The sequence below is a fragment of the Chiloscyllium plagiosum genome, unplaced genomic scaffold (genome assembly GCF_037043375.1).
Source record: "Chiloscyllium plagiosum isolate Xiang-an unplaced genomic scaffold, Cpla_swu_hap1 HiC_scaffold_2, whole genome shotgun sequence".
In the NCBI taxonomy this organism is placed as follows: Eukaryota; Metazoa; Chordata; class Chondrichthyes; order Orectolobiformes; family Hemiscylliidae; genus Chiloscyllium; species Chiloscyllium plagiosum.
Window position 1 is genome coordinate 66,864,723 of NW_028270140.1, and position 144,179 is coordinate 67,008,901.

Below are 144,179 nucleotides of genomic sequence, written 5' to 3' on the forward strand. Positions count from 1 at the left end.
AACATTTTCTAATTTGTTTTTCTTTATGTTGTTGGCGTCCTGGGATATCCCATAATATGCCAGTCAATTAACAAACACAAGGAAGCCATATTTTATACATTTATTTTCATAGCAACCATAGTAGAAGCTGTATGTATAGCATCATTCCCACAAGGATGTTCTTCAAGAATTATATTCATTACCCAACATCTGTGTATGATATCTCTGAACATTGAGAGGTTTTGGCTGTCGGATGAAATGACTGAAAGGATTTATATAGAGACCGAAATAAAGGGAATAACCATTTGATAGAGATTTAATGTTTGGTTTCATACAGCCTTCGAAACAGATTTTTCCATTGTTGAGTCGTGTAAAAATTATCCTCAAGTTTGTTATTTTTAATCATGTTAAATAATGCAGCATAAAGTGATTAAAAACACAGCCCAAATGTCCATGTGTACAAATTTTTGAACTTTAATTTATATTTTGTTAAAAATATTAAACAATCCCTTTTAAGTCTGTTTTTACTGGTTGTTAGCCAGTCCAAATGGTTATGCTATCATAACAAATGCATTTCCTGTATTTGAGATTCTGGTGTACATAAACCTACTTCTGCCACTGATTCAGTGCAAACGCTGCCTTCTGTCAGACCATCAACCCTATTTGAAAGCTAACTAACCAGATGTCAACTCCTTGAACAAATTATTGGTTCCTTCTACAGATGTAGTTCTTGCAGTTAAGTGCTTCCAGCTTCCCAGGATTCCACAGGAATAACATCACATTTTTTCTAAACCATTAGTTATCACAATTTTTTCTTTAATTGCTGCTCTAGCAATAATCATCATCATGGAGACAAAGTCAAATAACCCTAAAAAGCCAACAGGAAACAAATATTTAAAGTTTCATAACCCTTAAAGATTTTCAGTGACATTATTATAATCCAGAAAATGACAATAATTGATTCACTTCTATATAAGAGAATTCAGACAGACTAGATCCAGATTTGATCTCTGATCTGTGCAGAGTTATTTAAACACAGCCAGGGCTCTCAAAGGGATTTCATAAGTGACTCCAACTTCCCTAAGCTAAATAGGAGGAAAAGTCAGCAAGTCTTGAGCCTAATCACTACCAAATGAGTCCTGTTGGACATTGATTGAAGACAAGATTAAGATGGGGTACATTGTCCAACTTGGCAATGGTAATCATCCAGGTAGACAGCTGATTGAACTACCAAAGGATTGTTTGCATCTGCATTGAATATCACATCTTGACTACTGGTCTCAGGAGGTAAAAGGAAGAATTCTTAAAATAATAGTTTTGGATATTTTTGAAGAAAAAAGACGCATCTTGTTGAACTTTTTTTGTCTTGTGCGCATCAGGTCAATTCACAAGAAATACCAAATTAAAGGGAAAACAATATTTATACCATATGAGATTTGAGAATGAGAGGCAATCGCATTGAAACTTAAGGTAAGATGTTTTCCCTGGTTCATAATGGATGGGGAGCCTAGACCAGGGCGCACAATTTAAAATTAAGGGGGATGCCACCTAAGTCTGAAAAGAGGATAAATATTTTTACTTAAAGGGTTGTAAACCTTTGGAATTCTCTATCACAGAGGTCTACGTATGTCTAAGCTAGAGATTGATAGATTTTTGATTGCCAGTGGTGTACAGGTTTATGAGGATGGAGTGGGTAAAGGCATTGGATTATTCAATCAGCTGTGATTAAATTAATGACAGCATAAGTTTGATGGACTGTATAGTATACTCCTGTTTTTATGAGAGGAGAGTGTTGATTGATTGGAAAGTGAACTGATTGGTAGAGGCATTGCTATAGAGAAATACGAGCTAATGATGACTGATAGTTAACTGCTTTTCATTCATCATTAACTGATACATTTTCCATAGCAACATCTCTATCAGTCAGAGAGCACTTGAATTGAATTGAATTTATTATCATGTGCACCGAGACACAGTGAAAAGCTTTGTCAACCTTGTCAACCAATCAGTGCTTTCCTGTCCAGCAGCATAAATGTTTTCCCTTTACTTTAGTGTTTCCTGTGTATTGTCCTGATGAGTGCAAGATGAAAAGCCTCAACCAAGTATATCCCTTTTAAAGCAATTCTCAGGGTCTGTACTACCTGATGACTGTTTGAAATTTTTTTCTCTTGCTATTCTGATGACTGTGGCTGAACTTTTAACATTTGATCATTGCTTGTTGTCCTTTTTTGGACATATGTTACTAAAACATTTGTTGGAAAGTTTTTGAATTCTCTTAAGGTCACTCTTGATTAATCTTTTGAAGATCTGTAAAATTATGTTTTCCAACATTTTCATATACAATGTTTGTTTCACTGAAATTTTCGTGCAGTTCACAAAATAATGATACACTGATTATATGCTTAATATTGGATTGTAGCCATTCAGAACAAAGCACATATTTTCAGCATTTGCTGAATAATGGCATTAATTATTCAAATAGGGTCTGGGCCATTCAAGACTCAAGTGAATTTGCCAGGAGAAATGAGCTCAATATAAAGAGATCACTTTTCCATGAGATGAATATGGTCTGGGCTCCATCATTACTAGAAATTACCCTATCTTTCACTTTATCCTTCTTTTGATAAGACTGACAGCCTTTGTTTCTGGCACGGTATATCACCTTTTATGTTAAATCCATCTTTGATAGAAGTTTGTATTTCCTTTTGGTTAAACCTACTGCTAAATATCATCCCAATTGCCAGAAACACAATTAAAAATGGCTGACATGAGAACCACTCTATTTCCTGATTGGCTTATGTTTATTGTTCACCTTCTGCAATTAATTTAGAGCTTATGGAATGCTGCAGTTATCCTGAGCTGATTTTATTTGTCCAAATTTTTCATGAGGACCTTCAGATATATTTCTACTGGTGCCTGCCTGAATCTGATCCTTTGACAAATTGTTTGATTTATTATTTCAGAAATCACACAACACCAGATTATAGTCCAACAATTATTTGAAATTACAAGCTTTCAGAGTGTAGCCCCTTTGACAGGTGAAGTGAGAGGGAAGCACACACAACACAGAATTTATGGGCAGTTAGATCAAGGGCAGAGAGATCAAAAGATCATATAAATAGTGTGAGTGGAGTGTTGAATAATAAGTCTCTGCAGGTGACCAAGAGTGTTAGATGGTGTGAGTAAAATGTCAATAGCTGAATAACAACCTGTCCCTGGTGCCTGTACCTGATGCACTCGAATAATGCTGTTTGAATTTGTACTCTGCTAGATAACCCTAGGTTTTAGGTCAAGTTCCAATGCATTGGGAGAGATGCCAGGATAGCAACAATGGCTGTCTGAAAGTGAGGAACCAGTGTCTTTGGTGGAAGGGTGTGTGCAGCTAAACCGAATTGATTATACCCAACTCTGCAGTTTGGCGAAGAGCAAAATGGAGTTTGTTTAGTGGAAGCAATGAGCTGAACTCGCCAAACACCCATTCTGGTTTTCATGTTGGGTAATCCTGATGGCTAGTTTTTTGGCAGGTTGAGCAGTCAATAAGGACCTTAAAAATTGTTAATTACTATCAATTGGAATCTTGCCACTGACTGGTGAGAATTATGTCAGGCCATTCATGAAAAGTATACAACTTGGATTGAGATAATCTCGACATCAAGATCATGCATCTCACGAATGCCCACACTGCTGAGACTCTGCCTCTGTTTTATCTTAGCTAATTGGAGACAGTTTTAAAAGCATAACTGCTTCAGGAGGGACCACATTTTCAAACAGTATGCCAGATTTCTTTTAGTTTGGAGGGAATTTTAGAAAAGTTGAATTTTCTCTGAACCTCTGGTCTATGCAAGTGCACTTCTCATCACAGTTCATTGGATTGTGGCCAAAAACTCTGATCAATTTCCTATTCCTGGTCAGGAGTTACTAAGTCCAGTTACTTGAAGTTATGTCTGTAACAGCATTTATGCAATTATTGACTTGCGTGCACACAAATTCAGAGCCCAGAGAATCCTACTGTGTACGTATGACTAAATTAGTATTAGTCAAATATTTTTCATGCTATTTCAGATCTATCTCAAGAGAATACTGCTGATATATAACTCATCAATATGTTAGCATTTAGAAACAATTAATAGAACATGATTTATTAAAGTTCCATTATGATCTTTTGATTAATAATGGCATTTTATTTAATAAAAATAAAAGTTTAGTCAGAACACCAACTAAGTGCCAAACATATAATGAATGACTTGCATTACAATCCACCCAGTCTTTATACAGCGAGTATTCTGTTGCATTTCGAGTAGCCTCCTGGAAAACATGAACCCAAGCATAAGTTCAAAATAACATTGATTTAAAATCCTCTTAATTTCTGAGAAAAGTCAGGCAGCATTGCACAGATTCCACTGCAAGTTACAGTCAAAAACATTCTTGAAAGATTGCAGATCAATCTAAATTTATATTTTTAAAGGTGTACTTTCTTCTGTACAGTTCAACATATGCATAAATATTAGCTGTGTAAATCTTTTCTCCCTTTATTCCCCAAGAACAGTTTCAACAGGATCAAAAAAGTGAGAATAAAGGGCAGTCATCTAAAAAATGAGCCCATCTTCCTGTTTTCTCTGTTCACTTGGGAGGATATTGGCCTGAAATGTTAATATTGATTCTCTTTCTACAGCTACTTCCTGATCTGCTGAGTATCTCTAGTACCTTTGTTTTTCATATTGAATATAGGTTTGTTTATGAAACTGGCTTCTGTGAATTTAATCTTTCTTATAAAATTACTAAATAAAAGAACAGTTTTGAAAATGAAACAAAATTATCTGTGCAGTGGTTGAATTCCAGTATCAAAAATAGAGATGGAATAAGTTGATACAGCAACTTTGTAAAGAATTTCAATGGTGCTTCACCTGTTTCTCACGCTTAAAATGGGTGTCAGTGCACCCATGTGATGGATGAGTGCTACATGTCATAGTGGAAGTTTACTGCCTGTAATGATTTGGATATTGAAAGAAGTGTCAGGGACCATTGGCTGAAACATGCACTTGACTCAGTTTGTTTTGGGATTGCTTAGTTCTGTCTATAGTATGTTGTTTCTGCTTTCTAAAAAGCACTTTGTCTTGCATTTTATCTTCACAAGGTTGGTGATATATTTTCAGGTGTGCATGATGCTGCTCCTGGCACACTGTTCTGCAATCCTTATTGAAACTAATTTAATTATCTGCCTTCAAGATGATGGGGGAGTGAAGGGTATGCCACACCATGAACTTACAGATTGTAATGGAATGCAACTCTGCTGCTTCTGATGATGTAAAGTATTTTGTGAATGCTTAGATTTTAGTTGCTAGCTCTGTTGTTAATTGGCAAGTATCCCATTTAGCATGGCAATAATGTATGATACAATAAAAGGTCTAGACAATGTAAAGATGAGACTTCATCGCCACAAAGATTGTACATTGGTTACTCCAAAATTGCCACCTTGAACACCTTGCATTTGTGATGAGAGTATTGGTGAGGAGACGAGGAGATTATTCTCTAGTGTTGGCTCTTTCAACACCTACCACAAGCCTAATGTGACAGATATATCTTTTAAGATTTGATCAATTAGTGATGGTGCTACTGGGTGATTTTTGGTGATGAACATTGAAGTCCTCTATTCTATGCCTTTGTTGCCTGCTTTGTTCAACTCATGGGGGAGGGGCAGAACTTAGGGAGGATGGCAGACTGTAACCAGGTGGATGTTTCCTCATATTTTTGATTTGATGCTTTGAGGCTTCGTGGGATACAACTTTAACATTGAAGATTCTCAGATGCAATTTCACAGGACCATATATTACTGTGTCCAGTGATAGTGAAAATTATGATTTTCAGATGTGCATGATGCTGCTCCTGGTGTGTTGTTCTTCAATCCCCATTGAAACCAGTTTAATTATCTGGCTTCAAGATGATGGGGGAGTGAAGGGATGCTACACTATGAATTGACAGATTGTAATGGAATGCAACTGTGCTGGTTCTGATGATGTAAAGTACTTCATGATTGTTTGGATTTTAAACAAATGTGTATGTTTGTGTGAGCTGTTGTTCATCTCATCTCAACTTTGCCATCATATGCTAAATGTTATTGAGAATGACTCTCACTGAACTGCATAACTCACAGCTTGGTTAAAGCCAAGAATTCCATCCTGTTTTATTCTTTTTACAGCTTTTCATAGCTGTTTAATCAATTGAGTAGCTTGTGTGTCCTTTTCAGAGGATATTTGAGAGTCAACCACATTGACGCAAATTGAAGTCATAAATATAGACCCACACCAGGTGAAGAGGACAGGTTTCCATCAATAAAGTACATTAATAAGCGAGCTGGATTTTTACAGCAAAGCTGTCAATTTCCTGGTTACTTCAATAGATGTATCCATTGAAACTTCCAACTGGAAACAGGAATGTGCTTCTCCAAATATTTATAGATATATAAGAGGTGCAAATTAAAATGAGAGCTGTTTCAATTGGAATTGACCATTCCTTTAGAAAGTAAACACATTTTCTCAAGTTTCAAACTGAATTGTTTTTAACTTTTATATTGCCAAAGTTGCTCCCTCTATCATTACCAAATGGAGAGATAACTTCACAGTGGCCATCCAGTTGGGGTAGGATCCTTCCTTCAATAATGGTTTATTCATCATGGTGGGGGCAACTGGGAACAACAGCCAAACCCATGCTTCTGATACCACCAGTGGAAAGTTCAGCTATTGCTTTGCCATAGAAATTCTCTCTCCTTCTACCTGCGACCACCATAGTCTGTGGTACTGGTGAAGCGTCGAGTCCTCTGGTTGGATCAGCAGTGCACAGAGGCAGGTCACTGATCCTAATGTCTCTTAATTGATCACCACTGGAAAAATGTCTTCCACAGTCATGCTGCTCACATGCATGGGCTTAACATCTACATTTGGTCCGAGGGGCGCAAACCGTGGTGTGCCATTACATTTTGGCCAATGATTCTAAACTGTTCTGATGAAAGGTCATAATCCTGAAACATTAACTCTGTTACCCTCTTCACAAAAGCTGTCTGACCTGCTGTAAATTTCCAGCATTGTTTTTGTTTCATATTTCCAACACTGCGTGACATCTTGTTTTAATTTTTACAGCATCTGCCTCATAATACCTCTTACTGTCATTGATATGGTAGTAATAATTATTTGAGGCAGATTTTGGGTGGAAAATGAGCATGTGGGATAGAATTAAGGGTTAATTACATCCCTTTGCTCCTGTTTCAATGTAGTGGATTAAGCTTTTGGTAGACTTGAAAGAGAACTAGTAGCTTCTTGGGATTGGAAGGTGTGCATAGTTTTAGTATTTTGTTGTGGATTTAGAAGACAACCTTGAGGAACACATTTTACACAGTTTCCTGTCCCAAAAAGTTGGTTGATTAGAGCCAGCATGGTGGCTCAGTGGTTAGCACTACTGCCTCACAGCGCCAGGGACCTGGGTTCGATTCCAGCCATGAGTTTCCTCCAGGTTCTCCAGTTTCCTCCTACAATCCAAAGATGTGCAGGTCCAGTGAATTGACCATGCTAAATTGCCCGTGGTATTAGGTGCATTAGTCAGGGGTACATATAGGGTAGGGGAATGGGTCTGAGTGGGTTACTCTTCAGAGGGTCGGTGTGGACTTGTTGGGCTGAAGGGCCTGTTTCCTTACTGTAGGGAATCTAATCTAAAGCTTGACACCATCCAGGACAAAGTAGCGTGCTAAATTAGCACGACATCAACAAATGTCCAGTCCCTCCACCACCAATATTCTGCCACAGCAGTGTGTACCATCGACAAGATGCACTGCAGAAAAACACCAAAGGTCCTTACACAGCAGCTTCCAAGCCAGCACCATTTCCCTTTTTAAAGCGAATCCCAAAGCATTTTGTTCTTATATAAGAAGCAAGCGGGTAACTAGAGAAAGGATTGGTCCACTAAAGGATAATGAAGGAAAGCTGTGTATCGAACCTGAGGGAATGGGTGAGATTCTGAATTATTACTTTGCATCAGTGTTCACTGAGGAGAGGAACATGATGAATCTTGAGATTAGAGATAGAAGTTTGATTAGTCTGGATCACGTTGACATAAGTAGGGAAGAGGTTATTAAGGTGGACAATTATCCAGGACCAGATGGGATCTATCCCAGGTTACTGAGGGAGGTGAGAGAGGAAATAGCTGGGGCCCTGACAGATATTTTCGTGGCATCCTTAAATACAGGTGAGGTGCTGGAGGACTGGAAGGTTGCTCATGTTGTTCCCCTGTACAAGGAGGGTAGTAGGGATATTCTGGCTAACTACAGACCAGTGAGCCTGACGTCGGTGATGGGAAAGTTGCTGGAGAGTGTACTGAGGAATAGGATCTATTTATATTTAGAAAAGAATGGGCTTATCAGTGATAGCCAACACAGTTTTGTGTGGGGGAGATTGTGCCTTATCAACTTAATAGGGTTCTTTGAGGAAGTGACCAAGTTGATAGATGAAGGAAGGATGGTTGATGTGATATATATGGACTTTAGTAAGGCATTTGAAAAGGTTCCCCATGGTAGACTAATGGAGAAAGTGAAGTCACAGGGTGTTCTAGCTAGGTGAATAAAGAACTGGTTGAGCAACAGGAGACAGAGTAGTGGTTGAAGGGAGTTTCTCGAAATGGAGAATGGTGACCAGTGGTGTTCCACAGGGGTCAGTGTTGAGGCCACTGTTGTTTGTGATATACATAAATGATCTGGAAGAGGAGTCTGTTAGTATGATCAGCATGTTTGCAAATGACACGAAGTTTGGTGGAGGACATAATGGAATGTCAAAGATTATAGGAGGATATAGATAGACTGGAGAATTGGCAGAAAAGTGCCGGATGGATTTCAATCCAGACAAATATGAGGTGATGCATTTAGGCAAGACTAATTCTACAGCAAATTATACAATAAACGGAAGAGTTTTGGGAAAAGTTGATGGGCAGAGAGATCTGGAAGCACAGGTCCGTTGTACTCTGAAGTTTGCTGCACAGGTGGATAGAGTGGTCAAGAAGGCATATGATATGCTTGCCTTCATTGGACAGGGTATTGAGTATAAGAGTTGGCAAGTCATGTTAAAAATTGTACAAGACATTGGTTCGGCTGCATTTAGAATACTATGTACAGTTCTGGTCACCACATTCCCAAAAGAATGTGGACACTTTGGAGAGGGTGCAGAGAAGGTTTACGAGGATGTTGCCTGGTATGGAAGGTGCTAACTCTGAAGAGAGGCTGAGTAGGTTAAGGTTTGTTTTCATTAGAAAAAAGGAGATTGAGGGGGGACCTAATTAAGGTTTACAAAATCATGAAGGTATAGACAGGGTGGATAGAGATAAGCTTTTTCCCAGGGTGAAGGATTCAATAATGAGAGGTCACACTTTCAAGGTGAGAGGTGGAACGTTTAAGGGGGATACATGCGGCAAATACTTCACACAGAGCTTGGTGGGTCTCTGAAGCACGTTGCCAGCAGAGGTGGTAGAGGCAGGCATAGTAGATTCATTTAAGATGTGTCTGGACAGATGCATGAGTAGGTGGGGAGCAGAGGGATACAGATGCTTAGGAATTGGGCAACAGGTTTAGACAGTAGGTTTGGATCAGCTCAGGCTTGGGGGGCTGAAGGGCCTGTTTCTGGGCTGTAAATTTTCTGTGTTCTTTGCTCTTGTATCCTGTATGATCATGCAGTTCTGCCACATTGACTTCCTCCAGCAAGATCTCTTGGAAGTGGAATGTGTCAGATAGCTAGCCTGTCATGCTATTGTTCAACTTCTTAAAATATATATTTGTTCAAGAGATACGTGTGTCGCTGGCTAGGCCTGTATTTATTGCCGATCCTTATTGCCTTAGAGAGTTGGTGGGGAGCTGTGTCACTGCTGTAATCCATTCAGCCTATGTACATCCAAGGTACTGTTCGTGAGTGAGTGTGACCTAACAATCGCAAAGGAATAGTGACATATTTCCAAGTCAGGATGGTGCATGGTTGGGAGAAGAATTTGCAAGTCGTGGTGTTCTCATGTATCTGCTGACCTCTTCTTCTCGATGGCAATTCCTGTGCTTTTGGAAGGTGAGGTCTAATTTTTCTCAAGGTCACACCTGGAATAATACAAATATGTACACACCAGAGTCCAATACATACCTCATTGATTAAATAGCTTATTGACTTTAATTGGGTAGATTCACAAATGAAGAATGGCCACTTGGATATACTGATGTATGATATCTTGACTACATTAGATTAAAATTCCAACAGAAGCCTCAACTCTGGGAAAGGAGGCAAAATAAAGAAGGTAAAATTGCTATAAGCGAATCCCACCTGCAAAATGATAAGAGACAGCTATATAAAAGAAACCTTAAATTTAAACAGTTCAATTTATTATTTCTCTTCCTGTGAGTAAGTGCCTGGCCTCCACTTGGCAACAGTCCACAGTGACATGACTGAAAGTGTGGAGAATGGCAAACACAGACTTGCATGCCATCACTCTCAGCCCCAGAGAATGGCATATGAGCATGGTTTCAATTGTAGCTCTCAGCAAAGCATCAGTAACACAGTTATAAATAACACATAGTTCATAATATCAGTGGAACAAAGACCTATTGTGCTCTTATATTGGTGTAAAAACAAAGTTTAGAATGTATTAATGTGATCTTCTTCCCTCCTCCCTCCCCCTCTGCATCTTGAGTACTGTGAGACTGTATAATAAAGCTGGACTGCTGCTGGTGTTTGCTTAGCAAGCTGAATAGGCCCCTTAAATGGCAACAGATTGGCTTCAGACTGAATACCCACCGACTGTTAGATGAAATTTTATGACCTGCTACCACAAGGGACAATCCTTAAATAAGCAAAATTTGCTAAATTGCTTGGGAGAAAGCCGGAACATTTATCAAATACAATGCAACTTTTCAAGATTCATTTATTCACAGGTCAAAATTAGACATCTACAGATGGCCAGATGCTGTTTTCTTAAATAGAGTAATTCTGCTGCATTTACTTTCTCCATAACTGTTAGTGTTTTATAAATGTAAAACAAACAAGTGTTAACCATGTGTATTGGATAGTCATTTAGATATGGGAGTAAATCCTTGAACAAATTAGCTCTGGAGAAATGTTTTTAAAAGGGTGCATAATAACAGGGTGTAATTATGAAAAGCTGAGTTATATAAATAGATGTCACAAATTTAATTCATTGTTTGACTCTAAATCAACCAAGCAGATCATTCTTTTAAAGAAATTTGAGTATTCTATTACTGTACATGCCTGGATTCCTTAGTATAATATGTTATGTCCAAAAAAATATATTTTGATTAGTGAGAAAAAGTAGTTTAACTTATGAATAAATCTTGGTGTTACCTTAAATGAATCTGACACATTATTTTGACCTAAATCAAGTCTAAGTATCAGCAGTGAATACGAGGTCCTAGATTTATACTCTCAAGTTGGGAAATTTCATGGATTGCCACAGCTGTCTCTGGGAAAAATGCCCTAAAGAGTGAGTTTTTCATTCTGATGTGGAGGACTGGGAGCCGGTATTGGACTGGAGTGGAAAAAGTTCAAAATCACACTACACCAGGTTAAAGTCCAACAGATTTATTTGGAAGCACTAGCTTTCAGAGTGCTGCTCCTTCATCACAACTGAAGGTAGTTCACAACTGTAAGGAGGCCTTCCTCCTTAAAATTCTCATATAACCCAACTCATTCCCCTTAGTTCATATTTGCCACTTTATGCTAACCTATTCACCCTCAGCTACCCTCACTGGCCCTTATTGCCCCAACAACAATCCATGTCCCTATCCAATCCCTTCACAGCCTCCATGGCATGTCATACTCCTTTCCCACCTGCAAGGATCCCTCATACACTCCGTGCTAACCCACACCTACACCTACCATCAATGATCCCTTTACAGCCCCTTTGTCAACTTAGTACCAACCCTTGGTGCTCCCCACTTATCATCCTTTGCATTTCCACATTCCATGCCATTATTTAGATTAGATTAGATTCCCTACAGTGTGGAAACAGGCCCTTCGGCCCAACAAGTCCACATCGACCCTTCGAAGAGCAACCCACCCAGACCCATTCCCCTACGCCTAACACTTTGGGCAATTTAGCATGGCCAGTTCACCTAACCTGCGCATCTTTGGACTGTGGGAGGAAGCAAGAGCACCCGGAGGAAACCCACGCAGACATGGGGAGAATGTGCAAACTCCACACAGGCAGTTTTCCGAGGCGGGAATTGAACCCAGGTCTCTGGTGCTGTGAGGCAGCAGTGCTAACCACTGAGCCACTGTGCCACCTGTTAGAACCCACTGTGAATAGACTACAGGATCCATGCAAAGATAGAATAAAATTCTACTTATCCAAAGGATCTTTGTTGCCATATTGGAGGCTGATGCATTTAGGCCTGATATACTTAGCTGCTATCAGGGGTAATTGCACCAGAGTTAAAGCTGGAGTACTCATGATACATGAGTACAAAATGACCCCAGATTTTCAGGCTCAATATTTTAACCAACTCTACCAACTAATCCTCTAATAAAAGGATATGAATATGCTAATTTCTAGATCATCCATTATTTGCATTTTTGAAGATTATTAGCAGTTTTGACTACTTTATTGGCAGCTGTGCATAGTAATTCCTGGGTTACTAAGTCCTGGCTGGCTCCCATTGTGTTTGAAATGCTTTTCTAAGAATAAAAATATTTTATATGGTAAGGTAGAGAGTGATTTAGAGTGCACAGCTGTAATATGGAAACAGAATTATCACCAATGTGATTATATGACTTTACAAACTGATTCCAAAAAGCAAAGAAAAACTTCAACTCTACTAGGGAAAGTGCTTCACACTTGTTTCACAGGCTTGAGAAATTGATTTCTAATATATTTAGGAGACTATTTGAACAGTGTAGATTGTGATTGTCTCCTTGATTTGAAGATTGAAAGATTTACCAATCATCTTTTCAGGATTCCTTCAAAGATTATTTAAGTTGATGCAGTGAGTAATGCATGCAGGTCCTGGGCCTCCTCCACTGCCACTCCCTCCCCACCTGACACCTGGAGGAACACTTCAACCCAAGGGCATCAATGTGGACTTCACCAGTTTCCTCATTTCCCCTTCCCCCACCTTACTCCAGTTCCAACCTGCCAGCTCAACACCATCCACATGACCTGTCCTACCTGCCAATCTTCCTTACCACCTATCCGCTTCACCCTCCTTTCCGACCTATCACCTTCATCCTCACCTCCATCTACCTATTATACTCTTAACTATCTTCTCGCCAGCCCCACCCACCTCCCATTTATCTCTCCACCCTAGAGGCTCCGAGCCTCATTCCTCATGAAGGGCTTTTGCCTGAAACATCGAGTCTCCTGCTCCTCGGATGCTGCCTGACCTACTGTGCTTCTCCAGAACCACTCTGATCTAGGCAATGAGTAATGGAGTCATACGGAACAGAAATGCTTGAGATTTGAACTGTTACTTCAGTTATCTGATTGGATACGTGGTGGGCAAGAGATGCCATAATGGACCTTGAAGTGCCAGGTTACGATGAAAAAAAGCCAGAGAAAAACACTATCTGCAGAAACCAACTTCATTTCCTTTGATCGTTAGGGCTTTATTTGTTGCTCTGACATTGAACCTTCGTGATCAGCTTCAACCACCCACTGTTTTAGTTCTTTTAAAAAATCTTCTATGCATAGGATGAAAGGTTGCTGGATGAAAGCCAGTGGCCATAGACACTGGGTGGCAATCCTATCTTGGCAGCCATAAAAGTAACAGCTGCCCTTAGTTTCTTTTTGGAATGGGTTGTTTCTGGGAGTGACTAGGCTCCTGTGTGATATGCCTCAGGTGTAATTTATAAGTGGATCTCGGAGCTCACTGATGCTCTCTTTGCAAGTAAACTCTTGACAGGTGAAAGTTGGGTAGTGAGGATTTTGAGATTCTGAGGTGCTGGTTTCTCGCAGGTTCAAGACGAAAAAGATTCCACTCCCTTAATTTACAAATCATTTGTGACCACAACAGCAGGATAATATGGGCCTATGTTAGATATTCAGTGACTCTTCCGTCCTGGACTGCTGTCCTGTGCCAGCTTTTTTCAAAGGTTCTTGGCCCATACAAGGATGGTAACTCGATGGCGAGGGATAATCCTTCCACATCTGGTAAGGGCACCTCTAAGACATTCTTAGACTGATGCTAAAGAGAAATACAATGCTACAGACACTTCCACCAGGATCACTGTACAAAAAAACCTACTCAAAATGATGCGCCAATGCCTGAACCAGGCCTGGTTAAGTTCTGTGCATTCAACTCCATAATGACAGTAACATGCAATATGCCCGCTTCTCAAACTTTAACTTTTCAGGGTGACTATGAGAACCATCTGTGAGTAGTGCAATATTGTGCATGGGATTCCTGACCTATGTCTCCCTGTTACCACAGGAAGGTTTTCCCTGGCCAGCTGCAATGCCCTTTCCTCAAATGTGCTGAGAATCTTAATGTTTGACACCACCCAACTCCCTTTACCTTCTCTGTGTGGTTTTGGCCTGTTTTTCCTGAAATGAGATAAGAATAAGGACTAAATGCAATGGCAATAGGTGCAAGAGTACTTTGTGAGCATGCGTAAGCATATAAAGAGGTGAGTTCTCCCCAGGGAACGCAATGGCCTGGGAGGTTACCAGTTTCAGAGTATGTGGTGGGTGGAAGGTTTTGAAGGTTGATTGTGTATATGATTCTGATGCTTGACAGCTATGAAGCTTTCAGAGATACCTGTGCAGTGGCAGAGTTAAGACTGTGAGTGTGAGCTCGCAAAGAGAGGATGGTGACATTAGGAAGCATCACTTCATTGTTAAGGTGACCAGCAGACTGAGTGGATGTTTTTGGCTTGCAGCAAGTCAAGTGGGGGTCCAGCTGACCTTTAGATATGGTGCTAGAACCTACAACAGTGGGAGGCCCTGTCAGGAGTTCAATTTGCTGCTCTCTTGTCACATGTGATTCACCGAGTCACTTGTACAACGTTTTTGTTTGCATAGACAATAAGGTGAGAAGTATGCAATCTTGTGAAATAACTTATCCTGGGCCATTACAGATGTAATCACATCTAAGGTACTCACTGCCATATTTTAACCCCAAAATGGAAAATCTCAGTCTATCTCTTTACTGTTGATGGAGCGTTGACTGATGCAATGGCAACTAATTGGATTAGATCTTTCTTTTCCTTATGTACATTGTGTGCAATTTTCCACATTGGTAGATGCTGGTGTTGTAGTTGTAATGGCAAAAGTTGCCGAGGGGCACAGTTGGTTGGGGAGCACAAGCCTTCACTATTACTGCCAGGATATCATTAAGACTTATAGCTGTTGTTTCCAGTGCCTCCTGCTATTTCTTGTTATCCTGAGAAGAGAATCAAATGAGCTGACAACTGGTATCTGTGATGCTATGGACCTGTGATGCTAAGGAGAAAGCTGAGATTGATCATCCACTTCGCAGTATTGGCTGAAGATCATTGCAGATGCTTCAATCTTTCCTTTGCACAGATCTGCTGAGCTCCCCCATGATTGAGGATGAGGATATTTGTGGAGCCTCCTCCTCCAGCTGGTTGTTTAATTATCCACCAACATTTAAGACTGGCCATGGAAGAACTGTAAAGCTTTGATTTGATCCATTACATGTGGAATCACTTACATCCATTATATGCAGCTTCCATGGTTTGGTGTGCCTTTAGTCTTGTTTTGTAGCTCCACGATGTTGGTATTTCAATTTTAGGTAGACCTGGTGCTGCTCCTGTCATGCACTACTCAAACTCTCACTGCACTGGGATTAATCTCCCAGCCTGAGGGATACTAACAGGACCTTGAGGCTACAGTTTGTGCTTGAACATAGTTGTGCTGCAAATAGCCCACAGTGTGGCATGGATGCCGTGCGGTATAGATAAGTTGAAAAGCAAAGGTCTTTTTCATAGGGCAGGGGAATTCAAAACAAAGGGGCATATTTTTAAGGTGAGAGGAGAAACATTTAGAAGGGACCTAAGGAACAACGTTTTCAAACAGAGGGTGGTTTGTATGTAGAATGAACTGCCAGAGAAAGTGGTACATGCAGATATGGTTACAAGATTCAAAAGATATTTGACAGGTACATGAATAGGAAAGGTTTAAGAGGGAAAAGGACTAAATGCAGGCAAGCGGGACTAATCTAGTTTGGAAAACTTGATTGGCATGGACTGAAGGGTTTTCTTCATGCTGTATGACTCTTATGACTCTATCCAATTCAGTACAGAGATAGTGCCAAACAACACAATGGAGGGTATCCTCAGTGTGAAGATGAATCTTTCTTTTCACAAGGACATTCCTACGTTTACTCTCATGGATGATTGCATCTGCAACTGCTGATTGGTAAGGCAAGAACAAGTTAGGTTTTCCCACTCTGGATCTCCTTGCCACATGTTGCAGGCCCAGACTTGAGAATATGTCCTTCAGAAACTGTCAGTTTTGTCATTAATGGTGTTATTGAGCCACTCTTGGTGATTGGTATCGAAGTGCCTGTCCGAAGTATCTTCTGTGTCTTTGCTATCTTCACTGTTTCTTTCATAGTGGTGTTCACCATGGTAAAGTACTGACTCATCAGAGGGGAGTAAGCAGTAAATAGTAATCAGTAAAATGCTTTCCTCTGCTTGTTTCACCTAATGCCCGAGGGTCCATGGAGCCCAGGGTAAACATTGAGAAATCCCTGAGGAACACTGTCCTGACTGGATACCAATGTGGAAGCTCTGACCTCCCAGTGGGACAGGACAAACTCTATGATGTTGATGGAGAATGGGATTGTGTCTATAAGGTCTGGCTATATCAGGCTATTGCTGGATTTGACTGTGAGGCCATTCTCCCAGATTTGGCTCCAGCTTCCTGCTATTTGTAAGGAGAACTGTGCAGGGTTGATTGAGTTGGGTGTGCCATAGTCCTTTCTGCTCCTTAAGTTGATCTGTATGGTCCATTCACTTTTATTCCTTTCTGACTCTTCTGCAACTGTTTGGTACAATAGAGTGGCTTGATAGGCTATTTGAAAGTCAACCACACATCTCTAAGTCTGGAGTCACATATCACAGGCCAGAGAAGGACACTTCCTAATGTCCTTTAGGGAAGGGCATGAATGAACAAAAGGGTTTTTAAACAACAATCCAATAGTTTAATGGTCATGAGATTTTTTTTAACTATTTGAATTTTTAAATTCCACCAGCTGCCATGGTGGGATTTGAACATTTGCCCCCACTGTACTAATCTACTCTTCTGGATTGGTTCAATAATATTCACACTAAACGTTTGATCCATGGAGTCATCATATCCCAATCATCACAGTACTCATACTAATTGTTAAATCTTCTGGAAAGAAGCACAGGAACAGATTAATTAAGGTAATTAACTATTAAAGGGAAAGCTCTGGAAAATTCATCCCAGGTATCTCAGTAGCAAATTCATAGACTTGCAAAAATATGTGATGTACCAGAAATGTAGATTGCAGAATTGTCTCCATGAATTTGAAGGCAGCAAATATATTCACTATTCAAGAAAAGAGAGAGAAAATCAGTGAACTATAGCTCAGCTAGCCTGGATTCAATTATACAAAAATACTAGAATCTATTATCAGTGACATGAAAATGAAGAACTTACATAATCATGATCATAATTATGCAGAGTCAACACAAATATAGGAAAGGGAAATATTGGCCTGGATTTTGTGATGATCAGATATATTGTGCAGTGCATTTAGGAGCTATGCTTGTGGAATCTCCTTTACAGCAGACTCTGAGGGAATTGCTGAAAAACTGAAGATTCCAATGACCAAGTCACCTAAATATATCCCTCTAAAAGTATCCATTTAAATGGGAGAATTTGAAGGGTTCCATTGCAGTTATGTAAGTCTTTACTTAAACGGTGAGACTATTAAATGTCTGGTCTATCTCTTGAGTAACTATTAAAATGACCCCCAAAACTTATAACATATATACTCTGCGAACTACTCATTCTACAAACCCCTTACACTCCCATAAACCCTAGCCTAATACTTCCTCTCTACTCCTGTAACCCAAAATCTTCTCCAACTGCTGAGCCCAACATGACACCATTTCTCCTCCCAGTGGATCTAACCACTGCCTGCCCTACCAAGATGCAACACCAACCCAATCATTCACACACCCTTCCCCCATGACCTGACACTCATCCACGATCCCCAGAATGTAACAACTCCTGACCTCTTTGCACCCTCACCCCTACCTACCTGGTACACTACTTATTTGGCACTGTTCTTACTTAGTACCCTATTCTCCTGGCTTTGGGCATGGGGATGCACGTGATGAAAGGTATGCAATATGAAATATAATGTTTGGTTAAAATAAGTAGATTTTTAAAAAATATTGAGACATTGGGAAATGTTAGTATCCATTGGGACCTAGATATTTTTAATTGTATCACAGAAGTTAATCACGTAGCAAGTTATTAAGAAAACAAATAGCATGTTGGACTTTGTTACAAAAAAACTCCTGAATACAAGAAATGGAGCAGGAGCAAACTATACTTCTAACTGAGCCTTCTTTGTCTTTCAGTACAATTGTAGCTGATCTTTGGCTTCAATTCCACTTTCCTGTCTGCACGCCATATTCTTTGATTCCCTGAGAAGCCAAAAATATGCCCATCTCAGCTTTAAATATATTCAACAAAAGTCCATCCAGAAATCCACAACTTTCGAGGATGGAGAATTTCAAAGATCCACAACATATGGAGCCAAAAATTTGAATGAAGAAATATCTCCTTTCCTCAGTTGTAAACAATCGTCTGCTTATCCTGAGACTGTGATAATTTACAGTTGGCAGAAATAAACTTACGTTTACGGGATCATGAGCCATCAGAATCTCCAATTTTTCAATTAAATCACCTCACATTTTTCTAAACTCTGTAGAACATAGGCCGAGTTTAGGAATCTCCTCAACATAAGACAAAACTCACATCCGAATAGCCAATCTAGTGAACCTTCACTGTATCACCACCAACTCAGATTTCTCCTTCCTTCAATGGGAGACCAAAATTGCACACAGTATTCCTGTATGTTAGCCAAAACACTGCACAATTGTCTCAAAACTTTTATTCCTTTATCAGGAATAAAGGAAAAGGTGTCATTTCCCTTTTTAACTGTCTATTCTGTGTGTATATTAACTCTGCGTTCTATGTACAGCAGGTCTCTGATCATCAATATTTTCAAAATTCACACGTTTTAAAGTGGGTTCTAATTTTCCATTCTTATGATCAAAGTGAAAACATTGCCATATTATATACCAGCTGCCTTTGTGTTTCCCCCACAACTAATGCCTCTGTATCTCTTTGCAGTTCTTTCTGTCTCATAGAGTCATAGGGTCATAGAGATGTACTGCATGGAAACAGACTCTTCGGTCCAACTTGTCCCTGCCAACCAGTTACCCTAACCTAATCTTGTCCTATTTGCCAGCACTTGGCCCATGTCCCTCTAAACACTTCGTATTCATATACCCATCCAGATGCCTTTTAAATGCTGTAATTGCACCAGCCTTCACCACTTCCTCTGGCAGCTCATTCCATACACGTACTACCCTCTGTGTGAAAAATTTGCACCTTAGGTTTCTTTTATATCTTTCTCCTTCCACCCTAAACCTATGCCCTCAAGTTCTGGACACCCCCACTCCAAGGATAAGGCTTTGTCTATTTATCTTACCCATGCCCCTCATGATTTTATGAACTTCTATATGGTCGACCCCTCAGCTTCTGATGCTCCAGGGAAAACAGCCCCAGCCTATTCATCCTTTCCCTGTAGCTCAAATCCTCCAACCCTGGCAACATCCTTGTAAATCTTTTTTGAACCCTTTCAAGTTTCACAACATCCTTCCTAAAGCAGGGAGATCAGAATTGAACACAGTATTCCAAAAGTCACCTAACCAATGTCCTGTACAGCTGCAATATGACCATTTAACTTCTATACTCAATGGACTGACCAATAAAGGAAAACATACCAAATACCTTCTTCACCATCCTGTCGACCTGCGACTCTGCTTTCAGAGAACTATGAACCTACACTCCAAAGTCTATTTGTTCAGCAACACGCCATAGGACCTTACCATTACGTAAGTGTCATCCTTACAGCTGAAATTCCCATGAGTTTGGTATCATCAGCAAAGTCATGATACATTACTCCTTGAATCTTCATCTAAATCATCAATATAGAATAATAACATGTGGCTTCAGCACTACGCTTTGCAGCACACAGCTGGTCATATTCGGTCAATTGTAAATGCCCACTTATCCTTACAGTTTGATCCTATTTGTTGATCAATCCTCAATCCATACTCAAATATTACCAAGATTCTCTGAGCCCTTATGATTATTATTGTTTTGCATGATAACTTATTGAATGATCTTTGGAAATTCAAGTATATTACATCTACTGATTCTCCTTTAACTATTTTACCAATTACAACACAGAAATATTAATAACTTTATCAAATTGACTTTGAGCATATTGTGGACTTTCTAAGAATGATTCTATTATTTTTTAATAATAGTTTCTTATTTCTTGACAACTGATAAGACCATAAGATGACACAATATAGGGACATACAATATAGGACCATATGATATAGGACCATATGATATACAACCATACGATATAAGACCATGCGATATAGGACCATATGATATTGGAGAAGTACAAAGTAATTTGGCCCATTGAGCCTGCACCAGTATCCAATCATGGCTCATATGTTTCTCAACCCCATTTTCCTGCTTTCTCCCCGTAACTCTTCACCTCCTTACCAATCAAGAACCTATCTATCTCTGTAATAAATATACTTAATGACTTGGCCATCACAGTCCTCAATGGCAATGGGTTCCATGGATTCATCACTCTTTGAGCGAAAAAACGTCCTGTCATCTCAGTCCTAAATGGTCATCTCTTCATGCTGAGTCTGTACCCTCAAGTGTTAGTCTCTCCTACTAGTGGAAACATCTTCATCATGCCCACTTTATCCAGGCCTCTCAGTATATTGTGAGCTTCAATCAGATCCACCGCCGTCCTTCTAAACTCCGTGGAGTATAGACCCAGAGTCTTCAACTGCTCCTCATACTACAAACTCTTCATGCCTGGGATCATTCTTGTAAAGCTCCTTTGGACCCCCTCCAAGACCAGCAGTTCCTTCCTTAGACACAGAGCCCTAAACTGCCAGCAATATTCTAAATGCGATCTGACAAGAGCCTTATACAGCCTCAACAACACGTAGAGTCAAAGAGTCATAAAGATATACAGCATGGAAACAGACCCTTCAGTCCAACTTGTTCATGCTGACCAGATATCCCAACTCTATCTAGTCCCACTTTTCAGCACCCAGCCCATATCCCTACAAACCCTTCCTATTTATATCCCCATCCAGATGCCTTTTAAATGTTGCAATTGTACCAGCCTCCACCACTTCCTCTGGCAGCTCATTCCACACGCGCAACACCCTCTGCGTGAAAACAGTGCACTTTAGATCTCTTTTATATCTTTCCCCTCTCACCCTAAACCTATGCCCTTTAGTTCTGGATTCCCCCTAGACCTTGTCTATTTATCCTATTCATGTCCCTCATGATTTTATAAACCTCTATAAGGTCACCCCTCAGCCTCCGATGCTCCAGGGAAAACAACCCTAGCCTATTCAACCTCCCTCTATAGCTCAAATCTTCCAACCCTGGCAACATCCTTGTAAATCTTTACTGAACCCTTTTGATTTTCACAACATCCTTTCAATAGAAAGGAGACCATAAATGCATGCAATATTCCAAAAGTGGCCGAACCAATGTCCTGAACAGTCACAACATGACATTCCATCTCCTGTACTCAATACTCTGACCAACAAACAAAAGCATACCAAACGCCTTCTTCACTATCCTATCCGCCTGTGACTCTACTTTCAAGGAACTATGAACCTGCACTCCAAGGTCTCTTTGTTTAGCAACACTCCATAAGACCTTACCATTGAGTATATAAGTCCTGCTAATATATGCTTTCCCAAAATGCAGCACCTCACATTTATCTAAATTAAACTCCATCTGTTACTCCTCAGCCCATTGGCTCATGTGATCAAGGTCCCATTGTAATCAGAGGTAACCTTCTTCGCTGTCCACTACACCTCCAATTTTGGTATCATCTGCAAACTTACTTACTATACTTCTTATGCTCACATCCAAATCATGTATATAAATGCCAAAAAGTAGTGGACCCAGCACCGATCTTTGTGGCACTCCACTGGTCACAGGCCTCCAGTCTGAAAAGCGACGCTCCACCTCCGCCTTCTGTCTTCTACCTTTGAGCCAGTTCTGTATCCAAATGGCGAGTTCTCCCTGTATTCCATGAGATCTAACTTTGCTAACAAGTTTCCCATGGAGAACCTTGTCGAACGTGTTAGCACAAGATAAAACTGGTCTCAAATTAATATTTACTTCATTTTTCATTTCTCGGCGGCAGTTGGAGTAGGGGGAGCAACAGTGAGGACCAGTGGCCCGACGAGAAGGTACCTTTTAAATATAAAAATTTATCTTGGGAGTTTCAGCTATATATTTTGGCAGCAGCTGAATCCTGAGACGTGTAGTGTCTCCCACCCACCTCCTTCTCTAACCAAAAAAAAGGACTCTCGTGTGTTGCTAAGGCTTTTCAATTGATATTTCTTGTGTATTGTGTGATTGATTAAAAGTTTACCATTAGTTGGTTAATTGAATAAGACGACAGAGAAGTACTAGAAATTATTTAACTTGTAAATTTGTATAAATTAATTAAATAAATAAAGATGGTTGCACAGGTGATGTGCTGTAGCTGTATGATGTGGGAGCTGGCTGATCCCATTGTGAATGACAGTGATCACTTCTGCAGCAAGTGTTAGTTGCTGGAAGAACTCCGGATCAGAATTGATGATCTGGAATCTGAGCTTTAAACACTGCGGTACATTCGGGAGGGGGAAGAGTTACTGGATGCTTTGTTTTAGGAGGCAGTCATACCCGGTAGATTAAGTCATTCAAATTCAATTAGTGATCAGGAATAACAGGGTGTGACTGTAAATGAGGCAGGCAGGTAGGGGGATTCTGAGTTCAGGAGTGGAGGAGTCTCATCCCTTGTCCTTGTCCAACAGATATGAGATTTTTGCTCCCTGTATGGATGAGGAAAAGGGCTGTGGACAGGATGAGCCAGCCATTCAAGAGGGGGAGCGAAAAGACAAGTTGTTGTTATAGGGGATTCTATAATTAGGGGGACAGATAGTATCCTTTGTGAACCTGATCAGGAGTCCTGCATGATGTGTTACCTGCCCAGTGCCAGGGTGCAGGACATTTCTGACTGGCTTGAAAGGATATTGGAGTGGAAGGGAGAGGGTCTAGTTGTTTTAGTCCACATTGGCACAAACAACGTAGGCAAGGCCAGGAAGGAGGACCTGATTGGGGAGTATTAAGCACTAGGAAGGAAATTGAAGAACAGATCCTTGAGGGTCATAATCTCTGGATTACTGCCCAAGCCACGTGCTAATGGGCATATGGATAAGAAAATTAGGGAAGCAAACATGTGGCTAAGAGATTGGTGTGGGAAAGAGGGATTCCATTTCATGGGACATTGGCATCAGTTTTGGAATCAGGGCAATCTGTACCGATGGGACAGTCTCCACCTGAACCGATCTGGAGCCAGTGTTCTGGTGGAAAGGATAAATAGGGTGGTCACTAGGACTTTAAACTTGTGAGTCAGGGGGAAGGGAAAGGGAAAGCAACAGGGAGTATGGAGTCAAGTAGAAAGATAAGCAGCAGGTTAGCATGTGTGCAGGGTTTAAGTTCAAGGCAGACTAGGAATGAAGCAAAAAGGAAGGATAACTTAGGACATAATTCTAGAGGTGATGGAAATCATGAGGATAAGAAAATTGGTATGAAGGTGCTTTACCTGAATGCTTGTAGTATTCGTAACAAAGTAGATGAATTAACAGCACAAATCGTAGGCATCACAGAGATGTGGTTGCAGGGGGTTCAGGACTAGCAGTTAAACATCCAAGGATTTACAACTTATTGAAAAGACAGGAAGGTGGGCAGAGGGGGTGGGGTTGCCTTGATGGTTAAGAATTAAATTAAATCTATGGCAGTGAATGACATAGGATCAGATGATGTGGAGTCTGTGTGGGTGGAGTTGAGGAACCACAAAGGCAAAAAAAAACGATAATGGGAGTTATGTACAGACCTCCCAGCAGTGGTCAGGACCAGGGGCGCAAGATATACCAGGAAATAGATAGGGTATGTCAGAAAGGCAAGGTCATGGTGATCATGGGGGACTTCAATATGAAAATGGACTGGGTGAATAATGTTGCCAGTGGATCCAAAGAAAGGGAGTTCATGGAATGCTTACAGGATGGCTTTTTGGAATAGCTTGTGATGAAGCCCACAAGGGAGCTGGCTATTTTAGACTTAGTGCTAGGTAATGAGCCAGACTTTTTCAAAGTTCTTAAAGTAAGGGAACACTTAGGAGGCAGCGATCATAAATATGGTAGAGTTCAGTCTGTAGTTTGAAAGAGAGAAGGCAAAATCAGATGTAATGATGTTACAGTTAAATATAGGTAATTACAGGGGCATGAGAGAGGAACTGACAAAAATCAACTGGAAGCAGAGCCTATTGGTGAAGACAGTAGAGCAATTATGGCAGGAGTTTCTGGGTGTAACTGAGGAGACAGTACAGAGGTTCTTCCCAAAGAGAAGAAAGATTATCCGGGGGGGGTTGGGAGTGGCGGAATTAGACAGCCATGGCTGACAAAGGAAGTCAGGAAATGTATCAAAGAAAAAGAGAGAGCCTATAAAGTGGCAAAGAGTACTGGGAAAGCAGAAGATTGGGAACACTACAAAGCAGAGGATAACAAAGAGAGAAATAAGGAAGGAGAAGATCAAATATGAAGGTAAGCTAGCCAGTAATATTAGAAATGATAGTAAAAGTTTATTTCAATACATAAGAAACAAATGAGAGATAGAAGTAGAAATTCGGCTGCTCCAAATTGATGCTGGAAGGCTAGTGCTGGGAGATAAAGAAATAGCTGAAGAACTTAATAAATACTTTGTGTCAGTCTTCACAGTGGAAGACATGAGTAATATCCCAACAATTAAAGAGAGTCAATGAGCAGAGTTGAGTATGAGAGCTATTATAAAAGAGAAAAGGTAAAAGGTCTAAAAATTGATAAATGTCCTGGCCTGGATGGGCTACATCCTCGAGTTCTGAGGGAGGTGGCTGAAGAAATAGCTGAGGCGTTGATTGTAATCTTTAAAAAATCACTGGAGTCAGGGAAAATCCCAGATGATTGGAAAATTGCTGTTGTAACCCCCTTGTTCAAGAAAGGATCAAGACAAAAGATGGAAAATTATAGGCCGTTTAGCCTAACCTCGGTTGTAAGTAAAATTCTAGAATCCTTCATTAAGGATGAAATTTCTAAATTCTTGGAAATGCAGGGTCGGCATGGATTTAATAAGGAACAAGTCAGCATGGATTTAATAAGGAGAGGTCGTGTCTGACAAACCTGTTAGAATTATTTGAAGAGGTAACAAGTCGGTTAGACCAGGGAAACCTTGTGGATGTTATCTACTTAGACTTCCAAAAGGCGTTTGATAAGGTGCCTCACGGGAGAATGCTGAGTAAGGTAAGGGGCCCATGGTGTTAAGGTGAGCTACTGGCATGGATTGAGGATTGGCTGTGTGACAGAAGGTAGAGAGTTGGGATAAAAAGGTTCTTTTTCGGAATGGCAGCTGGTGACAAGTGGTGTCCCGCAAGGTTCAGTGTTGGGGCCACAGCTGTTCACTTTATATATTAATGATCTGGATGAAGGGACTGGGGGCATTCTGTCGAAGTTCACCGATGATATGAAGTTAGGTGGACAGGCAGGTAGTTCTGAGGAGGTGGCGAGGCTGCAGAAAGATTTAGACGGTTTAGGACAGTGGTCCAAGAAAAGGCTGATGAAATTCAACGTGAGCAAATGCGAGGTCTTGCACTTTGGAAAAAAGAATACATGCATCGGCTATTTTCTAAACGGTGAGAAAATAAAGCCAAAGTACAAAGGGATCTGGGAGCACTAAAGGTTGACTTGCAGGTTGAGTCTGTGGCTAAGAAAGCAAATGCAATGTTGTCATTTATCTCAACAGGGTTGGAATATAAGAGCAGCAATGTGCTTCTGAGACTTTATAAAGCTCTGGTTAGGCCCCATTTAGAATACTGTGTCTAATTTTGGGCCCCTCACCCCAGGAAGGACATACTGGCACTGGAGCATGTCCAGCGGAAATTCATACAAATGATACCTGGAATGGTAGGCCTATCATACGCTGAATGCCTGAGGATCCTGGGATTGTATTCATTAGAGTTTAGAAGGTTGAGGGGAGATCTAATAGAAACTTACAAGATAATGCATGGCTTAGAAAGGATGGACATTGGGAACTTGTTTCCATCAGGCAGGGATACTAGGACCCGTGGGCACAGCCTTAGAATTAGAGGGGGGCAATTTAAAACAGAAATGAGGAGACGTTTCTTCAGCAAGAGAATGGTGGGCCTGTGGAATTCATTGCCATGGAGTGCAGTAATGGCCAGGACATTAAATGTCTTCAAGGCAGAGATTGATAAATTGTTAATCTTGCAAGGATTTAAGGGATATGGGGAGAATGCTGGCTTTGAAATGCCCATCAACCATGATTGAATGGCGGAGTGGACTCGATGGGTGGAATGGCCTTCCTTCCACTCCTATGTCTTATTCTTATTGTCTTACTTTTATCACTTCTCTTTCTTCCATCTTTCAAAACTACACCAGAAGTAATCAAAGAAATACTACATTTAGCTGTAAAATTAATTCCAAAGTCATGTTAACCAAATGATGCAATAAAGACTTTTCCCCCACCATCCCAACTTATATACCAAAACACAGGATTATTCCTGAGTGTACTTCTTTAAAAAATGTTTTGACTTTCCTGCTTCAGAACTAATCTCAGTTAATTAAGCTGATGGAGAGGAAAACAGGGGAATGTAACAAGAAAATTGGTGTAATTAACAATTACCTTCCAAATCATCCACTGTCTTCTCCAGTTTTGCTACAAACCTTTCAGCAGACTCAGTTCTAGTTTCTGCCTCTTTTAGCTTATCTTCTCTGCTCTTGTATTCCAATATCTTAATTTCAATAGATGTCAGGCTAACCAGCCTATTTTCTCCTGACTTCTGCCTCCTTCCCTTCTTAAACAGGGGTGCTACATTAATAATTTTCCAGTTCTCTGGGACCCTCCCTGACTTCAGTGATTTCTGAAAGTCCACCACCAATGCCTCTACAATCTCCTCAGGTATCGCCTATTGGCTAATTGGCCTGTCATTGCTTGTTATCTGTCTGTCTGTCTCTTTCTCTCTCTCTCTCCCTCCTTCCTTTCTTAAATAATGGTGATATATTTGTCAATCTCTACTATGCTTGGATCATTCAATAACTGAGGCAATTTTGGAAAATTAAGCCTGTACATCCACTGTAGATGCAGTCCAAAGATGAGCAGGTTAAATGGATTGGCCATGCTAAATTGCCCACAGTGTCCAGTGTTGTGCAGGTTGGGTGGATTAGCCATGGGAAATGCAGAGTTACAGGGATAGGGTAGGGGGTTGCATCTGGGTAGGATGCTCTTCTGAAGGTCGGAATGGATTCAATGGCCTGTTTCCACACTGTAGGGATTCCATGATTTTATGATTATTTGCAGTTATCCCTTTTAGAACTGTCAGATGGGGGATTTGGGGGTTTGGAAATATTCCAAAAGTTCAGAATAGAAGAATAAGGAAATCTTGCTGGAATCAATTAGTACCTTTGTGAGATTACAGTGTATCATTTTGACTTCATCTTGTAATAGGTGATATAATATTTCTTTTTCGGCAGCAGTTGCAGTGGAAGGAATGACAGCGGAGACCAGGGGCCTGATGGGAAGATAAATTTAAAGTATAAAAACTTACTTTGTCTAAAGGAGGAGTGCACGCTAGTAGGAGCAGACACGGGACTGCTGAGTAAGTGAGGTTATATATTTGAGTGGTTGCTTGGATCAGAAATTGGCTAACTGAAAGAAGACAGGGGGTGATGGTTGATGCAAAATGTCCATCCTGGAGTTCAGTTACTAGTGGTGTACCGCAAGGATCTGTTTTAGGTCCACTGCTGTTTGTCATTTTTATAAATGACCTGGATGAGGGTGTAGAAGGATGGGTTAGTAGATTTGCAGATGACATTGTCAGTAGACTAGTGGATAGTGGTGAAAGATGTTGTAGGTTGCAAAGGGACATAGATAAGCTGCAGAGCTGGGCTGAGAAGTGGCAAATGGAGTTTAATGCAGAAAAGTGTGAGGTGAATCACTTTAGAAGGAGTAACAGGAATCAGAGTACTGGGCTAATGGTAAGATTCTTGGTAGTGTAGATGAGCAGAGAGATCTCGGTGTCCATGTACATAGATCCCTGAAAGTTGCCACCCAGGTTGATAGGGCTGTTAAGAAGGAATACGGTGTGTTAACTTTTATTGGTAGAGGGTTTGAGTTTCGGAGCCATGAGGTCATGCTGCAGCTGTACAAAACTCTGGTGTGGCCTCTCTTGGAGTATTGCGTGCAGTTCTGGTCACCCCATTACAGGAAGGATGTGGAAGCTTTGGAAAGGGTTCAGAGGAGATTTACTAGGATGTTGCCTGGTATTGAGGGAAGGTCTTATGAGGAAAGACTGAAGGACTTGAGGTTGTTTTCGTTAGAGAGAAGAAGGTTGGGAGGTGACTTAATTGAGGCATATAAGACAATCAGGGGGTTAGACAGGGTGGACAGGGAGAGCCTTTTTCCTTAGATGATGATGGCTAGCATGATAGGACAAAGCTTTAAACTGAGAGGCGATAGATATAGGACAGATGTCAGTGATAGTTTCTTTGCTCAGAGAGTAGTAGGGGCATGGAATGCACTGCCTGGAACAGTAGTAGTCTCACCAATTTTAAGGGCATTTAAATGGTCATTGGGTAGACATATGGATGAAAAGGGAATAGTGTAGGTTAGATAGACTTCAGGTTGGTTTCACAGGTCGCCGCAACACCAAGGACTGAAGGGCTGTATTGCGCTGAAATGTTCTATGTTCTAAAAGCCTTGAAAGGAACACAATAAAGGTTCATCAGAATAATTCTTGAAATATGGACGTGAGGAAAGATTGCATATACAAGGCCTGTTTTCGATGCGGTTTAGAAGAATGGGGATGGATCACATTGAAATTTAACAAATCATAAACAGTTTAACATGTTAGATGCTGTTTTTCCCCCCTGAGCTGGTGGTCTAGATCTCAGACTCTTAGTGACAGAATTAGGGTGAGCTATTTCAGATCAAGATCTTAATTTTATCAAAGTTGGCAGGCCTTTTAAAAATCAATCTCAAATGCTATTAAATAACAATGCATTTGGAAAACATTTTGTTAGAATCCGGTAAATGCTATGAGAGGACTCCATGTGCACTTCTTATGCCAAGGCATACAAGGCTACGAGCCAAGTGTTGGAAAATGGGATTAGAATAGTGAGGTAGTTGGTTTTCACTAGTGTAGAAAAGATGGAGCAAAGAGCCCTTTTCTGTGCTGCAGACCTCAATGACTTCATGAAGGACACTATAGCTGTAGAATGAGTAATGTTTTAATTTTAATATCCTTACACAATGTCTGAGATTGAAGTGGAATGTTTAGCTGTGACCATCTGCATTTTTTTCTTCTGTGAATTACATTGTTAAGGATTTAACAGAAACATCTGTATATCTCATTCAATGGGATCTAGAATAATTATTTCCATGTCTATGTCAAAATCCTCATGCTGGGTTTTATGAAAAGTGAAACCAGACAGAATTTTAGAAAGGATATGGAACTGTTAAGCATCCCAGCTCTGACTATTTATTTTACTGCCCATTATTGTTGATGTGCACTCACAGAAACTTTCTAACATTGAAGAACATATCTGCACAATTAGAGCACTGGTATTGAAAGAGTTAAGGATAAGACTAAAGTGACTGCAAAAATGTTCTTCAGAGTTTATTGTGAAAAACATCTATCCTAAGTGAGCACAGTCATGTTTTAACCTCTCTCTTTAATGACACTTCCTGAGAAGGTCCAATGATGGGAAGGAGCACTGCTGCCTACAACTTAATTGCTTGATCATTAGTGTATAGCTAATAAATGGGACCCATGCTGTGGTGTGGTTTCTTCAAAAACTATCAAATTTACAGATTAAACTGTGTAAACATTTTCCTAACTCTGGGAACCTGAACCCTTTTCTTGAACTAACAGAAATCCTATAAAAATAATCCTTTTGTGTACATGACCAATGATAACAAGTCTTTTGACAGGAGTGCCCTCATGGTGAGCAAAATGCTTTTATGCCGTTCCTGCTATTGAGTAGTATCCACTGTAAAGTAAATGGTTCATTTGATAATGCCAGTACTGTATTCTCCTTAAGTGCTGGGGAAGGGTTGTTAACTGAAACACACAGTACTCAAACATATGTTAATTTCAGCTCCTTTTCCAAGTTTCTGTTAGCAACATGAATTTGCCCAGAAAAAAAACAAAGTATTTTCTGATTAAGTTCTGTTGTAAGTATCTATTTAGGCTTCTAAAGATTCCCAACCCTCCGAGAGAAGAAATTATTACTCACCTTCTTCTTAAATGAGAGATACCTTACTTTCAGATTATGCATCATAGTTCTATTATCCCCTGTAAGAGAAAACAGCCTCCCATACCAACTCTAGCAAGGTCGTTCAAAACCTTTGTGCTTTAATAAGATCACCTCTCATTCTTCTAGTGCAATGAGTATATGCCCTACATTCTCAATCTTTCCACATAACATAACATTTTCCTTCAAGAGACTTTACAACTTTCTCCAAACTACCTTGAATGAAAGTAACCCACTGCTAAAATAAAGAGACCAATATTGTATACAGTAATCAAAGTGCAATCTCATCAATGCCCTGTAAATTTATAGCAAGTCTTCCCTATTTTTATATTTGATCCACCAAGCAATTAAGGCTAACATTCCATTTATCTTCCTAATTACTTGCTGTATTGTTGCAAACTTTTTTGATTCATGTATAAGAATCCCCAGACCTCGTTGCACAGCATTTTTCAGTCTCTCTTAATTTAAATAATATTTTTCTTGTCATAGTGAATTGTATTTTCTGTTTCTTGCTCAATCGTCCATCTGCCTATTGTTTTTTCATTTACTTAAGTCATCTCCATCCCTTGGCCGCTTTTATATTCTCCTCACAACTTGTTTTCCTCGCTACGTTTGTGTTCTCAGCTAATCTGGTTACAATAGCCTTATCTCATTATCCAAATCAGTAATATAGTTTGTAGCTAGTTGAATTTCCAGCATTGAGCCTTCTGCCATCACACTAGTTATAGTTTGCCAAATCAGAAGTGATCCTTTTCTATTTCCTGCCAGTTAGTCAATTTTCTGTCAATGTATTAAATGGATTTTGCAAATCCAAATATATTACGTACAGTGACTCCCAGTTGGCTACTCTACTTTTTGTATCCTCAAAGAACATAAACAAATTTGTCAAAGGTCCTAATCTAGCTAATTAGCATCCTGACTTGGAAATATATCACCATTCCTTCACAGTCATTGGGTGAAAATCCTGGTATTCCCTCTCTTAGGGCATTGTTGGTCAATTTACAGCATGTAATCTGTAGCAGTTTGGAAATACTAGGGGTGGGTAACATAAGCTGGTCCAGCCAATGATGCTTATGTCTCACAAGTAAATTGAAAAAAAACATGATTTCACTTTTGTGAAAGTCTGTTTTGATTTTCTAAATGCCCAGCAACAATATGTTCAGGTCGTAGCCACGGTGATTTGAGAGATGGGAGCAGGATGAGAAGGCAAGGAATGAGATTGAGCAGGCCACCTGACATACCAATGGTCCTGTTCTGTTACTATTCCTCTAGTGGATTCCAGTGTTACATTTATGGCTTTTTAATCTAGCAGAGCTTTTCCATATTCTACTGAATCTTGGAAGATTACACAAACGTATTCACTTTTTTTTTAATAATTGCATGGCAATACAGAATTTAAAATTGCTAAAAGAAGCTGAAATTTTTCATTTTGCAATCTCCAGGACTATGAAGCAAGAAACAGGCTTGAAAAACAGGGGAACCAATTTATACAGCAGAAGAAAAGAGCCCTGACTGGCTGAGCCATCATTGACATGGAGATGCAGCAAGAACAGTTACCTCTCAATCTTCATTCTCAGATCAGATAGATAGATTCTGATTGGTCAGAGTGTTGCCATGGGAATGCAGTGGAGGTTGGAAGTCAACACAACAGCTTTCTTTTCATGAAAGAAGAGTCAACCATTTACAAATTCCTTTTGCCAACATAAAACGGGATCCTGTGTATTAATAAGTGTAGCTTTCAGCACACACAAATACATCACACTGCAAGTCTAGTTAAATATCTTAAATTTATTTCCAGTGTAACTCTTAGCACAGTCCAGATTATTTAACAAATGAGTTCCAAGAGCAGAATCATACTAAAGTCTGCCTACCAATCAGCACTTTCTTCTCATGCCGTAAAAAATGATGCCTCTTGTTCTCAAGTCTGATTCTTGCAACATAGTCCTGATGAGTGCAAGATGAAAAGACTCTAACTCCTGTCACCTTTAGTAACGTTTAAGTTTTTAAAATTGTTTTATGAGATGTGGGCATCATTGGCTAAGCTAGCATTTATTACTTATTCCTAATTGACCTGGAACCATGTGGCTTACTAGGCTATTTCAGAGAGCAGTTAAGAGTCAACAATATTACTGTGGACCTATAATCAGACCCAGTAAGGACTTATTTCCCTAAAGGGCATTAGTGAACCAGATGGATTTTTACAACAATTGGTGATAATTTCTTGGTCACCATTACAGAATAAAACTTTTCACTTCCAGTTTCCTCAAATCCAAATTACTTGTGAGCCTTCAGTCAGGTTAATGTTTCTAGCGCTGTACATTACTCAAATGATACTGATTATTTTAACTTCTTCCCTATAATCTGTCCCTTGATTTCCAAATGCTTTAATTTATTTTCTACCAGGAAAATAGTTATAGTACTTGTTCAAAGCCTTTGCTATTTCTAGTTCTCATTATTAATTTTCCTGGCCACTCTATGGGATCAATGCTTACTTTAGTTACTCTTGACCTTTTTTATGTACGTGTAGAAACTTTTTTTTGCTGGGTTCTAAGACTTTCCCAATCTTTTATCTTACCATTAACCTTTGCAGAGTTGTATGTTTTTTTTCTTTCAATTTGATATAATCTTTTAACTTGCTTTGTTAGCCACAAATAGTGCTTTCTTCGAAGAAACTCTATTATTCAATTGAAAATATTTTCTTTCAACTTTATGAATTATCTCCTTAAATGTCTCTCATTGCTTCACTAACATGCTAACTTTGATTCTATTTCCTTGGCTACTGTAGCTAACTTGGCCTTCACAACTTTGCATTTCCTTTATTCAAGTTTAAGACTCTATTTTCAGAAACAAGTTTCTCACCCTTCAACATCATATATAAATATAACTATGCTATGATCCTTATGCCTAAGCGATCTTTTACTATGAGATTACTAATTAAGCTTGACTCTTTTTAATACAAGTCTTGCTTATATTGCTGAAAAATTAGCCACTTTTCAGGATTATGGAAAATGTTTCTTGATGCTACATTTAGAGCATCTGTTGTCTATCTATGCATACATAACCCAACATGGCTTTAGGAAATTTATTCCTATTCTGAAAGTTTTTGCCCCAACTGTCTATTAAATAATACAAAATCATTTATGTCAAACTAATTTTGTGAAGACGTGGAGATGCCAGTGTTGGACTTGAGTGGACAAAGTTCAAAATCACATGATGCCAGGTTATAGTCCAACAGGTTTATTTGAAATTACAAGCTTTTGGAGTGCTGCTCCTTCGTATGATAGCTAGTGGGACAGGATACATAGGACACAGAAATTGAAAGTAAAAGATCAAAATGTTATATAACTGATGTGATGTATTAGACAAACCTAGATGGCTATAAAGTCTTTAATCACTTAGAATGGGAATATAGGTTTCAATTGTTTATTATGTAATTGTTTATTGTGGGCGGCACGGTGGCACAGTGGTTAGCACTGCTGCCTCACAGCGCCAGAGACCCGGGTTCAATTCCCGGCTCAGGCGACTGACTGTGTGAGTTTGCACGTTCTCCCCGTGTCTGCGTGGGTTTCCTCCGGGTGCTCCGGTTTCCTCCCACAGTCCAAAGATGTGCAGGTTAGGTGAATTGGCCATGCTAAATTGCCCTTAGTGTTAGGTAATAAGGGGTAAATGTAGGGGTATGGGTGGGTTGCGCTTCGGCGGGTCGGTGTGGACTTGTTGGGCCGAAGGGCCTGTTTCCACACTGTAAGTAATCTAATCTAATCTAAAAAAAATCCCAGAAGTTCTTTCAAGTCACTGCCCGAAAACTTAAGGTTTTATCAGTATATTAAAAAACGTTGACATCGCAGCTCAGACAATGCATTAATGATGCGAGGTTAAAGTCTCTCTGTGTCCCAACATGGAGTTAAACTGGTTTTATTTCCAAAGTAGGAATTTATAAAATGTCACATTGACTGCTTACAAAATATGTGCTTTTTGAACAAAGTAGGATATATCTGCAAATGCAAATTCACTCATAGACTTGTGTGTGTGTGTGTGTGTGTGTGGGGTGGGTGGGGGGGGGGTGGGGGTGTGGGGGGGTTGGGGGAGGGAGAGGGTAAGAGTGTGTGTGTGTCTGTGTGTGTGTGTGAGAGAGAGAGTGTGTGTGCACTTGCTTAAGAGAGTGTGTGAGTATATGCCTGTGATAGGGTGTACATGCGTGTCTGAGAGAGAGAGAGAGAGAGAGTGTGTGCTTGCTTAAGAGAGTGTGTGAGTATATGTTATAGGGTGTGCATGTGTGTATGTGCAAGTATATGTGTGTGTGTGCGTGTGTGCATGCATGTACAAGTGTACAGTGTGGTGGGGTCAACTGATATGTGATATGAACCCAAGATTGCGGTTGAGGCCATCTTCATGTGTACTGAACTTGGCTATCAGCTTCTGTTCAGCGATTTTGTGTTGTTGCCTATTCCTAAGTCTGCCTTGGAGAACGCTCACCCAAAGTCCTGAAGCTGAATTTCCTTGATCGCTGAAGTGTTCCCCGAATGGGAGGGAACATCCCTGTCTGGTGATTAATGCACAGTGTCCATTCATCTGTTGTCATAGTGTCTACATGGTCTCCCCAAATACCATGCCTCGGGGCATCCTTGGCTGCAGCATACGAGCGAGGCAACGCTGGCTGAGTCACAGGAGTACCTGCCATGCACGTGGTGGATGGTGTCCCCACGTGTAATGGTAGTATCCTTGTCGACGCTCTGAAATGTCTTACAGTGGTTGCTATGACAGGGTCGTATGGTGTTGTATTCGATGCTGTCCTGAAAGGTGGGCAGTTTGCTGCGAACAATGGTCTGTTTGAGGTTTGGTGCTTGTTTAAGTGCAAGAAGTGGAGGTGTAGTGAAGATCTTGGTGAGGTGTCCATCCTCATCGATAATGTTTTGCAGGCTGCGAAGAACATGGCATAGTTTCTCCGCCTCGGGAAGTACTGGACAATGAAGGGTACCCTATTGGTTGCATCCCATGTCTGTTTCCTGAGGAGGTCATTATGGTTTTTTGCTGTGGCATGTTGGAATTGGCAATCGATGGGTTGAGCATCGTACCCTGTTCTCATGAGGGTGGCCTTCAGCACTTTCAGGTTTCCATTGTGTTCCTCCACATCTGAACAGATCCTGTATGTGTGTGGAGTTTGTCCATAGGGGATGGCTTTTTTAATACGTTAAGCGTGGGAGCTCCAGAAATGCAGCATCGTGAGCTTATCTGTGGGGTTGCAGCAGAGTGAGGTACTGAGATGTCCATCCTTGATGATGATGATGTGTGTTTCTAAGAATGAGACGATTCTAAAGAGTAGTGCATGGTAAGTTTGATGGTGGGATGAAACTTGTTGATATCGCTATGGAGTTGTTTCAGTGACTCCTCGCCGTGGATCCAGAGGAAGAAAATGTCGTCAATGTATCTGATATTTAGTGGTAGTCAAAGATCCTATGCAGCAAAGAGATCTTGTTTTAATTTGTGCATGAAAATGTTGACACATTGAGGTACAAATCTGTTCCCCATGGTTGTTCCGTGTGTCTGGATGAAGATCTGGTTGTCAAAGGTGAAGATATTGTGGTCGAGGATGAAGCGGATGATTTGTAGGATGGTGCCTGGAGATGAGCAGTTTTGGTATTGAGTACTGAGGCTGTTGCAGGATGCCATCGTCATGAGGGATGTTGGTGTAGAGTGCTGAAATGTCCATTGTGACGAGGAGTGTTCCTGGGACTCACCGTATGACTCAGACAATGCTTTAATGATGCGAGGTTAAAGTCTCTCTGTGTCCCAACATGGAGTTGGACTGGTTTTATTTCCAAAGTAGGAATTAATAAAATGTCACATTGACTGCTTACAAAATATGTGCTGGATGCTGAGTTTCTGTAAGAAATCTGTAGTGTCACAACAGAAGCCGGTGTCCCCTGTACAATGGGTTTCAAGATGTCCTCGATAAAGCTAGAGAGGTCTCACACATGGTCCCATTGCCTGTTATGATGAGATGTACAAGTGTGTTGGCTTTGTGAAAGAAGTTATTGAAAAATTCTGAAATTTGTCCAGTTTTAAAAAAAATTATCCAGATGTAGGTCCTGCTAAAAAGGCTGATTTTTATTTTCCATGACTAATTGCCCAGTGAAGATTTTGATGGGCCTTCTCACAGAATAGTTATAAGAATTTGATGCAACCAGATGGATTGTTAGACCATTTCCAAAGGAAGTCAAAACTCAGTCATCCTAAGGTGAGAGTGGGTCACTTCGCAAGCAGATTTGGTAAGAAAGGCAGGTTTAATTTCATGAAGATATTAATGAGTATTTTGGGCATGATGTGACAGTTATGGTAATTAATTGTTCGTTTGTTCAGTTTTTGGTTGTTTCTTTGTGTTAACTGTTATGCCTGTTGTGCGTTATTAGTACAGCCTGGATGTGATTACAGAAAAATAGAAATTAAAACTAAACTGTAAATTTGTGACTTTCAAAGCATTTGTAAATAAAATTCCTGTTAAAACATTGTAACTGCTGTGATCCTTCTGCACATCTCTGAGACATAAAATACAATTGATAATGAAATGGAGAATAATTTAAATTTAGCTTATATTTTTTCCCTTCTACATTGAGAGTTCCTCCATACTGTGGTATGAAGGGACTTCAGAGTTCAAAGCCTATTTGTTTATTATAGAGATGAATGTTTTGTATGGCTCAGTGACCTGACTGAAGAAATGCTTGGAAATTATTTTTGACTAAAAGACAGAAGGCAGTGCACAGAATATAAATTTACACTTGATGCAACAGTAAATGCTCTCAAAAAATATTTCAGACCAAAGAAAACTGCGATAACAAATGATACCTATCCCACTACATATGCAAGAGACCATGGTCAGATGTTCTCAAAAATATCCTCAAATTGTGGGGCAGCTATTGCTGCAAGAAAATTCCCTGCATTAATGGAATAATGTGTTAACTCTAGTCAGTTTCACTTCCATCAGTCTCTGCACATGCATTGAATATATTGTCTTTAAATTGTGTAGGTCTTCTCATGATATGCATTTATATTCAGTATTCATCTGGTATCTGCTCATCCCTATTTATTCTCCGGGAGTATCATTCTTTATTCTGTGTCAGCAATAAGATCACACCTTCCTGATCAGCTGCCTGTAGTGAGGAAACATATTCTCTAGTTGTACATAGATTCCTGAAGTTGTACAAACCAACTGGTCATTCATGTTCATTCATATAACTGAGATGGGAACTATTATTGCCACTTGGATTGACTTTTGTTGAGAACGTTGAGCATTTTCACACTGACTTACTTTCGAATGCTCAGCTCTCGCAATGACTTTGCAGTTTCACCTGAATGAAAATTGACTGTCTATTGTTTTACCTTTATTTTGTTACTCGCGCCTGTCACGAGATCTGAGTAGTTTTTCACTGTTGGAAGAATAGTTAGACATGGTGTAATATTATTTTTTGAACCAGACCACTTTTCATGTCTTTACTTGCTTTATTTCTCCACTCAATGATTGCTTTGTTCAAGTCTGTGTCGAATTTATTTGATATTTTCACAATTCCTTCAGTGATTATAGAATCCCTACAGTGAGGAAACAGGCCCTTTGGCCCAACAAGTCCATACCGACTCTCTGAAGAGTAACCCACCCAGACCCATTCCCCTACCCTATAACTCTACATTTTACCCATATCTATCGCATCTAACTTATGCATCTCTGAACACTATGGGCAATTTAGCATGGCCAATTCACCTAAACTGCACATCTTTGGACTGTGGGAGGAAACTGGAGTACCCGGAGGAAACCTTTGCGGACACCGGGTGAATGTGCAAACTCCACACAGTCGCCAGAGGCTGGAATTGAATCCGAGTCCCTGGCGCTGTGAGGCAGCAGTGCTAAACACTGAGCCACTGTGCCACCTCAGTCTTCTTTTGTGACTGCGGTTAGTGTGGACATGGCATATGATATTGAATTTTCCAATCATATTTGAAGTAACTGAATTCCACACATGATTTGAGAGTCACTGTCACTTAACACAAAGTCCAGAATACTGTACTGACTGAAGTGTGCTTTTCATCTCACTAGTAGTCATTGATGTCAGTTGGCCTAACTCTCAGTGGTCATAATAAAACTGATGGTGAATGGATGGCACAAGAGCGAAGAGATCTACTCCAAGTTACACCTGTGGTCCGTCTGGGATATCTTGCGCCATTAGTGGCTCATTAGCTTGCTCCATTTGGTATTCACCACTAACATTGCATTGGCTGATGTGAACTTTATTTTCATTGCTTGTGTATTAAAGGAGATGAAAATGAGGGTCACAGCAGTTACTTCTGGTGCAGATGGGGAGGTGTCCTCAGTGAATGTGCAGGGTCGGGATAGAGGGAAGGTGGGATTAGTGCTGTCGTGAATTGAGGTGGGTGATGTCAAATAAAGGAAGGTAGTGCAAGTAATTGTGAGAGTGGTAGAGCATGAACCTTTGTGGGTATAGTAGCAGGACTGAGTGAATGTGATGTATCAGAGAGAAGATGGTGGCACATGCTGGGGGAGCATATATAGTCATTGGGAGAAAGTGGGGACTGCAGATGCTGGAGAAGAGTGTGGTCCTGGAAAAGCACAGCTGGTCAGGCAACATCCGAGGAGTAGGAGAGTCGATGTTTCGAGCATAAACTCTTCATCAGGAATGAGGCTTGTGGCCCAAGGGGGCTGAGAAATAAATGGGAGGGGGGTGGGGCTGGGGGGGGTGGGGAAAAGTAGCTGGGAATGTGATAGGTAGATGAAGTTGGAGGTGAATGTGATAGGTCAGAGAGGAGGGTGGAGCGGATAGGCAGGAAGATTGATGGACAGGTAGGATAGGTCAAGAGGGCACTGCCGAGTTGGAAGGTTGGATCTGGCATAAGGTAGGGGGAGGGGAAATGAGGAAACTGGTGAAATCCACATTGATCCCGTGTGGCTGGAGGGTCCCAAGGCAGAAGATGAGGCATTCTTCCTCCAGGCATTGGGTGGTAAGAGTTTGGTGGTGGAGGAGACCCAGGACTTGCATGTCCTTGGCGGAGTGGGAGGGGGAGTTAAAGTGTTTGGTCATGGGGCAGTGGAGTTGTTTGGTGCGTGTGCCCCAGAGATGTTCTCTGAAATGTTCTGCAAGTTGGTGTTCTGTCTCCCCAGTGTAGAGGAGACCACATCAGGAGTCATTTACTCACTTCAGAAGGTGTGAGAGTGCTTTAGCCAGGGTAGCTACCTCACACCAGGCTGGCAGCATCGGTTGTCATGGTCTCCACTGGTGATCTTGTGGAATGAGGAATTCCCACCACTGTGTCCCCTATCCAATAGGACCTCTAAGGTCCCTGCCTGCGCACCAGGTCATAGAGTCATAGAATCATGCACCATGGTCAGTGATTTTCTCCTGTTTCCCGTGCTCAGGACAATTGTCAGGAGCCATGCAGGGCAGTTCCTGATTCACAGTGCTTGTCTTGCTGCACAGTCACAGATTCAGAAATCTTAATCGTGTCAATAGCGACCTTCATATTCTCTAGACATTTTGTTCTTTGGGAAAATGGAGATGCTGAAATGACTATATGTATATATTATTTGTTTAGGATGGTTTAATTTAAAATGTTTTCATTTTACAAAGGGGAAATGATGTGGTAGTCCATTGCTTGGTATTTGATTCTGTACTTCTTTTAACTGCTTTAAGTGCTGTGTACCAATAATCAAATTTGCCTGCAGTTACAAAGAAAATTAAAAGCAAACAATAAGTTTATGGCTGCACAGATATTTGAAAAGTTTTCATAAATAAAGCTCCTGATCAGATCTAGAAAGAGTAATGTCATCTCTGCATATTTGCAAACACGTAACACAACAGTCCTACTGTAATAAAAATAGGAAGTGTTGAAGAAACTCTGCAGGCCTGGAAGCAACTGTGGAGAGAGAAACACAGAGTTACAAAGTCTGCTTCTTTGGAAATGAGTTTAGAATAATCCTATGGCCGCAAGGGCATTTTAACTGACACTAGTTTTTCTTTTTGTTTCCAGATATTTTCCAATTTGCTGTGATAGGAGTTAAACTCAGGTTTACTGGATGATGAGTCTCGTCTTCTGGATTTATGATCTTGTAATTTCACGACTGTACTGTTACTGAGGAAGGCTAGGAAATTGCCTGTATAATTCCTAAAAATTGTATCACTGACCTCCTGGCACCCCTAGTGTTTGCTATTTCAGAGTCAATCATTGCTCAGTGGTAGCATTCCCATTTCAGAGATCGAAGTTTATACACTCAAGTTACACTTCAGGATTTGAGAACCCCACAATCAATTTTGCCTCCAGCGCAATATTGAAGGACTATTGTGTTGTAAGAGGTGCCACCTTTTGGATGAAACTTCAAACTGAGGCCCTGTTTATCCTATCAGGTGGCATTAAAGGATCCCTGGCACTACTTTGACAACAAGCAGGTGCCCTGGTTGTATTTAACTCTCAATCAACATATCAAAAATAGCTTTATCTGTCATAATTATTGTCATAATTTATGAGCACTTACTGTGTGAATTGGCCGTCAGTTTCCTATGCTATAACAGTGACTACAATTCAAACGTACTTCATTGGCAGTTACGCAGTTTGGAATATCCTGAGATTGTGAATTATATAATTGCAAGTCTTTCCTTTTTTAAAAAATCGCAATTTCTACCACTGACTATTTTAGTCTTCAAAAGTCACAGTCAAGCCCCCTGTGGCAGTAATGAGCTATGCCTTGGAAGTTGCTAGACAAGGGAATTGTGCACAGCTTTAGGAGGTTTCACGCCTGGTGATTTATTGTGGTAAAGTATGCTGGAATTTACACAGCAGTTGAGGCATCTCTCAGGTTTTGCTGTCTTGGTGTCTCCTTCTCATATCATTCTTATCCCCCACTGCACTGATGATATTCAGCCAGCAAAGATACTGCTTTTTGAAATACTCAATCATTCCTTTTCCCTTAAGGTACATAGCTATATTTAAAAATACAGTTATTAACATTATTAATATTTTTGGGAACTGGTGGTCTATGTAATTTGACTATAGTGTTATCTACAATTAGGGATAATATTCAAAACTACCTAATGGGATGTGAGACATATTTTTGAACAGTCGAAGGTCATGAAGATGCAATATCAATACTGGTTATCTTTTCTTTTCCAATACTACACTATACCTCTAAACTGGTCAAAGTCGAAATGTGCGTGATTAAAATACTTAGGCTTAACTGGTTCTAGATTTAATTTCTTCTCAGTGCCTAATAAGTCAATCTCAACCAGAGCAATAGTTGGGTGTTGCAATTGGTCATGGCATCTCAGAGGATATGGAGGAATTAGCCATAGCTGTTGCTCGTGGTTAATAATAAACGACTCCCTGGTGCAGTGGAAAGGGGAAAGTTGGGCCAAATTATGACTCTGTCACTACTGTTGGTAGTTTCTTGGATTGATGGTTCCTCAATAAAGGCATTGCTTGCGGAGGGGGATTCCCAGTAGGATCCATTGTCTTCAAGAGTGGTGCAAAGAAGACAAAAAAAAAGACGTTTGTATCACTGTTGTTAACTTCTTGTGGTTGTTTGGAAGCTTTGTATTTTAACCATGAATGTGTTAAAAATCTATTTGACATGACATCAGCTTCCAAACTCTGTTTGCACCAGAAGGAGACTAAATAGCTCATCTGATAACATCGACCCATCAAGGAATACAGTATCTAAAAGGCAGAAAATGAAAAACATTCTGCGTTTGTTTTTATTTATTTTAGGAAGTTTGGCTCTGCCCGCAGCCTTGGTCACACCTGTAGCTGGAGGGGAAACTGGACTGATTTCACTGAAGAGTGGCTGAGATGGTTCCTCTTGCTGGCAGTTGACAAGCAGTGGACTGATAGCCTGATTGCTAAACGATTTTCAAAATAGCCTGTAGGAAATAGCAGTCTATCATACAGCCCTGACACACTGACTTCTACCAACAATTTTCATTCTGTCTGACTCACTTCCTATCCTAACCCCACAACACACTGCACCCCCATCCCCCACAACCTCCTCCAGACAGGTATTTCCTGAGGGAGGGACTTGATGGCAGTTAAAGGGGGGGATCAAGTTTCCTCAACTCTGCTTTCCCAATGTTGCTTTTCTGAGATCAATCCAACATAATGAAATAAATGGCTATATTCATTCTGCTTTTTGGCTGCCATGTCCTACAAAGTGAGGCTGTGGTTACACAATGAGAGGTTCCTGCAGGTTGCAGGCTGACTGCAGAGATTCCAACAATAAGAGGCAGTCTCTGAAGAATGCTGCATGCCTGCAATACGGGTTAACAGCTGCTGGTTGGATGATGTTACAGGTTTCTGAAGGTATTAAGAATGACAGCTGCTCGTCTCATTACCCTGCTTTCTTCGTATGGAAAGAAGTAAACAAATGAAAGTCAGAAAAAAAGATACTGCTGTTGCATTGTGAAGGGACATCAGTTTTACGGTAGATGAGTCTGATCGTTGAACTGATAAATAGTTTTCACTTTATGGTATCTGGATTAATTTAATATTGTAACAACTCATCGTTTTCACTCTTGCAACGAATAACTGAATAGGACATTGGTTATAGTGTTGCAGTCAAAGTTTGAACTTTGCACAAGAACATATTTGTTTTCTATTCTTTGTGAATACAATTAGTAGCAACGTCATCAAACCAATTGCATTCAGATTTCAGCCACAACATCAGGCGAAACGAAGAGTTGTCAAGTGATTCTGATGACTAAGTTCGTAAACAAAAGGTCCAGAGTGAAACGCAAATGCCAATTTGACTTGCTCTCTCTGTTGTTGATCCCAGGATGTAATTTGTGCTCCTAATTTAGGGTGGCACGGTGGCTCAGTGGTTAGCACTGCTACCTCACAGCGCCAGAGATCTGGGTTCAATTACTGCCTCGGGTAACTGACTGTGTGGAGTTTGCACATTCTCCCCATGTCTGCGTGGGTTTCCTCCGGGTGCTCTGGTTTTCTCCCACAGTCCAAAGATGTGCAGGTCAGGTGAACTGGCCATGCTAAATTGCCCATAGTGTTAGGTGCATTAGTCAGGGGGAAATACAGGGTAGGGGAATGGATGTGGGTGGATTACTCTTCAGAGGATCCGGTATGGACTTGTTGGGCCAAAGGAGAAAGTGAGGACTGCAGATGCTGGAGATCAGAGTTGAAAAATGTGTTGCTGGAAAAGCGCAGCAGGTCAGGCAGCATCCAAGGAGCAGGAGAATCGACGTTTCGGGCATAAGCCCTTCTTCTTGTTGGGCCAAAGGGCCTGTTTCCATACTGTAGGGTGTCTAATGTAATCTAACCTGATCTAATTTGATAGTGGGTGGTGGGGGAAGTGGTAGCTGTTTACCACTGTATCACAACAAGAGAGGAGAATCAGAGTGGTCTCCCCCCAAGTGCCCATGCCTGGATAAGTTGTAATAGTGTGTATAGCTGGATAGCCTACTTGCACTCACCTCTTGTGTACATGGAGAAACTTTGGTGAGATACTGGAGGTGGGGAGGGGGTTGACTGGTGGAACAGGATTGATAGAGAAGTGGCAAATAGCTTGATAAATGACTGATGTACAACTCCAAGGAGAGAGTGAGGACTGTAGGTGCTGGAGATCGAGTTGAGAGTGTGGTCCTAGAAATGCACAGCAGGTCAGACAGTATCTGAGGAGCAGGAGAGTCAATGTTTCGGGCATAAGCACTTCATCAGAAATGAAGCTTGTGGATCAGGCCTGAGAGATAAATGGGAGGGGGATGGGGTTGCGGGGAGCTGGGGGGTGGTGAGGGGATGTAGCTGCGAAAGCGATAGGTGGATGAAGATGAAGGAGAAGGTGGTAGGTCAGAGGGGGCAGTGATGGGTGGGTCAGGAGGTGGTGCCGAGTTGGAGGTTTGAACTGGGATAATGTGGGGGGAAGGGAAATGAGGAAGCTGTTGAAATCCACATTTATTCCGTGTGGTTGCAGGGTCCTAAGGCGGAAAATGAGGTGCTCCTCCACCAAGCGTTAGGTGGTAATGGTTTGGTGGTGGAGGAGGACCAGGACATGCATGTCCTTGATGGAATGTGAGGGGGAGTTGAAGTGTTCAGCCACGGGACGGTGGGGTTGGTGAGTGCGGGTGACCCAGAGATGTTCTCTAAAATGATCTGCAAGAAGGCATCCTGTCTCCCCAATATAGAGGAGACCACATTTGGTGCAACGTATGCAGTAGATGACATTGGTAGAGGTACAGGTGAATTTCTGACAGATGTGGAAGGATCCTTTGGGGCCTTGGCTGGAGGTCAAGGGAGTGGTGTGCACGCAGGTTTTGCACCTCCTGCAGTGGCAGGGAAAGGTGCCAGATGTGAGGTGTGGGCCTGATGAGGGAGTCACTGATGGAATGTCTTTTTAGAACACTGATAGGGGTGGGGAGGGAAATATATCTTTGGTGGTGTGGTCCATTTGGACGTGGCGGAAGTGGCGGAGGATGATGCATTGTATGTAGAGGTTGGTGCGGTGGAAGGTGAGGGCCGGGGGCTTCTGTCCTTGTTGCATTGGGAGGGGTGGGGTGGTCAAGGGCGGTGGTGTGTGAAGTGGAGGAGATGTGCTGGAGGGCATTGTCAACCATGTGGGAAGGGAAGTTGCGATCGTGGAAGAAGGAGGCTATCTGGGGCTTTCTGAGGTGGAATTGGTCATCCTGGGAACAGATGTGGCGGAGGTGAGGGAATTGGGAATAGGGGATGGAGTTTTTACAGGAGGTAGGGTGGGAGGAGGTGTAGTGTAGGTAGCTGTGGGAGTCAATGGGCTTGTAATATATGTCTGTGGTTAGTCGGTCACCAGAGATGGAGATGGCGAGGTGCAGGAAGGAGTGGGAGGTGTCTGAAATGGTCCAGGTGAATTTGAGGTTGGGGTGGAAGGTGTTAGTAAATTTGATGAACTGTTCAACCTCCTCGTGGGAGCATGAGGCGGGATCGATGCGGTCATCGATGTAACAGAGGAACAGGTGGGGGTGGTGCCAGTGTAACTGCGGAAAATGGACTTTCCACATCTCCGACAAACAGACATTTCTGGGTCCCATGTGCATGTCCATCGCTACCACTTTGTTTTGGAGGAAGTGGAAGGATTGGAAGGAGAAGTTGTTGAGGATGCAATCATTACCAATACTCTTGCTGCAAAGCATCGGTGCAAGGGGTCCCGAGGCTGTGCTCTCTGGTGTCATCATTCTTTTGAGTCAATGCTGCCATTATTTAAGATTGTACTATTTGAATTCAGGTACCTGAGAGCTTGAGGCTATATTTTGTTATATAATGTAGACCAGGTGGATTTAGGTGGGAAACAACAATCATTTTACACCCGGTCTTGTTGAAAAATCTTTCATTATCGTGGTATCTTGGTTGTTGCTACCTCCCTCCAACCCCACCTCCTTCCCATTTATCTCTCAGCCCTGACCCACAAGCCTCATTCCCGATGAAGGGCTTATGCCCGGAACATCGATTCTCCTGCTCCTCGGATGCTGCCTGATCTGCTGTGCTTTTCCAGCATCCACTCTCGACTCTGATCTCCAGCATCTGCAGTCCTCACTTTCTCCTAGATTGTTGCTTTTGCACTGGTTAGTATTTTAAAGCTGTGGGACTTCAAATTTTTTGAGAGGTTTCCAGATTAAAAAGAATTACGGTAATGTTTTCCACTGCTCTGTTAATCTTGGTGAAATTTGAGGGCATAAGTTTAAAATCATCATGAAGGAACAGGTAAAGGAGGAATTATTTCAAGCAACGGACTGTTTGGGCTTGCAATGCCTTCAGAAACAAAGGTGGAAGTAGAATTACAGTTAAATATTTTTATAAAGAATTGAAAGTAAAAAAGGAACACAAGTGTTAAGGGACTGAGTGACAGGATTTGCTGAATGGTTGCTTGCTGTGATGCAAAATTATATTATTCAGACCTATTAATTCTAAAATATTCCCAGGCTGAAGTCAATTGCAATAAAACCAATTGTGAATTAATTTTTAATTGTTAAACAGCACTATTACAAAATTTATTTTCTATTAATCAACCATATGGGTGTGATTGGGTCTTAAATGTGTTGGTTGTTTGGATTTCATAGATCTAGTCCTACCCACATAATTAAAAGATATTTCCAAAGCTGAATAAATCACAATATAGTCCCGCAAAAAGATAACTAGAATGTTATTTACATTGAGAAAATACTTTAACGTTGTTTTTTAGAGGTGTAGAACTGGAACGTCACAGTTAAACCCATGTTTAATATAATCTTCAAAATGTTGAACAAGTTTACAGCTCATTATCAGAGCTGAACACTTCAATGAGAACAATATTTTGAAATGGCAACTTTGGAGTTATTCAACATGATGGCACTGCAGAGTGAGTCTCTTCAGGTTAGGCACAAAATGTTCCAATGTGGCACACATTTTTATATTTTATAATTAAAATAACATGGCAAAACTACTTTTCAAACATATATTGATGAGTGACACAACACTGTCAAGTGCAACTGAATGGTGCTGTCATTTTGAAGGGGTATTGTTGACAGTAAAATGTTCAGCCAACTACATTTGTCTGAGTGAGGAACAACAAAAGTATGTGACATTGCGAGGAATTGATATGATTTGTCTGTCAACATGATTTATGTCATTGTATCTTGAATTTGTAATGAAATGAATAAAGCTATGTCAACTTGTCCTATGGAGAACTATCTCATTTTAGCTAGGGTTGAATTGGAGACACTACAATTGAACCCAGTGTCTCAGGGCTAGACAGGAAAAACAGCTGGGATCTCTCCTGCTGTTTGCTGTGCAATGATTCCCGTTGATATGTACATGTGGATATTGGTTGACAGCAGGGTCGAATTCCACTGTGATGGTTTCCACAGCTGAATAATCTGATAACAATCATTGCTTTAGTTCTTAAGAAAATACTCACTTAAATGTTTGCACCCTTGGAAGTTAAGCCAGAAGTGGAAACAAGTGGAAAAGTAAAGTAAAAGATCAAAGTAACAATATTTCCAAAGTTTCACAAAGAAATTTTTAATGTGTATTGTAACCCACTAATAGATTTTGAGAGTGAAGAATAAATTTTTAGAAACCATTAATTGAATTCACTGCTTGCCAACCTTTTTTGGTAAAGCAGAGTGGATTGTGTTTACAGCATGGAATTTCTGGACTGCAAGCCAGGAGTTATTGAATACACAAACCACTCCAAAGAGTTAGTCTTTCCTGGCTCCACTGAATGTATGCAAAATTTAATAAATATATCATGATATTTATAACTTACTAGGTTCTGTAAAAGATTTGTGGCTTTTTCAATAACAAAATGGAACATAGACCACAGAACAATACAGCACATGAAAGGACCCTTTGGCCAATGATGTTATGCTGAATATGACGCCAAATTTAACTAATCCCTATTGCCTGCCCTTTGTCCAAATCCCTCCATTCCTTGCATATTCATGTACTTACCTAAAAATCTTCCTCCACCACCACACCTGGCATTGCATTCCAGACTCCTACCACACTCTGTGTAAAAAACGTACCCCTCACATCTCCCTTGAACTTATCCCTCTCATCTTAAATGCTTGCTCCCTAATTTTAGACATTTCAACTCTGGGAAAAAGATTCTGACTGTCAACCCTATCTACGCATCTCATAATTTTATAGACTTCTATCAAGTCTCCCCCCAGACTCCACCACTCCAGGGAAAACAATCTGAGTTTTTTTAGCCTCTCCTTATAGCTCATACCATCTAATCCAGGCAGCATCCTGATAAACCTCTTATGCACCCTCTCCAAAGCCTTCACATCCTTCCTGTAATGTGACGACCAGAATTAAATGCAAAACTCTTAAGTGTGGCCTAACCAAAGTCTTATAAAGCTGCAACATGACATCCTGACTCTTATCCTCAATTCCCTGACCAATAAATGCACGCATGCCATACACCTTTTTTTTTAACCACCCTATCTATTTACATGGCCACTTTCATGGAGTTATGGACTTGAACCCCAAGATCCCTGTGTACACCAATACTGTTCAGAGTCCTGCCATTAACTGCATATCTTTCCTTAATATTTGATCTCCCAAAGTGCAACATCTCACACTTACCTAGATTAAACTTCAGTTGCCATTTCTCTGCTCATATCCACAACTGATCAATATCCCACTGTATCTTTTGACAACCTTCTACACTACTCACAGCTTCACCGATCTTTGTATCATCTTGAAAGCTTACTAATTCACCCATCTACATTTTCATCTAAGTCATTTATATACATTAGAAGTTTTTGTTGCAAACGTTTCGTCCCCTGGCTAGGTGACATCATCAGTGCTTGGGAGCCTCCTGCGAAGCGCTTCTTTGATGTTTCCTCCGGTGTTTATAGTGGTCTGTCCCTGCCGCTTTCGGTTGTCAGTTTCAGCTGTCCGCTGTAGTGGTTGGTATATTGGGTCCAGGTCGATGTGTTTGTTGATGGAGTTTGTGGATGAATGCCATGCTTCTAGGAATTCCCTGGCTGTTCTCTGTCTGGCTTGCCCTATGATAGTAGTGTTGTCCCAGTCGAATTCATGTTGCTTGTTGTCTGCGTGTGTGGCTACTAAGGATAGCTGGTCGTGTCGTTTCGTGGCTAGTTGATGTTCATGTATGCGGATTGTTAGCTGTCTTCCTGTTTGTCCTATATAGTGTTTAGTGCAGTCCTTGCATGGTATTTTGTACACTACATTCGTCTTGCTCATGTTGGGTATCGGGTCCTTCGTTCTGGTGAGTTGTTGTCTGAGCGTGGCTGTTGGTTTGTGTGCCGTTATGAGTCCTAGGGGTCTCAGTAGTCTGGCAGTCAGTTCCGAGATGCTCCTGATGTATGGTAGTGTGGCTAGTCCTTTTGGTTGTGGTATGTCCTCGTTCCGTGGTCTTTCTCTTAGGCATCTGCTGATGAAGTTGCGTGGGTATCCGTTTTTGGCGAATACGTTGTATAGGTGTTCCTCTTCTTCTTTTTGCAGTCCTGGTGTACTGCAGTGTGTTGTGGCCCTTTTGAATAGTGTCCTGATGCAGCTTCGTTTGTGTGTGTTGGGGTGGTTACTTTCATAGTTTAGGACTTGGTCTGTGTGTGTGGCTTTCCTGTATACTCTTGTAGTGAATTCTCCGTCTGGTGTTCTCTGTACCATCACGTCTAGGAATGGGAGTTGGCTATCCTTTTCTTCTTCTCTTGTGAATCGGATTCCTGTGAGTGTGGCGTTGATGATCCGGTGTGTTTTTTCTATTTCCGTGTTTCCGGAATGAGGACATACCACAACCAAAAGGACTAGCCACACTACCATTTTATTTGGAAACACTAGCTTTTGGAGCACTGCTCCTTCATCAGATGGTTGTGGTATCTCCAAGAAGATTGTACATTTTGACACAGACGTTAAATTTCGACATTTGCTATAAATTCTGTGCCTTACGATCTTCTACTCCACAACCATCTGATGAAGGAGCAGTGCTCTGAAAGCTAGTGCTTCTTAATAAACCTGTTGGACTATAACCTGATGTTGTGTGATTTTTTTAACTTTCCATTGTGAAGAACAGTCACTGGACCCAAAATGTTAACTCTGATTTCTCTCCAAATATGCTGCCAGAAATGTTGTTTTGGTTTTTTACTTAGCTTTTTTTAGTGTCTGTAGAGATTAGAATGATCTTATTACATGGCTGTAGTTTCTGGATGTTGTCTCACAGCCTTTAAAATTATGTATGTGGTAATATTATTTCACAAGGTGAGTTGTTCCACTATTAGGTCGCTTGATGTTCCACTGATTACATGAGTAAATTATAATCTCTGTTCAAACACTTGTGCACTTTTCTATTAATGAAGGGCACCTCTTTACTGACATCCAAATGAAACATCTCTATCATTTACCTGTCAGGAAACTAGCCCACACCCATTTGATTAAACATAGATACCTTAGATTTGACAACAGTACTAGATTCATTCAAAAATAGTAGAACCATTATTTCTCTATATTTAGCTCTTTCATCACATTGGCTAATTTTTGACCTTCCTAATGCATGTTAAAAATGTCAGATGAACAGCTCTATTGAGGATAGACAAAGAGAACCATACAACAGTGCTTTGTGTATTTATGATGCATCTTAAAGTCAGATAATACATGAAGTCTGGGAACATCACTCAATTCAGCAGAGAGCTGGAGAAGAATGGAGTCACTATATGTGCATATTGATATAAATCTGCTTTAATAGACTGTCTGCCTTTCCAACCTGATAGAAAAACAAGGTAAAAAAGGCTTTTGGTTCTGAAGTAGTTTAATAAAAAAAAAATCATGGAAAACTTTGCAAAGCTACAACACTTCAAGAATGGTAAAAAAAGGTTTAGAAAAAAGTTGGAATGTCCTTGCAGTTAATTTGTTTTTATTTTTTATACATTATTTAAACATCTGATGAAAATATTTTATTGATCTGATTTATGTCAGTTATAATTATGGCTAAATTCTGTTCATTTCAGTAAAATGCAGGTTAATTCATAATTGCATCATTGGTAGTGATAGAAGGACACACAATAAACCGATTTCAGTTTAGTATGAGTGTAAGGAACTAACTATGCATAAGCTGTATAGAATTGTAAATACAAATTTGCTAATGATACAGTAGTATGGCTGATCAGATCAGAAAGTCACAAATAAAACAGAGATGGATTGATTATGGCAAATCCTGATCAATGTGGCTGGTGTGAAAACAAACAATAATAAAACAAAACTCTGAATGCAGTAAATCTGAAACAAACTTTGCTTTGATATGGAAACTGTCTTAGCCGGAGGTATAGACGGTCAACAGGAAACTACATTTGCAGCCATGAACAAAATCAGCCAGGTTTTATCAAATGACACACAAGCTCAAGGGGCTGAATGGTTTATTATGTTTCTAATTCATACTCATATGTTCAAATGTTAGTGTGTTAGCTGATCCAGACTTTTCCACCTGAATGAATCTTCCAAATATCCTTCAGCCTAAGAAACTATTATCTCAACTTCTCCACCTTGAAGACCCTCAGATGATTGTCATTTCGCACAAACAATATTAGATATCTGTTAGTTCTAAATTGTTACAAACTGGTGTTAATCTTACTAGGATGGTTTGTCACTTACATTTCTCATCAGTCTTGGGTACAACTGTTTGCAGAATTGTTCACATATCCAAATGTAGATTTAGGAAGATGCATGACATAGCATGATTGTGGGAGCAGAACATTGTAAATATATTTTAACAAGTTGGAATTCCTTTAGTGCTGTTTCTGCTCCATTGGTATGAACACACTGGAAATGCAGAATGAGTGTATCACAGGAGCAGGAACAGCATGAAAGGAAACTTCTACCATAAAGGTCTGAAAGGATCTGGTGCCAAAAATTTGAAAAGCCTCAAGAAGTTTCGAAATACATTAGATGCCACTGCCGCAACTGAAGGTGAGAAAAATTTTAAAAGTGTTTGATAGAAATGATTAGAAAAGAGACTCCATGGATGGACCAAATCAGCGAGCAAGTGACTGAGTCCTTGTTGAATGGCAACCAAAGTGGAAATGTCAGGCATGTGTTGGTTGCAAAGAAGTTTGTTTTCCATGCCAGTCCATAAACCCACATGTAAAACAACATTACAATATGCTTGGAGAAAAGTGAGGAAAGCCTTTATTCACAAGTGACTGGTATTGTGACTTGCTGCACCACCCTGATACTGTCAGAACAAATTATGTTATTTACGTAAATAAATTAAACTATTGCACAAAGGTTACACGGACCTAATGTTACAAGGGTAGGAACTGTTGAAGAATAATTTCTGAATTTACTATGCAACATAGTGTGTGCAGCAAAGCATGTCATTACACAATCCATTACTGTGGTATTGGGAGGCATTTGAATTTGAATTTACCAGGTCCTAGCTTTGTACCCAACTTTCTGAAAAGGGAACATTCTCTAATGGCACAGTAAAGGAAGAATTAGTGCAGAAACTGCTTTGGATAAAATTAGGTAAAGAGGCAATTTTAAAAATATTCTCAATCTTCAAAGTAGAAAAGCCGTAAGTCTGCATATTCTTGATTTTAGGATGCTGAGTTATAGAGTTGTACAGGACAGAATCAGACCCTTCGGTCTAACTCGTTCACACTGACCAGAAATCCTAAATTAATCTAGTTCCATTTTCCAGCATTTGGTCTATGTCCCTCTAAGCCCTTCCTATTCATTTACCTATCCATATGTCTTTTAAATGCTATAATTGTACCCGCTTCCACCACATCCTCTGGCAGCTTATTCCATACATGCACCATCCTCTGTGTGAAAGAGTTGCCCCTTAGGTCAGTCTTACATCTTTCCCCTCTTACCTTAAAAAGTACACCTTCTAGGTTTGGACTCCCCTACCCTGGGGAAACGTTCTTGACCAATCACCCTGTCCATGCCTCTCATGATTTTATAAACCGCTATAAGGTCACTCCTCAGCCTCTGACGCTCCAGGGAAAATAGCCCCAGCCTTTTCAGCCTCTCCCTATCACTCCAACCCTGGCAACATCCTTGTACATCTTTTCTGCATATTTTGAAGTTTAACAAGATCTTTCCTATAGCAGGGAGAGCAGAATTGAATGGATATAAAGTTAGAATTTGAAATGGTTGTGGTCACAGTCTTCTAAACAATTTCTTGCAGTGAGTTATATTCCATCAAAAGGTGATGGAAGCAGATTCAACATTGACCTTCAAGAGAGAATTGGATGTACACCTTAAAGGAAAAAAGTGGATATGGCTATGGGGAAGAAAAGTAGCTGGTTGTAGGACTGAATGCATAGTTCTTCCAACAAGATATAATAGGGATTATAGGCCAAATCATTCCCTTATGTGTTGTATCATTCCATGATTCTCTAATGCTATAATACCTTGAGGGCAAAAGATAGCAAGGACTGAACAATGGGGCTCGTGATGAAGGCTCCACATTGGGCATTTCTGCATCATGGGTGACAGAGAGACCTTATCATTGATAGGTTCATGGCTAATCAGACCAACCATGTATCTTCAACTGTCAATGTACGTGGTGATCACCTAAATGTCCAGTTCAAACCTACACTGCAAAAAATATTTATCTTTTGCTTTAATTCAACTATCTTAAAAAGGAAGCAATGAGTACCACTAATAATCCACTTCTCGCTGGTGGTGAGCATGAGCAGCACTTCCACTCAAGCATGTTGGCTCTTGGTATCCAAATACAGAAGAACCTGGATTATCTGGTAATCGATAATCTGAATATCGGATTATCTGGCAAGATTGCAAGGTCCCGATGCTTGGCTAAACTATGTTATCTGGCATTCAATTATCCGGAATTCGATTAGCCAAATGAAATACTCCCCGCCTGTGTCTTTCGGATAATTGAGGTTCCTCTGTAGTCAATTGGTGATTCAGAACCCAAGCATTGCTGAAAGAAGACGCATATTGTCAAAGCTTCATGTTTTGCACTCATCATGACAATTCACAAGAATACCAGTACGAGGCAAAAACAAACATTTATACTGCATGAAATAACAGTGTGACTGGTTAGCAAGTGGACTATGATTGATAGAAGCATTGTCATGAAGAATGTACTCTTCAGTGCTGATTGAGAGTTAACTGCCAGGCTTTGCTTTTGTTGACTTTGATTGGTAGGGCATTGCCCTGAGAAATGAACAGTGACTAGCTGTGACCTATTGTATTGAGTTGAAGCATGCACAGAGTATGTACATGTTCTTCCTATCTGCAAAGAATAGGGCTCTGAGTATTAATATGCGTCACTTCCAGTATTTGTAAGTCGACCACATAGTGAGCCTGGCTGATAATCCTAGACTGGTTCTCAGCGTAATTCCTCATACACTCAGAATTATCCAGTAAATGTTGTCCAATTGTGGAATCACATCTAACGTTAGACACTGAACTGTGAGTTTTGCAAGCTTGGGCTGGTTGGGTATGGTCGGCACCTTGCTCATTGTGAACAACTGAACTGTCAAGCTATTTGATACAATCTGTCAGTCATTGGTAAGTATGGCCTACGTACCAATCATCACAACAGAACTGAAGTTCATATCCCACATCATTCATTCATCTTACTGGCAGAATATCTTTTTGGCTTGATAGCAGCATCTTCTCAGTGGGAACCACTACTCCTGCTGTTACTCTATAGTAGCAGTGTGAAAGAGCTACTTTCACCTATTGCTCAAACATTTGACATCCCTTACAATTCCAGAGTAATCTGAGGTGGACTGAGCATTTTTCACAATCAAGAATGACTGTCTTAAGACCATTAAAATGTGTGCATGATATATGGCGAGATATGATCTGATCACGATAGCCATTATCCCACAGAATGGCTTTGATGTGCTCTACTTCACCGTGCAATCTTGATGCTGAAACTGTCACTTTAATGCAAACACAAACCTGGAGAAATGTAAAATAAACTGTCAACAAGCCTTCATCTATTTTACACAATTGCAAAACTGAAAATCTATTTTGAGCGGATAAAGATAAACTGGACATTATGATGTTTCAAAAATGTAGCACACATTAATGCGTTGTGAATATTTAAGGTGCAACTTGAAAAATGTGGCCCTGACAGTAACAGCTGAAATTACTGGACGTGAACCCCATGATTCATTGCAGTTTCAGGATCCAATGAGCAGTAATGGAAAAAGATTGCAATAGATAGTCTCTATAAACAGACAGAAGACAGCTTGTTGATATAAAACAAATACCATTCACAGGCAGGAATATTTTTAAACTGTGCTCCATTTATGGCAAGTTGTTAAAATGTAAAAGCAAAACCTATAAACCTTGGATTGTATTTAGGAGCCTGATATGTTATTTATTAATCAGTCTTTTCATAATTAGTCTTGTTACTTAAGAAGTTGGGGTAATATGGACAGAGAATTGATTATAGTAGAAAACAGAGTATAAATAGGTCATTTTGAGGTTTGATGTCTGTTATTAAACTAGTGCAACAGGGATCAGTACTCGAGCTCAGCCTTTAAAAACCATATATGACCAAAATCACGTGCATGGAGGTGCATAATTTCCCTTGCTTTGATACTATAACATCTGTTAGCTCAAAAGACCTCCACTTAGAGATATTTAATTTGTTACCATATGCCATCAGTGCTCTTTCTTCATCGCTACTGCTCACCTATGCTTCCTGCTCAACTTTACTCTGGGTTCCTCCACCAGATGGAAAACAGAGATCTGATAGAATTAAGTACCAATCAGCTATTTGTCTTTCCTGCCACTGGGCTTTCTACTTCCTGCAATGTGACTATACACTCAGAAACCATAATGTGGAGTAACGGCTGATCAGACGCTGGCACGAGAAGGCTATCCTTGAGCCTTCCACACTAAACACGAGCAGGCCAGGATCTCGACTTGCTTATTCTCAACTAATTACATGACTCCCCTGGCTCCACACTTGCCCTCCAGTGAGGCATTAAATTATCCTAATGATATTATCCTGCAGCATTTGTATCTGTATATGTCTAGCCTGCTTCAAAAGCAGATGAAGGTTGTGTAGTGCTCTTCCAATAGTACACTGAAAATTACTGGGTTATCCTGGATGACTGAAGAGAGATGTTTGGAGAATGTGTTTGTACATTGTATAATTGTGCCTCACACTCCTTAAGCCCTTATCTTGGTAACAAGACTAATTGTGAAAAGACTGATTAATGAATAATGTATCGGCTTATGTGTCATATGACCTCTGCTGTAACTTGCTTACACATTAAAACACATTACATGAAACAGGAGAGGCTGAAAAGTTTTCCAGTAGATTTTCGTATAACCACAGGAATGATAGTTTGGCAGAGTGGATTGTCTACTCATTTCATTGAAATCATTGGAATAAAAGTTCACTCCACTATACTAGCTTTGAATGGTAAGATTTTGCTGTATCTGATACTTGTGTAGATACTTTTATCCATCTGAGTGTCATATTTTGACAATTACTATTGATAATGGAACATATCTTATAAGTCATAGAATATATTTTATAGTATACAGCAATAGCTCTTAAACATCTAAAATTCTGATGTCTGCGAAGTTCTCCCTGAGAATATTTTGATCATACTTTCCATGAATACTGAAGTTTTCCACATTGAATGGTTCAACAGCTATACCACGCTGTGCTTTCCAATTATGTGCCAATTTGGTTTATAAACATAAGAACATGATTTGGTATGTTTGCTATCATGAAAAGTATGACGTATTTTTTAAAAGTTCATTTTTTTACTGTTTGGGTAGAAATTGGATTTTCTTGTCATTGTGTCTGCATAAATAAGAACAATGAAAACCAATAAGGGACAATGTTCAATCAGGACAAGGGGTATCAGCACTCAAAAGGTAAATTTGCCATAGTCTTACCAGATCATAGGGCTATTTTGTCATTAGAGAGATGATCGCTGGCAATTTAACTTCTGGGTCACCAGTTCTTGGGGAAGGGAGTGGTTGAGAAGGAAAGACTTTCATGGTAACCTCAGCTGGTGCTGGAATTGAACCCACACTGTTGGCATCAACCTGTATCACAATTCAGCTGTCCAACCAACTGATATCACTGAGTCCTTGTCCCTGACTCCGATGGATTCTCCTTCTCAATCTTTCTCCTCGCCTGAGAACCTCAGATTAAACCATCACTATTCGGTCTCTCTCTCTCTCTCTCTCTCTCTCTCTCCTACTCCCTCTGATGAGAGAGCTGCTTTATGATACAGTAGAACTCTGGTAATTTTATGATCATTATCACATTGACACAGATGACTGACCAGGCACTTATGACATCTACCTGTAATTGAAGTCTGGAACTCTACATATGTAGATTGAGATCCTGTTCCTGTTTCAAACCTCCCAAACAAGATAGGAAAGCAAAGGCTGGAAGAGGACGTGGGATCTACTCCTCACAGGATTTATCAGTGTTGCTGTGGCCTAAGCAATAATTCCTGTCATAACATTCCTGGTTCTACAGACCTTCTCTAGCTGGCAACGATAATTCCCTCCTTCCACTGCTTCGTAAGACTTGTGTAGGTGCAAGGTATCTGAATTGTACCAAAACAAAATTGTCGGAAAAGCTCAGCAGATCTGGCAGCATCTGTGGAGAGAAATCAGAGTTGATGTTTTGGGTTGAGTGACCCTTCCTCAGAACCAGGTTACTCGACCTGAAATGTTAACTCTGATTTCTCTCCACAGGTACTGCCAAATCTGCTGAGCTTTTCCAACAATTTCTGTTTTGGTTTTGATTTACAGGATCCACAGTTCTTTTGTTTTTATTTTGTCTAATTTTTAATCTTGTGTATTGGGCAAATACCTCTGGAGTCACAACGGGTTCTTATTGAAATTATTGAAATAAAGGTTGAACCTAATTTTGGACTTGCAATCAACTAATTACAAAAACAAGGCACAACCAATTTACAAAATCTTTCCCATTGCATCTTTATGTTTGCAGAGCAGATTTGTATCCATCTGTAACAGCTGCTACTTTCCTTTATGTTCATTTGAATTATGTGTTGCATCTTTACAGCAATATTCATGCTTTGTGCTCTCTTTTAATCCCCCCAAAAATGTAAGATCCTCCAAATCAGTGAAATGAAAATGACTATAACGAAATTGTTAATTAGAATCACTACAACATGGAAACAGGCCATTCAGCCCTAATAAATCCACACCAACCCTCCAAAGAGCATCCCATTCAGACCTACCCTATACCCTGTATTTCCCATGGCTAACACATCACACCTACACATTCCCGAACACTGTGGGTAATTTAACATGGCCAATTCACCTAAACTGCACATCTTTGGACTGTGGGAGGAAACAGGAGCATCTGGCAGACCCACACAGACATGAGGAGAATGTGCAAACTCCACACAGAAGGTGGAATCAAACCCAAGTCCCTGGCACTGTGAGGTAGCGATGCTAACCATAGAGCCACTGTGCTGTCCCATGTTCTGTAGTTTCCATGTTTGGAAGTACATTCCCCTCCCCACCCAGGCATCTGTCTGTTCCAACCCTCATCCCAATCTATTAGAAGGGCTCCCGATGGTATGAAAACAGGGCTTTGCATCCAAATGATTGCACCAATCTTTATATCTGATGCACCTGGATTAACACATATTTTGACATTTATTTTGCTGGTTAAGTGGTTTGTTGGCTGCTTGAACAGGATGACATCAACATGATTTTCATTTCAAGTCTCACACACTTCGAAACCACACATTCCAATGATTTGATCACTGGGTCAAAACTATCATAAACCAAACCAAGCATCACGTCTCCAAGAAACAAGTACATTTGCCAACTCTTGCATATTGTCCTTTGGGAGTCAAATTATGTTTCTAGTGAGCTCATGTTCAAGGATATGTTGTATATACAGTTCATTAATTATAGAGTTGTAGATGAACATCAACCTATCTGACAATGTGTTTTAGCTGTGTAATATTGAAGTCAGGACAATGTTAAGAGTACATAGTCAGAGTGTCACACTTTTAATATCCTACTCATTCTTTGGTCCAATGTGTATAATTATACACTTCTCTGCATTGAACTTAATTTGCTACACGTCCACCAATTCCAGCCTAGGTCACCTGAACTCTGCCCTGTCCTCCTAATATTTTATAATCCTTACAAGTTTTGTATCATCTGTAAATTTTAAAATTATTTTCTACACATCCAAGTCAAACTCATTAATACAAGAAAAGGAACTCCTAGGACACAACACTATATAGTTTCCATAAACTGCAAAATAAATGTTCATCACGACTCTCTTTCCTGTTATTCAGCCAACATCGTATTCATGTTGACACACATAGAGTCATAGTGATGTACAGCATGGAAACAGACCCATGATTACTCATATACCCATCCAGATGCCTTTTAAATGTTGTAATTGTACTAGCCTCCACCACTCCTCTGGCAGCTCATTCTATACATGCACCACCCTCTGCGTGATCGAGTTGCCCCGTAGGTCCCTTTTAAAATTTTCCCCACTCACCATAAGCCTACGGCCTCTAGTTCTGGACTCCCCCATCCCAGGGAAAAGAACTTGTCTACTTATCCAATCCATGCCTCTCATGGTTTTATAAACCTCTATTAGGTCACTCCTCAGCCTCTGACACTCCCACCCTATCCAGCCTATCCCTGTAGCTCAAATCCTCCAACCCCGGTGACATCTTGTAAATCTTTTCTGAACCCTTTCAAATTTCACAACATCGTCTCAATGGGAAGGAGACCAGAATTGCACACAATATTCTAAAAGCGGCCTAATCAATGTCCTGTACAGCTGCAACATGACCTCCCAACTCCTATACTCAATACTCCGACCAATAAAGGAAAGCATACCTTCTTCACTATTCTATCTACCTGCAACTCTACTGCTCACATTCCTGTTATGTGACCCTTTATCAATTGATTTTTGGAAATCCATGATCCAACAAATGTAACCTTTTTAATCCTCTCTGATCCATCATCAAAAAATTCAATTGAGTTAGTTAAACACAGTTTACGTTTTAAAAAGATGTCTGCTGGCTTTCCTTAATTAATCTACATTTGTTGAATTGACAGTTAATTTTGTCTTGCATGAAATGTCTATGAGTTTTCATATGACTGAGTTTAAATTGCTTGGCCTGTAGTTGCTTGACTTAGCCTCATTTTGGAATGAGGGTGCAACATTTCCAATTTTCCAATCTCTGTTACAACCCGTTTTTCTAAGTAGGATCTTAGGGCCAGAATCTAAGTGATTTCTACCCTTACATTTCTGAGTTTCTTTGGATGCACCTGATCTAGTCATGGTGACTTATCGATTTTAAACACTTCCATTATTATCCACTTAAAGGTCAATCTGCATCCACCATCATAAAACATGGGCACTGGCAGTCAGGCAAGAGTGGAAAGGCTACTTTTTAACAACTTGTTTTGGAAAGGCTGGAAGGGAAGGGAACAGGTTGTTTGTTGGTGCCCCCTTTGCATTATGGAGAAGGGAGTACATATTCCTAGAACATTAATCCCCTTTGCTCCTTCCTGCGTGGTCTGCAAAATATGTGCCTCTATCCCTCATGCTATCCTCCATAGGATAATTTCTCCACCTCCTGATGCTGCTTGGCTTGCCATGTTCTTCCAGCCTCTTGCTTGTCTGTCTTGGATTCCAGAATCTGCAGGGTTTTTTTGTATCTGTGAAGGTTTGGCAATGTCTCGTCTCATCACTGAGGTCTAACACTGATTGGACTATTGAGCTGCGGAACAATCAGAATAGTTGGCAGCACTCGAGTGTAGGACATCTTGTCCATTAAGAGGTAGCATTCCAATCATCAGCTTCTTTAAGCTGCCACATTGTGTTATTGTTTGAGAGTAATCTCTTTAATGTTGGTTGGTGTCCAATCACCTTCTTTTCTGGAGAAGTGTACAGTATATTTCTCCCTGCCACAACCTGATCTCACGTAAAATCTAGATTTATCAGTCATGAACTCATGGAAAAGATATGGAATGCACCCATATCTGTATAGATCTACCTTTGCTTAGTCCAAACCAAATAAACTGTCTTGGAGGAAAGTTTTGTAGGAAAGCCTCCTTTTTAAACACTGTAAAATTCTCCTTAAACAATGTAGCTGCCTTCCTCTTTTCTTTCCTTCTCTAGCCATGTTGCATCCAGGAAAATCTAAAAGCCAGTTCAACTCTTTTTTGAGTCAAGTATCTTTTATCACCATATATTGTGTTTCGATATTGCTGGCATGGAGCTTAACAATCACAGTTATCACATTCCATAAATTCCATACACTATAAACTTATCTTCGACCCTATTCTATTACCTTTTAGCCAAACCTCACTTATGCCTGCTATTTCTTACTCTCGTGCTGTCAGTCTAACACAAACTTTGTGCACTTTGTTTTTCCCCTCTAATGTTATCTGGTTCCCAATCCCTATCCGACTAAATTGATCAAAGTAACGCTTCAAAAAACCTGACAAAGACATACCCTTTGTTTAGGTGAAACCTATCTGACATACATTGGGTCAATTTCCAGTAAAAATAGTCCTGAACCCAGAAATCCAAACCCCTCCCTCTAGTTGCTTCTGCTCAGCTATGCAGTTATCTGTTCTCTCCTCCTATCACTATACTGGTGTGTGGCACTGAGAATAATCTGGGGATCATTCTAACCTTTGAGAACCTGCACACCAGTTTCTTTTCTAGATTCCTAGACTCTGACTTCATTTATTTTTCAACTTCTGTTGCTGGTACTGATGTAGACCTCAGCCGTGTTTATTCATTCTCCCATCTATCCCTGCACCCCTCCTTCTAACACCTACCCCCACTCCCTCTCCAACCCTTAGAGTGCTCTGCAGTCGTTCAGCAACATAATTGACCCTGGCAATGGTAGGACAACATACCAACCTAGATTCACATTTGAGGTAATACAGATGTGTATCTGTTCTCTACTACAGAATCGCATCCCACTAATGCTCTCCAACCTTCCTCCAGTTCTCCTGTGCAGCTGCATCAACCATGACACTGTGGATTTGGTTCTGTCTATACACCCCAGAGTAACCACCACTCGTACCAGTATTCTGGTATTTCTGGTATTTAGACTTATCTCAGTGTCAGAAGAATCATTGCACAGGAATGTTGGGCGGCGAAAGGAGCAAATGAGGAGAATTCTCTCAATGCTGTCTCACAATAACAATATTGATTTCATGAGATTAGAAGCTGCCGTTTAGCACTTTGATGTTGGATATTGGTGTAAAGCAGTCCATATTGAATCTGCCCCTTGTCTTATACTTTTTCCAGCTGCCAATGAATTCTGACATAATTTTCATAATTCTTTCATATTTTATGTTTTTTTAGGTATTTAGATCCAAACTAAAGCCAATTGTGCCAGTTACACTGCTGTTTCTTACTACCTTGCTAATGGCAATGTGGGTTTCCTGGTAAGAGCTCCCCAAAATGTGAGCTTTCTGGACATAGCAGATGCAGGAATGCCAGTCAGATCAGGCTGCAGTGCAAGTATTCTGCGGTCACCCACCATCATACCAGTATCTATAAACAAGACTGTTTGTCCTCACTTTGGCAGAGGATCAGCAAACATAGACCTTGCTACTCTCAAAGGAAACAGAGACATTAGATCAAAAAGTACAAAAATATGTATGAAAGTCTGATGAACCATAATGCTGAAAGGTTCCTTGGAGATATCCCAATCACAGTACATCTTGCTTCAGAAAGGAATCAGATAAAATGCGGGTAAATTAGGATGGCCAACAGCCAGCGACACTTATTAGATCATACCTGACAGAAGCCAAATGTGTACATTTTGCTGCATTTACTTAACAATGACGAAGGAGAAAACTCTTTACATGGTTTGGGCCAACATAAAACAACATGAAAGTCCATGTTATATCCTGCTGGACACTGCAGCCAGTGTACTTCATTAAGTCAATTTCCATTCACTTCATGTTATCAAGGTGGTAATGGCCTCAAAGTGAGCTGATGGCCTTACAGTTGACAGTGATCATATAACTGGCTCTACTTTGAAAGGGCCCGAAGTGCTCACTATTTTTGGATGGTATGCCCCTTATTCAAAAAGAACAGGGCTGCTTTTTCCCTTCCTTGGCAGTGTTTTTCAAATGAGATTTATAGCACATGGTCTGCCATGGCCCACGGCAACATTTTCCACTCAATCTTCTGCTCTTCATCTCATTACTTATTTAACAAACCTCTTCAGTGCCCATCTTATGGAATCATGTCATAAAGTAGTTTAAATGCTCACTGCTAGCAAGACTTTGCAATGTCATTACACTAGTGTTAAATTTAAAGCTGACCACCACTTGAGACACCGCAAGCCAGGAACAACTCCTTTGTACTGTAGCCCTGCACCATTACCCAAAGGAAATAACCCAGAAAAGCAGACTAACCTCTCAGTATAGCAACAGGAACCCAGAGATGCTTGTGGGGTTTGGGGGGAGGGTGGGAAACAGAGGGTAGTACTTTATCCCACTGACCAGAAAATGCATTAAAAAGCCAATGCAAAATACAAGGGCTGACAACCTAAAATTAAGCACAGAGTGATGAAACACTAAGAAATGACTAAGAACTATAAGATGACTTCTGAGTAGAAGTATGACGTAGCTGCGTGTCCCTTTGTGCAAAGTGACCTGGCCAAAACAAAGAGTCATATGAGGCCCTGAGGGGCCAACGTGGTGTGTGAGTTGGTGTGAAAAGAAGCATGATGGTGTGGTGAGGTTGTTGTCTTCTTGTCACCAATTTGTTTGGATGGAGAATGAAGAATGCTCTCTCTAAAGCATGTTGATGTGTTCTGGTGTAATTAAAGTTGGATGAAGGCGCAGAGAAGCAAGAGATGAGCTGCTACTGTCAGGTAACTGCCCTGACTTTCTTGACTGGTTTCACAGAAAAGGAGAGGAGAATTTGAAGCTGCATAGAAATAAGATGAATTCAGCTAATAATGAAATTTAAACCCATGGTAATAAGGTAATTGCTGCCTGTTAGAATGATTCTAAACTCACAATTAAACCTGAAGGGTACGATTGGAATTTTCTTTCTTGATATTGCGATTCTGATTTTTCCATTTTTGTTCTATTTACCAAAACTTGTTGATATTATCCTTGCTGCTCAATGACAGTGGAACCTTCTCCCAGCTTTTCAGTGACATAACTGATCCTGACATGTCTAAGACAACATACTATCCTAGATCCACATCTGTGGCTGTAGTAATGTGTTCTCCTAATTATAGAATATCCTATCATTAATGGTCTCCAATCTACCCACCAAATCCCCTGTACAGTTGAACCAACTATGGCACTATTGACTTGTCACTGTTTGTACCCCCGCAGTGATACCATTACTCTCACCAGTATTAGTATCTCAGTCTTAGTTGCCTTTTTACATCAGATTAATTATTGGAGGATGCATAGAATAATAGAATTCTTTTGTAGATTTTCATCTGGAAATCAAATGAATTTTGGAAGAGTATGATCATTCCTGATGGCAGTATCATTCAAAATCATCTTGTAATGCTTGTCAACTTTGTTATTTTAAATATTTAAGGTTTTTTGATTGGAGGATATGAGTGTCAGCATAGGGATGTTGGAGCAGATGCAGTAGAATTAGTAATCAAAAGAAATTGCTTTTACTCTGACTTATTTCACAACTGTGTTGCCCTCTGAGTCAAAAAAAATGTGAATATCAGCAAGTGAAAATCACTGTCTGACCACAATACAGACCAAACCTGACTTCTCATCATGCTAACCACTTGAGCTGTGTAATATTTTAGCCACAATGATTTGCTGTTTTGTTGCTACAATAAGTCTGAAAAAATGTACATATCTTGTCTTAGAAATTAAGCAATTCTTTATTTCCCAAGTACAAAAACAACCCATAATATTTCTCAGCTTATCAGTGGCATTGGGCTTTATGATGATTTTGAAGTGTGTTGAGTGAGCTGCTGAAATTTGCTCAAGGATGTGGTCGCTTTTCCTTTCTCTCTCCTACACCATGCTAACTGAGTGGAAGTTTATTGCCAGTTGTTCATAATCCATTCTTATTTGCTGCTTCTGGATCTGCATTGGTCCAACAGACATGGACATGAATGTAATTTTCACAGTTGCCAGTGTTAGATAAACTTAAATTCAAAGTTTGGGTGAAGATTTGTAGCTCGGGTGCTCATTGTTGTGGTTCTGTTCGCTGAGCTGGAAATTTTTGTTGCAAACGTTTTGTCCCCTGTCTAGGTGACATCCTCAGTGCTTGGGAGCCTCCTGTGAAGTGCTTCTGTGGTGTTTCCTCCGGCATTTATAGTGGCCTGTCCCTGCCTCTTCCGGTTGTCAGTTTCAGCTGTCCGCTGTAGCGTACGAACAAATCAACGGAACACCCATGGGCTCACCGATCTCTGGACTCATAGCAGAAGCAGTAATGCAAAGGTTAGAACAAACAGTCTTACCACAAATTCAACCCAAACTCTGGGTCAGATATGTGGATGACACCTTTGTAATCATTAAAAACACAGAAATAGAGAAAACACACCGGATCATCAACACCATACTCACAGGAATCCGATTCACGAGAGAAGAAGAAAAGGATAACCAACTCCCATTCCTAGACGTGATGGTACAGAAAACACCGAACGGAGAATTCACCACAAAGGTATGCAGGAAAGCCACACACACAGACCAAGTCCTAAACTATGAAAGCAACCACCCCAAAACACACAAACGAAGTTGCATCAAGACATTATTCAAAAGGGCCACAACACACTGCAGCACACCAGAACTGCAAAAAGAGGAAGAGGAACACCTGTACAAGGTATTCGCCAAAAACGGATACCCCCGCAATTTCATCAACAGATGCCTAAGAGAAAGACAATGGAACGAGGACATGCCGCAACCCAAAGGACTAGCCACACAACCATACATCAGGAGCATTTCAGAACTGACAGCCAGACTACTGCGACCACTAGGACTTATAACAGCACACAAACCAACAGCCACCCTCAGACAACAACTCACCAGAACGAAGGACCCGATACCCAGCATGAGCAAAACTAATGTAGTGTACAAAATCAAATGCAAGGGCTGCACAAAACACTACATAGGACAAACAGGAAGACAGCTAACGATCCGCATACATGAACATCAACTAGCCACGAAACGCCACGACCAGCTAGCCTTAGTAGCCACACACACAGACGACAAGCAACATGAAATCAACTGGGACAACACTACCATTATAGGACAAGCCAAACAAAGCACAGCCAGGGAATTCCTAGAAGCATGGCACTCATCCACAAACTCCATCAACAAACACATCAACCTGGACCCAATATACCGGCCACTACAGCGGACAGCTGAAACTGACAACCGGAAGCGGCAGGGACAGGCCACTATAAATGCCGTAGGAAACACCACAGAAGCGCTTCACAGGAGGCTCCCAAGCACTGAGGATGTCACCTAGACAGGGGACGAAACGTTTGCAACAAAAATTTCCAGCTCGGCGAACAGAACCACAACAAACTTAAATTGAAAGTTTATATCTTCTATTGAGAGCCCTGCAGTAGTTGAAGTAACTGTTGGCTTTGGCATCTACTGGTACTTGTTGAAAACCTGATGTCCAAAATGCTTTCCGCCTGGCAATTTGCAGGATACCTGTAAAAAAAAGTCATTTTAATTTCAGGATCATCCTTGCCAAATGATGTTCTCCATCGTGTAATGTCTTTCAGCAGATATGCAGTGTACTTTAAGGGACATGCTCATAATGTTATCACTGAGAACCTAATGACATCAAGTTTGCAGTCTGAATCTTATAGAGCTTTGTTCTCTTGCAGCATGTTAAACTGAGGCTGGGAGAAGTACATCTGAATTGTTTAGTTTGAGTCCAGACATGCAAGTGTCTATGATTATAATGCACAAATTTAGATACCGCGTGTTTTAATAAAAAAATCATTCCATTCTTCAGTTCTATGTGAATCATTTGTCACCCATCTATTACAGGAACTAACACAAGTATCTATTGAGCCATCTCTCAGAAATGTTCCTCTCAACAGCTACACTCACAAGCACTGGATCATTATTGACCAAGAGAACTTGCTAACTAGCCACTGGGTTAACTACTGTGACACAATTTTAGACACAAACACTTATTTTTGTGGAAATATCTTCAAGCCACACACAACATGAGTTAATGTGCTCCACATGAGTATATTATTAACTTATGCTCCACTCAGTAATCAAGAAAAGACCAATATCACAGCTCTTACACTGTATTATGCACCTTTTAGTTTTACTCGCAACGTATTCAATTATAATGCATTTTATTTTAATTTGCTAATCAGAAATGCCACATTTAGATTCCCAATCAGTTTGACTAGTCAGTTATGTGCTGAACAAGTCTCTGTACAAATGCAGCAAGACATTCCTGTTCCTGAACTTGAATCCTCTCACCATGAAGACTGACATGCTGTTTGCCTTATGCACCACTTACTGAACCTGCATGCTTACTTTTAGCAACTGATGTACAAGGAAAGCCAGGTCTCACTGCACCTCTCCCTTCCCCTCTATTGTTATTTAGATAATAGTACACCTTTCCGTTTTCACTACCAAATTGGATAATATAACATTTATCCACATTATACTTCATCTGCCATGCATTTGCCTACTCAATCAACTAGTCCGAATTACACTGAAGCATCCCTGCATCTTTCTCATTGCAAACCCTCCCACTCACCTCTGAGCCACTGTGCTGCCGTAAGGCTATCAAGGAGAAATCCATGGAATCTGGGGGGAAAGCGGTCAACTCAAGTCTGGGGTTCATTTTACTGTGTCACTGAGAGAGTGGTGACAATTGTATCTAATAGGGTGGGCCCTGATAGTGAATAAGAGTGGGATGGAATCTCCAAAAGGGAGGAGAGGAGTTTATTCTGGATTGATCATGGGAGGGTGTAGGGTCAAAAAGGCATAGGAATTCCCAAAGTTGTGGGCCCTTAATGTAAAATGGAGACATTAATGGATATATAATGGGACCAAAAAGAAATCATCACAAATTATAAGGGTCACAAAAAAGAGTATGGAGGATGGGGAAATTCATGCGTCACAGGTAGAGCTTAAGTCACTGTTGCTAAAAATGAATTTGGACTTTCAGTCTGGCATGACAATTTTCCAATGTACAATGATTATACACAATGGCTGATACCATATGCAAAGTGGATTGAATGAGTTATTGTTTTCTTCTTCGGTTGCAGAGTAAAATTCTTGGAATTGGATGTCCTGCTAGGGGCAATTGATGTAATTATGATTGCAAAGATTCAGTAATGCCACTAATCTGGCTTCGATTTGTACTTTATTGATCATTCAAAGCATTATCATTAACAGTTATGGCCTCAAGAAATCTTGACCCTTAAATTCTGAGCACTAATTACTTCCTTGTCATGTTAGCTAAGCAACTGTAATGAGATCTAGACACTTAGAAGCAGACTCTGAAGTTTCCAATTTACAAACACATTCCATAACAAACACTGTAAGGCAGCTGCTAAGTTTGCACACAGAACTGTAAGTATGCAAGGACATGGTTGTGACATGGAAGGGAGTCTTTTATTTGAGTTGGGCTTATCATGATGGCTTGTTGGCAGAATTCTACTCCCAAAGTGGCATAACGTCTTTGGCTGGATAAAGTGACATATCTCAGAGCTCATCGTGGAGGTATGACATTGACCTTCTTTGGAAAAAAATACCACGGCTGTTGGAAATCTGGAACACAGATTCAAAACTTTGGAGAAAGTTTGACTGTTCAAAGAAATATAGAAAGGCAAGGCCTGCACTTGCAAGATTTAATGTGCCTACTTAGTGTTTCATGCTCCAAAGTTACCAAATTCCCACTTCAATGGAAGCAGTTAATGATTTAACTAGCCAATGGCCTCTATGAATCATACATGCACAACTCAGTGTATTGATTGTACTGGCCTGGTTACGTTCTTATCCATCTAATTGTGGTGAAACTGTAAACCAAGACAACATATTTACTAAATTAGCAGGAAAATGATATTTCAAAAATGAAGTTACATTTCACTATAAAATCACAGGTACTTGCATAATTCCCTGTTCGGCTATGTAACTGTACAGTTCCAGAGTATTCTTTATTCATAAGGGTAGGTCAAAAGTCTTATCCAACAAGGCCCTTCACTGCAAATACGATTATCAGCAGCAAGGCACAGTTCTACACATGAGTTGGGACAAGCTGAGCTGCTCTTGTAGAACACAGGCATAGACATGGTGGACTGAATGGTTTCCTTCCACGCTCTAAACATTTGATGATTTTATGACATCCAACCACATGAAAATGGGAAGTGGGGTGTTTGAGAGTGGGGCTTGTGATTTCCAGCCTCATCTCCCATTCTCATCATATTGAAAATCCTGCCCGACAGTCATCCCCATTATTTAAACATACAAAGCATTTGTTAGCACAAGCATTCACCATTTTAATCAGATTGAAAACATACAGAGAAAATAAATGGAAAAACAGGTTGGGAAAGCTGGTAGCTGGCTAGGAATCCTCATCGAGCTTTGGGTTTTCTTGTCCCAGTCAGCTGTATTGATTTTTAGCTGTAGTAGAGTCCAACCACACACAGACAAGTCAAATGAATGACAATAACCTTTGCTGTCCCCAACTTTAGATGTGGAGGAGTTGGTGTTGGATTGGGGTGGACAAAGTTAAAAATCACACAACACTAGGAAGCTAATGCTGCCAAGTAAACCTGTTGGACTATAACCTGATTTTTAACTTTGTCCAAATTTAGAGAGGTGAACCTCAGCTGCTAGTTCTGTTTAAACCCTGTGTCAGACAGTACAGCATTTCTACTTCACATATACGAGATGTAAAACAATATTCTACAAAAATTTTAAAAATCTACAGAAAAACACAATTGATGAGAGACAGTGTTTTGTAGATAAACATTTTTTGAGAACAATCTAATTTCAAGTAACTTCCTAATTAATAATAATATATATATATATATATCCTTAGGATATAAAGAAGTTATTGCAGAGATGCTGAATGCATTTGTTGTGGTCTTCCAAAATTCACTTTTATTCTGGAAAGGTTTCAACGGATTGGAAGACCAGTTTAAGTCAGTCATCAATTACGAGGAAATGCTAGGTTCCATTATAACAGAAGTGGTATCAAAATACTAAGAACATTGCAATGTGTCAACACGGGTTTATTTGAAAATGAAGCCATATTCAACATATTTATGGGATTTCTTGAGATGCAACTAAAATTAGAGAGAAAGTGGAACTATTTGGGTGTATTATATTTAGATTTTAAAGATTTTGATAATGTGACACTTAAGAGACACTTACAGAAGGTAAATGTCTATATAGTTAGGGTTAACATTTGCATTGATTGCACATTTGTTAAGGACAAAGAGCAGAGACCAGGAATAACTGGATCAATTTGACATTTGCAGTCTGTAACTAATGTAGTCACAGGAATTGGTGCTGGACGCAGCTATTTACAAATTATATCAGCAACAGACAAAGTAACTGAGGGTAATGCATCAAAGTTTGCTGGCAATGTAAAGTTAGTGAATGTATGTTAGGGATGAAGTGTGAAGCTTTTTTCTTCCATTGGAAGACGAGAAAAATAGAAATATTTGAAACAGTGAGAAAATATTAAATGTTGGAGTTCTTTGATAAAGTGACCAGGAAGGTTGATGAGGGTAGGGTGGTAGACATAGTCTATATGGATTTCAGTAAGGCCTTTGAGAAGGTTCCACATGGTAGGCTGATCTGGAAGGTTAGATTGCATGGAATCCAGAGAGAGCTAGCAAATTGGATACGCAATTGACTTGATGGTAGAAAGGAGAGGGTAATAGTGGAAGGATACTTGTCAGACTGGAGGTCTGTGACTAGTGTGTACCTCGGGGATCAGTGCTGGGCCCATTGCTACTTAATATCTATGGAGAAAGTGAGGACTGCAGATGCTGGAGATCAGAGCTGTAAAATGTGTTGCTGGAAAAGCGCAGCAGGTCAGCCAGCATCCAAGGATAGATTCCTGAAGAAGGGCTTATGCCCGAAATGTCGATTCTCCTGCTCCTTGGAACATATTTTTTCAGCTACTTATTATCTATATCAATGATTTGGATGAGAATGTACAAGGCATGATTAGTAAGTTTGCAGATGACACTAAAATAAGCAGTATCGTGGATAATGAGGAAGATTATCAGAAATTGCAGCAGGAGCTTGATCATGGTGACTGGTAGAGCCTTAAGGAGTGCAGTGGAACAGAGACACCATGGGTTCAGGTGCACGGTTCTCTGAGAGTGGAATCACAAGTAGACAGGGCAGTGAAGAAGGCTTTTGAATAGCCTTCATCAGTCTGGGCAGCGAGTATAGAAGTTTGGAAGTCATGTTGCAGTTGAACAGGACGTTGGTGAGGCCTGAACTTGGAGTATTGTGTTCAGTTTTGGTCACCTTGCTATAGGAAGGATGTTATTAAACTGGAAAGAGTGTAGAAGAAACTTACAAGGATGTGGCCAGGACTCAATGGTCTGAGTTATAGGGAGAGGTTGGACAAGCTAGAACCTTTTTCTTTAGAGCATAGGACACTAAGGGGAGCATCTTACAGGAGTGTATAAGATCATGAGAGACATGGATAGGGTGAATGCACTCAGTCTTTTTCCCAGGGTTGGGGAATCGAGGACTAGAGGGCATCAGTCTAAGGTAAGAGAGGAGAGAATAAATGGGAACCTGAGGGGCAACTATTTTGCACAGAGGATGGTACGCATATGGAATGGGCTGCAAGCAGAAGTGGTTGAGGCAGGTACATTAATAACATTTAAAAGACTTTGCGACTAAATATATGGATAGGAAAGGTTTAGAAGAATATAAGCCAAGTGCAGGGAAATGGAGTTTGCGTTGATGGACATTTTGATCAGCATGGACCATTTTGGGCCAAAGGGCCTATCTCTGTGATGTAGGACTCTATGACTCTGTCTCAATGTTGGCGTTCTTGGACACCAAAGGCAAAAAGTTAAGTTGTAGGTAGAGCAATTAAATAAGGCATAGAGTCAAAGAGACGTACAGCATGGAAACAGACCCTTCAGTCCAACTCGTCCATGCCGACCAGATATCCCAACCCAATCTAATCCTACCTGCCAGCACCTGGTCCAAATCCCTCCAAACCCTTCCTCTTCATATACCCATCCAAATGCCTTTTAAATGTTGCAATTGTACTGGCCTCCATACACATACCACCCCCTGCATGAAAAAGTTGATACATGAATTCAACAGCAAAGGCAGCAACTGCTAACTCTGTCAGTTAGCAATGCGGGTTTCTTTCTCTCTCTGTCTCCTACACTGACCTCACCATGTCCTTTCTTTGTCTGTTCTTCTCTTTTTTAAAAATGCTATTGTTTTGACTTTTTTTTCTCTCCAAATTTCCAAAACAATGCAACAGCATATAAAACAGAATTTGCTGCTTCTGGAATTCGAGGAAATCACCTCCAACACCAAAAAAACCTCAAAAAAGGAGCAGCTGTTACAACCAGAAATGTTTCCTGTCCTCCATCTTGGATTACCCAGAATCCTCTGTAAATATTTGTTGACCCTTATTATGGTAGGAGTTGGAGTAGATGTGAACAAGAGTAAAGAAGTCTTGCAGCAATTGTACAATGTTTTGGTAAGACTATGCATAGGGTATTCTGTGCAGTTTTGATCCCTGTGTCTAAGGAAGAACATACGTGCCTGAAAAATTGTATAATAAACATTCACTAGTTTGATGGTTGGGATTAGAAGGCTGTCTTTTGAAGAGAGATTGAATAGAATGAAATAAAGATACTCTTGCTAAAATGTATTTGACGTGTTACAAAAACAGACAGTGCTGGAGAAACACAACAGGTCTACAGCATCTGTAGACAGAAAAACAAGTTAATGTTTCAAGTGTAATGATGCTTTGTCAGAACTGAATATCTGGGAAACGGTCATATTTATACTGATGACAGAGAAGGCTGTAGTGTTAATGAATAAAATACTGTACACAGAATTGGAGCCCAGAGGGAGATAAAAAAGGCACAGACAAGCAAAGCAATAGCTGACGATAAGATGAGAAAGAGGTAAATGCTAGTTAGGGTGCTAACAAGATGAGTGAAAAATTGAAAACTCATTGGATGTGCAGAGTGAAACCCATACAATGCAGGATCTAGCGGTGGTAACCAACATGGAGGATGATGTTCATGTTCTGAAATCGTTAAACACAATATTGAGTCCTGAGGTATATAAGGTACCTAGGTGGACGATGAGGTATTGTTCTTTCAGCTTGCCTTAACCTTCACTGGAGCACTGCAGCAGGCCCAAGACAGAAATGTTGGCCAGGGACCATGATGGTGTATTAAAGTGGCAGGCAACTGGAAGCCCAGGGTCTTTTTTACAGAGTGTAGGTATTTTTGAAACAGTCACTCAGTCTGCATTTTATCTCCTCAGTGCATAGGAGACCACATAGTGAACAGTGAAGATTAGATTGAGTGAAGTGCCGGTAAATCTCTGCTTCAACCTGGAAGGTGTGTCTGGAGCTTTGGATAGTGAAGAAGCAGGAAGCAAACAGACAAGCGTTACACCTTCAGGAATTGCATGGTAAGGTTCCATGGGTTATGGGGTGTGTTGGAAGTGGAGAAAGAGCAGACCAAGGTATCTCAGATGGAATGATCCCTGCAAAAGGCTGACAAAGGAAGAAAGTGGCATCTTGCTGGAAGTGATGGAAATGGCAGCTAATGATCTTTTGGATGCGGAAGCTGAAATTGAATAGTGAGGACCGGGAGACCCTGTCTTTGTTGTGGAATGGGAGGGAGAGGTGAGGATATTAATGCAGCAAACAGTTTGAACATGGTGGGGAAAGAAAAGCTAAACATTTTTGGAAGGAGATAGAGAAGGGGAAACTGGAAGAATCTCTTCTTGTTGTTTGTTTGTATACAAAACATTGGGAGGTGGTAAAATTTGCTTGAAACATATGGATGTAATTTTTAAGTTAGAAAATTCTTGGTGATGGTCTGTGCTACATTTGTGTGTCACAATGAGGACTGTGTACTGTATTGATCTTCTTATTTAAGGAAGGATGTAAATTTGGAGAAGATTTGTTGCATTTATGCTTGGAGTAGGAGAATTGTCATGTGAAGAAAGGCTGGACATACTTGGCTTGCATTTGTTGGAGTTCAGAAAAGTGACAGGCAACAAGATGGAAACAAATAAAATTGTGAGGGATTTTGACAGAGTGAATGTGGAAAAGATGGTTCTTCTTATGGGAGAATTTTTAGAACTAGAAGTCACTGCTTAAAAATAAGGGGTTGCCCAATTAAGACAGAAATGGGATTTTTTTCTCAAAGAGGATTGTGGCCTTTTTAATTCCTTTCCTCAAAAAGTGGTGGAAGCAATATTCTTGGAATGTTTTAAAGCAGAGATATAGATAGATTTTTGATAAGGAAGGGGGCGAAAGGTTTTCGGGGTAGGTGGGAATGTGGAATAATCAGATCAGCTAACAACTTGTTAAATGACAGAGCAAACTCAAGGGGGTCAAGCAGTCCAGTCCTGTTCTTAAATCTCATGTTCACATGTCAGGTAAATCCTGGCTTGGTTCTCCAGAGTTTCACAGTTTGCCACCATTCATCATCAAAACATACATTCAAGAAATGAACACTTTGGCAAAGCTATGAAAATTGGATAGTAATCTATAAAGTGTGACATCAACATTAGGGGAAAAAGGAATTAAATAAAATAATCTTTCTATTAGTTTTATTTAAAAAGGTGAATTAAATGAGAAATTGCCTCTTTAATGTCATGAGTTCTGACTTGCTTTACCTGAACAGCAAAATAACATTTGAGCTTTTATCTTCAAGAATTTAATCTATTCTTTCTTAGATACAGAGTGCTCTTTATCTTAATCCGATCTCATAGAATTTAAAAATGTACGCTCTTGTTGCCAATAATCCTTTAGGTTGTTGGCATTTCTATTCAATGATTTTCAACCCATTTCCTTTTTATTGTACAGCTTATATACTCATCCATACATAAGAATTCAGCTTTTCCAAAGGAACAGCAGCAGAAAGGACAGATAAATTGAAATGGATCTGAATCACTCTGACTGAACAATATTTGAGAAGGAAATTCAATCCAGTAATGCTAGACTCCCCCTCCTACTCTATCGCAAAATTGAGTAGGGTGGGGGTGAAACATAAGTGAGATTGGTTTTTTTCTGATCACCTGCAGAGTTATCAAAATAACCATTAATTACAGCTTGTTTTTACCAATTAATAACCCTCAGGAAAGAGTTTTAAATGTCAATGTGAAAGAACATAGTAACAGATACAAAGAATGGCTGCTTCAAAAAAATCTTACTGCAAACCTCATTGTTGATTTAAATCATATCAATGTTACACTTTTTAATTTCATAAATTACACCTGATTCATACCTTGTTAGTCTGATTATCTGCCACATTTAGTTATCACTTAAGGGTACACTGTGAGTCATAAAGTCTACTGGATAAGGGGGCACAAAAGACACTAGGTGGCAACACACAGTTGGAGTGGGAATTATGCTCCCAGTCTGCTACTCAGGCATTAGGAACATCTTCTGAGTGGGTCCTGCATTCAGGTTCCCTAGCCCCCTTCCGTACTTTGAGTCCAGCAAAGTAGAATCCATGTTTTTAGAGATCAAAGTCACAAAACCATCTTACAAATATCTTTCCATAGTTGACAAATAGAACCCTTGAATGTTGCCAGAGGACATTTTGAAAATGAAAAATAACAAAAAAATGCCAACAAAGTTTTTTTTCTAAAATGCAAATTTCAAATGGCCACAATTTACACCACAAGAGAAAAGAGTGCTGTTTGGTTGGGTAAGTGAACTCTGATTGGCCAATGCATTGCCATTAAAAAAAGCAGCAGGGAACTGTTGGAAGGTCAAGCTCCCAGTTAATTTACAGTTGCCTGAAGCAGCTCACATTCATGCACAGGTCCCTATTCTCTGCAAACAAAATAATATATTTCCATATGTACATATTTTGAATTGTCCAAGTTGAAGAGTTTTTTTGTGTCTGTAGTATCAATCGTTGTGATGGTTTGAAATTGGGCATTTTTGCCTTTATGCTGATAAATGCAAGATGAAAAACTTCCACATCATGTCTCTCTTGTCTGCAATATTCAAGTTCTATATGACCAAATAGAATTCTGTCTGGGGTGTGCATACACTTGTTGCTCTAATGTCCAGTTTCGCATTCCATATATAAAAGGGGGAATCCTAGAACGCTGGAAAACTATTAAACTGATTTACTGACTTCAGTGTTTGCTAAGTTGATTCTTCAGACTTCAAAGCAGATATATTGAATTGAATTAGCTTTATACTCACATGAGTACGGTGAAAAGTTTCGAAGTTGCCACTTATGGCACCATCTTAGGTACTTTTTTGCATAGGTACAAATAATACACAGGTACAGATTCTTGAGTACAAATTCTTTGGAAAAAAAATAGAAAAATTGAATGTGTTTCAGTTAAAAGTGAATACAAAATAGTTTTTCTGCAGTCAAGAAAGAATGGAAGCTGTTATGACATTTTTATAAAAGTTTTCAGAAAGGGAAATGCACATGTTTTGCTTTCATTCACAATTTTTAGGTTTCCAACAGAGCACCACACATTGTTATTTCAGATACATTAGAAGAAATGGAAACACCTAAATGAAATGTGGATGGTAAATCTAATTGACCTTTCCTTTTCTTAAACAAAGGAAAAGTGAGGCATATTTTAATACCTTAATGGCTGAGATCAGCCTAGTTAGCACAAGCCAGATGCTGAACTTATCATATTTCTATTTGCATGACTCAGTTCCACATTAGAAAGTACATTTGCCAATAGGTTCCTGTTTGCTGGATTATCCGATAAACACTGTTAATGGAAATAACCAGTGTATGGAACAAGAATAACTGTGACTGGATGACTGGCCAAATATAGAATTTATCACTTCAAATACCGGCAGATAGAAACTTTTGTTTGAATTTCTCTTCAGTTACTGAATATACTCAGTTTTCAACTTCAATGAATTTATGTTTTCACATAAAAGTAAAAATGACAAATAATTGATAGAGTATTGTGAAAGGAACAGTTTTGTATAAACAACAGAAATGTTTTTCTCAGTCAATTAGTCAAGCAGTGTCAGTTATTGTAAGCGATTGTTCTTGTTAAACCTTTTCATACACATATTAGAAATAAAACCTTGCAGACCTTCAACAGGACCTTCAACAGCACATGGTAATGGTGAAACAGGTCACCAGGAAGTGAGCTTGAGAAGTTGAGTAAGCCCTCACTGAGGAAAAGAGTGCCTTTGACAGTGAGAGGCATGAAAGCAATAACCTACCATCAAGCAGCATAATACTTCAAACTCAAATTCCTTCCTACTGAGGCATGGCAGCAGAAGTGACACAAAGGAAGCAAATTCTGCACTGCCTCATGGGCCATTCTGCCCTGTGTGCAGGTCTACAGATTGAGAATCAGGATGGTAAATCACAAGAAGGCACAAAACCAGCAACTTGTGACCCTGACTAGATATCATCCTCAAATCAAGGGGCAGCCAATAAATTTTCACAATGACTTGGCAGAACGACTCAGTTCAAATGCAGAGACAGATGGACATGAAAATCTAGCCTGGCCACTGGACAAGAAAAGATTTTCTCAACTAGATATGAACTACAAATTTAATTCCATGTACGTACCGTTTTTCCTCATTTAGCCTTCATGACCATTCATATTTGTAAAGACCTTACACCATTGGAATAACAAATCTCTGCTTCATGACCAATAGTCCCTCAAAGCAACATGTCTGCCTGTGTGTGTAACCCTCCAAGGTTCTGTGCGCACCGATGAGCATCCGCTCGCCAGTTGTGGCATTGACGTCTGGCTCTGGAAAATACTGCTGCGCACTGGACTTGATGATCTGCAGCTGGAAGAAAATTAGAGGAAAATCAGTATGACCTTTGGGTCTTCTGTGTTTAAATCCCACAAGGCATCCTGACAACACTGTCAACATTTTTTCCTCAACCAATGACACCTCCCAAAAATGTAGCTAATTGATTATTTATCTTATTTTCTGTTATTGGGTCTGCAGGATATGGAAATTTGTTGCTGTGTTTCATGTCTTAACAACTCAAAGTACATTTCATAATGCAAAGTAAAGTGGGACACTCTACCTCTGTACTTGAGCCCATGGTTTGGAACACTGTAATATGAAAAGTCTCAACACTTTTCACATTTTGTCATTACTAACTTTTCTCTGGTGGGTTTGATCGTGAAATAGAGAAGACGCAAGAGGAAACAACATTACAAACTAAATGCACCGGATGTTCTGCCTAAACTGTACAGCTCCATGCATCTGGAAAAGATACAGAACAAAACCTCGTGGGAGTGACAAATATTGTAAATGTTCTGAGAATTATATAGAATAGCAAGTTTGCTCATTTTCAGACGCAAATCAGCACAGCAGATTTCAAAATGAACGAAAACAGAAGAAAACAGAACTGCACTCAAACAGTATTGTTCAGGCACACTTCATAAAGAGACATGACCCATATTAACAAGCATTGAAGCCTTTTCCATTTCAGATTTTTGTTGAATTCAGCTTTCACCACTCCTTATGATAGATTTGAAACCTTATACCAAGAATGTTAACCTGGGATTCTGGATTACTAGATCATTAACATTGCCAATACATCACTACCTTCCTGTAAATCAATAAAGTAATCAACTGATCAGCAACGTAAACTTTCAGGGCAGGTATTGGGACAGTGACATCTGGGATCAATGGAGCTGCCAATTCCTATCATAACAAAAAACATGGTGAAAGTAAGGTCTGCTGATGCTGGAGATCAGAGTCAAAAAGTGTGGTGCTGGAAACGCACAGCTGGTCAGACAGTATCTAAGGAACAGGAGAGTCAACGTTTCAAGCATAAGCATTTCATCAGGAAGATGAAACGCTTATGCTCAAAACATCGACTCTCCTGCTCCTTGCATGCTGCCAGCCCAGCTGTGCTTTTCTAGCACCATACATTTTGACACAGCAAAACATATGGTTGTCAAAGCCATTAAATCAAGGAGGAGGCATTTTGTCAGTCCACTGGTGACAGGAAAGCATCCTGCAATTAATAATTTACTCATGGCAAGATGATGGTTAGGCACAGACATGAGCCACTCAACATCAATCCCTAAGCCTAATGGAGTTTAGCAATGGCTGAAAGGTTAGCGCAGCTCAATAGCTATTTGAGTGGCACGATTCTCCTGTGCCATATGAAGGCCACCCAGGGACGCACTGCTGAAAGCAACACTTCCCCCCACCTTTCCCCCACCCCCCAACTCCTTTCCCTTTCCTGCAATCCCCACCAACCTGTTCACTCACTTGTATCCAGTCATGATCCCTGGTAAAGTCCCTGGAACATGACAAATTGCAGCCACCAGTGGCAATGGTTGGTTGACAGCTGTTGGAGTGGGCAAAATTTCAATCCTGGGGTTCTAAGTCTTGAGGCAGACCCAATTAAATACCTGGCATTTGGCGACTAAGATGCCAATCACACACATTAACTCTCAGACCTTGATAACCAAATAACAACTTTTGTGCTATTGGCTTTCTAATGTACAGAAGATGAGCTTGTCATCCAATTATGGATCGCTGGGGATGTTCTTGATGGTGAAGGACCACTTGGAAAGCCTCTAGTGATGACTCATCAGGATTCTATGGTGAGGTGGGAACTGTGGCTCATAGAGACAGAGAGCAATAGGGAGACGTTGTACCTCAAGCAGGAAGTGCCCTCTGAAAACTGGTAATAAAATTTAAATTAGAAAGAACAAAGACCAAAGCATATTACAGCGCAGGAACAGGGCCTTTGGCCGTCCAAGCCTGAGCTGATCCATATCCTCTATCTAAATCTGCCATCTATTTTCTAAGGATCTGTATCCCTCTGCTCCCTGCCCATTCATGTATCTGTCTAGATTCATCTTAAATGATGTTCCTGCCCCTACCACCTCTGCTGGCAATGCATTCCAGGCATCCATCACTCTGCGTAAAGAACTTTCCACGTATAACTCACCTAAACTTTTCCCCTCTCACTTGGAATTCATGACCCCTAGTATTTGAGTCTTCCACTCTGGGAAAAAGTTTTTTGCTATCCATCCTGTCTACACCTCTCATGATTTGTAGGCCTCAATCAGGTCCCCCCCCAAACCGCCTTCTTTCCAATGAAAATAATCCTAATCTACTCAACCTCTCCTCATAGCTAGCACCCTCCATACCAGGCAACATCTTGGTGAACCTCCTCTGCACCCTCTCCAAAGCATCCACATCCTTTTGTTAATGTGGCGACCAGAACTATACACAGTATTCCAAATGTGGCTGAACCAAAGTCTTATACAATTGTAACATGACCTGCCAACTCTTGTACTCCATAGCCTGTTCAATAAAGGAAAGCATGCTGAATGTACATCTCTATGACTCTATGACTCTATGAATGCCTTCTTGACCACTCTACTGACCTGCCGCCTTCAGGGAACAATGGACCTGAAAACTCAGATTTCTATGTACATCAATCTTCTCCAGGACTTTTCCATTTACTGTATAGTTCAGCCTGGAATTGCATCTTCCTAAATGCATCACCTCGCATTTGTCTGTATTGAACTCCATCTGCCATGTCTCTACCCAACTCTCCAATCTATCTATATTCTGCCGTATTCTCTGACAGTCCTTACTCCACCAATCTTAGGGTCATCTGCAAACTTGCTTATGAGGCAACCTACACCTTCCTCCAAATCATTTATGTGTATCACAAACAACACTGGTCTTAGCATGGATCCCTGTGGGACACCACTAGTCACAGGTGTCCATTTTGAAAAGCTCCCTTCCACTACTACTCTCTGTCTCCTGTTGCCCAACCAGTTCTCTAACCATCAATCTAGAACACCCTGGATCCATTCAACTTCACTTTCTTCATCAGCCTACCATGGGGAACCTTATCAAACACCTTACTAAAGTCCATGTATATGACATCTACATCCCTTCCCTCATCAATCAACTTTGTCACCTCTTCAAAGAATTCCATTAGGTTTGTAAGACTTGACCTTCCTTGCACAAAATCATGCCACCTATCACTGATAAGCCCATTTTCTTCCAAATGGGTATATATGCTATCCCTTATTATCTTCTCCAGTAGCCTCCCTACCACTGACGTCAGGCTCACAGGTCTGAAATTATCTGGATTATCCATGCTACCGTTCTTAAACAAGGGGACAATATTAGCAATTCTCCAGTCCTCTGGGACCAAAGAAAAACCACTGCTGCTCAGCCATGGTCATAAGATTTTAACTACATAACTGGATGGCCAGTGCTGCAGGTGTAGCCCAAATTGACAGCCATGGCAGGTGTGGCCCCAGTGGGGAGAAGCACAGCTAGCTCCTGTTGAGAATCTGCCTCATTTAACTGGTTGGACTTTGACTTTGCAGCATGGAGCCTGCCTAGCCACAGGAAAATTGCAGTTGGCCTTGGAGAGAAGCCGTAGGCCACTTAATTACCTCAATTGGCTACTCCTCTTCGCAAAAATGGCTCAGGGCGGATGCTGCCGCAAATCGTCATGAGGTCAATTAATTACATCTGAACCTGTTACATTCCAGGCCATTCTGAATTAGTTTCATATCAGGCACTCACCAAAACATCAAGAGGGAGAGTAGGCAAATTTTTTGATCATTTATCTTTAACTATGTTTTATTAGACTGCTAGCTAATGTAGAAAACTGCCTAATTGACACTGAAGACAGATTTAATCTTAATTAACTGGTATTAATTAACTTTGAGACATCAGTCCAAGTTTAAACTTGGTTTATTTATAATATAGAAAGGTAGCAATTAAATTTCTTGGTCAGCTTTATTCTCCTGAATGCAATTAAACAAGGCAAAGGTAGACTGTTAAAGTGTGGGGTTAAATCTACATGAACAAAATGCATTTCGCAAAGCCAATATCAGGTCCTCATGATTCTGCCAAACTGAGAGAGATCCAATCCAGTGCAGAAAGGAAGATACTGAACTTACAAGGCAGTTTTCTGAAGAAGCGCACACTCCGGTTTTCAGCCTGAGTATTCTTGGTGTACATTTCTAATAAGCAGAGTAGATTTCTGATTCCCAATGTGTAAAGGAAGTACGAAATTACATAAATTCTCACAGGAGAATCATGAGTCAGACAGTTTAAAGTTGCATTTCAGAGCAGGGTTCATGTTACAACAATTGCCAAGAGCATATTTGTTTAAAAAACTGGAACGTAAATTTGCCTTAGACAGGGAAAATCCAGATTATCTTGGCATTCAGAAAAGTGATTTTAACTCTTGGAACTGTTGTATTACATTTTAATTACATTTGCTAGAATTAAAAACAGTGGGAAATTACCTCTTCTCCAAAAATAAAGTTTAATTGCAGATAAGATCGCCAAAGGGAATAAAATTTTAACGTTCCTCAAAACCTTTGGCGTTGAAATGTTATCATAGGTACAAGCTACAGCCTTGCCAGCTGCAGGAAAAAGCAAGCCCAATTTGCTTTCATGTTACCTCTGCATGAACTGGGCTAAAATGGCTACTTTTTGTTTTTTGCCATGGAGTGTGATTTAAAATTACTTCCTGATGGATTACTTGCTGGTGACCTTCGGGCAAACTGCGATTAATTTTACCAAAGACATCTGGGGGCCCCGTCAGCGGCCGAAAATTATGACCTTGGCATTGTTGCCTGAAACCAGACACCGTGGAGCTAAGCTGCAAAATACCAGCATGGAAGCTTTTGTTTAGGATTCTAAGCAAGTTTTAAATTAGGCAAGACTGGAAAAAATGACTCATTTGAAGCTTTTTTTCCCCCTCCTTCTTCTTGAAAGATTAATCCAGCATGCGTTTAAGGAACAACATCTTGTCTTAATAACAACAGGGAAAAAAAAATCAATTAATTCAGTAATGAATTGCAAATGTGGTAGATGAGGTCTCGAATTTCATCTGAAATAAAATTTATTTTGTTGTGAAGGCAGTGTGATCCTGGAAATAATATTTTTAATTAGCTCCTACCTTACTGTGCTATACTGTAACACCACAATATTCTGTCAAAATCAAATTGTCTATCTTTCATCAGCAAACAACCAGGTTAAACCTACTAAACTCCTGCTGATACCACAGGTGTCAGTCTGTCCAGCCAGTCTGAAGCATTACATTTCGCTTCCAATCTGGATCACATCACACAACAAAATTTCAATCTAGAATAAAATATCTTATTCCTTCTTCTTTTGTCTGTCAGCAACCAGTGGCAAGAGTTGAATTTTAAAATTTGAATATGGACAACTCAAGCCAATTGGAATTATCCAGTTCTAATTTGGATATGCTGCTTCATTCTGCTTGTAAACTGGTTATTGTGTTTAGCACTCATTACCAGCAGCACATTACTCTCAGCTTTGCTTCATTTTCTTTTGGCATTGAAACTCGAGTCAGAATTCCAATGGTTTTATTACCAGAGCTCGTAATTCCATGCATGATCAGAAAAAAACCTGGCTCAGTCAAGGCTGGAGGACACAGACTTTCCTACAAGTCATTAGACTTGATTTCATATTACATGAGCCAGCACTTCGTTTTAAACCATATGGTTTGTTGATTCATATAAAATAATCGGTAGAAGTATTTTTGAATTCACAAAATGCTAATCACAATGAAATGCATAAATGAGTTTTGGGTACTTTCCTGTTGTATTAGTAGGACAGCCCGAGTGCACTGTGCTTTGTCAATCAATCAATAATCGTTCCTATTAAATTTGAACATCCACCTCTGTTGATTCTAACACTGAATACCACCATTTTACTTCTCAGTGGAACAGACCTAGAGATGCATATTTATAGCCAAGTACAAAGTTGGTAGTTTCATTCCTGGTAAAACAATTTTTCCAAAGCTGGATGATCCGACTAATATATTTCACAAAACAATAAACTGTTGCTATTTTACTTCCCTTTAAATAGTTACCTTCAGAGAGCACTAAGGAGCGTCTATTAAATGTTATAGATACTACATGGGTATTCCACAGTCAGAAAACCCAGCAGTGAAAGGGAGGTGGGAACCATTATAAAGTTAAGTGCCTTTTCCAGGAACTGGAATACTTTCCTGGGACCCTCAAGAAAACCTCAGCCTCCTCTAATGTGAATTGCAGTTTCTTCCTCACCAATCTCCCATTCCCTGTGAAACAGTGCCTTTTCCACACTATGGGACCAATAATGGCTGTTTCCATCCATCTTCTGAACAATTGTAGGGGATTCTCTGGCACTGACTTCCTGTCCCTGATTTTCCTACACAGCACCTTTGGCTGGCTGCCAGGTGAGAGATGGAAAAGATAAAATTTAATGATGTCTTGATGTTTTGTCATCAAATTCAAGTTTGGTGGACTGTTCCCTGCCTCCCCTTCCTCCCACGTTAGCCAGCTTGTTTTCTGTACAAGCTGTGAAATATTTTAAACTACACTTATCATGCCACAAAAATCTGTTGTTCAATCAACAGTAAGCAATATTTTCTTATTAATGTCTTTAGTGTAATTATTCATATAGAATTCCAGTAGCCTTCTTTGAAAATGACAGATAATTGAAATTGGCAAGCTACATGATTGAGACCAAAGTAAAGATGACAAAAAGACAAAATGCTACAGACGGAGAGACTTTTCTGTTTTATCTGAAGGTTATTTTGGGGAATTAGCATCACACTCAATTTCTGAAGTCAAACAGGAATCAAGCTGTCAAAACGTTGAGTGCAGAAATGCAGCATTTCAGCCATATTTTGCAAAGACTGCGCAGTTGCTGATAACAAATATGTACATGACAGTATGAGGAATGAATAATCTCTAGCCGAACAATACCATTGGACTATACAACAAAAATTTCCATTTATATTCCATTAATGTAGTAAAATGCTCCTCAGTGCTTAGGGGATGAAGAAAGGCTGCAAACATTCAAGTTTTTTTTGTAGCAAAGGCTGAGAGGGAACCTGATTAAGGTATATAAAATTATGAGAGACATGGATAGGACGGATAGGAGGTAGTTATTTCCCTCAGTTGAAGAGTCGGTAATGAAGGAGCATAATTTTAAGGTCAAGCGCAGGAGGTTTGGAAGGAATTTGAAAAAAAAACGTTTTCAACCAGAGAGTGGTGGGAATCTGGAATGCACGTCCTGGGAAGGCAGTAGACACGGGAAACCTTACAGCCTATAAAAGATATGCGGATGAGCACTTGAAGCGTCAAAACATCCAAGGTTGTGGGTCAAGTGCTAGAATGTGGGATTATTGCAGACAGGTCAATGTAGAATCAATGGGCCAAAAGGCCTCTTCCGAGCTGTATGACTCTATGAATCCCAATGCCTCAAAGGGTTGTAATCAGACAACAACTGCTATTAAGCCAAATAATGAGATATAACAATCAATAATTAAATGATTGGTCTAAGAGGTAGATTTTAATGAGTGTCTTAAAAGAGGATAGTTGGAGAAACTGAAAGGTTCAACCAGATAATTCCAGAGTCTAGCTTAGATATTCAAAAGCACAGACAGTGAAGATGGGGTGAAGGAAATGGGGATTTACACAAAGTGAAAGTTGGAAAATTAAAGAGTCCTTTCAGGGTTGTCTGCTTATTGGAGCTTTAGGGTAGGGACAAGTCCATGGGAAGATTTGAACACTAGAGTGGGCATTTTATAGTTTATACATTGATAAACTGGGAAACAATACCAGTTAGCACGCTGAGATTTTTGTCAATCGAACCTGTCATGGTTGAGGGCTTGGGCAGTCAAATTTCTGTGAGCTCAAGCTTGTCGAGGCTGGAATATCAAAGACTAGCCTGGAGATCATTGGAATGTTCTGATTATAAAATCAAATGGCTCAATGGTACCAGTTAAGGGCAGTCCTGCTAGATGTGTAACAGAAGAGAGACTTTAAAGAAAGCTAGTGTGGTCATTTGTGTCCAAGGTCAAGAAATGAGGAGTGGGAGATAGTCTATCACTGCTCCAGTTGCATAAAATTTCATTTGTTATTTTGAGAAGTGTTATTTCAGTGCTACAGCAGGGTGAAAAACTGAATTATGATGTTCAAACATAGAGTGATATTGACTGGACAGATGGTAGATTAGCAGAAATTGGGGTGGAGATATTACATTGGAAAGTGGAACCATCTCTATTGCGTATCAGTTACATTTTGTCACAGGCAGTTATCATTTTACTTCCAAGTGTATATTAATTGTGTGATAAGGATTTGTATGATGCATTCTCAGGACCAATATTTAAAAGATCAATTCAGTGATGGAATTTGGAAGAATTGGTTTTGGAACCAAGATAAGACAAAGCATGACAATGGATTCAAAGCTCTCAAAAGCTGTGCACTGTTTCAGTGATGCACCACTTGATGGGGAAGTGTAAAAAGCTGGAGGGAGATACTTGCTCACAGCAATGTGAAGAAGAAACCTGATAACATCATAAAGAAGATCTGACTGGAAGAGATCCAGATATCAACAGCTGAAGCATCCGCCATACTCCAAACTTCAGTGCAGGAAGCAGTTTAGTGACCAAACAAGGTCAAGAAGGAAAGTACTGTTGCATATTCACCTACATCCTGCTCAGTGTATTACCCTATCTCCTCACTCTACTTGCTAAGCCTAAACCATTGCATCACTTCTCACATCCATCCTTCTCTATGTATTTTTTCAAATCCCAAACTATCCATCCACAACTACCACTCACATTCACTCTTATGAATTTCATGCCTTTCCCTGATAGTCACCCTTACTAAATGTACTGCATTTGTAAGCTGAACGCATGTCATTACAATAACATAAATGTTTATTGTTTTCTTATTGCAGGAGAAAAGATACAGAGCTCTTAATATACAGAGACCCAATTTACTGATTGCCCCATATTAATAGGCAATTCAATCCTCCTAAAAGTTTTACATTTAGCCTGGTGTACTCAAGATTAATGTAGGTGCTGATGGCCAACTTCCTAGTGCACTTGCAGTACATACACTCAGACCAAAAACTCCTTTAGATTAAAGTTCCCTCTGAAATACACATAAAATGAGTGTCGATTTGAGAAGCAGCTCAACAAATTTCTTTCCAATCTGTAGCTGCAAATGTTCTATATAATTTGTGCATCTTTGCTGTTCTGAGGGATTGCATCATAATATTAGAATTTTTGAAACTTATCATTCAAAGTTACGTATCTAACGGTATCCAAGACAAATTATTTGTTATGGAGGAAAACATGCTTTCTCCTGGTTTTGGGTCAAAAAGAATGTCAGCCCTCAAAACAGCTTACCACTGGGGCCTGGCTTGAGGAAAAGTTTTTTTTTAAATTTCTACCAGCTGTGAACTTTTACAGTTAAACAGAATTTAGCCCTTTTGTTTTGGGCTTAAAACAATGGCTTAATAGGGAGGAAATAGTTTTTAAAATAAAAGACAACCAGATGAAATTGCTTCTTTTTAAAAACCATTTATTAATATCCATGGTGTAAGCTGAAGGTTTCAACCGTAATCAGTCTGGAGGAGTATAGGGGCAGTAGGAGTACACTGAAGAAGGAAATTAGGAGGGTAAAAAGGGGACATGAGACAGCTTTGGGAAATGAGGCTCAGAACAAACCAAAGTGATTCTACAAATACATTAAAACAAAAGAGTAACTAGGGAGAGAATAGGGACCCTAAAAGATCAAGAAGGCCATCTATGTGTAGAACCACAGGAAATGGGTGAGATACTAAATGAGTATTTCACATTAGTATTTATTGTGGTCAAGGACATGGTGGTTAGAGAACTAGAGGAATTAAATATTTTGAAAAGTGATATTTTGAAAAGTGCTCGCATTACAGCAGAGGAGGTGTCAGATGTCTTAAACTCAAAATGATAGATAAATTCCTGGGACATGATCAGTTGTATCCCAGAGCTTTGTGGCAAGCTAGGGAAGAGATTGTTGGGTCTCTAACAGAAATATTTGTATCATTGCTAGCCACAGGTGAGGTGCTAGAAGACTGGAGGTTGGCTAACGTGATGCCACGATTTAAGAAAGGTGGTAAGAAAAAGTCAGAGAACTATAGTATGATGAGCTTGACATCAGTGGTGGGTAAGTTGTTGGAGGGATTCTGAGGGACATGATTTACTTGCATTTGGAAAGGCAAGGACTAATTAGGAATAGTCAACATGGCTTTTGTATGGGATATCACGTCTCACTAACTTGATTGAGTTTTTTAAAGAAATGACAATGAAGATTGATGAAGGTGGAGAAGCCATGCAAGGTATTTGACAGTTTAGCAAGATTAGATTACATGGAATCCAGGGGGAGCTAGCCAACTGGATAAAAAATTGTCTTGAAGACAGATTAGATTACTTACAGTGTGGAAACAGGCCCTTCGGCCCAACAAGTCCACACTGACCCGCCGAAGCGCAACCCACCCATTCCCCTACATTTACCCCTTTTCCTATCACTACGGGCAATTTAACATGGCCAATTCACCTGGCCTGCACATCTTTGGACTGTGGGAGGAAACCGGAGCACCCAGAGGAAACTCATGCAGACATGGGGAGAATGTGCAAACTCCACACAGTCAGTCGCCTGAGTCAGGAATTGAACCCGGGTCTCTGGCACTGTGAGGCAGCAGTGCTAACCACTGTGCCGCCCACCACAGGAGACAGAGGTTGGTGTTGGGAAAGTTGTTTTTGGACTAGAGGCCTATGACCAGTGGTATGCCACAAGGATAGGTGCTGGGTCCACTGTTTTACATAATTTATATAAATAATTTGCGTGTGAATATAGGAGGTATGATTAGCAAGTTTGCAGATGACACCAAAATTGGTGATGGAATGGACAGTGAAGTAAGATATCTCAGAGTGCAATGGAACCTTGATCAGATGGGCCAATGGAGCGAAGAATGGCGAATTGGATTTAATTTAAATAAATGTGAGGCTTTGTATTTGGTAAGACAAAACAAGGTAGAACTTCAAAGCTAATGGTAGGGCAAAGAGACCTAGGGGTGTAGGAGCATAGTTCCTTGGAAGTGGAATCACAGGTAGACAGGGTGGTGAAGGAGGCATTAGGCATGCTTACCTTCATTTGTCACTGCATTCAGTATAAGAGTGGGATGTCACCTTGCTGCTGTACAGGATGTTGGTGATGTCACTTTGAGAATACGGACTCAGTTCTGGTCTCCCTGCGATAGAAAAGATGTTGTAAAACTTGAAAGGGTTCAGTAAAGATTTATAAGCATGTTGTTGGGATTGGAGGGTATGAGTTATAGGGAGAGGCTGAATTGGCTGGGGCTGATTTCCCTGGAGCATCGGAGACTGAGGAGTCACTTTATACAGATGACTAAAATCATGAGGGGCATGGATAGGGTGAATAGTCAAAGTCATATTTGCCAGGGTAGAGGAGTCCAAAACTAGAGGGCATAGGTTTAAAGTTAGAGGAGAAAGATTTAAAAGGGACTTGAGGGGCAAAGTTTTCACACAGACAGTGGAACATGCATGGAGTGAACTGTCAGAAGAAGTGGTGGAGGTGGGTATAATTATGACATTTAAAAGGCACCTTGATGGGTATATGAATAGAAAGGGTTTAGACGGATATGGGCCAAATGTTGTCAAATGGGACTAGCTCAGTTCAGGATATCTGTTTGGCATGGATGAGTTAGACCGAAGGGTCTGTTTCCATGCTATATAACTCTATGACTCTATGACTAGTTGCCTTGGACCCTGCCTACCTGCTGTAAATGAGCAGGCAGTCAGTTAAAATTTTTTGACCTACCCACTATTAGCAAAACTTACAGGGCCATCTTGAAAGGTACTGAATAGGCTCAGATACTGTTACTGACGTCCATCTGTTATTGTAATCAATAGCTTGAGAGTAATCATATTGCTTTCCTTTGAGGCAAAGTTAGTAGGCAGAAGAATTGAGACCAGAGACTTCAATTTGTTACTCTCCTTGGAAAATGTTCCAGCAGAGAAAAAAAGCCAGATGCGATTAGAAAAGTTTCAGCCTTCCTGTCCCAGGCTTCCACCCTCCCATCTTGTAAGAATTCCATTGTACACTTTCCCCAAGTGATGCAGACATTCATTCAGTCTTTGTTGGCTAATCACCCGTCTCTCAACACACGGCGCGCACATCCAGCCAATTGTTTCTTCCAACCAGTCTTCAGATAGACAGCTGCCAAAAGAAATTCAGATGAGGTTTATGATCTTAAATGCTAAGGTTCTGCCCCAAAATTAAATTGGAGTTAAGGTTTACAAAAACTAAGACAAGCACTGAATTGAAATGGACTAGCTATCAGTTATCTCCCACACTCTAATCCCTACAGCTACAGATGTTGAACAACTGGGCAGAAATTTTCTGCTGTAAAATGCAAAGGCCACAAAATTTCAAAGGATCTGATAACAAGCACAGAAATCACAAAATGGGATTCAGATGCACACTGCATACACACTTGATTCTGCCGGCTAATTTCATTGATTGTAGTGTGCAGCCAGTGATTAGCATAAAGTTGAGCATACGGGGGAATAAAGACACACATCTGGAAGCCATCCTTTCAGCGAAGACTTATAGGAAGATGTATAGAGGCATAGAGTCATTGAGATGTACAGCATGGAAACAGACCCTTTGGTCCAACTCGTCCATGCTGACCAGATATCCCAAACTAATCTAGTCTCATTTGCCAGCACTTGGCCCATATCCCTCTAAACCCTTCCTATTCATATACCCATCCAGATGCATTTGAAATGCTGTAATTGTACCAACCTTCACTACTTCCTCTGGTAGCTCATTCCATACACGCACTACCCTCGGTATGAAAAAGTTGCCCTTTAGGTCTTTTTTATATTTTTCCCCTCTCACCCTAAACCTATGCCCTCTAGTTCTGGACTCCCCCACCCCAAGGAAAAGACCTTATCTATTTATCCTATCCATGCCCTCATGATTTTGTAAACCTCTATAAGGTCACCCCTCAGCCTCAGACACTCCAAGGAAAACAGCCCAAGCCTGTTCAGCCTCTCCCTATAGGTCAAATCCTCCAACCCTGGAAACATCCTTGTAAATCTTTTCTGTATGCTTTCAAGTTTCACAATCTCCTTCCGATAGGTGGGAGACCAGCAATATTCCAAAAGTGGCCTAACCAATGTCCTGTACAGCCGCAACATGACCTCCCAACTCCTGCACTCAATACTCTGGCCGATAAAGTAAAGCATATCAAACCCCTTCTTCACTATCCTATCTACCTGTGACTCCACTTTCAAGGAGCTATGAACCTGCACTCCAAGGTCTCTTTGTTCAGCAACACTCCCTGGGACCTTACCATTAAGTGTATAAGTCCTGCTAAGATTTACTTTCCCAAAATGCAGCACGTCACATTTATCTAAATTAAACTCCATCTGCCATTCCTCAGCCCATTGGCCTATCCAATCAAGATCCAGTTGTAATCTGAGGTAACCCTCTTCGCTGTCCACTACACCTCCAATTTTGATGTTATCTACTAACTATACCTTCTATGTTCATATGCAAATCATTTATATAAATGATGGAAAGTAGTGAATCCAGCACCGAGCCTTGTGGCACTCAAATGGTCACAGGCCTTCTGTCTGAAAAACACCCCTCCACCACCACTCTTTGTCTTTTACCTTCGAAACAATTCTATATTAAAATGGTTAGTTCTCCCTGTATTCCATGAGATCTAACCTTGTTAACCAGCCTGCCATGGGGAACCTTGTCGAACGCCTTACAGAGGTCCGTATAGATCACGTCTGTCGCTCTGCCTCATCAATCTTCTTTGTTACTTATTAAAAAAATCAAGCAAGTTCGTGAGACATGATTTCCCACGCACAAAGCCATGTTGACTATCCCTAATCAGTCCTTGCCTTTTCAATACATGTATATCCTGTCCCTCAGGATTCTCTCCAACACCACCAACGTCAGGCTCACTGGTCTATAGTTCCTGGCATGTCGTTATCACCGTTCTTAAACAGTGGCATCACATTAGCCAACCTCCAGTCTCCTGGCACCTCACCTGTGACTATTGATGATACAAGTATCTCAGCAAGGGGCCCAGCAATCACTTCCCTAACTCGGCTATGCCTGTTCAGGACACCTGGGGATTTATTCACCTTTATGCGTTTCAAGACATGCAGCACTTCCTCCTCTGTAATATGGACATTTTTCGAGATGTCACCATCTATTTTCCCACATTCCATATCTTCCATGTCCTTCTCCAAAGTAAACACTGTTGCAAAATACTCGTTTAGTATCTCCCCCATCTCTTGCAGCTCCACATTATGGTTCAACACTGTGCAGCAACCCAAGAAGTTCCAGGAGAAGATTTGCCCTGACCTGCGAGACCCATCTTCATAGAAGAGAGCCAGCTTGATATTAAAGAGGAAGGAGATTCCAATGGCCCAGCCACATGGACCATTGTGGGTAATATCATTTTCCAGATGGATAGAGCTAAATAAAGAGCAAATGTTGTAGGAATTTTGGAAATATTTCATGGTATTTTTAGTAAGGAATATTTCATTCATAAAATTGAGTTAAACAGGAAACTGAGTTTTATGTCTCTTTATTTTGAAGTCGTTCATTTAAAGTCCACTACCCTGTGTATTTCATAATAGCACAGATCAGACAAAAGCAGATGAAAATGAACACCATGGGTTTACATGAGTTTGACTTTTGTATGCAATATGACATTATATACTTTATACTTTATAAATTTGGCTTGTAATGTGTATTGGTTTTGTTTTTAAATTTATGATCAATACAGTGCTAAAATAAACCTGACGAATGGGAATGTTGGAGTTTGGGAAATTGTGGTTGAGCTTTTGACATGAATTTGTTCTTAATGTACAGCTTGGGCAGAAAGGAATCCCTTTCTTTCCTGTTTTCTCCATCACCTTTTCCTCCTCCCCCTCACATACCTATCACATAGTTGGTAGGAAGGATTGGCCCCTTGTGATAGTGAAATTGTGTAATGCATAGCATAAATCTTGAGAATCAGTCCACCAGTAATGCAGTGTTCCTCCTCCAAAGCTCTGCTTCAGCAACTGAATTTATTCTGACGATATATTATTGCATTCATGCTGCACATGTATGTGGATTGCAAACTAAAGTCATGAGCCATGAAACCACCTTTTGATTTGTCATGGTGGTTTTGTGATCCTGCTGCTCAGCTTCTGATTTAATAAATATTGGTAGGGTATGTTCCCTCACAATAACCAAGAGCAAATGGGGACTGCAGATGCTGGTGATCAGAGTCGTAAGTGTGGTTAATGAAAAGCATAGCAAGTCAGGCAGCATCCGAGGAGCAGGAGAATTGACATTTCAGGCATAACTTTTCATCAAGAATGAGACTTGAGGGCTGGGGGGGGCTGAGAGAGAAATGGGAGGGGGTGGGGTTGGGGGAGAAAGTAGTTGAGAAAGCGATAGATGAAAGTGAGGGAGAAGGTGATAGGTCGGAGAGGAGGGTGGAGTGGATAGATGAGAAAGGTGATGGACAGGTCAGGAGGGCAGTACTGAGTTGGAGGCTTGGACTGGGTTAATGTGGGGGGAGGGGAACTGAGGAAACGGTTGAAATCCACATTGATCTCGTGTGGTTGAACGGAATATGAGGCACTCTTCCTCCGGGCGTTGGGTGGTAAGGGTTTGGCGATGGATGAGGCCCAAGACCTGCATGTCCTTAACGGAGTGGAGTGTAGTTGAAGTGTTCAGCTGAAGTGATCTCTACATCGGGGAGACAGGACAACTACTTGCAGATCGTTTCAGAGAACATCTCTGGACACCTGTACCAAACAACCCCACTGCCTCTTGGCTGAACACTTCAACTCCCCTTCCCACTCTGTCAAGGTCATGCAAGACATATATTCCCTTTAAATAGCATTGTTGGAGGTGTATTCTTCCTGCTGAATTGAAGTGCGGCTGGGTAAGGCTTATAGGTGCATAAGCTGGGGCACTGAGGTCAGCAATGGCAATGCAATTGGTATGACATGCTGACTGACCTCTGTATTGTGCTTACAAAAAATTGGAAATCAAAACTTGTCAAATCTGTATTGTGTCTAGCAGTTAAGCAATCATTAAATGCATGCAGTTTAAAATTGCTCCATATTTGTCAGAGGGCAGCTCACCTTTGTTACACATCCTATTCTACTTTGCTGAAATACTTTCATTGTCCAATTACTCAATTTGGTCCAGTTGATCACACATCTGAAATAATTTTCCACCATTATTGAATATGACAGTATTTTTTTCGGAGCAATAGGGCTGAACATGACATGTCACCACTGGGTATGTTTGTGAAAATGGGACATGCCTACCATTGTGTTGCCTACCCCCGACCTAGCCATCCCTGAACTTAACCTCTTATTATGAAGGTTGATGTCAACAATCAACTAAAGTATATTACTGCTGTAATATTGTTGGCATGGGCAGTCAGGCTACCGTGGGTAACCCATATTTTAAAGTTTATTAAATGACAACAAGGAAGAAACTAGACTTGCAAGGTGCTCTTTGCTTCTTGGAGGCAACCCCCATCATTAGATTATACCCACCTTTCTTCCTGTTCACACAGATTTTAAAAATTATTCCTCCACATCCCTTGCCAAGTCTTTCCCTCCCACAAGTGTGGCAAAGCTCTCCCTGAAGAAGGGCTTATGCCCGAACGTCGATTCTCCTGTTCCCTGGATGCTGCCTGACCTGCTGCGCTGTTCCAGCAACACATTTTCAGCTCTCCCTGCCCAATGCCTCAACTTACCTGGGTCCAATGTTCCATCTGTCTTACTTTATGGGCTTGCCTGCAGTCCTGTTAGCACCCATTACGGGTACTGGCACTGTCAGGACAGTTAAAACTCCCCAGGGTGAGATGTCCTCCCCAGTGAGGGTAGAATTCTGACACTGCACTCATTTAGACCCCCTGAGCATGCCACGGCTGTGGATTAGGCTTACTCTCTGCATCTGTTATCTCATGCCTGACTTCTCTTCTGAACCATCTTGTAAATTTCTGCCAGGATACCTTCTCCCAGAATGCCCTGCAACATCTTCCACTTCATTCAATGCAGCAACTGTATTGACATCTTAAATTAAGTTTCACAATTTAAAAAAAAATAAGATTGTGAAAACTAGAATTGTGAAAGCAGAGTACAATTTTCGCTTCTGTACCATTTGATATCTTACGCAAGATGTTATCCCTCATGAGTGATCAAGCAGCCCACTCACGGAAATGTTTTTTCCAATTACTGTCCTCCCCCATCCAGTATTCTGTACAATACTAAATTTTTTTCCCAATAGTGTTCTATATAACCCTTTCACCACCACTGCAATTTTATGAAAAGTGTGTGTATAGCAAATTCTAAATCAATGGAAGATTTGATCAATTTCAGCAGCATTTTCAGAATTTTCAGTCATTTTTACAATGACAGAAAATAAAACTGCTCTCATGTACACAAAACACAGGATATCTTAGCAGTCTGTTTCAAACCTTTTCTTGACAAACATACTGAAATAGCCTTATCATAGTTGCCTGACCTCTTTGGAACAATGTTACAAGTATAAATTACTGAAGAGGCATCTTGCTTAAGTCAGATAATCATGGACCAGAAGTGTGCAGCCAATAGTTCTTGATACATGAATGAATGAATGATTTTATTGCCACATATAACATGGAAGATAGCATGAAAAGTGTTTTGTCACTACAGTCTGCTGCCATTTTGTGTTGCAAAAGAATAAAAAGAAATTACTTAAATCAAGTTCATTTTCTGTTCAAATTGGGTCTCAAGCATAGTTCTAGAGCTTCTGCAAGGTCTCAGATGTGGCTGCCTGGAGAGAGTCTGGAATGTCACACCTGACAAGTTGTCAAAGAAGTTTCAAAGAGAGACACTGAACTTGAGAGTATCTTAGGCCAAGATGAACATGATGCTTAAAAGAAAGCAGCCTGGGTGAGAGACATATTTGCATTTTCTACCTTTTTCAAGAATGCACAGAGACAGAGGTTAAAATGAGCATGATTGGTGTATGTTAGTGGTCTGACAGCGGTGTAACATTCTGTGATGGTCACAAAATGTGTCAGTACCTGAAGTGTTGCAAATAGTGCTGAACATTATGCATACATCAGCCGGAATCTAACAGGGGTCTGATTAATGTAGGTTATGGTGAGACATGTGGCAGAATCAGGTAACATGTGCAGCAAGGCCCATCTTGACATCAAGATAAGTTCACTGCACCTTTTCTGCTTTTCTCAAGAGGCATGGTATGATTCCCACTAGGCAGTGACAAGATGTCAGCTGACATGTATCAACACTTGTTATAATGGAACAACTTGCCTCACTAACATTCAGGCTCCCAATTTATCAAATTCACAAATAAGATTAGCACCAGAAAAGCTTGATAAGGAAAATGAATGAGCACAAGTGGAGTTAATTCCCTGCTTGCCCGAAATGAACTCCAGGTTGGAAACTAGGCAATGACATCTCAGGGCACACTTTATGGGCAATGGCCACACCTCACATAAACAGGCAATGGCATCCAACATGTGTCAGCCTCTAAAAACCCTGATGGCACATCTCTGATCAATATAGAGACATTTCTGCACTTCAACACAGCACTGACAAATATTATTGTATTACTATAGCAAGGACACTGTGTGCTCAGTGGCAACATCCAGCCCATGGACTGATCTAGGCTGCATCTCTTGGCTCTTTACCAGCTGTCAAAGTACTCGCTCACTCTGAACCTATCTGGAATCTTATTGCATCCTTGCTTTAAATTGCTTTGCCTTTTTGTGCATTTCCCCCTCAGCCAGAGATATTACTGTTGTGCTGTTGTGCCATTTAGCACAGACAGAGCCAAGAAGTTTGTCAAAGTTGTCAACAGGTCTCAATCTGGTTAAGAGGGATTTTCATTTGCTCAGGGTTTCCCACCACAGTCAGTTAAGGGCAGCCTCTGATGCCAGTCCAGAACTAACTTGGGATATTCAGATTCAGAATCTTTTGCTCATATGGGGTGAGGAACTGAATGATAGGTAACACCCTACCCAAACTGAACCTTTCTGCCCTAATTTTGGGCTCTTTTCTTCCTGGAATGGGAGAGAGGCAGATATTACAGGAGATGAAAGTGAATGGTGTAGCTATTACTATTGGTCCAGGTGGGAAGGTGTCCTGAGCAATTGAGTAGATAGCACAGAGGACATGCAAGGTCAGTAGTGTCAGTGGCTGTGGTGGGTGACAGAGAGTGGGGGAAGATGTTGCAGGCAACAGTGAGGGTGGTAGAGTAAGGTGACAAGTCCAGTAGCAAAGGGGAGGCAATGGCCTAGTGGTATTATCAGTAGACTATTAATCCAGAAACTCAGAATAAAGAATCTGGAATTAAGGGTTTAATGATGACCATGAAGCCATTGTCAATTGTTGGAGAAAGGTATCTGGTTCACTAATGTATTTTAGGGAAGGAAATCTGTCATCCTGACCTGGTCTGGCCTCTATATGAGTGGTTGACTCTTTACTGACCTTTGGACGATTAGGGATGGGGAATAAGTGTAGGCTGAACCAGAGATATCCATGTCCCTTGAGTGAACAAAATGAAAGACAGAGGGTGTATGAGGTATCAGAGAAAAATGGTGTCACTACACTTTCAGAGTGGAGAAGGACATTGATCAGCCTCCTTCCAGTTGACTAAAATTGCTCTAATCTGAGGAATGAAGAAGGGCTTATGCCCGAAACGTCGATTCTCCTGCTCCTTGGATGCTGCCTGACCTGTTGCGCTTTTCCAGCAACACATTTTTGAGCTCTCATGTCATGACCCCTATCGCTGGTGGAAGAAGTCTCACCTGTGCACCACCTCATCCAGCAGGACCTCCAGGACTCTGCCTACAAGATGGGCACTGATTTCCCCTATTTGCCAAGTCCAGGGTAAACATCAGAGCTGAAAATGTGTTGCTGGAAAAGCGCAGCAGGTCAGGCAGCATCCAGGGAACAGGAGAATCGATGTTTCGGGCATAAGCCCTTCATCAGGAATTTTGCAGGGCAGCTCCAGGCTAACAGCGATTATCTATGTACACATAAGGTGCAGGTGCAAGGAGGGCCAGTGAGTTCTGGGATATCTGCTGAGTGGTGAGATGTTCCGCCATAGGCACCTAGGAAAGTGGGGCAGGAATTGGAGGTGGAACTGGGCAGATAATTAATGAGGCAAGTTTGGTCAGATATGGCAAGACAATTTGTGAGGCCTTGAGGCAACAAACCCTCCAAAAAACTTGGTGTAACTTGGACTTAGCCAAAAATAATGTCAGTTCCAAGAGAATAAGAATCATAGAATTCCTACAGTGCAGAAAGTGGACATTCGGCCCATCGTGTCTCCACTGACCTTCCAAAGAGCAATCCATCAAGACGCAGACCCGACTGTATTCCCATAACCCTGCATTTCCTATGGCTAATCCACCTAACCTGCACATCCCAGACACAAAAACAATTTCAGCATGGTTAATTCACCTAACCTGAATATCTTTGGACTGTAGGAGGAAACTGGAGTACCCTGCAGAAACCCACGCAGACATGGGAAGAACACGCAAACTCCACACTGACTGACACCCAAGGCTGGAATCAAACCCAAGCTCCTGGCGCTGTGAAGCCCATGAAGAAAAGTTGTAGAAAGCGCAAGCAAGTTAAAGTTACTTGCATTTTAATATTGCGCTGAAGATGTACTTAATCTATGTATCAGGTTATTCTTGACACAAAATTGCTTTCTTAATTCAAACTATTTAGTATAGGTTTCATTGCATCATTGTGAATAAGCTAATACTTTAACTTTCAAAATATCTGATTCAGGGTGAAAATTGAGATTGTGGATGTGCTGTAGTCTAAGGGTTACACCGAAGCAAGATTGGAATATATCTACATTCAAATATATGCTAGTTTTAGAAAATTTGCAGTTAAATCAAGTGAAAAAAAATAAATCAAAAGTGCTAATTAATTGCATAATTGGAAACTACCCAAAGTGAACAATACAATAGTCACTAAAATACCCATTTTGTATATATTTATTAATGTCTGTTCTTGTTTGTAAATACTTGTATGGAATTCATTTGCTGTCTCATTTTGCTTACTTTGTTGAATTGCTGTTGCACTCAGGAAATACAATAATCTTTTGGAATCTACATATTTCTTGTGGTCTAGACTGGTTGCATGTACAGTGCTTTTTATGGAGATTTGCAAAAACATATTAACCTAGGCTTAAGTTTTCTCTGATTCTGAGTTTTAAGTGCAAGTTAATACTCAGAACTTTCAGCTATAAGTTTTGAGAAGTGTTCATATGCATTTTAATTGAACCTTTAATGATTGTATTTGACACATCAGAGAACTAATATCTGACATTTTCCAGCAAATGAATTGAAAACTGTTTTGGAAAAATAATGTATTGTTATCAATGGATCATAAAGTTCTATCTGCTTCAGTCTTCTTAAAAAAAACTCTAAAACAGCTTTTTGTCTCAATATAAAGTTGGCCAAGTTACCTATAGATTGTCCAGATACAAAACAGCATTGCCTGTCAGACTCAAGTTAAAGATCAGGAATGCAAACAGATCTGCACATTCAGCTCATTCAAGAGGAAACTCCACTGAGACTTCACCGGAGCTTGTGCTGGAGACTGAGTTCAAAATGATACTGAGTTTGTAAAAGCTGACACTTCTGATATATTGAATCAGACGTTTTGCCCATTAGTAACCTGTCACAGCACTTAGCTACACAGAATGCATCCTTTATTTTTCTGAACATGTCCTATTAACAAAGTGCTTTTAGTATTTTCTTCTGAGAAATGCATGCTATCATCTGGATAGAATTTTGTGAAGTCAGGGCTACGCAGCACTATTTCCTCTGCATGTGCTGTGCTCAAGCTGTGGGAGGATATGTTCATTATTTTTCAGGAGTCAGGAATGAGATGCAATTATGGGGCCTAACTATTTGGCTGATAATATCTCCCTGCTGCAGCCAATATACTGGGCAGCTTATACTAACCAGCAGTTGCTGAGAGTGTACCCAAGTTTCTAGTGAGCTTCAAAAGCCCTTCTTTATTTTGTTTATTTGAAAAGAAACCATTGTTTTGTTGGGTGACTCAAATGTTTTCTTCTGGAGCCAAAGTTATTTAAATTGTGCTGAAATCGTTTATATTCATTCAAAACACCCTTATTGTGTTTGTGAACACAAGTATGTGTAAAACATCAAAGATCTGCCAAGGTTTTGTCTCCAATCTATTTTTACATCACTTTGCAATTTAAAACCACAAAATGTCTGAGAATTTTCTTTGCAGTAATTATTCTATATCTTTATAATGTAAACATTTTAGTCTAGTCTATCAATTAACTGTGTACTATATTAAATTTGGCAAAAGTCCAGTCAACAAAGACATCAATCTTACTATTCTAACTGTGGTCCCTAACAAAACATTATCATATTTTGTAACTGTGCTTTCCAAATGTTAAATATTTATTAGCAAGTTTTGAGAAGATCTGGAGCTCAGGTTGAGGTTCTAGATATAAGTTTGCTCGCTGAGCTGGAAAATTCATTTTAATGACATCACCATACTAGGTAACATGATCAGTGAGCCTCTGGTGAAGCTCTAGTGCTACGGTCCGCTTTTTATTTGTGTGTTTAGATTTCCTTGGGTTGGTGATGTCATTTCCAGAGGTAATGTTAATTCCAGTTATTTATCCAAGAGAGTGGTAAATGAAATCCAAGTCAATGTGTTTGTTGATAGAGTTCCAGTTGGAATGCCATGCTTCTAGGAATTCTCACACGTGTCTATGTTTGCCTTGTCCTGGAATGGATGTGTTGTCCCAGTCAAAGTGGTGTCCTTCCTCATCTGTATGTAAAGATACTAGTGAGAATGGGTATCAAAAGACACGACCCAAACATGCAAATAAAAAGCTGGCCATACCAGCAGTGCTTCACTGGATGCTCACTGATGACATTACCTAGTATGGTGATGTCATGAAAATAAACCTTCCAGCTCAGCGAGCAAGCTTACATCCAGTTAAATGCTTATATTGTGACAGTTGCTTGTGTTACACCTTCAGGTTTTCATATAAATAATTGTGGGGCCACAGTTCTGACCAGCAGGCAGCATGGACCCTGACTGTAGCATTTTGCCAAACCACTAGTATGGCTCTTTACATGGTACTTCAATAGGTGCTGGTCTTTGGGTAATTACAATCATGTTGGCTGCATTCATAGGAGCTGTGGTTCAGTAATAGGATTTCTTTTTACAAAGGATTAAACATAGAAATAAGATAAGCAGTGGGAATTGGGGCTCAAAATCTGAATCATGGAAATGGGGCCTTGCGCTCTGACAAAAATAGGAGTGTTTCTGAAACTTTATCAATATTCAGAGGGGAGGGGCAAAATAGTGACTACATCCAGCTGTAAGCCCTTGAGAACAAATTCATTTCTGATATTTTCAAAATGCAGTGATTTATCATACTTAAGTCTTGCAAAAGGTTTTACTTCCAGTTTTTGACTCTCCATCCATATACAAGAGAATGTGCAGTTCCATGTCAGGTTTAGTATATTTTTGAATCATTGATTCTAGTCTAGAATAATTCCTTTATGGAAATGGATGTCAATGCTGATTCATGTGTTATTGATACAGCTGATGTCATTCCTGATTTAAATTGTGATGGTTAATCTAAAATACAAATTGGATTTAGATGTTCTCTTCAAGATAATTCATTTGTTTCAAGTTTTGATTTCAGTGCACAAGAGCAGAGGTGAACCAAATATTACTGAAGTTGGAGGTTACAGAAATGGTTCCACCTCGGGATCTAACTCATCTTACCTGTCAGTACAATTAATTGAAACAGGAATTGCTGGAGAAACTCAGCAGCTCTGCGGCATCTATGGAGAGAAAGCTGAAATAACTCCACAGAGGCCGGTATCCCATCACCAAGTCACCCTTTATTTCCGAGTTTGCAGCTTTCAAATGGTCCACGTGCCTGTTCAGGACCGTTGCACCCACCCAAGTTTTACTCATCCCTGGACCAGGCCTCACATTGACTATACTTCTTACCTGGAGGAGAAAGTGAGGTCTGCAGATGCTGGAGATCAGAGCTGGAAATGTGTTGCTGGAAAAGCGCAGCAGGTCAGGCAGCATCCAGGGAACAGGAGAATCGACGTTTCGGGCATAAGCCCTTCTTCAGGAATTATAGGTATACTTCTTACCTATAATTGGCCATTCCTGTGGTTCCTAAACCACATTTCATCGCCTGAAGTAAACTGTCTGTCTTGCTTAGTAGACACTTGTGAGCAGCATTGGCATTTCAACCCCCTCCTCCCAACCCCACCAGGGTCCAGGAAGATGGATTTAACCTGATGTAGGGTCTTCTCCCCATTAGCAACTCTGCTGGAGCTATCACTGTAGTTGCATGAGGGATGGTCCTATAACCAAACAAACCAGGACAGTTTGGTATTTAGTGAAGTTGTGATTGTTTCTTTAAGCCTGCCTCCAAAGTTGGGGATGCTTTTTCTGCTATTGGATGATGGATGGTATGGAGCTGTCATTATATGTCAAATAACATGCGACTTTGGGAAATACTCAAACTCCCTGCTGATAAATGATGGCATGTTGTCTGCGACCAACACTTCCAGGAATCCGTGTACTGCAAAAGATGCACAGTCTTTCTATCATTGTCCCCATGCACTTAATGCTGTGTACGATTGTGTTGTTTGTGCTGTCCATGTAGCACCCTTGGTCCTGGAGGAACGCTGTCTCATTTTTACTGTATCAGTTGAATATGGTAGAAATGATAAATAAAAGCCCCTCTACTCTACTCTATGAACTCTCTGTACGTCCATCCACCCTGAGTGCCCCCCCCCCCCCCCAACACAGCTATGTGTGCATCTAATCCTGTCTAACAGACATAAGTTCTCACCAATATCTTCATTTTGGAAACCATGGATGACCCGGGTGGCATTCAGTCAGTATTTGGCTGCAACCATTCCTCAAGACAATCACTCTTGCTCCCTGTAATAAGATGCCATCCTCTACTGTGATCTAGTCTCTCCAGGTCCAGAAAGGTTTCAATTTTAATTGCGTTGGCCATTTGGTTTCCCCCATCACCACCAGATTTTTAAGTTTTGCCAGGACCAGATCCTTAATTGTCAGTTGTAACTGCAAGTATGTTTAAAAAATTTAAAACCATTACTGACTCTTACAGTGGCAGTGCCACTGGTGGTGTATCTGCCAGCAGAAGGTGGTTCAATACATCTATATTTGCTACTGGGCCTCCTGGACAGTGTTCCAACTTGTAGTTAGATATGCTTCATGTTAGACCCCCCGCTGAGTTCAGCCTGAAGCTATGGGTAGCACTGCCTGTCCTCTATATGTAGACCTAGTAGAGGTTTGTGGTCCATTATTATTACAAATTTATGACTGTACCAGTATTGGTGGAACTTTTTGATTCCAAATATGATCACCAAACCTTCTTCCTCTATCTGGGTGTATTTATGCTTTGCATTAGCCAAACTCCTGAATGTCTATACTATTAGGCATTCATCTCCATTGCACCATTTATAAGCTAATACTACACTGATGCTGTACAGGGAGGCATTGCATGTCAATACCAGATCTTGCTTGGGATCATAGTGTGTAAACACCTTAAAGGATGAGAGCTGTTTCTTGACTTCGCTAAAATCTATGGCTTGGTTACATGATCATTTCCAAGGCTGACTCTTTCTTAAAAATTGATGGAAAGATGGAGGCCAGGTTATGCATGAAATTTCTATCATAATTCATCAGCCCAAGGAAAGATCAAAGCTCCGGTACAGACGTGGTAATCGGGTCACCATTGATCGTCTTCACTTTATTTTCCAGCGAGTGTAATGGGGTCTTATCGACTCTGTAGCCCAAGTAGGCCATTTGGGGAGCCTGAAACCACAATTTTTTCCCTTCTAAGCTATACCCCGGCCTGGAAGAAATGTCTAAGTTCACTAAGTGCTCCTTATTGGTCTTCCCCGTTATTAGCAGATCATCCAGATAAATAATGACCTGGGGTCGACCTTGTAAAATGTTCTCCACCATCCACTGAAAACTTACACAGGCTGACCATACCCCAAGTTGCAGTCGTATGCTGATACAAACCCTTATGGATATTAATTGTCGCTTACTTCTGGGAATCCTCATTGAACCACAATTGCAAATACGTATGCTCATGCCCAGTTTCATGAAGGACATTCCCCCCACCCGCCCCCCCCCCCCCCCCCCCCCACCCCACCCCCGTACCCCCACCACCCAGCACCTGCCAGCTTTGCATATAAATCCTCTATGTGCTGGATTGGGTATTTATCTAGCCATGAGAAGTGGTTTACCGTTTACATAAGTTCTCCACAAAGGCTTACCAACCCATCGGGCTTCACAATCAGTGCAACTGGGGTTGCCCATTCTGCAAACTGTACTAGAGTCATAGAGTCATACAGATGTACAGCATGGAAACAGACCCTTCGGTCCAGCCCGTCCATGCCAACCAGATATCCCAACCCAATCTAGTCCCACCTGCCAGCATCCGGCCCATATCCCTCCAAACTCTTCCTATTCATATACCCATCCAAAAGCCTCTTAAATGTTGCAATTGTACCAGCATCCATCACTACCTTTGGCAGCTCATTCCATGCATGTACCACCCTCTGTGTGAAAAAGTTGCCCTGCAGGTCTCTTTTCTCTTTCCCCTCTCGCCCTAAACCTTTGCCCTCTAGTTCTGGACTCCCCGACCTCAGGGAAAAGACTTTGCCTATTTACCCTATCCATGCCCCTCATAATTTTGTAAACCTCTATAAGGTCACCCCTCAGCCTCCGACACTCCAGGGAAAATAGCCCCAGCTTTTCAGCCTCTCTACAGCTCAAATCCTCCAACCCTGGCAACATCCTTGTAAATCTTTTCTGAACTAGTTTGATGATTCCTTCACTTTTCAGCCTTCTAATTTCTTACCCTACTTTTACCTGTAAGGCAAATACCACTGGGCGGACTTTACAAAATCAGGGAATTGTTTCCTGGTCAACATGCAAGGTGGCTTTGGCTCCTTTGATATTCCCTAGACCTTCCTGAAAAACATCTGTGTATTTAATTAGGACTTCACTCAGGCAGCCATTTTCTAATTAAAAAATACTGAGCAAATATAGATAAGCCTTTCTCAACCAATTTTTACCCATCAAGCTTGAGCCTGAGCCATTTACTACAATCAGTGGTAACTGAAGGATCTGCTTCTCGTAAGAGACTAGAACTGAAGTTATGGCCTTAATCTGTAAAGCTTCCCCAGTATGGATTCTCAATCTAGCTGAGGTCTTGTGTAAACTTAAGGATTGGAGTCCAGTGTGAATTTTGTTAATGACTGGCTCTGCGTTAGTATCGACCTCCAGTAGAACAGAAGTTCATTTTGTATGATTTTGATTTGGACGTTGCTAAGTAATTCATCTGTTCCAAATCAGATGTGGATGGACTTTCCAGGATGTGCACCTTCCTGGAAACTGGCCTTTGAGTTCTCTTACTCACTACTCCAAGTGGGACTCTTATGCTGTGCCAAGTCTGCAAACCGGCATCTACTACAATGGCTTGCTGGCCTAGATTCTGAAGGAACTTTTAACCGTTTGGCCAAGGCTTGGCTTTGTTTTGGGGTTTTGCTGTGGGCTGACCGAGAATTCCTCTTTTTAGACCTTTTCATGTTGGAAGGTCACATTATGGTAGTTGTAATCTAATAAGGCTGCATCCAAGAAACTTCGAGGAGAAAGTGAGGGCTGCAGATGCTGGAGATCAGAGCTGAAAATGTGTTGCTGGAAAAGCGCAGCAAGTCAGGCAGCATCCAAGGAACAGGAGAATCGACGTTTCGGGCATAAGCCCTTCTTCAGGAATGAGGAAAGTGTGTCCAGCCGGCATTTCCAACGCCCCTCCCCCAAGTCTCTCCTCCCTACCTTTTATCTTAGCTGGCTGGACACACTTTCCTCATTCCTGAAGAAGGGCTTATGCCCGAAACGTCGATTCTCCTGTTCCTTGGATGCTGCCTGACCTGCTGTGCTTTTCCAGCAACACATTTTCAGCTCTGCATCCAAGAAACTTCAATTATATATTCTTCAAAATTCACATTATTTTGTAAAAATCGAATGACTATGTACTAACTTAAAAAAGGAAAAAGAATGTTAATTCTAAAGTTAACTGACCTTTTAATGACTTTGTTGTGACTGCTTTTTGCAGGAAAGCATTTGAATATTTCGTTGCAGCATGGGGGTCTGCAGTTTTAGCTGATCCTCCAGATGGGTATCCGTCATTTGTGACCTTAAGGGCGTCTTGATTTTGGTTAAGTAGGAGAATGTAGATTTGCAGCAATAAGTGGGGATTATTTTGTTGAATTTTCTTTTACTCTCTGGTATTTTAAACACATTCATTTTAAGATTAAAATAAAAATAATAAAGGACGAAAAAACATATTCATAAAAAATAAAAGATTTGTTCTGCAAAATTTGGATTCATTCAAAAGGCCATACACAATGACCTAGAAGGCCACAGGTTCCCCACCCCTGGTTTAGAATATATCCTGAGTGACACTGTGCAATTGCCTTCACTGAAGTGGTGTTCCCCAAGCTCAGTCAGCCTGGTGAGGTTGCCCACTTTCATCGGAATACCCTGGACTCACATGCTCCACCCACCGCATTTTCCAGTGATAAAGCCAGTTGTAGTATCTGTTTGAAGTCCAGTTGGGCTTCACTTAGTAAGCAGTTTTGCATGATTACATCATTAATCCCAAGTACCAAATGGTCTCTCAGCATCTCATTAAGGGTTAAACCAAAATCACATGCCTTTGCCAGTCATCTTAATCTAGTCAAAAATCATGATACAGATTCCCCTGGTTCTGGAATTGCTGAGTAAAACTGATAATGTCTCGGAATTAAAGGAAGCTTGGGATTGTAATATTCATTAACTAAATGCATCAACCTTTGAAAGTTTGACTATCTGGTGCTCAGGTAAAGTTAGGAACCAAGTAACTGAAAAAAACTGTGGGTCCATAAGCTGTCAGGAGAATTACTCATTTTTGTTCATCTATCCCAATGTCATTTGCTTGGACCCTGTCTTCAATGACAGAATGAAATGAGTCAAGCTTCCCAAATAATGGTACAACACCAGAAATGCGTACCCCAAATCAAAGGTGCCTGTTCCCAACAAATGTCTTCAGGAGTATGTTTTTCTCTCATTGCCACTGAAATAACTTCACAGGGGCCAGTATCACTTCACCAAATCAGCCTCTATTTCCATGTGGAGAGTCCTTGACACTGATCCAGTTTCCTCAGAGCAGATCTCAGAGTGAATAGGATATCTGATACTCCTGCTCTTATCTGTCAGCCTGGGGTCCCTGATAGGATCAGATTAACATCCCCGCTCAGAGAACGCTTATTCCATGAGGTCACCAGCTGACCTCATTGCAATCACTTAAAAGCAAAGTTAACATTTTGAGTCCATTGAATCTTCTTCAGACTTGATAGTAGCTAGGAAAAGGTAGTATGGATACTGAAGAAAGGGAGTTCGGGGAGGGGGACCTTGTAGGAGTGATTGGATAGGTACACATGAAGCTCAGAGAAAGAGAGAGAATGAACAAAAACCAAAAATAAAACTGCAGATGCCGTAAATCATAAACAAAAAAGATGCTGGAAAAGCTCCGCAGGTCTGGCAGCATCTGTGAAAAGAAATCAAAGTTAACGTGTCAGGTCCAGTTCTGAGGAAGGGTCACTGGATTTGATTTCTCTTCACAGATGCTGCCAGATATGCTGAAAGAACAAATAGTCAGGTAAACAGTAGGATGGATGACAATATGCCGAGGAGAACGAAACGCTGATAATGAGGACCATAAGTAGGTGAAAATGGGTTGGCTGTGCTGAAAGCGGCCCATGTCATTACAGGGCCTGGGGCGTGGGAGTGGGGTAAAGGACAGAGAAGAAAGATTTCAGGTTCTAAAATTATCGAACTTGACATTGAGGTTTGAGGCTGCAGGGTCCCCAATCAAAAATGAAGTTTTGTTCTTTGAGCTTGTGCTGAAGCACTGCAGCAATCCCAAGATAGAACCATAGGATCCCTACAGTGTGGAAGCAGACATTTGGCCCATCAAATCTACACTGACCCTATGAAGTGCATACCACCAAGACCCACCCTATCCTTGTAATCCTGCATTTCCCATGGCTAATCCTCCTAACCTAGACATCTCTGGACACTATGGGCAATTTAGCATGACCAATCCACCTAATGTGTACATCTTTGGACTGTGGGAGGAAACCTACGCAGACAAAGGGAAAATGTGCAAAGTCCACACAGACAGTTACCTGGGGCTGAAATCAAACCCAGGTCCCTGGCATTGTGAGACAGTAGTGTTAACCACTGAGTCACCATGTCACCCTGGAGACATTGGCCAGGGATCAAGGTGGTGTGTTGAACTGGTGGACAACTGGAATCCCAGGGTCATTTTTACAGACAAAACATAGATCTTCTGCAAAGCCACCACCTAGTCTGTGTTTCATCATCTCACTACATAGGAGACCACATTGTGAGCAGTGAATATGGTAGACTAGATTGAGTGATTTGCAGGTAAATCGTTACTTCACCCGGAAGGTATGTCTGGAGCCTTGGATAGTGAGGAGGGAGGAAGTAAACAGGCAGGTGTTGCACCTTCTGTGAATGCATGGGAAGGTACTGTAGGGATGTGTTAGGAGTAGAGGAGATGTGGACTACCAGCGCTGAAGGACCTGTTTCTGTGCTGTGTGACTATGACAAACACGGCCAGACAGGGAGAGGGGTGGTCGATAGGGAAGGCTTAGGCATTCTTTCCAGGAAGAAGTGAGACTTTCAAAGACAATCCTGATGGGGAATGGACATGCAAGGGGATTGCACATCAATAGGAGGTGCCTGGTATCTGTAAATTTGAAATTATGAAACTGATATAAAGCATCAGAAGAATTGTCGATGCAAGTGGAAATGGACTGGAGAAGGGGAGAAAAAAATTGAATCAAGGTGCAATTAACAATTTTGCTTGCTGTCAGTTTGCTTGTTTAACCATAATACAGAGTATGCAAAACGGAAGTCAGCAGAGAAATGGAAGTGAGAAGAAAATATAAAGATGGCCATTACTCATTTTCAGCAGAAAATAGCATGTGATGGGACCCTAATGCTCTCTCTCACATCTGTTTCAGTTCAAAGCCTCAAGTTTTCATGTAATTTCAGTTCTAATCAGATGCACATTTTTCAAAAGCTTCTGAAGTTTGTTCTCCAAAAGGATGATCATTTGATATGGGAAGTCTGAAGGTTCTATAGCCTGACATGTACATGAGCAGACATTTGACAGCAATAGCAAGATAGGTCATGTGAATTGTCACTGGGTGACAAGACAAATACATAGGTTAAAACCACACAACCTGAGTCCTAGGCCTCAGAGCATCCTAGGCTCTACAGATGGTAGCTGCAAACAGACCCACACAGTTATGTTTTTTTAATTAATGCATGTTGTGATACTGAGGATAAGAAAAGGGTACAAAGTGTTTGTACATTTTATTGCACAAGATAATGGTTCTGAAAGGGTTAACATTAGAAATGGAATTCAAACTCCACCTAATTTGAGGATTACATAAAGGCTTGGGAAGGAATCACAGAACAATTTAAGATATTGGAGGATGACGACTTATTTCCACAGATCTTCCAATAAACTGTCTTTGTAATGATGTTTAACTTAAGAATGAAACTTGTACCTAATAACTATTATATAATATAAATGTTGTTTAAAACCTCAGTAGTACTGAAACTATTGGAAGCAATTCAATGGGACAGAATTAATCGGCACTTGGAGATCAAAAAAGGACAGTCAGCATGGTTTTCTTAATGGGAGGTCATTTCTGATCAATTTGATTGAAATTTTTGAAGACCCCCTTGTTGAGATACTTGCATCATCAATAATCACAGGTGAGGTGCCAGAAGACTGGTGGTTGGCTAATTAGATTAGATTAGATTAGATTAGATTACATTACAGTGTGGAAACAGGCCCTTCGGCCCAACAAGTCCACACCGACCCGCCGAAGCGAAACCCACCCATACCCCTACATTTACCCCTTACCTAACACTACGGGCAATTTAGCATGGCCAATTCACCTGACCCTGCACATCTTTTGGACTGTGGGAGGAAACCGGAGCACCCGGAGGAAACCCACGCAGACATGGGGAGAACGTGCAAACTCCACACAGTCAGTCGCCTGAGGCGGGAATTGAACCCGCGTCTCAGGCGCTGTGAGGCAGCAGTGCTAACCACTGTGCCACCGTGCCACCCACAATGTGGTGCCACTGTTTAAAAAGGGTGGCAAGAAAAAGCCAGGGAACTATAGACTGGTGAGTTTGACATCAGTGGTGGGCAAGTTTTTAGAGGGAATCCTGAGGGACAGGATTTACACGTATTTGTAAAGGCAAGGACTGATTAGGGAGAGTCAACATGGCTTTGTGCATGGGAAATCATGTCTCACGACTTGATTGAGTTTTTTGAAGAAGTAATAAAGAGGCTTGATGAGGGCGGAGCAGTGGACATGGTCTATATGGACCTCAGTAAGGCATTTGACAAGGTTCCCCATGGGAGACTGATTAGCAAGGTTAGATCTCATGGAATACAGGGAGAACTAAACATTTATATACAGAACTGGATCAAAGGTAGAAGACAGAGGGTGGTGCTGGAGGGTTGTTTATCAGACTGGAGGCGTGTGACTAGTGGAGTGCCACAAGGATCGGTGCTGGGTCCACTACTTTTTGTCATTTATATAAATGATTTAGATGTGAACATAGGAGCTTATAGTTAGTAAGTATATAGATAACACCAACATTGGAGGTCTAGTGGACAGCTAAGAAGGTTACCTCAGATTACAATGGGATCTTGATCAGATGGGCCAATGGGCTGAGGTGTGGCAGATGGAGTTTAATTTGGAAAAATGGGAGGTGCTGCATTTTTGGAAAGCAAATCTGAACAGGAGCTTAACACTCAATGGTAAGGTCCTAGGGAGTGTTGCTGAAAAACAAGACCTTGGAGTGCAGGTTCATAACTTCTTGAAAGTGGAATCACAGGTAGATAAGGTAGTGAAGAAAGCATTTGGTATGCTTTCCTTTATTGGTCAGAATATTGAGTATAGAAGTTGGGAAGTCATGTTGTGGCTCTACAGGACATTGGTTTTGGAATATTGTATGCAATTCTGGTCTCTGTCCAATTGGAAGGATGTTGTGAACTTGAAATAGTTCAGAAAAGATTTACAAGCATGTTGCCAGGGTTGGAGGATTTGAACTATAGGAAGAGGCTGAATAGGCTGGGGCTGTTTTCTCTGCAGCGTCAGAGGTTGAGGGCTGAGGGGAACCTTATAAACTTCTGTAAGGTCTACAAAATCATGAAGGGCATAGATAGGGTAAATAGACAAGTTATTTTCCCTGGAGTAGTGGAGTCCAGAACTACAGTGCATAGATTTAGGGTGAGAGGGGAAAGATATAAAAGAGACTTAAAATGCAACTTTTTCTTGCAGAGTGCAGTGCGTGTATGGAATGAGCTACCAGATGAAGTGTTGGAGGCTGGTACAATTGCAACATTTAAAAGGCATCTGGATGGGTATATGAATAGGAAGGTTTGGAGGGATATGGGCTGGGTATTGGCAAGTGGAACTAGATTAGGTTGGGCAATCTGGTCGGCATGGACGAGTTGGAATGAAGGGTCTGTTTCTGTGCTGTACATCTCTATGACTCTATGACTCTAACTGACCAGGTACATAGATGAGGGTAATGCATTCGATGTAGTCTGCTTAGACTTCAGCAAGGCTTTTGATAAGGCCCTGCATGAGAGACTGATAATGAAAGTGAGAATCCAGTGGAAAGGTAGTGGAACAAGTGGATAAAATTGGGGGGTGAAAAGTGTTTAAGACCATGGAGGTTATTCTGGGAATGAGTAAACATTTGGTTAGGCCATGGCTAGAGTATTGTGTACAGTGCCACAATCCACACTATAGGAGGGATGTGATGGCACTGGAGAGGGTACAGAGAAGATTTACCAGAATATTGCATCGATGGAACAATTTTATTGGATAGATTGGTGCTATTTTCCTTAAAGCAGAGGAGACAGCGGGAGAAACATCGTTAAGATGCACAAACTAATGAGGGACATAGACAGGGTAGACAGGCAGAAATAAGAAGGAACATTTCCCCTTGACGGAGGGATTAATGACCGGAGCACATACTTAAGGCAAAGGGCAGGAGGTTTAAAGGGGATGTGAGGAATATGTTTTTCACTTAGGGGGTAGTGGGAATCTAGAACCCATTGACCGTAAGGGTGGTAGAAACAGAAACCGTCGCATAATTTAAAAAGTATTTACGATGCCAAAAGATTGACCAAGTGCCAGAAAATTGGATTTAAATAGTTAGGTAGCTGCTATTGACCAGTACAGACCCAACAGGCCGAAGGGCCTTTTTCTATGTGCAGACTTCTATGACCCTAAAACAAGAGCCTCTTCTCATTAAGATTCATTAATGATTTTCCTTTACCACTGCAAACCAGCAAGGTTCATAGAACCAATCAAGGAAATCAGATGAAAACAAACAAATGCTGGAGATCTTCATCAGAGCCATCTAGACACGAAATGTCAGCTTGCTCTCTCTCCATGGATGCTGCCTGACCTGCTGCAATCTCTAGTACTTTTCATTTTTTGTGCAGATTCCAGCATCTGCAGTAATGTGCTCCCACAGGAAATGGAATGATGGCCACAAAGTACCGCATCCACAAGTTGGTATTGAGTCAAAAGGTGTGGTGCCGGAAAAACACAGTAGATCAGACTGCATCCGAGGAGCAGCAGAGTCAAAGTTTTGGGCATAAGCCCTTCATCAGGAATGTGATGAGGGGCTGCCCAAGGGGGCTGAGAGATAAATGAGAGGGATGTGGGGCTGGGAGGAAGGTAGCTTGGAAGGGATAAGTAGATGAAGGTGAGAGGTGATGGTGATAGATCAGAGCGGTGGGTAGAGCAGATAAGTGGGAAAGAAGATGGACAGGAAGGACAGTTCAAGATGGCAGTGCCAAGTTGGAGGATTGGATCTGGGATAAGGTACACAAACACACGCACAACCCCACCGCCCTGTGGCTGACCACTTTCACACCCCTCCCACTCCACCGAGGACATGCAAGTTCTAGGCCTCCCCCATCGCCAAGTCCAAGCCACTTGACACCTGGAGGAGGAACGTCTCATCTTTGCCTTGGGACCCTCAAACTACGCGGCATCAAAGTTGCTTTCACCAGTTTCCTCATCCCTCAGTGCTGGTTCATAGTTTCTTAAAAGTAGAGTCGCAGGTAGATTGTGTTTGCTTTCCTTTATTGGACAGAGCATTGAGTATTGGAGTTGGGAGGTCATGTTGCGGCTGTATAGGACATTGGTTAGATCACTTTTGGAATATTGTGTGCAATTCTGGTCTCCGTCCTATCTGAAGGATGCTGTGAAACTTGAAAGGGTTCAGAAAAGATTTACAAGGATGTTGCCAGGGTTGGAGGATTTGAGCTACAGGGAGATGTTGAATAGGCTGGGGCTGTTTTCCCTGAAAGGTTAGAGGCTGAGGAGTGACCTTATAGAATTTTATAAAATCATGAGGGACATAGAAGGAGTAAATTGACAAGGCCTTTTCTCAATGGCAGGGGAGTCCAGAACTAGAGGCCATAAGTTTAAGGAGGGATGGGAAAAATTTAAAAGGGACCTAAGGGCAACTTTTTCACTCAGAGGCTGGCGCATGTGAGGAATGAGCTGCCAGAGGAAGTGGTGGGGGCTGGTACAATTAAAACTTTAAAAAGACATCTGGATGTGTATATGAATAGGAAGTGTTTAGAGAGATATGGGCCAAGTGCTGGCAAATGGCACTAGATTAAGTTAGGATATCTGGTCGGCTTGGACGAGTTGGACCGAAGAGTCTGTTTCAGTGCCGTACATCTCTATGACTCTAAGGTGAGGCCATTTTGCAATACATGTCAATTATGCACCCTCTTCATCCTCTCTTGCTTGTCAAGAAGTGCATTCTGCATCTCAGAAAATTGGATAGGTGGTGGCATGCCTATTACATCACTCTTACCTTCTGAACATAATCACCTCAGATAATGGTAACCCCATATCCAGAGGTGTGTAGGTATAGTACAGTAACATGATTAACCTGCTTTGTTTTACTATCCTTCAGTGGTGAAAACCATTCAGTCAGTGGAAACCATTTGATCTGGGCAATGTGATAGGACTTCACACAGTTCCCACCCCATTTGGCACACATACACCTGAAAGGTCTGTCAACTTTGGTCCATTGTCAGAAATTATTTCTCTATGTGGCCCAAATAGAATAAATACAGCACTCAATGTATTTGCCACAGATGTTCTTGAAGTGTTCTTCTCTTGTCTGACAATTGGAAATTTGAAGAAATAGTCCTTGATTAAAATTAAGTCATCAGTATTTACAGTAGGTAGATCAGTGAATTGAAGGACTAACACAACCTTCTGTGGGTATAAAGGTTCTTTATATTCCTGTGGCTCGCAGCTCTAGCATGCTGCATGCATCCTGACTAATTTTTAAATCTTACCATTAATCCTTGGCCAGTAGACCATATTGCATGATAATTGTCTCATCCTCTATATGTCCATACGTCATTTCTATAATTCACACAATATGTCCTGGTGGGGACAATACTTGCTTTCCTTTGAAGATGAAATCTGGAGATACAAATCTCAACTGTAAGGCTGAAACATCTGAGAGCTTTTGCTAGCCACTATCAATTCTTAAGAAGGATCACTGGACTCCAAATGTTAAACTGTGTTCCACAGATGCTGCCAGACCTGTTGAGTTTCCCAGCAAATTCCATTTTTGTCACATCTGAAAGTGTCTGGCACCTGGATTATTATTTCAGGTAATTCTTCAATGATAACTTTCTCCTGTGCCTTCAACTGTGGATCATTAGCCATTTCCACTTGAGGCTGGTTATAGTTATGGAGACTAAAATGCAACTGATTGAACGTCAGTATAGTTTACACTTCATTATCCATGCTGTAGACTTGTCAGTCCAATTGAGCATCTGCATCCTTGTTTGGGTTTGGCAATCTTCTCTGAGTTTCTGTGATGACCGTTTTGGTACCATGTTTGTAGCAGTTGTCAAAATCATGTTCCTGTACTTTTCCTGGAAGTTGAAAGTTAAGTGGAGTGGTTATCAGCGCTGGAGCAAATAATTCCTAGTGGCTTGTGAACAAAAAAACTCAAGAACTGCAGATGCTGGGGATGAGAAACACATTCCGTTTTGAAGAAGGGTCAGTGGACCCAAAATATTAACTCTGTTTTCTCTCCATAGATGCTGCTGGACCTGCTGAGTTTTCCCAGCAATTTCTGTTTCTATTTCCAAAGATTTCTGATTGGTTTTGACAGTGAATGGTAATTTTCCAGTGCTCCACACTCTATGTTGGAATAATTGGATTGCAATAGGCTTTCGGATTGAAATGCTATTGGTTGGCCATCTTGCAAGATGCAGACTCCTTGCACTTCCTGCAAGGCATTGACTTTCAGGATATCCTGCAGCTGAGATGACTGTCCTTGAACAACAGCAGTCACCTTCGATGTGCCAGGTATAGCTCCAATCAGCAGAGAGATTTCCTTCGATTCTTACTGACACTAGGTTTGTTCATATTTGGTGTCCGACTTGGAGAAGAATGTACCTTCTGTAATTTTGGAATTCAGTTCCTTTAGTGTATCATGAGTATGTTAGGGAGATATTTACATTTCTCAGATCTAAACATAACCTTACTTTGCCATCCTTCTATAGCTAATACATATTTGAATTATACCTATCTGTGTGATGATCCATATGGTGGATGATATCATTATCTTCGATGTCATCCAGTTCACAGTTAAGCTTTTCTTGTGTGTGAACACTGCATGTTCTAGGAGGGTCAATCCATGGAATTGCATCTCCTCTAAAGTACAATGCTACATCACATTTGAAATTTTCTAAGGCATTGAATTTGTCCAGGTGCAATTACACCCATGTCTCCCATTTAAGATATGTCGTTCTGCTGTAACGAGCATTATGTTAATGCGAATTCACTGTAATGCGATTGTTGAATTGGAGATACTGTTTCTAAAGCGTGAACTTTTAAAACATGTATTGGTTATAATGTGATGGCAGCCCTATTAGTTTAAATGGTGTTACTATTACGCAATTGCATGAGAACGAACTACAGTGTTATAGCAGAACAGACTGTAGTCAGCAAAACCTACCTCTTTGATTAGGTTTTTGATCTCCAGTCCTAATTAGTCTCTTCATATCACTCTATGCAAAATTTAATTTGGTAAGATCCCTTAGAAGTGCATAAAGAAGTTTTACTACATTAAAAATATTATATAATTGCAAGTTGTTGTTAATGTTCTGGTGTAACACTGGGATTCCCACTTTGCAGTCCTAATGGCAGTGGAACAGCTTTGAGGAATTTGGGCTATGTATACACTCAGGGAATTAAGGATGGGCTTCTGCAAAACTGACTGGACGTGGCCAAGTGGAGAGATAGTGTATTCTAATTTTATGTGCATATACTTTGTAATTTGTTTAGTAGTTTCTGAAATACAGTGACGGGATTGCGCACATATGCTGGTTGACCAGAAATACACAAGCTGATTCCACTACTCCATGCAGAGCCTTATTTGTATGTTGTATGAGTCCGTGAAGCCCTCTGTAATTATGTTATAACATCTGGTAATCCACTATCTAGAAAATAAACATTGTTGTTCCTACTGTACAATTCATGGGTAATTACTGGTAACACAGCATTTACAATTCAATAAATAAGCTATTTAAACATATTACCAATAGAAATGTCACTCAAAGCATTTTCTTCCCTTAGAGTTAGACCAGTTCAATATAGTCAACAAGAAAAATATATTTTGATAATATAATGAAGGCATTGTATCGAATAAAATAATGCTATCAATTAATCTTCTGGTAGAAAAATTAGCACAATTTTATAAAACATCCTCTATAATGTGAAGCTTTTACAATTGAACACTTTGCCTTTTTCAGAGGTTGATTTTTTTTTCTAACCTTGGTAGGCCTTGAGCATGTTTCTTGAAGTATTTATTGCTTTAAAAATATGCAAGTAGTTGTAGCAGCTCCAGTTGATATTTGAAAATAGCTTTAATTGTAATAGGTTAAATAAAGATTGGTCACCGTGTAGCCATGACAATTATTGTTACTGCTCTGAATTAAGGAAGGAAGGAGCAGCCAGCATTTCCATGCTGGTCACTCTGACATAAAAGTGAGGACATGGGTGGAATACCACATGCAATTCTGGTGTCCCTGATATAGAAAGGATGTAATGACATTTGAAAGGGTTCAGAAAACATTTACAAGGATATTGCCAGGCTTGGAGGGTTTGAGCTGTAAGGAGAGGCTAAATAGGCTGGGCTATTTTCCCTGGAGGATTGGAGGCTGAGGGGTGACCTTATAGAGGTTTATAAAATCATGAGGGGCATGGATAGGATAAATAGACAAGGTTTTTTCCCCAGTGTGGGTGAGTCCAAACTGAAAGCGCATAGGTTTAAAGTGAGAGGGGAAAGATTTAAAAGGGACCTCGGGACAATGTTTTTACGCAGTGGCAGTGCGTGTTTGGACGATGGGGATATGAATAAGAAGGGTTAAGAGGGATATGGGACTAGACTTATTTAGGGTATTTGGTCAGCATGAATGAATTGGACCAAAGGTTCTGTTTCCATGCTGTACATTTCTATGACTAGGTCAGCTATAGTGGTCCCTATGATCAATACTCACTGTCCGACTCTGGAGAACAGCGAGTACAATGGGGTACATTCAGTCTGTGCCACTGTATGCTGATCTCAAAGCAACTGTGGGGTGGGGGATTGAGACTGTTGCCCATCTCCTGCTGGGGGAATGTCCCTTTACAAAGGAATTCTGGAGAAAGATGCAGCAGTTTTTGTTGAGATTCATCCCAAGCAACCCCACAATGCAGGACTCTGTGCTCTACAGTTTATTCCCTGGGAAGCATGCTGAGACAATAATCAACTGCGCTTGGAGGACCATCAATTTGGTGAAAGACTCTCTTTAATCTGTCTGACACTTGTTGGTCTTCCAGAACAATGAGTTGACCCTGATGGAGTGTTGCAGACTGGCACATTCCACGGTCCAGGACTATGTGCTGAAGGACACATTAAAGCTTGGGGCAACTGTCACCAAGGTACAGTGGGGGAAAGATCACAGTTTGAGGTCTTCCTGCTGAATGTAAATAGGGGTCTGTTCAGTTTTTGGATGCTCCCAGTATCTCAAATATATGTAAATATTAGTATTGTATGTACAAGAGATACCTTTGGTTTTTTGGATAGAGTAAAAGTCCAATGTTTTGTTTGTTTACTTGCATGCAACTATACAGAACTGAACTGCATTTGTGACAATGTATATATACAAAGAGATTTTTTATGAATAATGTATTTTTTTGAAATTAAAAAAAGGCGTTCATACAGTTGTCGAACCCTTCCAGTGCCTCAAATACATATAAATAGTATCTTGCAGAAGAAGAATTGCCTGAACAGGATCAAACTGCTTTAGTGACTACATACATAAAGATTTTTTACGAATAAAGTATAGTTTTGGAATTAAAAGTCCACGCTAATGTACAGCAATGCTTGCCTGAGACTGATTAACGTGTAGTCACTGGTGATAAAAAGTGAGCATCTGGCCATCTTTCAGCAGCTCCCACTGCTGCTGGCAATGTCCAGGCTGTTTTTCCAGCCAGAGACTTCAACTGCATCATCGATATGGATGGATGATCCAGAGGGGCTGACAGGAAACCAGGTGCCACATCTAGAGGCTTGATGGACACAGTTAAAGTTGCCAAGCTGCACAATGTCTTCAGCACCTCTGCAGACAGAGTGCAGCATAGATACACCTAGTCACGGCGAAACTGTTAATCACTCAGGGATAGATTTCCTGTCTGTGTCTCCGGTGCTCTTGGTCAGATCCTTCAATGCCAAGGTGGTGTTCTTCTCTGACCTTCGCCTCCTACTGACCAGCTGTCACAGGACAACCTATGGGCCAGCAAGGAAATGTGGAAGCTGAGATTGAAACTTTTGACCCCAGAATACATCGAGGAGCTCAGAACGGATTACAAGGTTGGAGAACCTGGAAAGCCCTCAAATGGTCAAGGAAAGCATCATGAGGTTCTTCATCATCAAAGGTGTTGAGAAGGTGAGAGAGAGAGAGAGATGGGGAGAACTGTCCAAACTGGAGAAAAGCATTCAGAATCTTCTCTTGTTGCAAACAGTAGGGACTGATGTCAAAGAGGATCTCTGGGAAGTGAAAAGCCAGCGAGTCTTTTTGCCTCAGAGGACTCCAAGAAAGTCTTCCAATCCAGGGTCTGCAATGTGGTACAGGACAGGATGGGCTCACGTTTCTTCTTCCAGAAGGTGCACAGGGAGAGCTCTGTGATCAACAGCCTGAAGGAAGAAGTTGACTCAGTGATGTCATCTCAGTTTGACATTCTGAGGATCAGCAAATCCTTTTATGGAAAACTGTCCGACAAGAAACCCACAGCAGCGCAGCCTCCTTGTCGTTCCTTCTTCTATCACAGAAGTCTTCGATGACATGCATGCAGGAGATGCTGGGCCAGCAGTTATCTTTGGATGAGCTGACCAATGCCCCCCCTTAGAAAATAATAAAACTCCTGGAAGTAATGGCTTATGGGCTGAGTTGTATTCAGCTCTCTGGGACTCAATTGACAAGGACCTGCTGATGTATGCTTCTGGCAGGTAGCATTCCCAGAACCTGCACCATTGCAGTCACCTGAGCCATCTTCCACTTGGTCTGGAGGTCTAAGATAGACCATGTCCGCTGGGACTCCATGTACAAAGCTTTGGATAAGAGGCAGAAGGAGGTACCCAACATCACCCTCATCCTGAGGGTGTGTGGCTGCATCAGGCATAGACCTTGGGTTTGCAAACACTGCGTACTGAGGTTCTACATGTCCCTGGTGTTGGGAAGGATGGGACTAGCTTTGGCACTGCAGCACACTCCAAGCAGTTGGACCATTCAGTAACACTTGTTGTTCATGGAGAAATTTGCAAAGAGAAACACTTTTGACCACAAGTCCATCAGACAGTGGTCAGCATGTAACATCCTTAAGACCCTGCGGGAAAAGGAGAGAGTGGATCTTGTCGGGTTATTCCCTGAACAGACTGTCAAAGTCATTTGGCAATATGCCTTATCACCAGAACTTTACAACAAACACCAAGACATCGTTTAGCTGGTGGTAAGAAGGGTGATACCTGTGAAATCCTTCTTGTATACCTGATTTGTCTGTAACACTGCATGCTGCCCTGAAAGCAGCTGCAGGTGGGTAGAGACCATCAGACATCTCTTCCTGGAATGTGACTTTGCAAAGGCTGTCTGGGCAGAGATTAATGGTTTTTGTTGAGGTTCGTCCCAGGCAAATTCATGACACAGGAGTCTGTGCTCTACGGTCTGTTCCACGGGGCGCGTTCTGAGACAAGCATCAATCGCGCCTGGAGGACAATCAACTCGGTGGAAGACGCTCTTTGAGCTGCCCGAAACCAATTGGTCTTCCAGAGCAAGGAGTTGACCCTGACTGAGTGTTGCAGCCTGGTACATCCTGTGGCCCAGGACGACCTGGTGAGGGGTGCATTAAAGCTTGGATCTGCTGCTGCCAAGGCGCTGTGGGGAAAGACCACCATCTAAGGTCTTTCGGTCAAAGTACACTAGGGGTCTGTTCAGTTATTGGACCCTTCCTGTTCTTCAAATGTATGTAAATAGTATCTTGCATAAGTTAGAAAGGCCATGGGGTTGTTTGTTGGAGTTATTGGGGAAGTCAAACTCCAGCATTTGTACAGAGCCGAACTACTGTAGTGACTATGTATGCATATTAATATTTTCTGAAACAAATAAAAAATCTGTACTGTCTCTTCCTAGAGAGATGCACTAACCCATATGTTAATAAGGTAGTGATGAGGCCACTGGTTCGATTTCCCCTAGAATCAAGGTGGACGTGGGAGGGGGCAGAGATCACACCCAGTGAGGGATATGAGCCAATCAGAGGTTGGAGCACTTGAGTTCAGCAGCACCACAGAGCAGGCTGTGGCTGCTGCAAGAAGAACACCTGCCAGAGGCCCAGGCCAAAGGTAAGAATATTATGCAGTTAGGGATAGTGGGGGAATGGGGGAATGGGGGATCAGAGGCAAAGGCAGGGGTTGACTCCCTGTGAGCACCCTGAAGCCTGATTTCTATTACCTCAATTGGGCATTGATCACCTTTGAGCCACCATTGCACCCTCCCAGCCCACTCAGCCCAAAGTGGCATGTTTCCTCCAGGGCACTGGCTTTTGGGAGTGTCATGTGGGAAAGGCCCACCTGCAGTTGGGTTAATCCCAGTTCAACCTGGTTGAGGCCCATAAGAGTGCACTGATTAATCTCATAGGGCATTAACTGATGGGGCAGTATGTTCAACGATGCCTTTCCCAACCAGAACATAATTCTGGTGGAGGCAGGAAGGTGGCAGGGTTCAGTTGCATCACCATCCTGCCTAATTAAGTGCCCTTCCCACCAGAGGGTGCAGAACATTTCACCTAAGGAGCTGTGCCAGACGGCACACCATAGAACACTGGAATGTAGTTAACAAGTTGCTGTCTTCAGAAAGTGATAGAAATATGAAAGATGAAAAAGATTAATTTCACTTCTACAGATGAAGGAAAAAGGCAAGAGAGGGTAAATATGAAAGCTGTTTCTAGAAAGTGGAATGCAACAGCTGTTGCTGCAGAGATCAAGCCTGATAAGGTTGAAAGTCAGATGACTTGCCAGGATGACATAAGACCAGCCAAGCTGCAAACATCTGGCCCATACTAAATTATGAATCCTTAGCCTTTCGTCTTGACTCAAATCAGGGGAACTTTAAGCCGCAGATATGTGTAGGTTGAGGGTCAGAAGGAAGTAAAAGATTTAGAATTCTGAAAACTAACACAAACCTGCTTCAACTTGGTTTGCTTCTGGGGCTGGGCCTCAGGCACCCCACCAGGCATGGTTTTGACAGGGAACATGTAAAGTGCAGTGGGGGCCCAGCCGACACTTCTGAGCTGCTGAGTTTCCATCTTTCGGTGGGGAGGGTGGTAAATCTACAGTGACCGATTCAGAATTGGAAATCAAGAGGGTAAAATCTTCCACAAGAGGTTGTGAGCTTTCACTTTAATTGTACATTTGTTTTTATCCAAAGTGGTCAGTCTCCTGAAGGTCAGAAATCCTGACAGTTAAAATATCTGGATCGATGAAATTAATGCATTTATAGCACTCCTTGAGAGCCAAGAAAAGCTGGAGTGTTTCCCTAGACCCAAAATGCATTTACAAACCCAATAACTGGAACCTGCAATATTAGATTGCCTTAATTTCATGATCACCAATTACTGAGCCTCTGCAGTGTCTAACTTCCACCATCTCCCACATTGGCCAAGATCATTGACTTACCCATTTCCCCACACCTCCTCTTTCCCTATCTTCTCTGAATCCACTCTGCTCCAATCCACTAACCTTAACCCAAACTCCATGATTCCACTATCTCTAACACTCACTACATGCACCCCTATAGTCAACAGATTCCCCCATCATCGCTTTCTCCACGTATCATGATCTCTGACTCCTTCATCCACAAGATTTCACCCCTTATCCATCGCCTGTGATCTCCAGTTGCCTCTGCCACTCTCTCCAACACCTCATGCATTCCCTGCAACATTTGGCTCGTTATCACCATCCATGATCTCCACTTTTCCTATCTCTCTCTCTCTCTCTAACACCTTTTACAATCTCCTACAATCTGCTCCTTGGCTGATACTCTGCCCAACAGACAGACTGCCTGATAATCTGGTTGGATAGCAGGCATGAAATCTGTTGTAAAAGAATTGAAAGAAATTCCTGCAGTTAATTTCAGTTGGCTATCCAAGAAACATTAACTGAAGGGTTTCCCATCTGGAAATCCTGTTCCTAACATTTTCACAGCCCTAAGTTAATCTTGAGACAGTAGCACTAATTTGCAGACAGGTTAATCCCAAACTCCCAATATAACTTCAGCATGTGATCAGGACAAACCCCACACCATGACCATGATTAACACTGACAAATGCAGGGACAAAAATTGGGACAGTAGATTTAAGATTTAGGCATTATAATCAGTTGGCAAATTCCAGTTATTTTAACATTTTATATCGAGGGCATATATGAATAACAGTGAATAATATAAATATGTCTGTAAGTAGCAACAGCTGAATGTGAGTATTCTTTGTTCTGCGGAACTCTTGCAGCTGATGTTATCTCTGAGAGTGTGCCCAGATGATGTTGTCACTGGGAATTCTGCACCAAATGTACAACAGCAAAAATGCAGAATCAATCAATAATTGTTGAATCAAACTGGAACCTATGAAGAATTTCATCTCGGGTCCTTTAATGAAGATTTTAGATTGTGTATGGTCTGTGAAAAGAATATTAATTAAAAATTGGATAGATTATGATCATTCCATGGGTTCATATATTATTGCAAGTTAATTGCTTATTTATATTTGCTCCTAACGTGGATAGTACTGGCGAGATTGGCTTTTATTGCCGTAATTTGACCCAGCTGTTCTAAGACCCAGCGATAGTTCTTTTTAAAGTACCATAATCAAATGGAGAAGGTGGTTCCCACAATGCTATTAGCATGGAATTCCAGGATTACGATGATGAATGACTTGCAAAAAATGCCAAAATGGTATCTGATTTGTAGAGGAACTTAGTTTTCACATGATATGCTGCTCTTATTGGTAGAGATTGGAGTCTGCTGCAAAAACAAAGTGACTCCATTTAAGGAAATAAGTGAGAGCTCCATTGATGGTCTGATGAAAAAATATAGACCTTTGTGAGCATCAGAGATGGGGTGGGTGTTGTGTTGGGGTATGGGTGTTGGAGTGGGAGTCATGGTGGGATTGAGGAATGTGGGAGTCAGAGTGGGACAATGAAGTGTGGGAATCAGGTGAGAGGGAAACCCAAAGTCAATAGCCCTGATTAAAAGGTTATCTCCAACTTCTATTTTCTTATTGCCACAATTGTTTTTTATTATTCATATTCGTCTGGTCATTATGATCTCTCTTCTTCAATTTTTACTCGTTTCTAACCTCTTTCCATGGCATCTGAAAACTACTGGTAGTTTTCATGGACAAAACCTTTTGCCTTCTCCAGCTTCAGAGAACAACTTGGCAAGCAAGGTGGGATAAATTAAGGTGAGATCTGTGCTGCAATGCTTGTCGTCCACATAGCTTCTAGAATTTTGCTGGATTATCTACCCATGGACCAATGACATTCTACTGGTCAATTAATGACCATTTATGGGCCTCATCCTGATGTTAATAATATTTTTTCAGTGGTTAAAGGTTCTCAACCCACCTGGTGATGGGAGCAGGGATCCTCCTAATCAGCATCCTGCTTTCATAAGAGATTCCCTGCCCCCATGGTAGAATAGCTGGCATTTGATAGCTTCATCATGTGACCTCCATCCCTAACTTTGCCAAAGCCCATGTGACTGGCCCTGGCAAAGTTACACTCTCCTTGGAATCTGGGCTTCAATTGTCCCCCTGATCGCTCTCAGTGGTGTACCTGAGACTGAAAATGGCTGGCTGGCAGCTTTATGATGTGTGACATCCAGTCTCATGAGTTGGAATTCATCATCTCAAGCAAGCTAAGGTTTGGAAACCATAAAATCCCTTTTCTGAAAATAAGTCTCGCTTTTAGTCTACAATCCTATGTGATTTGGTCCTCAACTTCATAAAATCTGTCCTTTTCTAATCTTCTGTTCTAGTTTCCAGACTGATTTTTATCCAGTTGTACTTTTAGTCTGATCATACTGAGGTCATTGCTCCCAAGTTGTTCACTCACATTTTGATAACCTATCAAACGTTATTTATAACAGACCTGGCAACCTTTTGTAGGCTTGTCAGCTACTTGAGGGAGTGGGCGGCACGGTGGCACAGTGGTTAGCACTGCTGCCTCACAGCGCCAGAGACCCGGGTTCAATTCCCGACTCAGGCGACTGACTGTGTGGAGTTTGCACGTTCTCCCCGTGTCTGCGTGGGTTTCCTCCGGGTGCTCCGGTTTCCTCCCACAGTCCAAAGATGTGCACGTCAGGTGAATTGGCCATGCTAAATTGCCCGTAGTGTTAGGTAAAGGGGTAAATGTACGGGAATGGGTGGGTTACGCTTCGGCGGGTCGGTGTGGACTTGTTGGGCCGAAGGGCCTGTTTCCACATTGTAAGTAATCTAATCTAATATTTTATAAATTTTATTGTCCTTTCTTCACTTAATGTCCTCATTGTGTTAATCAATAAACAGTCAACTGAAATCTCCCAGAACAATATTTCAGTAATTCATATTTACCTCTCTAATCTGAGTGCCATCTATTTCCTTCCCCCAATTTGTAGGTCCATATCACACCCATGCTAATATAATAAATCATTTTTTCTCTTTCAACTCTAACCACATTGATTGTGGCTGTACCCTTTCTTTGTCTACATTAACCCTTATGACAGTCTTTATTCAGAATATCTTACAGCATTGTGGATAATGTCCCAGCCATAAGTTAGGTGCTCTGGGTTTGAGTGAGACTCCAGAACTTGAACACAAAGGACGTGGTTAAACAGGATTAGCAAACTGTAAATCCTTCCAATATGCCAAGTGCAGATGGTAAGAGCAGAGAGGTTTCTGGCCAGCCATCTGCCGAGGGAAATTTGGAGCCTCTGCCATTCCCATCCATTACTCCTGACTATAACATGCATGCAAAATGTTACTGCAGCAGATTAGTGACACAACACCACACAGTTTGCATTTCTACTTCTACCAATATTGTCACTATGCCTCCTATTTTGTTTTTTTCCTAAATTAATAGTTTGTCTAAAAACTTTATTTTATATTCTTTTCAACTAGATTTCTGTTCATGATTTTAAATCTAGATTATACTGGAAGATAATTTCTCCAGTCCAATTTATGTTATTTTCCTCACTTAATGTTGTAATTCTTGCATTTTATTTGTTTTTTTTCCTGTATTTCTCCTGCACTACAACAATAACTGTTCTTAAAAACAATTCACTGGTTGCGACACAGTTGGGGGACATCTTCTAAATTATTAGTACAGTTTTTGCCATTCAAAGGCGGGATCAGATTGTGTTAATTGTCTCAAATTCTTCCTCAAGATTACAGGATGTTGGCATAGAACATTACATCAGATGTTTGATGAGGCCGTTCATGTTCACTAATGTGGTCATATCAAGCAACCAATTGGCCATACTATTACCAATCTTTGTCAATGCAAGTCTTGCTCAGTTTAGGCATCTTCATATGTCTGACTGAGGTCACCATCTTGGAGGAACCAAGTTCTCCAAGATTATTAACATTTCCCAGCAAGTTTGTTTTTCTGTAGCCTTCCATTGTGGAATTTGGGAATAGAAGATTTTCAGAGGTAATGCTCCTTTTGAATTTTAATTTCTTAGTGGAATATGCCTTTGCAGTAGTTGAGGAACATCGGAAAGGGAGTGGGTAGGGGAATTAAATTGGCAGCCAAGAGGGTGGAGTGGAAAGGGAGAGGGGAGGGGAATTAAAATTGTCTGAAATCACCTATCTGTTCGTCTTTGCACTCTGCAGAATGTGGAGGGGCCGGTGTTGGACTGGGGTGGACAAAGTGTTGGTTATAGTCCAACAGGTTTATTTGGAAGGACAAGCTTTTGGAGCACTGCTCCTTCATCAGGTAGCCAGTGGAGTAGGATCATAGGACACAGAATTTATAGAAAAAGATTACAGTGTCATACACTGATGCAATATATTGAACAAACCTAGATTGCTGTTAAGTCTGTCATCTTTTAGAATGGGCTGCGGGTTTTCATACATTAATATGTAAATCCCAGAACTTCTTTCAAGTTACATTCCAAAAGTAACTGAAGGTTTTATAAAAAAAGCTGACATCTCAGCTCAGACAATGCATTAAAGGTGTGAGGTAAGAGTCTGTATGTATTTCAGTCTTGAATCAGACTGGTTCTATTTCCAAAGTAGAAAGTTATAAAATGTCACGTGGAATATAAAAAAAGTATTGACTGCCTCCGATAGCTAGTACTTCCAAATAAACCTGGTGGCGTTGTGTGATTTTTCACTTTACAGAAGGCTTTCTGCCTCAGTGATTGTACTGCAAACCTTGTGATGCAGTACAGCATAGTCTCAGTCACCTTCAATATCTTATAGAATTGAATTTAGTGTCAGTTTTGTGTAGAATAATTGAGCATCAATTAATTTGATTACTACAGGTTAGAATACTTGTTTAGAATGTTTTGGGATCAAATCTTTTTATTTTGACCAGTGTCTGAGTTCACTTTCTTGCTGTGCTGTCTGAATCCCTCTGTTCGGTTTACTTTGACTGCAAAATACACCAGATATTCATTGCACTGAATGATTGCACCGTTATCTAGATGTCCTGCTTGGCTTGATAATACCTCATATGAAAGCATTTTGCAGGGGTTGATGTTCAGAGATCATGTTCACGGAGTCAGTTGGGATGCACTAAATATCCCCAGCACTTAGTGATTAAGTGGTGATGCAGAGAACATTTCCATATATTGATGTTTATAATTTGGAGGCTTCTGCTTGATTATATGACTAAACATTAAGCAACAATATATTTTTAAATAGTGCCTACAGATCTTAGTGCACTGCTTTGTGTTTATGGTTACTGCAGTAACACTCCCCAAAACGCATGCACCTGCTATAAAAAGGACTTTGCAAGCAAGGAGTAAGTTCCCTGAGTGCTTTTTCCTGAATCAGTGTCTGAATGTTGAGAATTTAATGCTACTGCTCATGAAGAATGACATTAACATTCCATAGCGAGCAACACATTCCAGAACATGTTTAAGAGTGAATCCATGGAATAAACAGAACATCGTCCTATTAATGGGGTGTTACAGACATTCTTTCATTTGTTTAAAAGAACACAGTGTTTGTGATTGATGACTGTTTCACATTTGCCAAAAAACTACTAGGCAAAGGTCTAGGAAAACAACTGACACCAGTACAAGGAGAGCTTGGAAAAATAAAGAGAAATCACAAGAAGATGAAAAGCAAAAAATATACGGTACAGAAGCTTGGGGTTGTGGAAGTGCCATAAAAGAATCTGAAATAATTAAGTTAGCAGTTAAATTGTGCTATGGATATTCACTTGTGCTTTGTATATAATGACATTTTATTTTAAACAGAGTGTTGGATGGTTTTAGATCAGACATATTTGTGTCTCCAGTTTTATAAAATAGCCATTAGATGTGACACAACGTCACTAAAAGTCAGAGAGTCATACAGCATGGGAACAGACCCTTCAGTCCAACCAGCCCATGCCAACCATAATCCCAAATTAAACTAGTCCCACCACCCTGCACTTGGCCCATATCCCTCCAAACAAGTCTTATTCATGTACTTGCCTAAATGTCTTTTAAACATTGTAATTATTCCTGCATCCACCACTTCAACTCCCCCTTACCATTGTCTCCCTGAGTCACACTTTCCTGTGGCCGCTGAGACCCGAATGTTGGGACCAGGTGAGATCCCTGAGTCTGCAGATATCAGGACCCAGACCAAGGACCTTAGATGGGGTCTCATAATTGAGTGGGCAGTTCTAGAGAAAGGAAAGGACTCGGACCTAGAGACAGTGATCAACACCTAAAAGAGCAGGAGAGAGAAGGAGATTGACAAAAACAGTCCAACAGGAGAGAAAAGAAATCTAAGAGACTAATGTTTTGTCATATGATCTGTGTACATTAAGAAAACAGAGATCACATCCAGAGTGAGACAGAGCCGGAGTGAATATATAGTTCTGGAAATATGGAGGCAGTGTGGAAATTCAGTGCAGAGGAGAAGTGCTTTTTTGGCTCAAAATTTGTAAAGTGTTAACAGGATAAATTGAAGCCAAGGATTGGGCCCAACACAAAAGACAGAGTGACATCACAGGAAAACAATATTTTCTTTAGTTGGTAACAGCTACTAATTTGATGATTATAGGTAAATTTCAGATTGAAGATAAATAAGGGAAGTAGTTACAGGCTACAAAATAAAAAAAAATGATATTTTTATAAATCAGGTTAAGAACTAAGTAGTTGAAATGGAGATGCTGGGCCAGGCGACGTGTTGTAATTGCATCATGTGGGAGCTGGTGGACCCATTGTGGATCGTTGTGACCACATCAGTAGCAAGTGATGGTTGCTTGAGGAACTGCTGCTAAGAGTTGATGAGCTGTAGTCTGAGCTTTGACATTGCGACACATCAAGGAGGGAGAGAGTTACCTGGACACTATGTTTCAGGAGGCAATCACACTCCTTAGATTAACAATTTCAAATTCAGTCAGTGGTCAGGAAGAGAAGGTTGTGACTACCAGGAAGGCAGGTAGAGGGATCCAGGAGGTAGTGCTGAAGGAGGTTCAGCTCTTAAGCTTGTCTAACAGGTTTGAGATTCTTGCTCCTTTTGTGGATGAGAGCGGGAACTGTAAGGAGGATGAGCAAACTGATCATAGCACCATGGTACAGGAAGCTATTCAAGAGGAGGGAGAAAAGAGAAATGTACTTGTAATTGGGGATTGTACAATCATGGCAATCTATGTTCTATGTGACCAATATTGAGAGTCCCAAAGACTGTGTTGTCTATCTGGAGCCTGGATTCAGGATATTTCATTTGGCTGCAGAGGAATTTGGAATGGGGAGGGAAAGATCAGGTTGTCATGGTCCACATAAGTACCAACAATGTAGGTAGAAAGAGGAAAGAGATTCCGCTGAAAGAATATGATCAGCTCGAGGCTAAGTTAAAAATGGAACCCAAAAGGTGTAACCTTCGGATTACCACCCAAGGCACAAGGAAATTGGCAGAGGGTCAAAAAGATTAAAATCAAGCGTTGCTGATGAAGGGTTGATGAAGGGATTTTCCTGCTCCTTGGATGCTGCCTGACCTACTGTGCTTTTCCAGCACCACTCTAATCTTGATTCTAATCTCCAGCATCTGCAGTACCCACTTCCGTCTACAGGACTGAGGGTATTGTATTTAAATGTATGTAGTATATAAAACAAGCCAAGTGAGTTTTCGTGCAGATTGAAATTGATTGAATTATGGGTATCGCAGAGATATAGTGAAAGGGGATCAAGGCCGGGAACTAAATATCCACGGGTACTTATACTATCAAAAGGACAGGCAGATGGGCGAAAGGGTGTTGAGAAATGAAACGGTAGTAAGAAATGAAATTAGATTGATAGCAAGAAGTGACATAGAGTTGAACAGTATAGAATGTGTGTAGGTAGAGTTCAGGAACCACAATGGGGAAAGGATCCTGATGGGAGTTATGTGTAGGCCCCCTACAGTACGCAGGATATGGGGAGGAAAATAAATCAGGAGATAGAAAAGGCGTGTAAGAAAGCCACTATTACAATAATCATGGAGGACTTCAATATACAGGATGACTGGAAAAATCAGATTGGTCATGAATCCCTAGAAAAGGAATTTGTGGAATGTTTATGAGTTGATTTTTTTTGGAACAGCTTGAGATAATGCCCACAAGGGAATAGGCATTTCTGAATTATGAGGCAGACTTGATTAGGGAGCTTAAGGTGGAGAAATCCTTAGGGGACAGGAACCATAACATGATAGAATTCTCCCTGCAGTTTGAGAGGGAGAAGCTGAAATAGATTACAATTGAGTAAAGGTATGTATAACAACATGAGGGAGGAGCTCACCAGAGTTGATTGGAAGGGGAGTCTTGCAGAGAAGACGGTGAACCAGTATTGGCACAAGTTTCTGCGATAATTCAGGAGGGTCAGCAGAAATTCATCCCCAGGAAGAAAAAACATACACAGGGGAGGAGGGAGCAACCATGACTGAAAAGGGAAGTCTGGGACAGCAGATAAGCAAAAGCAAAAGCATGCAATGTGTTGAAGATCAGTACAAAGTCAAGGGATTGGGAAGCCTGTAAAAACTAGCAGAGGATAATCAACAAAACAATTAGGAGGAGAAGATGAAATGTGATGGCAAGCTAGCTAGCAATATGAAAGAAAATTGCAAGAGTTTTTTTTAGAAATATAGACAGTAAGAGTGACGCCAAGAGTGGATATTGGACTGCTGGAAAAATGAGGCTGGAGAATTAGTGATAGGGAACAAAGAAATGCTGTAAGAACTGAATAAGTACTTTGCATCAGTCCTCACGGTAGAAGACACCAGCAGCGTACCAGAAAAGAGTTAGGGAGCAGAGGTGAGTGTAGTGGCTATAACAAAGGAAAAGGCGCTGGGAAAGCTAGAAGATCCGAAGGTTCACCTGGGCCAAAAGAACTACACCCCAGAGTCTGAAGGGTATAGTTGAGGAGATTGTGGAGGTATTGGTGGTAATATTTCAGCAATCAGTGGAGTCAGGGAGGGTGCCAGAGGACTGGAAAATTGCTAATCTAACACTCCTATTTAAGAAGGGAAGCAGGCAGAAGACAGGAAACTAGGCTAGTTAGCCTGACCTCGGTCATTAGTGGAATTTTCGAGTCCATTATGAAGGATAGGATTGCAGAGTACTTGGAAGTGTGTCATTAAATAAGGCAGAATCAGCATGGCTTCATCAAAGTGAGGTCATGCCTGACAAATTTGCTAGAATTCTTTGAGTTGGTTACAAACATGTTAATATAAAGGAAAGGCAGTGGACATGATCAATTTCATGGATTTCCAGAAGCCTTTGACAAAATACTAATCAATAAAATAGGAGCCCACAGTGTTCGGGATATGGTACTGGGCATGGATGGAGGATTGGCTGAATGGCAAAAGGCAGAGTGGCAATAGGATGGCAGCTTGTGACTAGTGGAGTTTTACAAGGGTCAGTGTTGGCACCACAACTATTCACGTCATATGTTCACAACCTAGACAAAGGAATTGAGGGCATTGTTGCTAGGTTTGCAGATGATACAAAGATAAGTGGAGGGACGGTAACATTGAGAAAGTGGGGAAGCTGCAGAAGGACTTGGACAGGCTCAGATAGTGGAAAAAAAGTGCCAGATGGGATACAACGTGGGAAAGTGTGAGGTTATGCACTATGGTGGGAAGAATAGAGAGTTAGACTATTTTCTAAACGGGGAACAATTGTAGAAGTCTGAAGCTCAAAGGGACTTAGGATTCTTTACTTCAGGATTTTAAGATTAATATGCAGGTAAAGTTGGCAATTAGGTAATAAATACAGAACCAAGCTCAATACAGAAACTGGAATCTAATCAAGGAATTTGGGGTTGTATAGAACAGAACATGAAACATAGAAAAGTACAGCACAGTACAGGCCCTTCGGCCCACGATGTTGTGCCAAGCATTTATCTTAATATAAGATCAACCTAACTGACAGGCCCCTCAATTTACTGCCATCTATCAGTTTGTCCAGCAGTTGCTTAAATGTGGCTAATGTCTCTGACTCTACTACCACCGCTGGCAGTGCATTCCACACACCCACCACTCTCTGCGTAAAGTACATACCTCTGACATCTCCCCTATATCTTCCTCCAATCACCTTAAAATTATGATCCCTCATGACAGCCATTTCTGACCTGGGGAAAAGTCTCTGGCTATCGACTCTATCCATGCCCATTATTACTTTGTACACCTCTATCAAGTCACCTCTCTTCCTTCTTCTCTCCAGTGTGAAAAACCCCAGCTCACTCAACCTCTCTTCATGAGAAAAGCCCTCCAATCCAGGCAGCATCCTGGTAAATCTCCTCTGCACCTTCTCTATAGCATTTACATCCTTCCTATAATGAGGTGACCAGAACTGAACACAATATTCCAAATGTGGTCAGGATAACAGACACCTCGGAGGGAGTTACAGACTGGAATCTAATTCAGAGGGGTTCGGGGTGGTTTATACATGGAATAACACATGTTGGGAAGTGAGTAACAGACTGGAATCTAATTGAGGGTTTCAGGGTGGTTTATATATAGAATAACAGATACCCGGGAGTGAGTTACAGACTGGAATCTATTCGAAGAGGGTGGGATGGTTTATATACAGAATAATTGATACCTAGGAGGAAGTTACAGACTACAAAATAATGGAGGGACTCGGAGCGATTTATTTAGATGTGCATGGTGGCTCAGTGATTAGCACTGCTGCCTCACAGCACCAGGGACCCGAGTTCAATTCCAGCCTTGGGCGACTGTTTGTGTAGAGTTTGCACATTCTTCCCGTGTGAGCATGGGTTTCCTCTGGGTGCTCTTGTTTCCTCTCACATTCCAAAGATGTGCAGGTTAGATCAATTGGCCATGCTCAATTGCCCATAGTGTTCAGGGATGCGTAGATTAGGTGCATTAGTCATGGGAAATGCAGATAATAGGTAGGGGAATGGGTCTGGGTGGTTTACTCTTTGGAGGGTTGGTGTGGACTTGTTGGCCAAATGGCCTTATTCCACAGTGTATGGATTCTATGAACTGTAAAGGAAATATGAGAAGCAAAAAGGGATTATGGAAAAAGACTGACAACTAACATATAGGGAAATTCTAGTGTCTTCTATAAGTGTACCAATGGTAATAGTGGCAAAAGGAATGGGCTGATTGGGGTCCAAAAAGTGATTTACACATGGAGATAAGAGGTATGACAGTGGTGTTAAATGAATACTTTGCATCAGTCTTTACTTAAGAAGCAAATGCTTCCCAGGCCATGATGGTATAGGAGTAATAGTCAGTCACTAGTAGAGTTTAAAATTTACAAAGAAGTATTAGATACACCAGGGCTGAATGAAATGCACCAAGGATATTGAAGGAAGTGAAAGTGGCACAGGCAGAGACACTGGCAATTATCTCTCTATCCTCCCTAGATCCAGGGGATCAAATATTCATCAAACATTATATTCTTGTTCACAAAATGTTTGTGAAGATAAGACCAGCAATTACAAACCAGCCAGTTTAACTTCAATCGTGGGAAATCTTCGAGAGATGATTATTTGGGATAGAATTAACAATGAACGTTGTTGCTTAGTTCAGAAGAGGTTCAGCATGGATTTGTTAATCAAAATTGTGTCCAACTGCCTGGAGTTTTTCGAAGAGGCAATGCAAAGGGTTTATTAGGGGAAGGCTGTTGATGTGATTACACATAAAGTTCCAAAAGGCACTTGATACAGTGTACACAACAGGCATGCATGAAATGTTTGAACTCATGGAACAAGACAGATAGAGCAACGTGGATACAAATTTGGCTGAAGAATAGGAAATTAGAGAAAAGGTTAATTGGTGTTTGTCAGGCCAGAAGAAAATTTGTTGTGCAATTCCTCAGGAATTGGTATTGGAGCCTTTGCTTTTCTTGAAATATATTAATGATCTTGATTTTGGTGGACAGGGGACAGTTTCAAAGTTTGCAGTCAACACAAAACGAGGATGAATTATATGCTGTGAGGAGGAGGAAGTGTGGAACTTCAAAAAGACATTGATATATTGGTGGATTGGGCAGATGAGTAGCAGTTGAAGTTCAATGTGGAGAATTTTGAGGTGATACACTTGCGAGCATGGAGAGACAGTGTACTATTTGAAGTGGTATATATTAGCAGAGCAATTTCAGTATATATTTATGTTATCCCTTAAGGCATCAGGACAGGTAGAGAGAGCTGTTGATAAAACATTAAGTATTCTAGACTTCATTATTAGGAATGTAGAGAACAAGAGCAATGAATTTATGCTGAAGTTTGAGATTAGACTTCAGCTGGGGTATTACGTACAGTTCTGGGTGCTATACAATGCATGCATTGGAGACGGTGCAGAAGAGGTTTGCAAGAATGATTCCAGGAATGAAAAACTTCAGTTATGAGGATAGATTAATGAAATTAAGACTGTTTTCCTTAGAAAGGAGAAAGCTGAGGGGAGACTTGATAAACGTCTTCAAAGGCAGGAGGGGTCTGGATGGAATTGATAGGGCGAAACGTCTCCCGCTCATAAAATATTTCAAAACCAGAGGGCACAGTTTGAAAGTATTCTGAAAAAGATGAAAATCACACAACACCAGGTTATAGTCCAACAGGTTTAACTGGAAGTACTAGCTTTCAGAGCGATGCTCCTTCATCAGGTGGTTGTGGAGACACAGAATTTATAGCAAACGTTTACACTGTAAAAAAGTGGGAGAAAGTGAAGGTGTCACAAAATGGAGGCATCCTCAGAGTAATCAAAATAATTAAACTTTTAGAGTGGCTATGATAGAATGGTGAGAAATATCATGCCCCAGCTGGTCCAACTCTCCATATGCAAAGATTCAAAAATGGCTACAAGGCAAGCAAAGGCTTGACTGGTCTACTTGATATATTTAAATAGAGAATGGAACACTGTAGCAATCATTTATTGACTAAATTCAATTAATAATTACCAAAAAGAACAATGCTAATCAATGTATTTAATAAAATAACTAATGGTAGAACAACTAATAAAATATTAAAGCCGATGTGCCTGTGATGGGATGGGAGAACTAGTGTTTATAATTTTGTCCAATCTTGTTTGTAATTCACAAATGGTTTTGTCCTCAATAAGTCTGAATGAACGTATTAGCAATCCTCTGAAAAACTGATGGAGTTCTGGAGTCTTGCTTTACACTGATCCTCCTGTTTCTTCATGTGATGTTATGAGGGAAACGTGTTCTAGATGAGCATTGTTGTATGGTGTAATAAACAGGAGCTAATTTTCTTTATGTTTGTGATTTCTTTTTGATGGACTTTACCGGAACGTTTCAGGTGCTTCTCCTTATTTGTCTGGCAACTCTGCATCTCAGGGTGGAGGCAAGACACAATGCCCAATTTTTAATTTACCACGTCCATGGCAATCTCTTTAAAACTACATGCTTGAACACCATCGTAAAACTCTTCAAAGGATAAAACATTTGCAAGGGCTAATTTTGACATTGTTCTCTGAAAGCTGTTTCAGAGAAGTCATATCCATCACTCAAAGACTCTTTGTAGAAAGCTAAAAAGTTTCTCTCACATTTTCCTGCCACATCTGGTGTTAATTGTCTGTATTCAACCCAAAAGAAATTTTAAAAATCGTCCCAAATCCTTCTCTCCAGGTTCCCGTTCATGTCAATCATCAGCTCTTACACTAAGAGGACTGAATGACTTGATCCATAAAGCTTCAATACAGTACGTAAATGTTACAGAGCAAAGCTAAGAAAAAGAATGAAAGCTCAGTCACTTTATTAGCTAATTGCCCCAGTCCCTGATATATCGCCCTAATATTTTGGAGCTCTCCTCCACCTACGCACTGAAAGTAGTTTGACACAGATTTGCAGCAGTTCAGCAATCTGTAATAGTTGGCAGAAGGAAAGCCACGTGGCTAAAATGAGTTTCAATAGATTGCATTCCTCCACTTCAACAATGTGACAGTCGCCCCTCAGTTGCTGTGATCTGCTTGTAAAAATGCGAAGGTTAGCATCTAACTTGAGAATGATACTTTCTGTGACAAAACGACATGGCTAATAGTGTGCTTTATTCTGTTGTGCAAAGTTTGAGCTACATAGCTGCTGGAACCATTGTCTTTTTGAGTACCTTTCTGATTTTGGTAAAGTTTTATGCTTTTTATAATTATTACATTTGTTATCAGCTAATTAAACAGAAAATTACCCTATGCTGGGATCAAAGTTTGGATAATAATTCTGTTATGATTGCTGTCTAGATTATCTGGCGAAACCTAACAGTAAATCTTATACCTGTTTCTCAAAATTGGAATATTTAAAAATGAAAGGGAAACACTTTGTGACAGCCCTATTTGAAGCATCATGTACTAGAGAGAAAAGAAAATTCATTGAATCAAAGTGCTTCTGCAGAAGAATGTGGTGCTAGAAAGATCTTGCTCAGTGTTTTTAACCTTCTTTTGCCATGTCAGATTTCTTGCAATGGAAGAGTCGCTGTTGATTCTTCTATTAACTTTTTTACAAGGTAGTTGATACTCCTATAAAACTAGTAGACTTTATGTTGTTCAGCAGCAGTCACTTGATAATTTTGTGCAATGTAAGAGAGCACCTGAATTTACACAATGCCAATGAGACTACATTACAAACAGCAAATACAGAATACAAAATGGATCGATGTATAAGAAAATCGCTGTTGCACCTGGAAAGAATGGCTTTAGGGCAGTAGAAAAGCACAAAGCAAAATGGCAAATGCTGCATTTCCCACAATTGATGTTTCAGTGGTGGGGTTATGATCGGAGGAGGTGTCGGAAAACTGCTATTAGATCCTGCCAGTAGGAGCTCAGTATGCTGGATAACAGCAAGACGACCCTTGCCAGCAAGTGTGATGATCTTGACGGTGGGTGTAAGAGAATGAAATGCAGCAAGTTAACAAATTGGGGTGAGTTAGGGCCGCAGACTTTTTTTAAAAAAAAAGACTGGGAATGCACACAACTGAGGTCCAGGATTGAAAGGACCCAGGTCCCAGCTGGGTTAGGGGGGAAGGGAGAGCTGTAGGAGAGGGGTGGGGAGTGAGGGTGGAAGTGTGAATTCTAAAGATAGCAGGAGATTAGCTCTCAGGTTCAGCCCCCTCTCCCACCCCTCCCAAATGTGGGGAAAGAGACGGGTGGAGGGGAGGATTTAGGAGAGACGGAGAGAGAGATGAAGATGGTGAGTGGGGTGTAGGAGGGTGGAGGGAACCAGAGTTTGGGGGAAAAGGGAGAAAAAAGGGGCAGCATGGTGGCTCAGTGGTTAGCACTGCTGCCTCACAGCAAAAGGGGCCAAGGTTCAATTCCAACCTCGGGCAACTGTCTGTGTGGAGTTTGCACATCCTCCGTGTGTCTCCTTGGGTTTCCTCCAGGTGCTCTGGTTACTTCCCATAATCCAAACACATGTAGGTTATGTGGACTAGCCATGCTAAATTGCCATCGTGTTCAGGGATGTGTCGGTCAAGGGTAAATGTAGAATAATAGGGTAGGGGAATGGGTCTGGGTGGGTGTTTTAAAAAATTCTCAAGGTCAGGTTCGTAGGAGAGTAGTCTGACACAGAACAAATGACCAAGAGGCGAGTCTGCTAGAATATGAGCATTTTATTCCCCGCAGCGTCGCCACAACCAGGTCTCATACTTACAACGGGTCTGGCTTATACTCACTCTACATGTTACCGGAACTGGGAGCCGTCAGTTCTCGTAGAGCGGTTGCCAACAACCCACGCTCGGCGGTTAAACGTAACCCCGGAGCAGACTCCCGGGTCTGGCTTATACTCACTCTACATGTTACCGGAACTGGGAGCCGTCAGTTCTCGTAGAGCGGTTGCCAACAACCCACGCTCGGCGGTTAAACGTAACCCCGGAGCAGACTCCCGGGTCTGGCTTATACTCACTCTACATGTTACCGGAATTGGGAGCCGTCAGTTCTCGTAGAGCGGTTGCCAACAACCCATGCTCGGCGGTTAAACGTAACCCCGGAGCAGACTCGCCGAACTGGAGACTTTTCCAGCTGATATACTCTTTTCCAGATATAAACATTCATGTGAACAGCAGAGCAAGGCTAAAAAACACATTCCATTCTGGTTACATACAGATAAGAAGATTCACACGGGGAGGTGTGTAATAAGATTCACACGGGACTAAGCAACACCTCCATTCCGGTTAGATTCACACATGTATTGGGACATAATTTTTAACCGTTTCACCACAGTGGGTTACTTTTTGGAGAGTCGGTGTGGACCTGTTAGGCCAAATGGTCTGTATCCACACTGTAGGGATTCTATAACTAATTCAAACATCTAATGTCACAGCAGCAGCTCTCTATGAAAAGATCTAGAAAGTGAAAGAGGCCAGAGGGAGGCCTGAAGGACGGAAAGTATTTCAGAGGAGTAAAAGAGTCTGCTGTTCAGGGGCAGGAATGCTGACCAAAGAAATAAATGTGAAGGTGGTGGAAGAAGAACTCAATGTTGGGCTGAGCTCAACACTGATTGAGATTTGGGTGAAATGAATGAAGTTGAAGGCCCGTGGCTCTGTATTCTGTAAGTCAATTCAATAAATTGCTCTCAATTGGAAACCTAATTTGTCAAATTACTGTTTTGTCGTCCTTGTATGTAATGTTCTTTTGTTATTTTGGCAAGCGTCAGGAATATCTGGCAACAATCTGAAGATATAGCTGATGTCTTACATTTTAATACTCCCCCACCACCCCCACCTTTGAATAAATTCTCAAATGGCCCACAAAGTTTCAGCCCAAGAATTGGCAAATAGATGTGAATTAATTGAATGGGCAATCACTCAGCAGATGGAGCAGAAAGTGCGAATGCATCAGGCTACCCACATTAATAAGAAGAACAGAAAAATACAACGTGATTTAAATGGAAAGAGACTACACAGAATGCTGCAGTACAAAGGGATTAGAATGTCCTTATACATGAATCTCAAAATATTACCATGCAACTAGTATACACCAAATAAAAGGAAGGCAGGAGGGTCGGTGTGGACTGGTTGGGCCAAAGGGCCTGTTTCCACACTGTAGGGAATCTAATCTAATCTAAAATGGAATGTTGTTCTTTATTATAATTGAATACAGTATAAAAGTTAGACATTTTGCTACAACTGTACACCATTTTGGTGAGCCCACACTTAAAATATTGCCTAGAATTTTGGGCTCTGTTCAAAAAGCATTAGAGGTTGTTGTGTGAAGCGTTATTATGTTGATTCCTGCAAAGAAGAATTTTATGAGGAAGGGTTGAGCAGGTTTTGACTCTACTCAGCAGAGTTTAGAAGAATAAGAGCTGATCTTACTGAAACATGTAATTTTCAGAGGGGGTTTGACAGGTTGAATTCTAGGAAGAATCAACGTCTGGGGAGCATAACTTCAGAATAAATAATCTCTCATTTAAGATGGAGATCAGGAAGAATACCTTCGCTCTTAACATCTTTATTATTATTATTATTATTATTATTATTTATCTTTGGTATTCAATGTCAGAGAGCTGTAGAAGCTGAGTCATTGGATTGTGCAAAGATGACTCAAAGTTAATGGAGAACTGACAGGGACATGAAGCCAATTCCTTCAATTCAGGGTACCTAGTATGCAGTCCATCTGGTCCAGAAGTTACATCAGTCATTGGTCCTATTAATTTGCCCAGTACTTTTTCATTCATGGTAGTGAGTAGTTTGAACTCTTCCCCACCTTTTAGCATAGATTTTAAAATTATCAGAAACATTTAGTTTGAGAATAGATTAAAAAAGGTTCAAAACCTCTTCTATTTCTTTATTTCCATTTGTTGATTCCCTGGTCTTATTCTTTAAGAGTTCTGTGCTTACCTTAGCTATACTCTTCCTTGTTATATATTTGTTGAAGCCCTGATTATCTGTTTTCATATGTCTTGACAGTTTATTCTTACCATTTATTTTTCTCCCTTTTCTTAGGTATCCTTTATTAATTGCTAATATTTTCTCTGAGTAAAAATCTTTGTCACGTTATTTGCCACTTCTTTCAATTTGATATTAAATTTAACTTCCTTGATGAGCCACAGCTTGTCATAAAATTTATCTTTATCAACAGCATATGTTTTGTTGAGATTTATGAAATGCCAGTGCTTATCTAAAATCTTACCTTTAAGGTAGGACATCAAGGTGGTGGTGGTTGAAAGCCTTGGTTGAGCTGGGTAGTTTGTTGCAGGGTTAGGATGCAGAGGGAAGCCTTGGTGGGAGACCTGGGACAGATCTAAAGCGTCAGTGAGAGGACATTGGATGTTTGGAGGATTTGATGTGAGTTCGTGGAGGGAGGTTGAAGTTGAATGGTAAAGAGGTTGGGGTGAGGTCAAAAGGGATAGGTTTTCAAGTAGGAGTATGTGGTCAAAGCTGACATGCCAGATCAAACAGGTAAATGGAAAGGCACACTGGATCTAGCAGTGTTCACTTCCTTTTGGCTGCCACATATCCAAGGCCCCGGAAACCTGGCCATCCAAAGTTAAGTTGAAAATTGTGGATAAAAATGAGACATGCAATTGCATAATAATATTAAAATTGCCAACACACCTCCTTGAGGTGACTCAAGCAGGAACTCTGGTATTGGCGAGGTGGATGCTGCAGCGGTGACAGCATGGTATTATTGAGGCAGGAGTGGAGCCAGAGACTCCTGGTTGTAGTAGGCCCAGAGCTGGGGACTCCTGGTTGTGCTACGCCCAGAGCTGGGACTCCTGGTTGTGGTACGCCCACAGCTGGGGACCCCTGGTTGTGGTAGGCCCACAGCTGAGGACCCCTGGTTGCGGTAGGCACAGAGCTGGAGACTCCTGGTTGCAGTAGGCCTAGAACTGGGGTCTCCTGGTTGCAGTAGGCCCAGAGCTGGGGACTCCTGATTGCAGTGCAAGTGTCGGTTCCCCGGCCACAGCATTGGCCGGAAAGTTGGGCCCAGTGGCGAAGAGATGGTACCCGAAGAGTGGCGACTTCTACATTGGTAAGTCCGGAGCAGGCGGTGGCAAGGCAATGATGGAGGAGTGGCAGTGCAGCTGTCATTGGTGAGCTGGCTCAGGACCCATGGTGGAGGTGGCAGAATTAAAATAGACTTTCTTTCAATTCTATCTTTTTATTCTTAAACAATTCAAAATGGCACTAGATTGCGGCCACAGTTGAAAGTTTTCACTGTACTTTACTGTATTATTCGCTGTAAAGTACAAGTGACAATAAATCTTTTAATCCGACTCAATGAAGAGAGGGGGCTGGCCAACAAACTTCCCCAACATGTGCATCCTCCCTCAAAACTAAAACTGAGTGCTTAGTGGAAGTTTGGGATCTGGAATCAGATCTGTCATCCCTTAAAATCTTACTCTGCCCAAAATATGAAAGACCAGACTCTGTGAAACTAGTTTTCAGGGCATATTCAACTTGAGCACACCTCAGTAACTTGTTGCATGGGTCTTTTATTTTTTGAATACCTGTTGCTCTTTGAGGCTTCAGGAGTAAATTTATTTGCAGACGTGTCTTCCAGACCAGTGCCAGGTACTATAAATTTCTAGATTGTGCAGCCAAAGGTTCTTTGAATGAAAACGAGCTGATTATGTGACAGGCTATAGGGAAAGAAAGACTTCAGACTGCAGACAATGGAAATGATAAATGATTTACCATATACAAAGCTTTCCTAGTGCATGCCAAAAATAAAGTTACTGGTCTGTTATTATAATCTATTCATCATGCTGATTTTCTTCCAGTGCTCTTAGAATTTGGGATAATATGTTTCAAATTTCTGTAGGATCATTCCATGCAACTTGAATAAATTCTAAAATGTTGTAGGTATATGAATAAATGCAATATCTCACCTAGTGGTGCCAGGTTAGGATATACCCGTGAAGTAGAAGACTGAGGTTATTGTCACATTCTTTTCAAATGACAAACATATTTGATAAAATGAAAGGTGCTGTAGACACAGCTCCCAATGGTGAGCATTATCAGTTTTTACATCTCTCTTTCAAAGGAGAGCACAAGATATTTTTGGAACAGCCAATATTGTTCTGACTTATGGTTACATCTTATTTTCAAACTGGCTTTTGGCTTTGTATGTAAGATGTTCCCTTGCTGTTAACAAGGTTAATATACTTGCTATGCTTTGCGTATGAGAAAATATAGCAAAATTTCAAAGAGTCATAGAATTCCTACAGTGATGGAAGCAGGCCATTTCACCCATTGAGTCCATAATGACCCTCTGAAGTGCATCTCACCCAGGCACATCCCCTATCATATCACTGTAACCCTGCATTTCTCATGGCTAATCTACCTAGCCTGTGCATCCCTGGACACTATGGGAAATTTAGCATGGCCAAACCTGGATATCTTTGGACTGTTGGAGAAAACTGGAGCATGTCTTATATCCACCATATGTAGCTTCACCTTACATTCAGACACTTAGCAATGCGATAAGCTTCACATCAACATCTCATAATTAGCACTGAGCTCTGGTTGTTCATCAGTGGCAAGTACATCACACAAACACATGACACTATAGTTTCTGCACACTTTCCTCCCTCCTGCAGGTTAAGGTAATCCATTATCAGAGACAACAGCACCCAACACATAGAGGACTGACATGGTCCCCTTGTCCTCACCTCTACATTTGAGAGAGGGCTGGCGATCATTAGCATTACAATTGATGCAGTAGCCAATGATAGGGCTAAAACTATCCTACATGATAATATGTTCCTACCTGAGAAACCTCTCACATCCCGTTCACCCTCACTACATAATCTCTCTTGAGTTACAAGCCCAGCTCTTACTACCATCCCCAACTGTTAAGCTTCCCTACTCTTTGGCTTTGTCCTTTCAGATAGTTTGGAACCTCTTCAAGGTTGAGTGTGGCAATTGTAAATCCAAGATAAGCAAAGGATTTGTGAAGGAGAAATTACACAGCCAACACTTCAGGTAGTGGAGCTGCACAAATATGGAGGACAACAGAAAAGCAGAACATAGAAAAGAGTAGATACTAGTCTGCAGCAGGCCCAAGGTGCATATGCCAAGGATAATATGTGTGCCATCTTCCCAGATGGAAAGGTTCCAAGTGGATTCTGCTGCAGGGGACTCTGATAAAGAATTTGATTAGGTTGGTACAGAAAAATGTTGATAAAGATCGGCGTGGAAATGCAGCTGTCTTTGTCACAGAGCATGGAGACATTCTGGCAACACGGCTTTAGGCAGGCCTTGAATCATCCTTTCCAGTTTTGAAGTGCTGATTCAGGACCCAACCATTCCATATCATCTGATGTTTGATGTCTCATCTTGCATGCAGCACAGACATGGGTCACCCAGCATCTGAATGCTGTGTTGGAGACTCAGACTTAAGCCATGAAATCTCAAGTGGTTTCTGTGGAAACCATGGAAGCTCAGATTGGTGTCATCATGGTTCCAGATTCC

The 144,179-nt window shown here is 40.9% G+C and overlaps 1 long non-coding RNA gene across 2 annotated transcripts; it reads right to left on the bottom strand.

The window, feature by feature from the left end:
* Positions 1 to 3,837: 3,837 nt before the first annotated feature.
* Positions 3,838 to 82,329, bottom strand: LOC148151912 (uncharacterized). 2 transcript variants are annotated; one of them, XR_015759103.1, is made up of 4 exons: positions 82,293 to 82,329; positions 77,942 to 78,168; positions 76,585 to 76,689; positions 3,838 to 4,284 (listed from the first exon to the last, which is right to left on the bottom strand). It is a non-coding gene; the product is annotated as an uncharacterized LOC148151912 (long non-coding RNA). The 2 variants fall into 2 exon arrangements; XR_015759102.1 differs by lacking the exon at positions 3,838 to 4,284 and adding an exon at positions 65,547 to 66,845.
* Between the last annotated feature and the right edge of the window lie 61,850 nt (positions 82,330 to 144,179).